Source organism: Mobula hypostoma, chromosome 2 (assembly GCF_963921235.1).
Source record: "Mobula hypostoma chromosome 2, sMobHyp1.1, whole genome shotgun sequence".
NCBI lineage: Eukaryota > Metazoa > Chordata > Chondrichthyes > Myliobatiformes > Myliobatidae > Mobula > Mobula hypostoma.
In genome coordinates, this window is record NC_086098.1 from 98,432,282 (window position 1) to 98,576,460 (window position 144,179).

The 144,179-nt window shown below is 41.3% G+C and overlaps 1 pseudogene; it reads right to left on the reverse strand.

The window, feature by feature from the left end:
• Positions 1–33,059: 33,059 nt before the first annotated feature.
• On the reverse strand, positions 33,060–91,409 carry LOC134357376 (sin3 histone deacetylase corepressor complex component SDS3-like; annotated as a pseudogene).
• Positions 91,410–144,179: the final 52,770 nt, after the last annotated feature.

The following is a 144,179-nucleotide window of genomic DNA, read 5'->3' on the forward strand; positions in this document are numbered from 1 at the left end:
TGCCAATCAGCCAACGCTCTATCCACGTATGTAACTTTCCCATAATTCCATGGGCTCTTATCTTGTTAAGCAGCCTCATGTGTGGCACCTTGTCAAAGGCCTTCTGAAAATCCAAATATACAACATCCACTGCATCTCCCTTGTTGAGCCTACTGGTAATTTCCTCAAAAAATTGTAATAGGTTTGTCAGGCAGGATTTTCCTTTAAGGAATCCATGCTGGGTTCTGCCTATCTTGTCATATGCCTCCAGGTACTCTGTAACCTCATCCTTGACAATCGACTCCAACAACTTCCCAACCTCCGACGTCAAGCTAACAGGTCTATAATTTCCTTTTTGCTTCCTTGCCCCCTTCTTAAATAGCGGAGTGACATTTGCAATCTTCCAGTCTTCCGGAACCACGCCAGAATCTATCGACTTTTGAAAGATCATCGCTAATGCCTCCGCAATCTCCACAGCTATTTCCTTCAGAACACGAGGGTGCATTCCATCTGGTCCAGGAGACTTATCGACCTTTAGCCTATTCAGCTTCCTGAGTACTCTCTCTGTCGTAATTGTGACTGCGCACACTTCTCTTCCCTGCCACCCTTGAGTGTCCGGTATCCTGCTGTCTTCCTCAGTGAAGACTGATGCAAAATACTTGTTCAGTTCCTCTGCCATCTCCTCATCTCCCATTACAATTTCTCCAGTATCATTTTCTATCCGTCCTATATCTACTCTCACCTGTCTTTTACTCTTTATATACTTGAAAGAGCTTTTAGTATCCTCTTTGATATTATTTGCTAGTTTCATTTCATAGTTAATCTTTTCTCTCTTAATGACCTTCTTGGTTTCCTTTTGTAAGGTTTTAAAGACTTCCCAATCCTCTGTCTTCCCACTAATTTTTGCTTCCTTGTATGCCCTCTCCTTAGCTTTAACTTTGGCTTTGACTTCTCTTGTCAACCACGGTTGCATCCTTTTTCCACTCGAAAATTTCTTCTTTTTTGGAATATACCTGTCTTACACATTCCTCATTTCTCGCATAAACTCCAGCCACTGCTGCTCTGCCGTCTTTCCCGCCAGTGTCCCTTTCCAGTCAACTTTGGCCAGTTCCTCTCTCATGCCACTGTAGTTTCCTTTACTCCACTGAAACACCGACACATCAGATTTCGGCGTCTCTTTTTCTAATTTCACAGTGAACTCAATCATGTTATGATCACTGTCTCCTAAGGGTTCCTTCACCTCAATCTCTCCAATCACCTCCAGTTCATTACACAATACCCAATCCAGTACAGCTGACCCCCTAGTGGGCTCAACAACAAGCTGTTCTAAAAAGCCATCTCGCAGACATTCTACAAATTCTCTCTCTTGAGATCCAGTGCCGACCTGATTTTTCCAATCTACTCGCATGTTAAAATCCCCCACAATTATCATAACACTGCCCTTCTGACAAGCCTTTTCTATTTCCAGTTGCAATTTGTAGTCCACATCCCTGCAGCTGTTTGGAGGCCTATAAATAACTGCCATCAGGGTCCTTTCACCCCTGCTATTCCTTAGCTCAACCCATAAAGATTCTGCACCTTCCGATCCTATATCACCTCTTTCTAATGATTTAATATCATTTCTTACCAATAAAGCCACGCCTCCCCCTCTGCCTACCTTCCTATCTTTCTGATACACTGTTCAACACTTACTTCAAGCTCCCCTGTCCTCCCCTGATAATTGACTTATCGCTATATTCATGCAAGGAAAATATGTGCTGTGTGTTTAATATTAAATTAGTTAGATAAACCCTTTTAGAAACGAAATTGACCATATTAGCCACTTATCACCTATATTCCGGTTGTGATTAACACCTCCTCCCCCCGTACAGAATCGCCAAAAACTATTTGTAGAACGATACCGGCACGTACACGCATGCGCAAACCGCGCATGCGCACTGGTGCCCGCGCAAGGCTTCATGGTCATTGTAGTCTTGGGTGTAAACAATGTATTTGACTGCTACTCTTGCCCGTTGGCAACCTTACACCCCCACTCCCCTGGGTCAGCCAGTCCGCAAGAATATTGTCAATATGAAACCGGTCCGCAGTGCAAAAAAGGTTGGGGACCCCTGTTGTAGAGGACACTGCATCGGGAGCACTGTGTACAATAAACAACTCTTCCCAGGTGAAGTGTTGCCTCACGTGGAAAGAATATTTAGGGTCCTGAGTGGAGGCAATTGAGGGAGCAAATGGTCAGCTGTAGCAGTTTGGTTGCTTGGAGGATTTTGTGCTAGGAGGAAGATTAGTGGGGACTAATCACTAGAGTTTGATCACTTTGCACTAAAATAGAGCTTTTTATTGTAATAGTGTTTTTTTTCAACAGAACGTGTTTAATTTATGTTTTTTTCTTTTGAGTGCTGCTTAAATTATGCCAGTAGTGCTGCTGCAAGAAGGTTTTTTTAAAAATTGTACCTGTGCATACATTTTTTGTGCACATGACAATGAACTTGCCTTTGTCTTTGATATCAGCCGTCTGTTCAGAGAGAACAGTACTGGGTCTGTGCTGTATGGTTCGATGACTCTGTGACTAAAAGACACAATACTGAAAACACATCGTCATGGGTTCCCAGCTATTGACCTTCCCTCCTCTATTCAGCCTTTTCATTACCTTGAGTTATTAAATGTGATTCTGCTCTGTTGTGAGACATTGATAGTAACAGTTTTGACTGTTTTATTCCACATTGCTCCTGTTCAATGTTCATATTCTGTTTTGTGAGGAGTAAGAAATATGTTACCAGTACGTCCTACTCCACTTTCATTTGTTAGCATGATTATGTTCGGTAAAAATTCCGAAGCATGTCTGTAATTTAATGAGTTGAGCATAAAACATCTTGAATGTTGTCTTTCTGATGAAACTCATCTGCTTTCTGAGGCCGGTGTAAAAGATTACATGGTACAAATTCAAAAATTGCAGGGAAAATTTCCTTGATATCCTGTCCGATTCTAAACCCTCAAGCAACACAGCTGAGAAAATTTAGTCTAGATTAGGCCGTGGAGTCTGATAGCAAACCTAGCTGGTACGAAGCACAGAGGATGAATGCACTTGCATTCACCCCCTCAGCTTCATACCAGGAATAGGAACAAGCTCACTATTTGAATAAGGCTGCTGAACTCCATTAAATATTTGCATTCAGCTTAAGTTCATTTCTGAGAAGGTTGGTTTATTATTCCTTCTTTACCTTTATGTTTAATTCCTAATTAATTTGCAGCAGTTCAACATATTTTAAATATTTCATTTTTTCAAAATCAGACTTAAACTGCTTTTGAACTGCTTTGACTACTATGGATGTTTAAAGATAGCGAAGGACAGTGGTGAGAATTCTAAAGCTCTCTGGTCAATGGTGGGAGGTTCTGCTCTCTGAAGGATGGTTACCACATGCAGCCTGAACTTGCTTTGCAGCAGGGGTGTTGTGGAGAAGTCCTCCATTCAATGGGTCCAGTGGGGACATGAGATATTAGTGCAGTCACAGGACTCATATGAAGTGGGGACCAAGTGAGAGTACAGGCCGGATTGAGCATGATGTGGCCCAGTAAGTGACTTGTTATCACACTGGTACTTATGGAGGCCTGATTACCTGCAAACTGGATGTGTCGTTCCTACATTTATGAAAATTATTTCACTTGACGTAGAGCGGGTTGGGACATCCTGATTTAACGTCCTAGAGGTACATTGTGGAAACAAGCTATTTATTAATCACTAATCCTAACACATTTGATTCTCCACACACACTTAGCGAACTACCCCTAGATTCTACCACCCATCTATGCATTAGAGGCAATTTGCAGTGGTGAACTAACCTACCATCTCAAAGTTCGAAGTACCAAGTACAACTTCGAATCTGTGCATCTTTGGGATGTGAGAGGTAACTACAACAACGGGTGGAAATCCATGTGGTCACAGGGTGAACTAGCAGACTCCTCACAGACAACAGCAGGAGTCAGGATTGATATATGGAAGTGTGTGACAACAGGCTTATTATATTTCTGCTGCCTTGAGGTTATAATAGGTGCTACAACATATTCCATGTGTTCGGTTTCTTGTGCTTATGTAATTGTAGGGATTAAAAGGTTAAAACATGAGAGACCGAATTATTTTTTAAAACCTAATTTATTTAATTTGCTTTGTATTCTCTTTCGGTGCTGGGGGCGGGTGGTTAGTTGAGCTTTGACATTTCTGAAAGGAGAACCATGATTTCCACTAATTGGACACAGGAGAGCACAAATACCAAATTGGAGCTCATCCAACCAGGGTACAAATCTAAAAGGATTTTAGCTATACAAAGGAGAGATGTATCTGTACATCAACTGTACCTCTTCCTAGAGATGCTGCCTGGCCAGCTGCGTTCACCAGCATATTTTACGTGTGTTGCTTGAATTTCCAGCATCTGCAGATCTCCTCGAGTTTATGAATGTATCTGGAGTATTGTCCCCAAAAAGGTTGTGGGTTATGGACGATGGGATCTTTCAGGACTGAAATGGATAGGTTTCTGTGAGCTAGGATATCACAGAACCATGGAAGTGCAGCACGCTAACAGCACAGAAGCTCACAGCCTTTTGTGTCTGAGCCAGCTCCCTAAGCAGATTAGTCCCATTTTTCTTCCAGTCCTACTTCTACCCTTGCTAAGTAGTCCTGCATTTTAATTTTTTTTCAAGGGAATCAAGCAAAAAAGGAGCATAAGCAGATAAATGATATTGACCTATAGATGAGGCATGATCCAGAACAAGTTCAAGTTACTGATTGGCCTGCTCCTCTTTTCACATTTGCTGGTATTTACATATCTATTCTCATATTATAAATAGTAAAACGTTACTGAGGATATTTGCAGTGCTATTGGACTGATTTTAATCTATTAGAAAAAGCTAGTCAACGCAATAGCACTTGTTATATTTGTATCTGGGGAGGCTGTCACCAAGCATATTAAAAACCCAAAAACAATTTATGCACTTATTAATCAATTATATAATTTAACTTAATATATATTATCTGTCTATATATCTATGTCTATATATGTGTGTCTACAGTATGAATCAAAATAAATCAAGGATAATTACAATGCAAAATGGCAAGGTTGTGGCCCCTTCATTTTTACTGGTTGCTCTCCTGGGTATTTCCAGCATTTTATAAATTCATTTCAGATTTTTAGCATCTGAAGTATCTTTAATCTAATATTCTATTGGAAGGATCTGTAAGGCAGAGTGTTAGCTTATAACTTATGAATAAAAGAGGCTAGAGGGGACTTGATTAAGTTATTGAAAACTGAGAGAAACATAAATAAGAGGAAACTCTCTTTTTTTCCTTGGCAGAGATGAATCAAAGCAGGGCTTAAGGTAAGGGCAGGAGACTTAGGTTGATTTTTAAGCAATTTTTTTTTATCTCAATGGCTCTGGAGTGTTGGAGATAGAAACTATTGGCACATGAAATGCCAAGGCAGAGAAATCTATGGACCAAGTGCTGGAAGGAAAGTGGAATTAGCCTAGATGGGTACTTGATGATTGACGTGGACGTAGTGGGTTTGAAGGATCCGTTTTGGTGCTGCATGATCTCTTTGAGTCTGAATATACTACTAGGGAGCAGGAGTAATGCTATTGACATTATCTATTGTCAGCTTCGGATTTCCCAAGGTTGCAGCAATTATCTATTTCCCAATTGTGTCTGTTTTGTAGTTTCAGCCGGCAGATCCAGATGTACAGATCAAAGCCAGATTACCCTATCCCCAAGTGCCTTTTCCAGTCATGAGCCATCTGCCTTAGTAGTCAGAAAATAAATTCCATCATCCTTTCCATAAAGGATTTTATTGTATTCCATTGATCTGTTGTCATTTTAGGGAATAAAGATATCCGTAGCAAAACAAATATACAGTAGGAGCAGCGCATCTCATTCCTGAGGTAGGACATTCAGAACCCTCTTGTACCTTATTACTTTCTATCCTCATTTTAGAAACCTTTTTATCATGCCATATATGGATATGGTAATTTAAACATCTGTCAGGCAATTTGCATACATCCAGACTCCCTCAGTAAATCATCACTTAATAGCTGGCAGCAGTACAGACTATTTGAAAATACTTTACAGAAAGCCCTGATACATTTTTTATCATGATGTGGATCCCAGAAGAATAAATGGCAGTTCTTACTGTTGGTGCACTGCAGTCATCCAGCGCCTAGCCTGAAACATCCATCATCCACATCATCATTGTTTGCACTCTGCAAATGTGATGTAGCTCACAGTTGTGACCTCCATCACCTTACAGCCCATCTTTGACAACATTCACATCCTCTGATGTTGTCGGAAATCCTCTGCTTGTTCTAGTCAGCCGAGTTTAGATTTTCAGAGCTGCAGAACCAGAAATGTCAGAACACATAAAATTGAGGTTGCTTAAAACACTGTCAAAGGAAGACGAAAGCAGCATTGTAGACTATAAAAGTTTCAAAAGATAGATGAGTAATAACTTAATGATAATTGAAAGCACACCTACCCCTTATTCTCAGATTTTATTTCGGTCCCAAATCGGAGAATAAAGGGTAGGGGTAGTATATTCCAAAGATGAGGTTAAATGCCACCAAGACTATTTTGTAAAATCATATCTAACAGTGAGGTACATTTTTATAATGGAAGTGGATTTTAAATATTAACTGAAAAAACACCAACTAGTATGTATCCTGAAACAAACTGCTTTATGCCACTCTGAGGCAAATGAGTCATATGTTAACATGGAATATATCTCTCAGTTCTGTTCATTGCCATGCTGTCTAGCTATTTGATGGCATCTTATCTGTTTCAATTTGAATGAGTAATAGGAGCATATTTAACAGAATATTCCATGTTGTCAACTACCAATAGAAATAGCTTCCTTTTCAGCTGTAACTTCACTCTCACACCATGCATTTTGATAAGAAAACAATACATAAATTTTCTTTCTCTTCCAACACCACCACCAATGACATGCACTATACAGGTTACAGTTCTTTCATGGCAAGCAGTCTTTCACGTATTTGGTAGATAGAAGTAATTTACTAAAGATTCAACAAAGCTCTTATGTCTGTGTGATTACAGTTAGGAAACCAAAGTACCTAATATTAACATAAGGAGTTGTGTGATGTTCTGAAATGTGTGCACCAAGTCCTTTCAGTATCCACACTAGCAAACTGGTTGTAAGGGATTGTTTCCTGACTTCATTTTCCCAACAAGGAACCTGGGTTAGGGAACCTACATCTGCAACTTCAAGTCATATTACAAGCAAATTTTCAGCTGGCTATTAAGGTGATGCACTGACAGTTTCTTCCAGTCACCTGTAGTCAGGGGTCAACCATTGATTCAAAGCAGAAAATATTCATATGAAATCATTCCAAATAACTATTTTCACAGACAATATATCTTGGACAGCTCAATCTATCTTTGATTTCTTTATTTTTGGCTCTTTGCTACTTGATCCCTTTCTCTACCCCTTCATCTTGTGGAATAACACCAGCGACTCCAACCTACCACTGCCCAACATATCTCACCCTTTACCTTTCATTTTGTTCGCAAGTGTTCAGGAGATGTTTTGCATTTACATTATATGCTCAGTGGCCACTTAATCAGGTACATCAATATACCTGCTCATTAATGCAAATTAATTTATTCAGAGATACCTAATAAAGTGGCTGCTGAATGTACATATGTTCATGGTCTTCTACTGCTGTAGATCTCCATACACTTCAATGTTTGATGTGTTGTACATTCAGAGATGCTGTTCTGCACACTACTGTTTTAATGTGTGGTTATTTGAGTTACTATTACCTTCCTACCAGCTTGAATCAGTCTGGCTATTCTCTCTCTCTGACCTCTCTCATTAACACATGTTGTGCATAAAAATCCCAGGACAGCAGCAGTTTCTGAGATACTCCAATTACCCTGTCTGGCACCAACAATCATTCCACGGTCAAAGTAACTTAGATCACATTTCTCCCCCATTCTGAAGATTGGTCTGAACAACAACTGAACCTCTTGACCATGAATGCTCACTTTTATGCATTGAGTTGCTGCCCAACGATTGGCTGCTAAGATATTTGCATTAATGAGTAGATGTACAGGTCTGCCTAACAACATGGCTACTGAGTGTAAATGGTCAATTTCTGTCAGTCCTATTGGGCATTGTGTAGATAAAAATTTGAAATTACTCCTAAAGGTTTATACTCTCGCCAAACAATTGATACCAGAACGTACAATCATCACAGCAATATTTGATTCTGCACTTCCCGCTCCCTAGATTACAAGTTGTTAGTAAATATTAAAAATTTAAATTATAAATCATAAATAGAAAATAGAAAAATGGAAAATAAAGTAGTGCAAAAAAACCGAGAGGCAGGTCCAGATATTTGGAGGGTACAGCCCTGATCCGGGTCAGGATCCGTTCAGCAGTCTTATCACAGTTGGAAAGAAGCTGTTCCCAAATCTGGCCGTACCAGTCTTCAAGCTCCTGAGCCTTCTCCCGGAGGGAAAAGGGACAAAAAGTGTGTTGGCTGGGTGGGTCGTGTCCTTGATTATCCTGGCAGCACTGTTCCGACAGCGTGCAGTATAAAGTGAGTCCAAGGGCGGAAGATTGGTTTGTGTGATGTACTGCGCCGTGTTCACAATATTTTGCAACTTCTTCCGGTCTTGGACAGGACAACTTCTATACCAGGTTTCTACGGTGCATCTATAAAAATTAGTGAGGGTTTTAAGGGACAGGCCAAATTTCTTTAGTTTTCTCAGGAGGTAAAGGCGCTGGTGGGCCTTCTTGGCAGTGAACTCTGCTTGGTTGGACCAAGTCAGGTCATTTGTGATATTGACCCCGAGGAACTTAAAGCTTTTGACCTGTTCCACTTGCGCACCACTGATGTATATGGGGTCGTACGGTCTGCTACTCCTTCTGAAGTCAACAACCTTTGTCTTGCTGACATTGAGGGATAAGTTATTGTCTTCGCAACATGCCACCAGGTTCTTAATTTCCTCTCTGTACTCAAACTCATCATTACCCGAGATATGGCCTACAATTGTGGTGTCATCAGCAAACTTATATATTGAGTTTGATGGAAACTTAGCTACACAATCATGGGTGTATAGTGAGTACAGCAGGGGGCTGACTATACAGCCTTGTGGGGCACCAGTGCTCAGAGTGACTGTAGAGGAGAGCTTGTCTCCTATTTTTACAGCCTGGGTCCTGTCTGTGAGGAAGTTGAAGATCCATCTGCAGATTTGAGTGGTGAGGATTAGTAAAGAGCAAACCCTGATGCTAAATGGTTCCAGGTAAATTCCTTAAGACATGAAGAAGTGCAGGGTTTTAATATTATGCCTGCTTAGAGCTATTCTGACCTTTTCGACTAAAATCACTGATAAAATGAACTGAACTGTTCAGGCCAGTTCATTGGCTATATTTAAGAGGGAGTTAGATATGGCCCTTGTGGCTACAGGGGTCAGGGGGTATGGGGGAAGGCTGGGGCGGGTTCTGAGTTGGATGATCAGCCATGATCATAATAAATGGCGGTGCAGGTTCGAAGGGCCTACTCCTGCACCTATTTTCTATGTTTCTATGTTTCTATAATGCTTTGATGTGAATATTTTCACATATGGTAAAACTGATGTTATTTATTTATAGGGATGTTGGTGTCTCTGGCAATTAATCTTGAGTAGCAACAAGTCACTATAAGTCAGTAGCTCTAACCGCTGTGCTTGACCATTGAATTTTACCCTTTTTGCTGTGCTAAACAGTTGGTCTCTAGCAATTAATCATGAGTAGCTTTTAGTCAGTCTATAAAACCTTACTTACTGCGTTTTTCACCAGTTCATCTATAAAATCTTTTGAAGCGATGTAGTTATCAAAGAAACAATCGAGTCAACACCTTTTTAGTTGGTTAAGTAAGTTAAAATAGCCCAACCATGAATGAATTTTATTCAATAAAATGCAATCACCATTCCTCTGTTAGTCACCTTATTTCTAACATGCTCAGATAATCCCTCCCAGGTGGCAGTTCCAAGTTGATTGTTGGTTTGTAGGTCAGTCAGATGAACAGGTTCTGGGGTGTGAGATCAGGGCCTTTGCACTTTACCACATAGAATTTCCCCTTTAGGAGTTGAGCAAGGCAGATTCTGTAGGCAGTTCACACAACTCAGTCATCATGGCTGCTTGTGCCAGCAGCCTGCAGCTTAGTAAATTTTAATCATTGGTTCTCCACAAGGCAGATGATGGCCTTGGGTCAGACTGAACAATAGCTGAAGTTGCTGAGCAGGACAACAGATAACCTTAGACTTGGATGGAACTATAGCTAGCACTAGGCCGCTGAACAATGTAATGCTGGAGGAGGGAGAGAGCGGTGGGTGGAACAGGATACTCTAGGAAGAGAAACCAATGTTTCCAATAATGAAGACACAAATCACCACTGGTGATTGACTATACTGAAATACTCCTACATTGCTTTTGAGTGGGGATTTCCTTTAGAGCAAAATAACTGGTCAAGGTGATTTGCTATTGGGGGAGCAGGTCAACAGGTAGTTTTGCTGTTTGTGGAAGTTGGAAGGGATGGCATTCCACTTATATGGAGATGACAGGTTTTGACAGTGCTATTGCAGAAACCTTGATAAGTAATGACACTGCATCCCATGGATCATATATCTGCCGCTTTAGTGTGCTTGTGGTGGAATCAGTGCAATTTCAGGTTGGTGAATCAATTGCCAACCAAATAGGCATCTTTTGTCTTGAATGCTGTTCAGCATCTTGAATGTTATTGGAGTTGTACCCACAGCATAACAGTTAGCACCGACAATCAGCAATTGGGATTCAATTCCTCCCACTGTCTGTAAGGAGTTTGTATGTTTTCCCCGAGACTTCATGGGTTTCCTCCTGGTGCTCTGATTGCCTCCCATATTCCAAATTCAAAGAGGTTGTGGCAATGCTATGTTAGTACTGGAAGCATAACAACACTTGTGGGCTGCTCCTCACCTCTCCCCCCGGCACAAACCACAGACTTTGTTGGTTGTTGGTGTTAAACAACGCATCTTGTTGTATGTTTCAATGTACCTGTAACAAATAAAACTAATCTTTAATCTTTAATCCAATTAATTTCAGTGCACTCCAACATATCCCCTGGTGATTGTAAGGGTTTGGGGAAGTCACAAAGTGAGATTTGATCACAGGAATTATCTGTATACTGCTGCCAAACTTGGATGAGGAATATATGCTGTTTATTACACATTCAACTAAGATTGACAAAACTATGACAACAAAATCCATCCCAGCATGTTATGAGGAAAGCAAGGAAGCACCATCAAAGCAACATTTAAATCTGACTGAGCTGAATTAAGGAGCTGTTCATCCACAAGCACAAGCAATCCAAGGTCCCGAGTTTCAGGGAAAGGTTGAATAGGTTGAGACTTTATTGTCTGGAGTGTAAGAGCATAGGGGGAGAATTGATAGAGGTTTACAAAATTATGAGGGTATAAATAAGGTTAATGCAGGCAGGCTTATTCTACCAAGGGAGGGTGAGACTAGACCTATAGAGGTCATGGGTTAAAGGTGAGAGGTGAAATGTTTAAGGGGAAGATGAGATGGTAAGAAAGTGGGATGAGCTGCCAGTGGAAGTGTCGGATTTCAACATTCGACAGTGGTTTAGATAGGGACGTGGATGGAAAGGGCATGGAAAGTTATGGTCCAGGTGCAAATCGATGGGTTTAATAATAATAATAATAATAGGCAGAATAATAGTTTGGCATGGATTAGATGGGCTGAAGTGCCTATTTCTGTGTTGTAGTGCACTATGACTTCATGTCTCTATGACATAGTTTACTAATCTGCTCTTTTCACAGAGTTTCTATGATGTGGTTGGTCATAGAATTTCTAGATCAACATAGTAAGGACTTCTCAAGGGAGTGACAAGCTCAATGTTCAAAATGACTAACTGATGAAAGGATTAATTAAATCAAGCATTTCATGGCCTAGGTTCACAGAATCATACAACATGAAAACTGGCCTACTTGAACGTGCGGTACAATCTAGAGGGAGGCATTGCATGAATCCGTTGTTGCGGGTAAGATTTTATTTTACTTACACAAGTATTTGAGAGCAGCTGAGATGGCTGTGGTTGAAGTTTACAACATGCAAGATACAATGGACTGCATTCATCAATTTAGAGATCAGAGTAAGCTATTTTGATTGGCAGGGAGAATTGAATTCAAAGTCAGAGCTAGACAGGGATAAATGTGAAATGAAATTACTGTTAAGAGTTAAAGCTGTGGAAAATATTTTGAATACAGTTTTTCCAAAATATAGAATTGTGTAACATTTTATATCAAAGAAATCTTTTGTAAGTTTTTACAATTGTTCCATTATATAGTGTATATTGTTTCATACTGTGCTAGTTCTTGTATTTGCAGTTTTAATAAGTTTTGCATGAATAGATGTTCTGGATTGAGCTGCTTTGTGATCCTTGGCTATTTTTACCCCACTCTGCAGTGCTTAGGCTGAACTCAGAAACAGACATCAAGCAGAACCACTGTACTTGCATTGGTCTAAGTTTCTGGAGAATGGTGAGCCCAGTATATTGACTTTAGTGGTGAGCCCAGTATATTGGGGTATATGGGGTGTCAGGGAGAGGTAGCACCTCTGGTGGGGGAACATGTCGCGTCCTTTTCAGGGCGGTTAGTCCACCTTTGGTCCCCACCTGGCACTCAGCTCTCACCTGTGGCTCCCCGTAGCTGTTTGCATACGACAGCGGCCACAGCCCGGGCAACGGCTTCGACAAGCCGGCTAAACCAGGTGAGGGTAGCCAACGGGTCTCAAACCCTCGGTGAGATAGGGAGTTGTCTATCCCAGCATGTGAAGACAGACTCCGGCGGATTGAGCGGATGAGATCAATGGAAGGTCCAACAGTCAAGAAGGCGGTCTCTGCAAGCGTCGTGGAACGTGTAGAGCAGGACAAGACACAGAAGATGTCCTGGTCATCCACTGCGCCTAGTCCCATCTCCAGCCATCTAGACTCTGTCTTGCCACTGGACCCAGATGGGAATTGGGAAGAGAGAGTGAGGCTGACGCTGCGCAACTCTCCTTCACTTAAATCCAAATCATGCGCTAGTCTCGACCCCATCATTATGGTGTCGAGGTCCTAATCGACGTCAACGATGGACGAACAACATATTGACTTTACAAGCCATCAGCAAACATTTATTTTAATAATTTCAAAATAACACATTATATTTTGCAGCAGGTCTGTGGATGAAATAAGCATCATATTACATTTTTTTTGTCTTGACTTGCATTGCAATTGACTTTCACATGAGACTTGCAAGAATTATGGGCTTTCACATCCTTGAACATTTGAAGACACTCTATGATATACATGCTGAGTTTTTTGCATGGTGGGAATATTTCTACATAGGTAGATTAATTCAAATCTACGCATAATCCATTGTAAAAATTTTTGCTTTCCTCAACAATAAGTACACCCAGTCCTGGGGTTTCAGCACAGCCAGTGTACAGTGATTTATTACACAGGAGGTATCGTCTGCCACTACTGAAAAATCTGTTCCATTATCAATTAAAAATCTGTGAAGTATCTTTGTATAAAGGCAAACTTTATCACATGAACACCTCTACGCTGGCTTCAACTCTCTGTGCCCATCATGTATGCAAAGGAATCGCTTGTCAACTCAGATTCACAACACCAAAGATTACTTCCAAAATGTTTTATCCCTTAAATGCTATTAAAATCAGCAGAGCAAACAGGATTCTAATATTATGCACTTATAAATGTGTTTGTATATGAATACATTACATTACATAGTAACAGAATGACCATCGTTTTATCATCCTCTGTTAAGGAGCACTAATCATGACCATTACTTGGCTCTCCATACTCCAACTGGTTTAGGAAACTTTCATCAATCACACTGATTCCATTATTGTAAATCACAGAATTAATGAGGGAACTGTTTGAATCATAAACTGTTGCAAGTTATAGAAAAGTACTTTGGGATGTTTTATTTATTTGATGCCTACAATGATCTATGCCATAGGCTCAGATTAACTAAGAAAGCCACATTGAAAATCTCTGCAAGGTCAATTTATTAAGATTAGAATTTTTATGCATCTAATGCAAAGTTTTTTAACCAGCTGGTTGCCAAAGCTACATTTGGAAATTCATAAACACCAGAAATTCAGCAGATGAAAACCTTTATATTCCATCTGGGTAGTCACCGATGTGATAGCTTGAACATTGATTTCTCTAACTTATGGTAGTTTTTCCCTTTCCATTTTCCCTCCTCTTCCACTCCCACTCTGGCTTCCTTCTTAGCTCTTTCACTTTTCCACCTGTCAACTCCCAGCTTCTCACTTCACCCTACTGCCCTCCCACCTAGCTTGAACTCCTTCCCATCCCCTCCCACTTTCTTATTCTGGCTTCTTCCCCCTTCCTCTTCAGTCCTGATGAAGGATCTCAGCCGGAAGCATCGACTGTTTATTCCTTTCATTAGCCGCTGCTTGCCCTGCAGAGTTCCTCCCGCATGTTGTGTGTGTTTCCCTGGAAATACATCACCGGTCCCCAGGGAATGTGCAAAGAAATTTATTCATGGTCAGCACCATGAAATTACTCCAAACTTCATTCCATGCAGTGGATATTGGAGGCTGAGTCCAACTCACAAACTGCTTCAGTGATACCTTCTGGGATACCACTGGGTCACTTTTTTCATGCTGTCTCTTTTGAGCACAATCCAATCAGATCAGATGAGTTTCAACTCCATCTGTTTTTGTGGATTCACTCTGATATTTGTTACTGTGCATTTTGATTTCAACTTGTCTATGTTGAAGATTATTCTGGAATACTGAAATGATGTGGATAGCAGGTACTAATGAAAATGAGAACTAGTGTTCAAAGTAAGAAAAGTAATTCATAATTTAACCTTGACTGATACTTTCCCAAGGTAGAAATGTTAAATATTAGAGGGCACAGCTTTAAAGTCAGTGGGGGAAAGCTTAGGGGAGATTTGTGGGGCAATTCTTCTTACACAGAGGGAGGTGAGTGCCTAGAATGGCCTAACAGGGCTGGTGGTGGAAGCATATACAATAGTGGTGATCAATACGCTTTTAGACAGATGTATGAACATGAAGGAAATGGAGGGGTTAAAGACCAGAAGGAAAGAGTATTCACCCTTTTTACTGAATATTTCAATAAAAGTACTAATTCAGAAGATTGTGCATTGGAATGCGGATATGCATTTTATCTTCTTAGACCTTTAAGCTTATTTGCCATTCCTGTCTGATCTGTGACTTAACTTCACTTACTGTACATATATTTTTCATTTTCTCTCTTAATATGAAATCTACCTATCTCCAATGAAAAGTTTACAATTTGGCTTTCCAAGTTTCTGTTGATTCATGTTGTTTTGGCTTTTACTTTGAAATATAGCCCTGTCGACTGACTGTGTGGCCAATTTTAATTGTGATGGCACTGCAGCCTTTAAAACTGAAGTTCAGTTTGACCCTGTGAGGAGGGCAGCCATTTTGTTTCAGTGGGTTTCTCAGTCAGACTGAAGCACATTTACAAAATCCTGCGTTGTCTTTCCTTTGTTTGCATCATCTAGATCAATGCCTGTTAGTTTTTGGCTTAGTTCATAAGGAAAGCACTATCTGAGTGATATTTTGTATTAATATTTTCCATTCCTGTCAAAGGTTCGCTAAAAGGTTATTCTTCGTCAATTGCTGCCCTACCTACATCTAAACGACATCTTGGAAAGATTTCAGTCAGGGTTTAAGGCTTATTATAGCACAGAGTCTGCCATGCTGAAAGTGTACAATGATCCCCTCCTCTCTACCGACTCAGGTGACTCTGCCATCCTAATTCTTCTTGACCTCAGTGCAGCTTTTGATACTGTGGATCATGCCATTTTAATAGACCACCTCCAGTACGGGGTTAGTATTGATAGCACTACGTTGATCTGGTTCACATTCTACCTCTAAAATAGAGGCTTCTCCGTCAACATAGGCAAATTTTCCTCTTCTCCAGCTAGTTTCTCCTGTGGGGTCCCACAAGGTTCCATCCTAGGTCCCATTCTTTTCTCTATATACATGTTTGTTTATAAAGCCCTAAGAGGCCTCCTATATCACAGACCTTCTAACCCCTTATTCTACCTCCATGTTCCTCTGGTCGGCTGATTTGGGGCTCCTGGCTGTCCCGCGATCTAAATTTAAGTTCAGAGGTGACCGCGCCTTTGCTGTTGTAGCCCCTAGACTGTTGAACAGCATTCCCCTCCCTATCAGATCTGCCCCCTCCATTAACTCCTTTAAGTCCAGGCTCAACACTTACCTTTATTCACTAGCGTTTGAATCTTCCTGATGTGGCTGATTTTTGGCTTGTGCCTCGGCTCATGTGTTGTTTATTTTGTGCCTATAAGCTGCGTGCCTTGTTGTTTATATCTGTGTTTCTTGTATTTGTGATTTTAGCTTCCTGTTATGATTTGTACAGCACTTTGGTCAACATGGGTTGTTTTTAAATGTGCTTTATAAATAAATTTGACTTGTCTTGACTTGACTTAATATTACATACAAGTTTATTCCTGATTATCCGTAAAGGGTTCAACCAACCTTGGTAATGAATACTTACATTATATTAGTCTTCTCACACACTTTGAAACTTAGTATGCTCATATTGTGCATAAATATCGATATTTTGCAGGTAAGTCTAGCTTCATATATTCCTAATTTCTTATGAATGAGCGATTTAATTGTCATACATTTGCTGCATTAGGTAATTAAAGTATTCTTCTGGTTCATTCTCAGTTTACCTCTTACTCAGTGCTGCTGCCCAGTTAAAACACCCTGAGCTGGGACGTTATAGCCTGACTCCCATGTTCAATTGAGTGGAGTTTGGCTTACTGCTGAATTATGTACTTCCTACCACATACACGGAGAGCAGTACACATATAAACTTTACTAACTTCTCCAATGAACTGCCTCCAACAGTTGGACATACTTGCTGATGTGGGAATCCCCAATCAACCTAAATATTCATGTCTTTCTATTTCTTGAAAAGTTACATGAAGTAATTTACAATGAAGGGGCTTGCCCCAAAATGTCAGCTGTTTTTTCCTCTCCACAGACGCTGGCTGACATGCTGATTTCCTCCAGCATTGTGTGTGTGTGTCTCTCTGGATTTCCAGCATTTGCAGAATCTCTTTGAAGCTCCTTCAATAATTCCATAAGACTGAAGTAGGGTAAATACTGAAAGGCTTTTATTCGCAGTAAGACGTGACCTCCATGCTGAGTGTCTGCCCCTGGTCTGAGGGGGAGGAGCAGGGCGAAAACGCCTTTATTCGGGGGTCTGTGGGAGGAGCCACAGAGGCAGTCAGCAGAGGGGCGTGTCCAGACAGTTAACCCAGTTACAACATATATATATGGTTTACCACATTCACCCCTCCTTTTTTTTTAAAGAGTCCCGTGGGGTGAAGTGACTGACAATATTTAAAACAAGCATATTTACAGGTGGTCGAGTCTGTCGCTGTGATCTACGTAGCACCGGTGGTGATTACACTGGCGATGGCGGTTGTGCTGGCTCCGGCCTGACTTGAGGTGCCAGCACGTTAGGCGTCGGTAATGCCTCATGCGTGTGCATCATGCCTGGTATGGGAGTGTCGTATGGTGTCTGTGTAGGGCTTGGAATGCGTGGTGATGGGTGGGTATACATACCGGTGGATACGGGTTAATAGTCACCACGGAGTTTTCAGGGTAGGGGCCCGGATCTCCTGCGGGCGCCAGGTCGCGGATGGAGACTGTGTCCTCCTGCCCATCAGGTAAAACCACATAGGCATACTGAGGGTTCGCATGAAGTAAGTGAACCCTCTCGACCATCGGGGAGTATTTATTGCTCCTCGCATGTTTCTGGAGCAGCACTGGCCCCAGGGACGTCAATTTGGTAAGTGGTCCCAGTGGTCGAGTTTCTGGGAAAAGAAAAGAGCCGCTCATGAGGGGTGGCATTGGTGGTCGTGCGTAACAGGGAGCGGATGGAGTGGAGTGCCTCAGAAGGACCTCCTGCCAGCGGGACACCAGCAGTCCATTTGACCTGAGGGCTAAGAGTGTGGCTTTCCACACCGTGCCATTCTCCTTCTCTACCTGTCCATTCCCCCGGGGATTATAGTTCGTCGTCCTACTGGTTGCAATTCCCCTAGCTAGTAGGTATTGGCGCAGCTCGTCACTCATAAACGAGGACCCTCTGTCACTGTGGATATAGCATGGATATCCGAACAGAGTGAAGAGCTTGCTCAGGGCTTTTATAACTGACGTGGTAGTGGTGTCGGGGCAGGGGATGGCGAAGGGGAACCGCGAGTACTCGTCAATAACGTTAAGAAAGATCACATTGCGGTCAGCGGAGGGAAAGGGGCCCTTAAAGTCAACACTCAGTCGCTCGAAGGGGCGGGTGGCCTTGATGAGTTGTGCCTTTTCGGGTCGGTAGAAGTGCAGTTTGCACTCTGCGCAGACTTGGCAGTCCCTGGTCATCATCTTGATCTCCTCAAGGGAGTAAGGCAGGTTCCAGGCTTTCACAAAGTGGAAAAGCCGGGTGACCCCCGGGTGGCAAAGATCTACATGTAGGGCATATAGCTGGTCGATCTGCGCGCTGGCACACGTTCCCCAGGATAGGGCATTGGAGGGCTCGTTGAGCTTCCCAAGCTGGTACATGATGTCATAGTTGTAGGTGGAGAGTTCGATTCTCCACCTCAGAATTTTATCATTTTTGATTTTGCTCCGCTGCTGATTATTAAACATGGATGCGACTGAGCGCTGGTCAGTTAGCAGGGTGAACTTTTTGCCGGCGAGATAGTGCCTCCAGTGTCTAATAGCTTCCACTATGGCCTGGGCCTCTTTCTCTACCGCAGAGTGCCGAATTTCAGGGCCTTGAAGAGTACGGGAGAAGAACGCCACTGGTCTTCCTGCCTGGTTGAGGGTAGCAGCCAGCGCAAAGTCGGAGGTGTCACTCTCTACTTGGAAGGGAATGGCCTCATCCACCGCATGCATTGCTGCTTTGGCAATGTCCCCTTTTATGCGTTTGAAGGCCGCGTGGGCCTTGGCAGAGAGGGGGAATGTGGTGGACTTGACCAGGGGGCGGGCCTTGTCTGCATAGTTAGAGACCTATTGGGCATAATATGAAAAGAAGCCCAGGCACCTTTTGAGGGCTCTGAGGGTATTGGGAAGAGGGAGTTCCAACAGGGGGCACATACGGTCAGGGTCAGGGCCAATGACTCCATTCTCCACGACACACCCAAGGATAGCAAGTCGGGTGGTCCCAAACACACACTTGTCCTTGTTATAGGTGAGATTGAAAGCTTTGGCCGCTTGGAGAAATTTTTGGAGGTTGTTGTCATGATCCTGCTGGTCGTGACCACAGATGGTGATGTTATCCAGATATTGGAACGCGGCCTTCAGTTGGCACTGGTCCACCATCCAGTCCATCGCCCTCTGGAAGACAGATACACCATTCGTGACACCAAGGGGACGCGCAGGAATTGATAAAGCCTGCCGTCCTCCTCGAAGGCGGTGTAAGGGCGGTCCTCCCTGCGGATGGGGAGCTGGTGGTAAGCGGATTTTAGGTCTATGGTCGAGTACACCTTGTACTGGGCTATCTGATTGACCATATCCGCGATGCGGGGTAGAGGGTACGCGTCAAGCTGCGTGAACCTATTGACGGTCTGGCTATAGTCCACGACCATCCTATTCTTCTCCCCGTTCCAAACAATGACCACCTGGGCCCTCCAAGGATTTGTACTTGCCTCAATGACCCCCTCCCTGAGCAGCCGCTGCACCTCCGACTTAATGAAGGCTCTGTCCTCCGCGCTGTACCTCCTGCTTTTAGTTGTCACAGGTTTACAGTCAGGGGTCAGGTTGGCGAACAGCGGTGGGGGAGGGATCCTGAGGGTGGAGAGGCCGCAAGTGGCGTCGGTAGTGCGGCAGTTGGCATGGTGTTGGGTGTGATGTGCGGGTCGGTGTGTGTGTGTGGTCAGTAGCGGGGTATGTGACGTATTGCTACAAAACTGGGGATTTACAACCGTGATTGGTGGGAGGGGCCCATCATACTCCATTGTCACGCTTTTCAAGTGGCTCTGGAAGTCAAGTCCCAATAGCACAGGGGCACACAGTTGAGGCATAACCAGTAACGTAAAGTTTCTATATTCTGTGCCCTACACCACTAGCGTCGCTACACAACCCCCCTGGATGTCTGTTGTATGCGACCCGGATGCTATGGCGACCCTCTGACTTACTGGCGGTATCGTGAGTCCGCAATGCCTCACTGTGTCCAGGTGGATAAAACTCCCCGTGCTGCCTGTGTCAAACTGGCAGCTTGTCCTGTGCCCCTCCACCAGGATATCCATCATTGACCTTGCGAGCTGGTGGGGAGCTTTGGTCGAGGGTCACGGAAGCCAGGGTGGGGTTGCTGTCTTGGTCCGGCGTGGTGAGGTGCCCCGTGAGCACCCGTTGGTCGTAGGCGGTGGGAGGTGGCGCCGACCAAGATGGCCACCCCCCATGTCTCGCACGTGGTGGTGGCGTGCAGGGAAGATGGCGGCAGGCAAGATGGCGGCCCCACGTCTCGCACGCGGCGCTGCTGGATCCCGCTCGTGGTTTTGACTTACAGACCTTGGCGAAGTGGCCCTTCTTTCCGCAGCTGGAGCAGGTAGCTTGTCGGGCCGGGCAGCATTTCCGGGGGTGCTTCTCCTGTCCGCAGAAGTAGCATTTCGCGGACTTGCAACTGGCAGCAGTCGAGGTCGATTCGCCAGCAGGTTGCGGGGTCTGCGACGCCTACGAGGCCATCGGGGGATCACGTGCCTGGAGAGCCTCAGGATTGTGCAGAGCGGCCTCCAGCATGTCGGCCAGCTCGATTGCTGAACGTAAGGTAAGATCAGCTTGTTCCAGCAGCCGCTGGCGGACATACACTGACCAGGTCCCCGTGATGAAGGCGTTCCTCACTAGGAGCTCTGAATGCTGTGCCACGGTCAGCTCCTGGCAATTGCAGGTTTGCACGAGTGTCTGTAGGGCTCAGACGAACTCAGCACTTGATTCCCCGGGCCGTTGTTGCCGTGTCGCTAAGCGATGTCACGCATAGACGCTGTTTACTGGCCACAGGTATTGTCCTTTTAGGGCGCTCATCGCGCCGTTGTAGCTCGGCTGGTCTCTGATCAGCGAATAGACCCGTGGACTGACCCTGGAGAGTAGAACTCTGCGCTTCGCTACGGGGTCGGTCGCTTTAATCTCCTCTAGGTACGCTTCGAAGCAGGCCAGCCAGAGTTCGAAAGCGTTTCCAGCTTCAGGTGTTTGCAGATTGAGATCTAATTTGTCGGGTCTCAGAGAGTGTTCCATGCTTTAAAATTTACTGCGAATAAAACTGAGGCTCCTTCAATAATTCCAAAAGACTGAAGTAGGGTAAATACTGAAAGGCTTTTATTCGCAGTAAGATGTGACCTCCATGCTGAGTGTCTGCCCTTGGTCTGAGGGGGAGGAGCAGGGCGAAAACGCCTTTATTCAGGGATATGTGGGAGGAGCCACAGAGGCAGTCAGCAGAGGGGCGTGTCCAGACAGTTAACCCAGTTACAACATATATATATGGTTTACCACACTCTTATGTTTATAAAGTCATCCTTCAGCTTTCTACTCAGTCTTTGCCACCTAAATTTGTATCCCTAAATCTAACACAGGTCAAGAATCATACTGAAACAGTTGAGCAGTTCTGCCCCACTTACCATATAGCTGTCCAGTATCATGTTACCTTCCTGCTATGAATTTAAGTCCGTTTTCAGAGTATGAGGAAGGACAGAGACAAAGTTATGTCAATTCCTGAATGAGTACCCATTATTAACATGATATAGACATAATTAATGATGAAACAAGTAGCTGCGGTCTCAAGTTTGCACAATAAGTTATATTTTGCTTAAATTCTCTGTTATTTCTTTATTCCCTGTCATCTCTGCCTTATCAGTAGCCATGACCACCCTGAAATAGCTTTGACGTCCTTTCACTATTTATCTCATTTGTGCAACTTTTCTCTTTCATTGTCCCATGACTGTCTTTCCCCAGAGCTTAATTTTGATTTCAACCATCAGCCTGTTTCCCACAGTTAATATTGTGTGATTAAAGAGGCTGTGATTGGTGATTTGAAATTGTCTACATTTCATGATTCTGGTTTCATTGTGCCAGACTATTCTCAATCTGGGCCTTCGCCTATTCACCACACTTTCCTGTGAGCTCACTGACCTTCTGTGGCCCTGCTGCTGATTGACAGCTCTCATAGACCTTATCAACTGCTTTTGATAACCAGAGTCCAAATCAACTAACTGGATTCAAAGAATTTAAAAAAAACTAAAAAGTAAACATGCTGAATTGATAGAAGTCAATTTAAAATGTGGAGAAAATAAACTGGGATTAATGTAGGATACGTTCTTAGTATGAACTTAATGAGCTGAAAGGACTGATTTTTATGTGTATGAATCTATGACATTACAATTAAGTAAGGTAAAGATAAAAACAATCATCTGTTCTTACCATTTTAGTCTTGTACAACAGGTCCATTCAATGAATTGGCCTGCAATATATATGCTAGTGTATGCTAACCTAAAGTGAAGGGTCTGGATGCAAAGTGTATCCATTCCTCCCCCTCCCCCCCAGTACAACCAAGCTCTATCCCAGTGCTGAGCTCCATCCAGAGCTGAATTCCATCCCAGTGCTATCATTCATCCAATATTCTTTTCCTGTTCAATTGTGTAATGATCTGTGGCTGTTTGCTCGATGTGTGACAGGAAACTGTAATTATTTATGATACTATAAATAAATGCTTTCTTAGAACAAGTGAATGTTTTGTCAAGTGTTTATTAGGTCTGAGGAGGTGGGTAGAAATGTGAAGTGATAGGACCAATTGGACACTTGCAAATGATGGAAATTTTAAAACATAGTGATTTGGAAGAATGAACTGAAATAAGCCAGTGAAAGGTTTAAGATTTGGAGAGAAGAAATTTGGATTTGCTCAAACTTATGGAAGTAGAAAATGGAATATGGCAGTAAAGGACTCATCATAAAGGTGGGGATTTCAGCAGCAGTTGGACTGAGATAGGACGAGTGGATGATGTAGATTAGGCAATGTTGTTCAAATGGATGGCAGCAGTCATGGTGATGCAGAAGAATGGAGATTAGAACAACAATTAGCAATGTTGTAAATGCCCTGACACACCTTCAGCTGATATCCAAGGAGCATGATGGAAACAGTGTGCAGAGAACAGAGTATGTGATGAGTATCAAAGATAATGACTGAGATAAAATGGCTTTTGTCTGTTCTGAACAAACCATAGGAATTCGTATAAGTTATGAACTGGGGCTACATAATTTAGAAACAATTGAGACACTGGGAAAAGAGTAGACTGAAGCTACAAACTTGGAACTGATGTGCTTTTGTACTTAGTTACTGAAGATCAGAGATAGAAGTGGATGGGTGGGGGTGGGTGGTGCATCGTTGAGAGAACATTTAGTTACTCCAGAATTTTACAACAGTTCAGATTGGGAAGAGAAACCATTTACAGGTTAATTTGCCAGCAGAAGCACCCAACCCCTTTCCATTATGCTTTCTTTCAATCTTTCCAAGGATCTATTTCAGCTCTACAGGAAGGATGTTGTATGCTGTTCAATTCTGGCGTTAGACCAATCCCTGCTAGTTACTGTAAACAGGGATAATGATGAAGATGTTGATGATTCCAGTAATGGTGATATAATGATTTGAAAGTCCCTATTTTAAAGATCATGGTTTTAATAAGAGTAATGGGGAAAGAATATCTGTCACTCAGCTCCTTGGTGAAGTGAAAATTACTTTAGCTGGGTGAGATCCTGGTGCCAAAGTTAAGAGTTTTAGAATTTAAGCGTATCCAGAAAGAGATAGAACTTGAATATTCATAGCTTATTCTAGCCTAATAGAATAGTGGTGAGATCAACAGTGAAATAATTTGAGTGTTAAAGAAATTTGTTAGGTTGAAAGGCTGCAAATGGTGGCAAGGTATATTGTTAACTGACAGTGCTTGCGGAATAATATATTTTTCAAATTTGGCTGCCCTCACAAATTCATATCCATCTGAAATCCATTGGATGATTGCATGTGAGCTGTCTGTCACAGAACCAATAACATTGCAGACTGATATTTACAGAAGTTGTGTTACAGAAGCTCCATCTCCTTTCTCAATTATTCACCCTATCCATCTTCCTGCTGGAGTGGAGATAATCTGCAGGAAAAATGGAACACTCTTCAATCTACTTTTGTACTTGGTCCACAGCCAGGACCACCATGGCCTGCTTCAGACTACAGAGCACAGATAATACCAGTATTTGTACATATTTGGGGGCCAAGTTCCAAGATGTGATTGGCTTGTTCACTGAAGCTTAGGAGAAATGAGTCTTACACATTCACAATTCAAAAGTCTTCTGTTAGTCAATTGCAACTGCACAATACCGAGCCCTCACAAAGTGGTCCATGATGAGACTTTGGAAAAACATGGACCACTATTGAAGCTTTGGGTGTCAGCTGTCAGTGAAGAAATAAAACATCACCTTCAGCTCCCCAGCATTTGGCAAACTGGAGCACAGCTTGTGGTTTACAGAGTAACTTTCCTGCCCTCATCTTTCTTTAAGAGACATAAAGTCAAAGCATGTTTCAGATTAATGTTTCAAAGTATCACCAATGTTGGTTCTGTAAAATGTTAGATTCACCGATAGGTTAAGTCATAGAGTCACAGTCATAGAGTACTATAGCACAGAAACTAGCCTACTCAACCAGCCAAAGTTGATGATTGAGTAGCTCCTCTATCAATCACTCTTGGTCACAACACTGCTGTAATTCAGTAAGATTTTACACACATGATTATTTGCAACTAACAATTGGAGTAAATTGATTTTATTTGCTGAGTCATATGCTCAGTCACTCCACTACACATAACATGCTCTGCCAGAACACCAGGATCTCCTGTCTCACTAGATCAAGTCTCATTGAGCCATCTTCTTCAAAGGAAAATGGATGTTCAGATGGTGATGCATTAGTCCTTTGGTTACCAGTTCTATGACCAACATCAAATAACATCACCAAATAAAATTACATCCTTTTCCTGTTGCTAATGCACAGTCACACACCATTTACAGGCAATGTATTTAGAAAAGAAAGCGTATCAGTTTGTTCTCACCAAAGTTCCATATTTTAATCTCACAGCTCACAGACTGCAGGAAGCCAATCAACCTTTGGTCAGGGGTTGACATTTGCTTCGAAATATTTTCTACATTGACTTCATTAAAGGTGATCTTCTGATTGGGCTATATAAATTCTGCAGCAGATGAGATAATGTACTGGTAATGTAAGAAAGGTTTTCTGTGGCTAAATATTCTTCTGCTTTCTGTTCCTCCTGCTTGTTTATCTATATCATCTTTAGACTTGGTTGCTGAAATTACAATATATTAAAATTTAAAATTCAATGTTATGAAAGTCAGAGGAACTGATATCCATATATACTTGATAAAAGTATTCAAAGTCCTTCCTCAAAAGAGTTTATAAAGGGAAATACTATTAGACCATAAGGCCATGCATCATGGGAACATGATTAGGCTATTCAGTCTGTTGAGTCTGCTCCATCATTCTATCATGGCTGATTTATTATCCCTCTCAACCCCATTCACCTGCCTTCTTCCTGTAACTTTTGACACTCTTATTAATCAAGAGCCTATCAACCTCCAATTCAAATATTCCCAATGAATTCCACAGATTCATTACCCTCTGTCCTAAGAAATTCCTCCTCATCCTTGTTCTGAAGTGACACCCTATTCTGAGGCTGTGCCCTCTGATCCTGAACTCCCCCACTATCAGAAACATCCTCTGCAAGTCTACTCTATCTAGCTCTTTTAATATTTTGTAGGTTTCAATAAGATCCCCTCTTATTCTTCTAAACTCCTCTAAGAACAGGTTTCTCATTGTTAAGCTTTCTGGGGATCATTCTTGTGAACCTGTTGTGGACCCGTCTAAGCCATTACATCCTTTCTTAGATATTGAGCTGCTCACAATATTTCAAATGCAGTGTGATCAATGCCTTATAAATCCTCAGCATTATATCTTTGCTTCTATACTCTAGTCCTCTCAAAATGAATGCTAACATTGCGTTTGCCTTCCTTAACACCGACCCAACTTGCAAGTTAACCTTCAGTGAATCCTACACTGGGACTCCCAAGCACCACACACGAAATGCCGAAGGAACTCAGCAGGCCAGGCAGTATCTACGAAAGAGTAAACTGTTGACACTTTGGCCTGAGACCCTTCATCAGGACTTAGTGAAGGATCTCGGCCTGAAATGTTGACTGTTTACTCTTCTCCATAGATGCTGCCTGGCCTGCTGAGTTCCTCCAGTATTTTATACGTGTTGCTTTAGATTTCCAGCATCTGCAGATTTTTTTGTCTAACACCCCCAAGTCCATGGGCACCTCCAATTTCTGAATCACTCCCTTTTTAAAAGTACCTTGGAAGTAGCATGATAAATACTTGGAAACAGACTTGTAAAGCAGTATACTCCACTGTGACTGGGTTTCTATTGGATTATTTTTGGAACAAATCTAGAAAACATTTTCATCATCCTGACACTGAAAACCACAAATCAGACTGGACCCGTTATTATAAATGAGGAGTTTATCAGACCTGCTGTAGTTTGGTATATCAACATTCATCGTCCACTTGCTGCATTTCAGGTACGTCCTCTGCAGCTACACACATTCTAATGTCCTGAACATTATATGGACACTGAAGTCCCATCACATGCAAGTCCCCACAGAACTGATACACTTTCGATGTGATTAGGCCAGAGCAACCACTCAATACAATCATCTTTTAGAGAGAAAAAAATATATAGTACAGAGTTACAGGAAAGTTGGAGCATAAAAGAAGTTTATGTGACTTATCAAGATCATGGTGGATCTATCAAGAGCAATCCAACTGATCACACTTCCCTACATCCTCCCCATTGCCCTACAAAATAGTTTCCTTTCATATACGTACCCAATTCCCTTTTTGATGTACAGTGGGATCCATGGGGTCAAGCCTATAGTTCCCTGAAAGTGGCTACACAGGTAGATAGACACAAGAGAGTTCACAGATGCTGGAAAACTAAAGGGACACACAAATCACTAGAGGAATTCAGCAGGTCAGGCAGCATCTATGAAGGGGAGTGAATGGTTGATATCTGAGGCCAAGACCCTTCATCAGGACTTGAAACAAAAGTGGGCAGAGTGCAGAATAAAAAGCTGGGGATAGGGGTAGGAGCACAAATTGGCAGATGATAGGTCAATCCAGATGAGAAAAGGAAGGGAATAGGTGGAGAGGAAGGGCTGGTAGTGGAAATTATGTAAGAAGCTGTGAAATAACAGGTGGAAAGGGCAAAGGGCTGAACAAAGTGGAATCTGATAGGAGAGGGCAGTGGGTCATGGAATAAAGGGAAGCAGGCAGAGAACCAGAGGGAGGAAGTTGAGGGTGATGGACATGTTGTGCAGATAGTGTAGGGGAAAGAAGGGGTGAAGGAGCTAGAGGAATAAGGAAAAACAAAGGGTAGGGACTGGGGAACAGAAAGAAGTGTGTACTGGAAGTTTGAAAAATCTCCAACCTAATGGCATCAACAAACACCACCTTATAATCTGTATTGGTTGTCTCCAAGCTGGCAGCATCAACATCAATTTCTCTAAATTCTGGTAATAACTTTCCTCTGTTTTGAACACTTCTCCCCTTTGGGTTTCTCTCATTCCTCTGGCCCCTTCACCCCTTCTCATTCCCTTCCTGCACATGACCTACATCTTCCCCCCTCTGGTTCCCCATCTCCTTCCCTTTCTTCTGTGTTCTGCTATCCTCCCTATCAGATTTCATCTTGTTTATCCTATTTCCTCTTCCATCTATCAACACCCTGATCCTCATATTATGCCCACTTCCCCACCTACTTACCTCCCTCTCTCACATAGATTCACCACTCATCTGTCAGCTCCTGTTTCTCCTCTCCCGCATCCTTCTATTCTGGCTTCTGCCCTCTTCTAGTTCTGATGATGGGTCTTGACCTGAAAATTTTACTCCACCGATGCTGCCTGATCTGCTAAGTCCCTCTAGCATTTTGTGTGTTGTACATGTCGCTTGGACAGTAAAGAAGATGCCTACTTGAATTACTAGCTGAGAATTAGGAAGTTATGTTGTAGCTTCCCAAAATGCTGGTTTGACTAAATCCAGACTATTGTGTTCAGTTCAGTTTGCTCCACTATAGGAAGTATGTGGATACTTTGAAGAGGGTGCTGAAATGCTTTACCAGGATGCTGTCTGGTACAGAGGGCATGGAGAGATTGGATAAACTTGAGTTACTTTCTCTTGAGTGACAGAGGTTGAGCAAAGACAAGTTTATAAGATTATGAGATGTGTAGATAGAGTCCAACAGCCAGGGTCAAAATATATAATACTAGAGGGCATGGATTTAAGGCAAAAGGGGATAAATTCAAAGGAAATATGTGGGACAAGTTTTTTATATGGAGAGTGGTGGCTTCCTGGAATACATTTCCAGGGGTAGAGGTGGAGGCAAATATGTTAGAATAATTTCAGAGGCTCTGGGATAGGCTTATAAATATTCAGAGAATGGAGGGATATGAATATTGTGTAGGCTGAATGGGTTAGTTTAGACTTTTAATTAGCATTTTAAGTAGTTTGGCACAACATCATGGGCTGAAGGGCCTATTCCTGTTCTGTACGTTGTGTTACGAGAATACACATAAAATTAAGATGTTTGCTGGCCTGGGCTAGCATCAGTGGCATCAGCAGTTGGTCTGCCACCTGCCCTCAGGGGAAGGAGAGATAAGGAACAATGGAGCAGCGTCTGGAGATGTGTAATGAAGGGATGTGGGAGGAAGAGCTGTCTGGAGCGGCTCCCCCCTTTGAACCCTGAACTGTTTGAAGTGATGGACAGGCGATACCCCAGCAGGGGGATAAAAAGGGACAGGTTCGCTAAGACAGACACACACGCCACCCGAGGTAACGAGACCCTGGAAGCGGTGCGCTTCTCACGAGTGGGTGAGAAGTCCCAGACAACGACAAGGGTGGAAAGGTACGATCAGCGGGAACCCGGTGTGTGTCCGCCCTTGCCTGGGTGCCGGGTTCACTGCAGAGGATCGACCGCATCTGGAGGAGGGGTCACAGTCGGTGACCTCAGGTGACATCACCAAGGACCCGCCCAAAAGCTGTTTGTGAGCCATCTCGCTGGTCTGTGAGCCATCTTGCTGGTCTGTGAGTGAAGCCGTTCTGAATGATGAGTTGTTCCTATTCTATCTCTCTCTTCCCCCACGTTGTCCACCGCCATGGCAACGATTACTGCGAACTGAACTACTAAACTGGACTGAACTTTGAGTCATTTTGAAATTGGTCATTTACCCCTAGACAACGATAGAGCTTGATTGATGCTGTTATCTTAATTCTGTGCACATGTGTGTTTATCATCACTGAACTGTTGCATTTATTATCCTTTCGATTACTGTGTTGCTTGTTTCTTTAATAAAACTTTCTTAGTTCTAGTACTCCAGACTCCAACTGAGTGATCCATTTCTGCTGGTTTGGCAACCCAGTTACGGGGTACGTAACAGTTGTGTGTCTTAATGTTCCAGTTGAATTTTCCTTTAAAACCTCTCCCAGCAGAGCAATTTATAATCTAAATCCAGCTGTGTAAAAAAAAAAATCTGCTCTGTGTCCCTTTCTTTTAGTGGGCACTGCGGAATAGATTCCTTAACTTTACATGCATAATATGTGATTTCTTTACATAGTAACAGTGTGGAAATTGAATTGATGACTGGATTATAAACTTCTGTGAAGGAAGCCTACGGGGCAAAATGCAAAACTGAGCCTCTCTATTTTAACTTGCGATTTATTGAAGCTTTATATTGTAGAGAGTTACAGTGTATATTCCACATGAGTAAAGTGGACCACTATTATACAGGTAGTTATGCACAAGGCAAATGTATTCTTGTAAATAACAACACGACACATAATAACAGATAACCCTAGATTTACTGCATGCATAACTAATCTGAAAAGGCATATTCATGAATCTAAGATGAATGGAACATTACCTAAATGATCCTTCTGAAAGATTTAGCACATTGCCCAAGTGTTAATGTTGCTTATTTTCATTCAGCATATTTTTCATCTTCTCACACTCTTAGTATATAACCATTAGGAAAACGACTTGGTTAAATGTCAAAGACATATTGTTGCAACATATTACTACTGATTAGAAAATTATAAAGAACAAATTCATGCACATTTCAGAATAAAACATTATCCATGAAAGATTGAATTATACAAACAGTAATTAAGAAACGGAACAGTCAAATAAATTACATAGGACTTGAAAGGACATTTCATTCCAGAAGAAGGAAGGCAGCAGGGATGATTTTAAGAGGATGCATTGCCGCCGACAAGCTATACTTGCTAGTAGCACATTGCAGGAGTCTGGAAAGTGCAATCAATGATCTCCTGACTATTTAGATGGAGGAAAAATCTAATGAAGCCCTTTCACATATCTGATCTGTGCTTCCATTTGTTGCTCGGTTGCTTCTGCAGTCACAATGATGAGGTCAATAGCAAACGAGCTTTCTGTATTTTTAGGCTGATAGCTGTCTGTTCAGCAGCAATCAGAGAAGATGATCACAAAGAGTGATGAAAAATCATTCTACTAAACAGAGCCAGCCCTTTCCAACAATACAAGTGCCATTATGATTTTTTTAAGTTATTTAAGCTTTTGAGTAGGGTAACTGCTAGAAAAAATAAACCTCAAAAAAAAATTTTCACTGAACTGTAAAGTAATCCAGTGAAGCATTAGGATAGCAATCTATTATAATCTATATTTCTACAACTCTTTAAAGCTTGGGATGATCTGTCCTCGATATAATTATGTACGGCATGATGCACCTGAATGGCATGCTAAACAAAGCCTTTTCACTTTATCTCATTACATATGACAATAAAGTGAATCTTACACCATATCCACACCTTTACACGTAATTTTGATCATCGTCTATGAAAACCTTTAAAACACCATAAGACATATGGTCAGAATTAGGCCATTCAGCCCATTGAGTCTGCTCTCCCATTCCACTAAGGCTGATTTATTATACCTCTCAATCCTATTCTCCTGCCTTTGCCCTGTAACTTCCGATGCCTTGACTAATCAAGAACCTATCAACCTCCACTTTACATATGCTCAAAGATTTGGCCACCACAGATTCATTACCCTCTGACTAAAGAAATTCCTCTTCACCTCTTTTATAAATGGACGTCCCTGTATTCTGAAGCTGTGCCCTCTGGTCATACACTCACCCACTATAGGAAATATCTTCCCCACATCCACTCAATCCAGACGTTTTAATATTCAATAGGTCTCAATGAGATCCCCACTCATTCTTTAAACTCCAGTGAGTACAGGCCCAGAGCATCAAACCTTCCTCATATGTTAACCCTTTCATTCATGAAATCAATCTCATCAATCTCCTCTGGACTCTTTTCAATGTCAGCTCATCTTTTCTTAGATAAGAGAGCCAAAACTGCTCACAATACGCGAAGTGCAATCTGACTAATACCTTATAATGCGTCAGTAATACATCCTTGCTCTTATATTCTAGTCCTTTAGAAATGAATGCTAACATTGCACTTGTCTTCCTTACACTGGATCGCCTTGCAAGTTAACCTTTAGAGAATCCTGCATAAGGACTCCCAAGTCCCTTTACACCTCTGATTTTTGAATTTTCTCCCCATTTAGAAATTAGTCTACACCTTTATTCCTTCTACCAATGTGCATGACCATACAATTTCCTACACTATATCCTTTGCCGTTCTCCCAATCTAAGACCTTCTGCAGACTCCCTGCTTCCTCCACACAACCAGCTCCTTCACTTATCATCTGCAAACTTAGTCACAACACCATCAATTCCATCATCAAAATCAGTAATATCATACAATTCCATCATTTGTCAGGCCAGATTTCCCCTTAAGGAAACAATGCTCATTTTGATTGATTTTATCATGTGTCTCCAAACCTCATCCTTGATAATGGACTCCAACATCTTTCCAATCACTGAAGTCAGTCTACCTGGCCTATAATTTCCTTTCTTCTGCCTCTTCCCGTTCTTGAAGATGGAAGTGATATTTGCAATTTTCAAGTCCTCTGGAACTATTCCAGATTCTTGTGATTTTTGAAGGATCATTATTAATGCTTCCACAATCACTTCAGCTACCTCTTTCAGAAATTTGAGGTGTAATACATCTGGTCCAGGTGACTTATCTACCTTCAGAACTTTCAGCTTCCCAAACACCATCTCTTAAGTAGTAGTAACTACATTCACTTCTGCCCCCTGACACTCTCGAATTTTGGTCATACTGCTAATATCTTCCATAGTGAAAACTGATGCTGTTGTGTATGTGGCCTGGTTACACAACAATGCTATTAATAAAAACGCTGGAGGCGGGAGGTAAAGTTCATGGTTCTTTACTGGCAGAAACTGAACTCGACACACACGTACAGATCAATATGTGCCTAATAGCACATGTTCAATATGCGCTTAATAGTTCAATCAATAACGAGTTACTAAAACATAAAGTAGTCCCTTATTATACTGTAGGCTATATGGGTACACTCCTCTCCTTTTATTTTAATAGTGTATCAACTGTTTTTTTTACTGGGGCACAATGCTAAACAAATATGTTTACCCTTAACATACAAACACCTACCATTTGTTTATTTAGTAACTTAATAATATCAAATTATAACAAAGTAACATAATAATATCAAATTATAATAAGCCTTTTTTTTTATTTTTGGTCTAAGACCCATTTATAACTCAAGTCTCTGCGAGTCTTCTCTGCCTCTCTGGGTAACGTCCGTCAATATAGTTTTTATATAGATTTCCATATAAAAATCATGAAAAGTTGACTTCTGAGCATAGGGAGTTAAGAAGATATGCACCTCCAACTTGCTAAGAGTTCTAGGCAGCAGATTGCCTCCATATAATGAAGACTCCTCTGTGCAGCTGTCCTAGGTATATACGCATCTTTGTACTATCACTTGTCTTCCTTACCCATATCTCATTTGTTCCAGCTGAGCTAATTACACAGCCAATCTTCGTACTCTCCTTAGATTCCAAATAGATAGCCTAACCTTTATGATACCATCTCTTAGCATAATATAACTTTCCATCTTCTATTCGTGCTTCATATCTTTGTGCTGGTGATTCAGCAGGACTGCTGGGAAGATGCTCAGGAGAAGACGGAGATGCTGGTCTTTTTGGATATTTACGCTTATTGAGGGTTCGCGGATCTTCCATTATCTGTTCATCTGTTAATAAGTAATTTAGCTGCGCAGGTGCAGGTTTTCGTCTTTTGTCTGTAATTGGAATAGGGTCATTAGGTCTCCTCCTTAGCTTCCTAGTCATTATTGGCTTTACCTCCATAGAATCTCCTGTGAGTTCCATTGTTAGCCTCTCATTCTCAATCATTTTTTTCTTTTCTTTTAACTCAAACTTTTTATCTTCAAATTCCTTCACTGCTGCTTTCTTCTCTTTAATATAATTCCTTTCCACTTGTTCTGTCTCCAGTTGCAGAAAAACTCTGCATTTCGTATTCTTTCCTTATATGGTTGATCTAGTTTCTTCATCCTTTTCTGATACCCCTGCAAAATGCCTTCCTGTAACTGCTGTAGCTATCTTTTGAGAGATGTCAATTTCTCCAGGTACATCTGCTCTTTTACTTCCAGGTAGTCTTTATCATCCTGCTTATTGGCAATATCTGTCTCCCTTAAGTCCTCTGTATCTTCATCTGAGTAGCGGCCACAGATACTGCGTTCCTCCTCATCGTTCACGCTGTCTAGCTCCTCCTCATCATTGTAATAGTCAACAATGGGTGAGAGGAGAGCTGCTGATATCTTCCCCGCCGAGCTGCCCTCCTTTGTTGACACATCTAGTGCCTTGATGGTGTGCCAATCCAACTCTATTTTCCTGAGCCTTTCACATCCCAGCAACAGTGGTCCTCCAATTTTCAGTACATAGAGGTTCAGTTGCTGTGTTTTGACTCCATAGGTCACTGTCACTTTAATTTTACCTTTAGGACGCACTTTCTGTCCTGTAGCAATAGTTTAGTTCGTTTCAGAAGTATGTGAGAAAACAGTCATTTGTCGATGTGTACAAAGATCACTGTTAAAGCTGAGCCTGTGTTCAACTCCATTTTCAGTCTCACACCTGCCACTTGTGGAGTGATCCTTATTACTCTTCGATCATCTGTCTCTTTCAAGCTGTGAAGTTGCAGACAAGACAATTCACTTTTGTCTGAGTCGTTTTCATCAGAACTGCTTTCTTCGATTTTGTGTACATTGTTGTGTTTTCCTTTCTGGGGTTTCTTGTTTCTCTGTATTTTGTCCTTTTTCTGCTGTTTACTAGCTTTGCATACTCTGCAAGTGTGGCCCTGTTTGCCACAGTTTCTACATTCTTTGTCTTTAAACCAGCAATCACCAGGGTCATGTGACATGTTCTCACAACGGTAACATTTCTTTCCTTCATTTCTGTTCAGTGACATTTTATTTTTGGCATATTCCAGAGATTTCTGTTGTATCTCAGAAGCACCCTGTGCTGCTGTTTCCAATGATATTGCAATGTTTAGCGCTTTTTTGAATATAAGGTCTTTTTCACACAGAAGCTTCTTCTGTGTGGTTTCACAGTGCATGCCACACACTAACCTGTCCCTCAATGCACCCAAGAGATCAGCTCCAAATTGACAATGTTCCAATAATTTGTGCAATTCAGCACAATATTCAGAAATGCTTTCATTTTTGCTCTGATTCTAATTGTGAAATTTAAATCTTTCAGCAATGACCAGTGGTTTGGGGTTTAAATGCTGTTGGAGAGTGTCTACTATTTGCTTGAACATTTTGTCAGCTGGCTTTCCAGGGGTTAACAAGCTCTGTAGCAGGCCGTTTGTTTTTGCTCCCATAAGTAGGACGCTGGCTTTCTTTTCATCCTTAACACCATTAGCCTCACAATATAAGTCCATTCTTTCAATGTAAGTTGCCCAGTCTTCAATGCCACTATCAAATGCTGTAATGGTTCCAATAATCGCCAGCTTTGTTATATTAATTTAGCCCCGTTTTCCCCTTATTTTCTTTTCGACTCGTGTCCTTTTTGCTAGCGCCATGAGCGTACCCCGTTTGGATGTGTGTGTGTCACTCCTTTTTATCTCCCTTCTGGGACAGGCAGACCCTCAGCCCCTGGGTCTCGCCTGGACGTGCTGCGGCTTCGACTGTGTCTCTGGTCTCCTGACGTTCCCAACCCCGGCTACGCTCCTGCTTCCTTTCAGACTCGTGGCCTCGCTCTGCCTCCTTCTGCCACTCCTTGGCTCATTCCTTGCGCTCTCCTTCCAAGTGTTGTTATCAATTAAAACACGGCGTTCCAATACGATGCAGATTTATTAACCTCGTTGCCAATTTGTTGTGTATGTGGCCTGGTTACACAACAATGCTATTACTAAAAACACTGGAGACGGAAGCTAAGGTTCATGATTCTATACTGGCAGAAAGCAAACTCGATACAATTGTACTGATCAATAAGCGCCTAATAATGCATGCTCAATATGTGCCTAATAGTGCATTCAACGACGTGTTACTAAAACATAAAGTAGTCCCTTATTATACTGTAGGCTATACGGTACAGATGCAAAATACTTTTTATGTTCATCATCATTTCTTTGTCCCCCATTACTCCCTTCTCAGCTGTCCAATACCCACTCTCATACTCTCATCTCTCTTTAACTCTATATATTTGAAAAATACTTTGGTGTCTTGGCTAACTTAACTTAATATTTCATCTTTTTTCTCCTTATGGCTCTTTTAGTTGCCTTCTGTTGTTTTTTAAAGCTTCCCAATCCTCTAACATCCCAATAACTTTTCCTTTATTCTGTATTTGACTTCCTTTGTCAGCCACATTTGCCTCAGTCTCCATTTAGAATACTTCTTCATCTTTAGTATGCATCTAGCTACACCTTCCAAATTGCCTTGAGAAACTCCAACCATTGCTGTTCTGCTGTCATCCCTGCTAGTGTCCCATTTCAATCAACTTTGGCCAGCACCTCTCTCATGCCTCTGGAATTCTCTTTACTCCACTGGAATGCTGATATATCTGACTTTATCTTTTCCCTCTCAAATAGCAGAGTGAATTCTATCAAATTATGATATCTCACTCCTAAGGGTTCCTTTACTTTAAGCTCCCTAATGAAATCTAGTTCATTACACAATGCACAATCCAGAGATCCCCCAGTGGGCTCAAATATAAGCTGCTCTAAAAAACATTCTATAAATTCCCTCTCTTGGGATCCAGCACCAACTTAATTTTCCCAATCTACACACATATTGAAATTCACCATAACTAGCATCACATTGATTTTTTTACATGTCTTTTCTATTTCCTGTTCTAATTTGTATCCCACATTCTGGTTACTATTTGGAGGCCTGCGTATTACTCTCATCATGGTCTTTTTTACCCTTGTGGTTTCTTAACTCTACCCTCAAAGATTCTACATCTTCTGATCCTCTGTCACCTCCTTCTGAATTTTGATTTCATTTTTTCCCAGCAGAACCACCTCAACCCCTTTAGCAAGCTGCCTGTCCTTTTGATACAAGGTGTATCCTTGGATGTTAAGTTCACAACTATGATTTTCCTTCAGCAATGATTCAGTGATGCCCACAATGTCATACCTGCCAATCTCTAATTACACTACAAGATCATCTACCTTATTCAGTATACTGCACGTATTCAAATATAACACTTCCAGTCATTTATTCATTACCCTTTTTGAAGCATGCTGCACTGCAGCTCATCCCACTGACTACAATGTTGCCCTATGACCTGCCTGTCCTTCCTCAATGTCTCACCACACACTGTATCCTCTTGTATCTACTTACTCTATCCTCAGCCCTATCTTTCTGGTTCCCATCCCCCGCCAAATTATATTAAACTCTCTCCAACGGCTTAAGAAAATCCGCCCACAAGGATATTGTTCCCCCTCATGTTCAGGTGTACAGTAACCTGTCCTTTTTGTACAGGTTATACCTTTCCATTAATAGATCCCAATGATCCTGATATCATCAACCCTACCGCTGCACTAGTTCCTTAGCCACAAACTTATCTACCAAATCATCTTATTCATATCCTTACTGGTGCATGGCACAGACAACATTCCAGGGGTTACTACCCTGGAGGTCCTGCTTTTCAGGTTTCTACCTAACTTCCTATATTCTCTCTTCAGGACCACCTCTCTTTTCCTACCTATGGCATTTGTGCCAATATGCCAGGGACCTCATCTGAAACATCCATGACCCTGACACCTGGGAGGTAAAATACCATCCGGGTTTCATTATCACATCCACAGAATGTCCTGTCTGCTCCTCCAACTATGGAAATCCCCTAACACCACTGCACTCCTCCTCTCTCTCTTGGTTTCTGAGCCACAGAGTGAGACTCAGTGCCAGATACCTGCTTACTGCAGCTTCTCCTTGGTGGGCTGTTCCCCTCCCCCCAACAGTATCCAAACTGGTGTACTGATTATTGAGGGGTATGGCCATAGGGGTACTCTGCATTGGCTGCCTATTTCCTTTCCCTCTCTTAATAGTCACCCAGGAACCTGCATCCTGCAGCTTCGGGCTGGTTACCTCTCTGCAACTCCTCTCGATCACCTCCTCATTCTCCCATATGAGCTGCAGGTCATTAAGCTGCAGCTCCAGTTTCTTGACGCAGTCTCTAAGGAGCTGCAGTTCGATGCACTTTGTGTAGATGTAATTGTCAGGGGGACTAGAGATCTCTCAGCATTCCCACATCTCACACAAAGAACATACCACTAATTCTGGATCCATTTTCAGTTTCCCAGCAGAGTACTAATGGACAAAAGAAGCGAAAAAATAACTTACTAGAATCTTACTTAGGATCCTCATCTATGCTATCCCTAATTTCAAAATCCTGGCAGGTTAAGAATGATGCAGGAAAGCTCTGATGCATGATCTTAACCCAAAATGTTGACAATTCCTCCCCACCTCGACAGAGGTTGCTTGATCTGGACTTCCTTCCTGCAGTTGTCCTTTGCTTAAAGCCCTGTCACCCCACTCTACAGCTTATTCCAGGGCTCCTCCTGCTTCCTATCCCAAAGATAGTCACTAGTAGTCGGAAGGAAGCAGTTCAGAACTTACCAGAATGATCACTACTTTCAAGAACGTTCAATGCTAGATGATCGAATATGCCGACTCATTTCTTTACACTACAAGAAGGGAAACAGCGAAAGAGATAAAAATGTCTGTGAGTCAGTTACCATCAAGTTAATGACCTTTGAAATGGGAGGTATTTCACTAGATACTGAAGGATCCTTTCCCTTCTTATCACTAGTAACATCTGTTTCCTATTTATGCATTAAAACAGTTATAGCATTCTGTCTGAATGCATAATGGCTTGTATAGCAATCTGCTCTGCACATGACTGCAAGAGACTGCATAAAGCTGTGGACGCAACTCAGCAGATCATGGAAACCGGCCTCCTCTCCAAGGGCTCTGTCTATATCACTTGCTGCCTCAGTAGAGCAGCCAACATAACCAGAGTTCACCCACCCCTGACATTCTCTCTTCTCTCCGCTCCCATTGGGCAGAAGATACAAGAGCCAGAAAGAACATACAACTGGGCTCAAGGACAGCTCTATCGCATCGTTATCATTCTTTTGAATGGACTTCTTATACAATAAAAAGGATTATTGACCTTGTTGTGATCTTGCACTTTATTGTTTAGACCATAAGACATGGGAGCAGAATTAGGCCATCTGGCCCAACAAGTCTGCTCCACCATTCAATCATGATGATCCTTTTTTTCTTTCTCCTCCTCAACCCCAGTTCCTGGCCTTCTCCCTATAACCTTTGACACCATGTCCAATCAGGAATCTATTAATCTCTGTCTTAAATAAACCCAACGACCTGGCCTCCACAGCTGCATGTGGCAACAGATTTCACAAGTTCACCACCCTTTGGCTAAAGAAATTTCTCCGTATCTGTTTTGAAAGGGTGCCTCTTTATCCTGACGCTGTGCCCTCTTGTCCTAGACTCTCTCACCATGGGAAACATCCTTTCCATATCTTCTCTGTCTATGCCTTTTAACATTTAAAAGGTTTCAATGAGACCGCCCCCCCCCCCCACCATCCTTCTGAATTCCAGTGAATACAGACCCAGAGCCATCAAATGTTCCTAGTATGATAACCCTTTCATTCCTGGAATCATCCTTGTGAACCTCTCTGAACATTCTCCGATGCCAGCACATCTTATCTTAGATAAGGATCTCAAAACTGTTCACAATACCTAAGGTGAGGCCTCACCAGAGCCTTATAAAGCCTTAGCATCACATCCCTGCTCTTGTATTCTAGACTTCTTGAAATGAATGCTACCATGGCATTTGCCTTCCTCACCACCAACTCATCCTGCAAGTTAACCTTCAAGATGTTCTGCAGAAGGACTCCCAGGTCCCTCTGCACCTCAGGTTCCTGGATTTTCTCCCCATTCAGAAAATAGTCCGGACATTTATTTCTACTACCAAAGTGCATGACCATGCATTTTCCAACATTGTATTTCATTTGCTACTTTCTTGCCCATTCTCCTAATCTGTCTAAGTCCTTCTGCATTCTACCTGTTTCCTCAACACCTCCTGCCCCTCCACCATTTTTCATATCATCTTCAAACTTGGCTACAAAGCAATCTATTCCATCATCTAACAACAGGAATTCTGCAGATGCTGGAAATTCAAGCAACACACATCAAAGTTGCTGGTGAACGCAGCAGGCCAAGCAGCATCTGTAGGAAGAGGTGCAGTCGACGTTTCAGGCCGAGACCCTTCATCAGGAAGATCATTTATAAACAAAAGTGGTCCCAAAACCAACCCCTGCTGAACATCACTTGTCCCTGGCAGTCAACCAGAAAATGATCCTTTTATTCCCACTCGCAGCCTCCTACCAATGAGTTAATGCTCTAACCATGATAGTAACTTTCCTGTAATACCATGGGCTCCTAACTTGGTAAGCAGCCTCGTGTAGCACCTTGTCAAAGGCCTTCTGAAAGTCCAAATATACAGTATCCACTGCATCACCTTTATTTATCCTACTTGTAATCTCGTCAAAGAATTCCAACAGGTTCATCAGGCAGGATTTTCCCTGAAGGAAACCATGATTTCTTTGTACTATCTTGTCCTGTGTCACCAAGTACTCCATCGCCTCATCCTTAACAATTGACTCTTACATTTCTCCAACCATTGAGGTCAAGCTAACTGGTCTATAATATTCTTTCTGCTGCCTTCCTCCTTTCTTAAAGAGTGGAGTGACATTTGCAATTTTCCAGTCCTCTGGCACCATGCCAGAGTCCAATGATTTTTGAAAGATCATTTCTAATGCCACCACAATTTCTAATGCTACCTTTTTCAGAACCCTAGGGTGCAGTTCATCTGGTCGAGGTGACTTGTGCACCTTCAGGTCTTTCAGCTTTTTGAGCACCTTCCCTCTTGTAATAGTAAATGTACCTGCTTCTCTTCCTTCACACACTACAACATCAGCCATACTGATAGTGTCCTCCACAGTGAAGCCTGATGCAAGATACTCCTTTAGCTCATCAGCCATCTCCTTTTCCCTCATTATTATTTCTCCTGGCTCATTTTTTAGCGGTCCTATATCCACCCTTATTTCATTTTTATTTTTAACATACTTGAAAAAAAACTTTTACTATCCATGTTGATATAATTTGCTATCTTACTTTCATATTTAATTTTTTTCCTTTCTAATGATTTTTTTTATTTGCTCCCTGTCAGTTTATAAAACTTACCAATCCTCTATCTTCCCACTAATTTTTGCTTTGTTGTATGCCCTTTCTTTTGCTTTTACAATGGCTTTGACTTCCCTGTCAGCCACAGTTGTACTATCTTACCATTTGAGTATCTCTTCATGTTTGGAATACATGTGTCCAGCACCTTCCTCATTTCCCCCAGAAACGCACGCCATTGCTGCTCTGCTGACATCCTTGCCATCAGTTCCTTCCAATTTAGTTTAGCCAACTCCTCTCTCATACCACTGTAATTTCCCTTACTCCACTGAAATACTGCTACATCAGACTTCACTCTCTCCTTTCAAATTTCAAATTGAACTCAATCATATTGTGATCACTGGTTCCTAAGGGCTCTTTTACCTTAATGTCACTAATCACCTCCAGTTCATTTCATAACACCCAACCCAATATAACTGATCCCCTAGTAGGCTCAATGATAAACTGCTCTAAAAAGCTACCTCTTAGGCATTCAACAAACTCACTCTCCTGAGATCCTTTACCAACCTGATTTTCCCCATCGACTTGCATGTTAAAATCTCCCATGACTACCATAACATTACCCTTTTGACTTGCCTTTTCTATTTCCTGTTGTAACCTGTGATCCACCTCCCAGCCACTGTTGGGAGGCCTGTATATAACAACCATCAGTGTCCTTCTATCCTTGCAGTTTCTTAACTCAACCCACAAGGATTCAACATCTTCCGATACTATGTCACATATTTCTACTGATTTGGTGCCATTCTTTACCAGTAGAGCTACGTCACCCCCTCTGCCTGCCTTCCTATCCCTTCGAAGTAACGTGTAACTTTGAACAGTCAGCTCCCAAATACAACCATCCTTCAGCCACGATTTAGTGATGGTCTCAACATATACCTGGCATTCTATAACATTGCAACAAGATTATCCACCTTATTTTTTATATGTGCATTTAGACACAACCCCTTGAGCACCGCATTTAGATAGAACACCTTGAGTACAGTATTTGTTTACCTGTACTCAACTTTCTCTGTAAACTTTACACTTTATTCTACATTGTTACTGTTTTACCTTAATGCACTGTGTAATATTTTGATCCATATGAACAAAGTTTAAATTTATTATCCAAGTACCTACCATACAATACCTTGAGATTCATTTTCTTGCAGACATTTATAGGGAAAAAGAAATGCAATAGAATTTTATGAAAAACTACATAAACAGATAAAGACCAATGTTGAAAAGAAGACAAATTGTATATATAAAAATAGTATTGAGAACCTGAGTTGTTAAAAGTCCTTGGAAGTCAGTTTGTAGGTCACAGAATCAGCTTACAATAGTAGTGAGTGAAGTTAACCATATCAGTTTAGGTGCCTGATTGTTACAAAGAAATAAAGAAACCCTACAGCACAATACAGGCCCTTCGGCCCACAAAGTTGTGCCGAACATGTCCCTACCTTAGAACTTACCAGACTTACCCATAGCCCTCTATTTTTCGAAGCTCCAAGTACCTATCCAAAAGTCTCTTAAAAGACCCTATTGTATCCGCCTCCACCACTGTTGCCAGCAGCCCATTCCACGAAGGGTAATAACTATTTCTGAATATGGTGGTATGGGCCCTAAGGTTCCCATATTGCTTGCCTGGTAGTAGTAGTGAAAAGAGCGCATGGTCTTGATGGAGGAGGTCTTTGAAGATGGAGGCTGCTTTCTTATGGCAGTGCTCCTTGTAAACGTACTTGTTTGCACATTGGTTGTTTGTCTGTCTTTGTGTGTAGTTTCTCATTGACTCTGTTGTATTTCTTTGTACCTATTGTGAATGCCCATAAGAAGATGAATCTCAGGATAGTATATGGTGACACCAACGCACTTTGGGATAATAAATTTACTGTGAACTTTAAACTTTGAACTTTGATGCAGCCAGTTAGGATACTCCCCACTGTGCATCTATAAAAAATTGTTAAGGTTTTGGTGACATACTGAATCAGTGCAAACTTCTAAGAAGGTAGCGGCTCTGTTGTTCTTTATTTTTGATGATATTTATGTGTTGGTCCCAGGACAAATCCTCCGATATGTTAACGCCAATGAATTTAAATGTACTGACGCTCTCCTCCTAGTGAGGACTGGCTCATGAACAGCATGTAAGACAAGCTTTTCACTGTATCTTGGTAAATGTGAAAGCAATAAACAATAACAATACCAACTGTGCAATTTTAAACCCCTGTTCATAACTAGAGAGACCAACTAATGTTTAGGGTAAAAATACCACCAGAAAATGACCAATTCTCCAATCTAATTCTATTTTATGCATTAAAAAATACAATTCAGGACCCAGTTATTTTAAAACAGACTTTTAGCTCTGAGTATTTTTCACATAGCTACTCCTCTTTGGGGAAAACATTTTCTAAATCTTTAACTTATAGCTACATAGAAACATAGAACACTTACAACACAATACAGGCCCTTCGGCCCATAAAGTTGTACTGAACATATCCCTACCTTAGAAATTACTAGGCTTACCCATAGCCCTCTATTTTTCTAAGCTCCATGTACCGATCCAAAAGTCTCTTAAAAGGCCCTATCGTATCCGCCTCCACCACTGTTGCTGGCAGCCCATTCCACACACTCATCACTCTCTGAGTAAAAAACGTACCCCTGACATCTCCTCTGTACATACTCCCCAGCACCTTAAACCTGCGTCCCCTTGTGGCAACCATTTCAGCCCTGGGAAAAAGCCTCTGACAATCCACACGATCAATGCCTCTCATTATCTTATACCTGTCTATCAGGTCACCTCTCATCCTCCGTTGCTCCAAGAAGAAAAGGCCGAGTTCGCTCAACCTATTCTCATAAGGCATGCTCCCCAATCCAGGCAACATCCTTGTAAGTCGCCTCTGCACCCTTTCTATGGCTTCCACGTCCTTCCTGTAGTGAGGTGAACAGAAATGAGCACAGTACTCCAAGTGGGGCCTGACCAAGGTCCTATATAGCTGCAACATTACCTGTCAGCACCGAAATTCAATTCCATGATTGATGAAGGCCAATACCTTCTTAACCACAGAGTCAACCTGCGCAGCTGCTGTGAGCGTCCTATGGACTCAGATCCCAAGACCCCTCTGATTCTCCACACTGCCAAGAGTCTTAGCATTAATACTATATTCTGCCATCATATTTGACCTACCAAGATGAACCACTTCACACTTATCTGGGTTGAACTCCATCTGCCACTTCACAGCCCAGTTTTGCATTCTATTAATGTCCCGCTGTAACCTCTGACAGCCCTCCACACTATCCACAACACCTCCAACCTTTGTGTCATCAGCAAACTTTCTAACCCATCCCTCCACTTCCTCATCCAGGTCATTTATAAATATGACAAAGAGTTAGGGTCCCAGAACAGGTCTCTGAGGCACTCCACTGGTGACCAACCTACATGCAGAATATGACCCATCTAAAACCACTCTTTGCCTTCTGTGGGCAAGCCAGGTCTGGATCCACAAAGCAATGTCCCCTTGGATCCCATAGCTCCTTACTTTCTCAATAAGCCTTACATGGGGTACCTTATCAAGTGCCTTGCTGAAATTCATATACTGTACATCTACTACTCTTCCTCCATCAATGTTGGTTAATAAGATATTAGTTGGTTAATTAATAGTTGGTTAATAAGATATTCATGCTCTCAATTTCCAAGATCACAGAGCAAATAATCCACTCATATCCTTTTAACCAGTGTGTTTGAGCATTTTAGATATCTGAATTATGTAGTCTGAATTTACTGGCAAAACTTAATTTTCCACCCTTACATCTTTATGACTGCTGCTCTTGGAGTCATTTGATAAGGTATCAAAGAAAGACAACAAGGACTAAAGTTATTTTACATGAACCTTTTAGGAATTCCAAAGGAATTTTGTTGGCTAATATTGACAATTGAAGTGTGGTCACTGTTGGAATGAGCTAATCTGTTTAGTAAGCTCCTACGAACAGAAATGTGACAATAGTTAGATTATGTAATATAGATAATGTACAGTGCAAGATCAGGGTCAACTATTAAATTGGATGCCTCCTCATCTATAGTAAATCCACTGAAAAGCAGAAAGGAACTGCCTTATCTTACAGCTAACAACTTTTTAAAGAATGTTTAACATTAACTTTATTCATAACAAAAAAAAGTATATAAAAAAGAGCACATTGTGAACTGTTTGCATTCTTAATGTCATACAATCTATACATTCAGACTTGCTGGTTCTATCTGTGCAGTGTTAGCAGATCTCTCTCTGTACATAACACCATTGCTGGTCTTCTTCCAATGTTTGATGGGCTTTTCAGGAGTAAAGTTTGAAAACATATCTATACCCAAAGGATGGTAGAAATATGGGACTTTTCTGTGAATGCCACTTGAGGCTAGGCCAATTATTAATTTTAAAACTTAGATTGAAGGATTTCTGCAACCACACAGGTTAAGTAATTGCTCTATGGAATTAGATCATAGAACAGGCATGAAGAGAAGTGTCAGAACACTATTGCAGGTTTAAAGTTCCTATTCCTAATTCTGTGTTCCATTCTTTTCTGTATTTCATTCTTCATATTGTTTTAACTCATTCTTATTCACAAAGGTCCCTGTTTAATGAATGGTATTTCTTTACTTTGCATTGCATTGGTCAGAATCAGCAGCCAGACCTGTCAAGATGCCAAGGTGCAGCACAGTGAGGAAATAACTCAGAGATTCTACATGACACAGACATAGAACCCCAGCCAAGGTTATAACTATTTTACAAGTCAAAGTGTAAATTTGCCCCACTAATTAAGCCAGAGCTGGAACACAGGATAAATCTAGTCAGCTCCATCTTGGGTACGACCCTACAAAGTACCAAGGACACCTTTAGCGAGCTGAGTCTCCGAAAGGCAGTGTCCATTAGTAAGGACCTCTAGCATCCAGGGCATGCTCTTTTCTCACTGTTACCATCGGGTAGGAGGTACAGAAGCCTGAAAGCACACACTCAGCGATTCAGGGACAGCTTCTTTTCCTCTGCCATCCAATTCCTAAATGGACATTGAATCTTTGGACACTACCTCACCTTTTTTTAATATACAGTCTTTCTGTTTTTGCATGTTTTTTAAATCTATTCAATATACATAATTGAGTTACTTGTTTATTTATTATTATTTTTTTCTCTCTCTGCTAGATATGTATTGTATTGAACTACTGCTGCTAAGTTAACAAAGTTCATGTCACATGCTGGTGTTAATAAACCTGATTTTGGTAAGAGATATCAGTATGCTCATAATAAATGTGTAACCCATGGACAAGGAGATATCTTAGGGTGAAGACAACCAGACCCCAGCCAGAGGCGTGGGTCTGTAAGTGAACATGAGATGATTATGAAGGTGATATTTGAAGCAATTGATGACATGCCATCTCATCTTATGTTAGTTAAGAATTGTTTGCTGATATCTATACATTGGTGAAGATCCTGTCCTTCATTTTGGAATGTGAATAAATATGCATTCTTTGTACAGTCAAAGAGAATGGGGATCACTCTGACATAGAAAATGAGCTTCTCTCTCACTCCTCAAGCAGAAGACTAACTGAATGAATTTGTTTCTGTTTGACATGAGAATGGATTGTGAGAGTGAATCCCCCACTCCATGACACACGGATCAAGCATTGAAAAAAAGCACATTTGGTTATTTTTCATTGTATTCTTTTACCACATAAAAAACTCAGAAGCATTATACCATCACTGAGTTCTTACTTTAAGTGGCAACCTCACATTACATTCAAGAGTTCAAAGTATGTGAAGTCGGAAACATTTTGTCTTCCCTGCTTGCTGTTGATGCCCTGAAACTACATTTATTAATAAATTATTTTGTGCTCTACTGCATTCGTGAATGAAATATAACCTCTGAGTGACAGGCTTTTCTCACAGTATTTGTGTAACTGAATTTAGAATTCAACATCGAGATCTGCTGGAATGGAAGATTGGCAGAAACATTAGTAAAGGGCAATGCAAGTAGCAGAACACCAAATGTCTTTCTGAGGATCCTGTTTACCAAAAGATACTTATCAGACAGGTTAGAGAAATATGTGCAATGCAACAGCTAACTTAGGAAGTAGCCAACACAAGTAGAGAAAGCTCGTTTAAGTAGTGATTTATATTCAGTGACCACTTTATTAGACCATCAACCAAAGCAGTAGTCAGGATGTGGTAGACCATTCTTCACTTGCATAAATGAGTCCAACAGCAGCTGAGAAACCCAACAGCACTCAAGACAAAGCAATTTGCTTAAACATATGTTCAGTTTTCACTTTATCAGGTACACCTGGTCATTAATGAAGATATCAAATCAGCCAATCATGTGGCAGCAATTCAATGCATAAAAGTATGCAGCTATAGTTAAGAGGTTCAGCTGTTGTTCAGACCAAATAACAGAATGGGGAAGAAATGTGGTCTAAGTGACTTTGACCGTGGGAAGATCATTAGTGCCAGATGGGGTGTTTTGAGTATCTCAGAATCTGCTGATATTCTGGAATTTTCATGCACAACAGTCTCTAGAGTTTACAGAGAATGGCATGAGAAACTAAAAAACATCCAGTGAGCGGCAATTCTGTGTGTGAAAATGCCTTGTTAATGAGCGAGGTCATGGGAGAATGACCAGACTGGTTCAAGCTGACAAGAAGGTAACAGTAACTCAAATAACCACACGTTACAACAGTGGTGTACAGAAGAGCATCTCTGAATGCACAACACATTGAACCTTGAAGTGTGTGGGCTACAGCAGCAGAAGACCATGAACGTATACACAGTGGCCACTTCATTAGGTGTAGGAGGTACCTAATAACAAGGCCACAGAGTACAAAATGAATGAGCAAACAGATTAGTGAAAAAGTTGCAAAACACAGTTAAACTCAGAAAATGATTGTAAGTTGTCCATGGAAGGACTTGCCACTCCTCAAGAATAAGGGTTCTAACCATTTGAAGTAGATGAAGTAAACAGTTACCTAACAAATACAAGGCACTGCCCATTAAATCTGTCATAACTCTGCAATTTTATTCAGAAGTACCATGAATGATTGCACTTGCAACACTTTTTTACAATTCCAGTGTGAACTGACAACTTCAAAATCAAATCTTGTAATCTCAGCCATCCCGATATTTCAACGAGGTTTGCAGTGCTGTCGGAAGAAAAGTAGGGAACATGAGAAAAATGGGCATAGGAGTAGAGGAGTCCATTCAGCTCTTTGAGAACACAAGGTTGTTTAATCAGATCGTGGTTGATCTCTATCTCAAGCACCATTTTTCTGCCTTATCACAATAGTGTTGCATTCCTTAAATATTAAAAATCTCTTGTTTCTGTTTGAATGCTATTGTGGTGACTGAGCCACATGGAAACTGTATCTGAAGGATATAAAATGTTTTGATTTCACCATCAGTGTCCCCACAATCTATATTATTATGATCTTGCCCCTTATTGTCAATTTACTCTGCACTTTCACTGTAACAGTAAAACTTTATTCTGCTGTAGGTTATTGTTCTCCCTTGTGCTACCTCAATGCACTATTGTAATTAATAATTAATTGATCTGTGAGAACTCTATGCAAAACAAGGTTTTCACTGTATTTCAGTACATGTGACAACAATATACTGGTTTACCAATTTACCTAGTCTCTCTTCATTTCAGTCATAATTTTCTCTTTATTATGAGACTGACACCTAGCTCTAGTTTGGAGAAATATTCTCACCATATCTGTCCTGTCAAGCTCTTTAAGCATTTTGTACACCTCTAGGAAGTCACCCATCATTCTTCTAAACCTCAGATATCACAGATTCAAAATACCCTCAGTTGACATATCAGCCTCCTAGGAAAGGATCTGGTGAATCTGTGCTGCACTTCCTCTATAGTAATTATATCTTCTTTAGGTAAGAAGACAAACATTGTTATCCATGCTCTACGTCTCACCAAGTCATTATATGATTATGATAAGGCACCCTTACTCTTCTACGCCAATGTTTTTGCAATAATGCTTGACATTCCATTAGCCTTTATAAATGGTACTGCATGTGAGCCTACAGTAACAAGGACAAGGCCATCCAGATTTCCTCTAGCAATATTTCCCAATCTTTCATCATTTAAAAAATATTCAATATTACATTGTTTTTACAGAGTTGTTTCTTTTTAAATTATTTGTGGCTTGTTGATACTTCCAGTTTTTTGAAAATGTTTTAAAAAAATGTTTTAAATTAACATCACTTATTTCCCTAAATATGTTTAATGAAGCATATTATTTTTAATTTCTTCATTTCTACTGGTCATTAATGCCGAAAAGCATTTTAAAATTCTGACAAATTTGACAGCTGGCAAATCATTTTAATTCTGTGTCAAAAGCAGTGTGGAACCATGCCACACAATTGACTAATGCAAGTTTATTCTTTTGACAAGGAATTCAGGTCGTCTTCTACTCCAAAATCCACAATAACTCACCTAAAGTCATGTTCCAGCAAAATATATTGAGAACATTACCGAAAAGGAGTTCTTGTCAGGTAAGTTAAAAGCTAGCAAGACATCTCTTCGCTGTTTATTTTATTACAGACTTAAATGCTTCAGTTGAGTGAATTAGTTGCCTAGTTCTCTTAATCCGCAAAGAATCCTTCAGGTGCTCCAACACGTTTTGTAGCCAAGGAAATGCTTCTGAGATAATATATGCATATGTATAAAATGTAGCAGCAAATTTGTGCATAGCAAGATCCAACAACAGCAAATGTTAATAACCATATAATAATAATCTTTCTGTGTGATGCTGAATGGGGAATAAATGTTAACCATGTTTAGAGGAACATTTACTTTGTCTTATGTGGACTCTTTTACGCCAACTTTGGAAAAGAATTTGATGTCGCAGTTGAGAAACTGGATGTCTAGCAATAAAGCAATTTCCTCGTGCCATATTCATTGGTAGTTTATCTTCAACATGTTTAGTTTTTTTTCAGGATGCACGGTTGCTATTATTGTTTGCCAACAGAACATAATGTAAGAATTGAGTATTGTAATTGTTATTTGAAGATTATTCAGTTCTTCAGATACATATCTCATCACAAACTGTGGGGCTAGTGTGTGAGCTTCTTGGTATAATTATTAGTAGAGAATGTGTGCAGTTGAGAAGCCCGGTCTATAAATGTCATGTTCAAAATGAGAGTGCAAGAGATAACAGAGTAAGTTTACATTACAAGAACTAAACTAAAGGTGATACGATACTTGTCAGGAGATGCCGTATGTCATGAAGTGATGTCTGTTGTGTCACATTTCAGAGCAGGAGGTACAAGTAGTAATTTGTCATGGTGCCTAAATGTATCTAGTCAATTTTATGCCCTGTGATAAACTCACTCAAGCAAAAAAAGGTGCTTCAAGTAAATATTGATTATAGAAGAATGCAACAGCCTATCAATGTAAAGAATTGTGTTCCTTTTTAAGGGAGCATCAGTATAAGGATAAAGGAGTTATTTATTTATTTATTGACATAGTGCAGAAAAGGCCCTTTCAGCCCTTTGAGCTGCACAGTCCAGCAAACCCCGATTTAACCCTAGGCTAATCATGGGACAATTTACAATGACCAATTAAACTACCAAGTGGTACATCTTTGGACCTCAGAGGAAACTGAAGCACCTGGAAAAATCTCATGTCATTGCAGGGAGAACGTACAAACTGCTTACAGACAGATCCACTCATAGTTTCTAAATAGACTTTGGCAGAGTAGAAGACTTAACTTACCAATATTTAATGATGAAATAAATAGTAAATTAGGAAATTGGCTGGTACGAGAGCAACTCAAGAAGAGGTGGTGATACAGCACGGAATATTTTATCAATATCAAGAGCATTCCAGACTTCTGAAAATGAAACTGACTTTGTTCCAAGTGATGGGCATTGCATTCCTTTAGGACAGAAGATAAGAATATCCCTCTTGCATTCCTTTAGGACAGAAGATAAGAATATCCCTCTTGCATTACATCTGCTCTGGAAATACATTGCAAATCCATCCATCTTTAATATGTATGCATATCAGTGCAGAGTTCAAAAGTATATGAAATTATAAAAGCGTTAACCTGAAAATTAATGAGAATAAATTAGTATTTGGAGTTACTGAGTAATTGTTGGTATTACTGTTGACACATGAATTAGGACTGGCATCGAAAATCTCTGTGACAGTGCCCGTGTCATAAGCAATATACTAGAAGGACATATAGGTATTCTAGTTTTTACCAGTTATGAAGGGAATTTTGTAGGAGAAGCAGCTTCTCTAAGAAAATTGCTGTAGAAAAGGTCACTAAATGGAATCAAAATCATGTATACAATTAAACAAAGGAAGTCTGGAGAGTGGCAGGTAAGATAGAGACAGAAGTACACAGAGATTAAGAGACAGAGACACAGGGGCATGCATGGATAGATGGATGCAAATAGGGAGATGTGGAGAGAAATGGAGATAGAAAAAGAGTCAGAAGAAAAGGGAGAAAGAGGGAATGACAGAGATAAGGTGGGACTGCGAGAAAAGAAGTGCGGTAACCCACACTGTTGCTGTTTCCCAGGGATCCAATGTTGCTATTGATCAAAGATTTGAACCTAAACTCAGACACTGTGTATCTTTCCTGTGACAGCACTGGTTTCTGGTTTCTGGTATCCTCCCATATTACTAGGATATGCTGATGATTTAATCAATAGCTGTAAATTACACCTTAGTGTAGATGGCAAAAGGTACTGAAGCATTTGGGCTCTCACGACCAGACTATGCAACAGTTTTTTCCCCCAAGCCATCAGACTCTTCAATACTCAGAGTCTAGACTGACATCTACATCATTTATTATTATATTGAAATTGTCCTCTACTGTGCCAATTGTCTTGTTCATTATTTATTTATTTATTTATTAATTATTGTGCTGCCCTGCACTGTTTTGTGCACTTGATGAAGTCCTGTGTAGGTCTGTAGTCTAATGTAGCTTTTCTGTTGTTTTATGTAGTCTAGTGTAGCATTGGGTTGTCTCATACAGTCTGGTGTAGTTTTGTGTGGTTTCATGTAGCACCAGGGTCCTGGAGGAACGTTGTTTCGTTTTTACTGTGTACTGTACCAGCAGCTTATGGTAGAAATGACAATAAAAAGTGACTTGACTTGACTTGACTTGACTTGAAAAAGAACCAAAGGGGGAGTTAATGGGTATGTGAAAGGGAATGAACTCCAAGGCAACAAGGAACTGAGGAGGAGAAATAGGACTGATGGGATTGTTCTGCTAGGGGGCCAAATGAGCTCGATAGTCTGAATAGCTTCCTCCTGTCTGGTAATGAGTAAGGCTGGTTATAGGGAACAAGTTTTGAATATCTGTAGTACTCAAAGATGAACAAAAATGTGAGTTGATGCATAACTGAACGAGTAGAAGCATCACTGCTACATCAGCTATTTAAAATAATGTGTGCAGTGATCAAGAAGAATCCATTAATGTTTGCACAGTAAAACAAATTGTATCTCTCTGTTTCCTCTTTGTTGACATTTTCTCTGTCACATCTAAGTATGTCAATGGTGTTTTGTAGAAAATATCCTCTTGCTGGTGTGACAGCCGGCCTGTTGCAGTTTTTTTTTTACAATTTCCCACACCATCCCTGAGATGTAAATTGTTTCCATCAGGTGCTGAAGGAGAAACCTTCGAGGTCAATTTGAATAATTCAACCATGAGTTGTGTAACAATGCAGGAATGATGAATGCTTAGAGTGTCTTAGATTATCAGCAATGGCATATCGGGATATTATGACTTAATCTGGATGAAACTATTCCATTCTCCCTCAGTCTGCACACAGGCTGCCCACAAGGTCTTTCATCTACCAGGTGTATATGATTTTAATTTTGAAACTAAAAACAAAGAATTAAAAAAGCAACGGCCAGTACCCAGGTCTGTACAAGAAGACCAGGTATGACTTCCGGAGGGCTATTTCAAGAGCTAAGAAATTCTGAGTGAGGTTGGAGGTGACATTGGATGCACAACAACTCTGGCAGGGTTTGCAGGTCATTATTTCCTACAAAGCGAAACTCAATAGCATGAATGGCCTCTCAGATGAGCTCAATGCTTTCTATGCTTACTTTGAAAGGGAGAACAAAACTACATCTATGAGGATCCCTGCAGCACCCGGTGATGCTGCGATCTCTGTCTTACAGGTCGACATCAGGCTGTCCTTGAGGGTGAACCCTCACATTGTGGCAGGCCGCAATAGAGTGTCTGGTGAGGCTCTGAAAACTTGTGCCAACCAACTGGTGTACATATTCAAGGACATTTTCAATCTCCCACTGCTGCATATGGAAGTTCCCACCTCCTTCAAAAGGCCAACAATCATACCAGTTCCCAAGAGCAGCATGAGCTGCCTTAATGACTATCGTCCAGTACCACTCACATCTACAGTGATGAAGTGCCTTAAGAAGTTGGTCATGGCTAGAATCAACTCCTGGCTCTCAAAGACTTGGAAACATTGCAATTTGCCTATTTAGGGGAGGAACTTAGGAGAGCCAATGGCACCTCCCCCTTGTACCCCATCCGTTATTTATTTTTATACACACATTCTTTCTCTCACTCTCCTATTTCTCCCTCTGTCCCTCTGACTATACCCTTTGCCCATCCTCTGGTTCCCCCCCGCTTGTCTTTCTCCCCGGACCTCCTGCCCCATGATCCTCTGATATCCCCTTTGCCAATCACCTGTCCAGCTCTTGGCTCCATCCCTCCCCCTCCTGTCTTCTCCTATTATTTTGGATCTCCCCCTCCCACTTTCAAATCTCTTACTAACTCTTCCTTCAGTTAGTCCTGATGAAGGGTCTCGGCCTGAAACATCGATTGTACCTCTTCCTAGAGATACTGCCTGGCCTGCTGCGTTCACCAGCAACTTTGATGTGTGTTGCTTGAATTTCCAGTATCTGCAGAATTCCTGTTGTGTGCCTAATGGCGACTTCTTTGACTGCATCTTCTGAAATAGCTCTATTTCTATCTTTACTATCTCTATTTTTCCCTTTCAGGGTACTTTTGAAGACCCTGACCTGGAGTTACATGCTGACTTCAGTTCTTTGCAGGAATGGGACCGCTATCGGGGCTTCTCGACTAGCTGTTATTCAACATGCCAAGAGCTTGGCCTACGATCTTCGCTTACCTAGGGAGGTCCGAGATTTTGTGGCTCTGGAGACAGACGGATCAAAGGTTGGTGTTACGGCAGGAGATCAGTATGTCATCATGGGAGTCGAAAGATCTACGGCTGTATGCCTAGAGACCCAAGATCTTTGGGCACAGAGCTTGGAAAAAGTGACGCAACGGACTTTTAACACTGTAAACCAGTGAGATGTTTGTTATGTCTCCCCTCTCACTGTGAAACAGAGACACCTCCTTTTCCCTTATTAGGGAGAGAGAGAGCCTGTGGTATGTCGAACACCAGATGAATGAGTAGCACTTGGGGTACTGCAAGTCTGTGTATTTGCTGTTGCTTTGCTGCACGCTTGCGTGCTTGGTGGTGAGCGCCAATGCTTTTTTTTTGCTGGTGGGGGACGGGAGAATCATTGCTTGCTGCTGTTTACGTGCGGAAGGGAAAGGAGCTGGGGGGTGAATTTTGGGGTTCTAATGTTTGACAGCCATTCATTCCTTGGGGGCACTCTCTGTTTTTGTGGATGGTTGTGAAGAAAAAGCATTTCAGGATGTATATTGTATACATTTCTCTGACTTTAAATGTATCTTTGAAACCTTTGTTACAATAAGTCTTTGGTGGATACAATCTCATTGGCTCTACCTGTGGTCTTGGATCACCTGAACAATACAAATACCTCTGTCAGAATGCTGTTTGTTGACTTTGCTCAGTGTTTAACACTTTCATTCCTACAGTCCTGATTGAAAAGGTACAGAATCTGGGCTTCTGTACCTCCCTCTGCAACTGGATCCTTGACTTCCTAACCAGATCACCACAATCTGTGTGGATTGGTAATAACATCTCCATCTTGCTGACAATCAACACTGGCACTCCTAAGAGATGTGTGCTTAGCTCACTACTCTAATCTTTCCACATCCATGACTGCGTGGCTAGGCACAGCTCACGTGTCATCTACAAAATTTGCTGATGACGCAACTGTTATTGGCAGAGTCTCAAATGGTGCTGAGGGGGCATACAGGTGTAACCCTCAGGCTTGGCCAGCACGCGTTCATCTAGGGGGAAACAACTCCTGGCCCCGCCAAACTGACAAATCCCGTTTGTGTGGATGCTGCGTGATGTGTTGCCTGGTTACAAATCCACACCACAAAATATCAGATAGTACACCATATGCAATTAAATGATTGAACTTTATAAATCTTAATCTGAATAAAGGGTTAGTAAGGAAAATAAAAAAAGAAAAAGGGCCCATTTTAGGGAAGAAAGTCAAAAGTGCACGTTGGAGCCTCACTGATACGGCCATTCATCAACCATCAACCTTCTTCGAGTGTCGCTGGTCCTTGGACCCTCGTTCCTCAGTTCAGTCCGTCCGGTGGTCTTCTGACTCTCTCCATTCGTGTCCTCTCTCTCCATCACTCCCCGATGAAAGACTGCGAAAAACCTGGCTTCCAGACACACAGGAAAGAACAACATTTCCTCATTGGCTAACCCCTGTATTCCAAAGTCCCGTTATCTCTAGCCATAACCCAAACATTGCTGCTACAGAGAAGCCATTACATTTGCAATGAAACATTACATAGAAGCCATTACATTAGCCTTAGCAGTGAAACCTTACAGTGTGTTACACAGGAGCAAGGTACATCAGCTAGTCAAGTGGTGTTGCATTAACACCCTTGCACTCATTGTCAGTAAGACCAAAGAACTGACTGTAGACTTCGGAAGGGGTAAGATGAGGGTACACACACCAATCTGTATAGAGGGAGCAGAAGTGGAGAAAATGAGCAATTTCAAGTTCCTGCGTGTTAATATCTAACCTTGTCCTAGCATATCAATAAAGAAGGCAAGACAGTAGATATATTTCATTTGGAATTTGAGGAGGTTTGGAATGTCATCTAAAATACTTGAAATTTTCTATGGATATACCATGGAGAGCATTCTGATTGCCTGCATCACAGTCTGGTATTGGGGGAGGGGCAACTGCACAGGATCAAGGTTAGCAGCAGAGAGTGGTAAAATTAGTCAGCTTCATGATGGGTACCAGCTTCCAGAGCATCCAAGGCACCTTCACGGAGTGGTGTCTAGGAAGTTGGTGTCCATCGTTGAGGATCCGCATCACCCAGGACATGCCCTCTTCACATTGTTACCATTGGGAAGGAGGTACAGAAGCCTGAAGACACACACTCAGTGATTCAGGAACTGTTTCTGCCCCTCTGCCATCTGATTTCTAAATGCACATTGAACCCATGAACACTCCCTCACCACTTCTTTTATTTCTGCTATTTTGCACTACTAATTTTAACTTTACTATTTAATAGAAATATATATACTTAATGTAACTCAGTTTTTTTCTATATATTTCATTATACTGCTGCCGCAAAGTTAGCAAATTTCATGACATATGCCAATAATTTTAAATCTAATTCTTGTTCTAATTCTGATTATGGATGACTTATTTTCCCCCTCAACCTCATTCTCCTGCTTTCTTCCCAGAACGTTTGACACTTAAGAACCTATCAACCTCCACTATAAATATACCCACAGACTGTCTGTGGCAATGAATTCCACAGATTCACCACCCTCTGGCTAGAGAAATTCCTTCTCATCTCTGTTCTTGTATTTTGAGGTTGTATAAGAAGGTGCCACACCACAGGATATGTGCGACTGCAAAATCGTCACTTTGTACAAGAAGAAGGATGATAGGAGTGACTGCAACAACTACAGGGGTAACTCCCTCCTGGGTATTGTCGGCAAAGTCTTTGCTCGTGTAACTCTGGCATGCCTACAAACTCTGGCAGAATGGGTCTACCCTGAGTCCCAATGTGGTTTTCGTGCAAGGAGATCAACTGTCAACATGATTTTCTCACTCCGTCAACTCCGGAAGTGCAGGGAACAACAGAAACCCCCCTGTGTCGCTTTCATCGACTTGACCAAGGCATTCGAACTTGTCAGCAGGGAGGGCTCTTTCAGATTCTCCTCAAGATCGGCCGTCCCCCAAAACTCCAAAGTATCATCAAGTCATTCCGTGACGACATAAGGGCTACTGGTCAGTATGATGGCAGCTCATCAGAACCCTTCGCTATTCATATTGGAGTCAAAAAAGGATGCGTGTTGGCCCCAACATTATTCGGCATCTTCTTCTCTCTGCTATTGAAGCACGTGTTTGGGACGTCGACTGAAGGCATCTACATGGACACCAGGTCTGATGGGCGGCTGTTCAACCCTGCGTGCCTGAGAGCAAGAACAAAAATGTGAAAGATCTGAATACGTGACATGCTCTTTGCCGATGAGGCTGCTATAACCTCACACACCAAACAGCAACTACAAACTCTCATGGACCGCTTCTTCTAAGGCACGCAAGGACTTCGGGCTTACCATCAGCCTAAAGAAAACAAATGTCCCTGCCCAGAACATAGTGGAAACACCAGTCATTACCATCGACAATGCTGATCTAGAAGTGGTCCACGAGTTCACACACTTGGGGTCAACCATTAGCAACACTCTCTCCCTCGATGCTGAAATCAATAGGCATATCGGCAAAGCAGCATCGATCCTTGCTCAATTCTCCTCATGGGTCTGGAAGAATCCGAAACTCGCTACAAAGACCAAGACTGCTGTGTACAATGCATGCGTTATCAGCACCCTCCTGTATGGTAGCGAGACTTGGACCATCTACTCCAAGCAGGAGAGAGAACTCAATAGTTTTCACTTGCGCAGCCTTCACCGCATCCTTGGCATCACCTGGAGAGACAAAGTCCCAAGCTCTGAGGTCCTCTCCCGCGTTGTACTTCCCACAATGTTCATGCTTTTAAGACCACACAGACTGCACTGGCTGGGCCACGTCCGTCATATGAAGGATGGTAAACTGCTAAAGGACATCCTCTACGGAAAACTAGCAACAGGCAAGAGGAACGTTGGTAGACCCCAGCTTTGCTTCAAGGACCTCTGCAAGCCTGACATAAAAGCCTTAAAAATCAGAGTGCTGGGACGATACAGCAGATGACTGCAACAAATGGCGAGGTACTCTTCAGCAACACCTAGAGCAAGGCGAAAGAGTGATCCTGAGTCAGGTTGAGGAGCGGAGAGCTGAACGGAGAGCACAGCGAAGAGCGGACAACAATTCCATGACACCCTATACATGCAGCAACTGTGGCAGAGCCTGCCGTTCCAGGATCAGCCTCAATAACCACAGTCAACGTTGCTCGACAAACCTGTGACTACCAGAGGTGAAGTACCCATGGTCGACCACAACCGACGGAGGCCACACACACATTCTCATCGTGGACTCTCCCACTATTGGATATATCTGCTTCGCGTATGGTAGTGTCTGCAGGATTTCCTCTTTAAAAAGGTGATGATGCCTGTAATATTTTCCTCTTACTATTTTAAAATCTTTGCTGAAGGTACAATTTAGGTTTGTGTTTTGAAAGTCAGTGCACTATTTTTAATGTCTTTATTGTATTTCATAGTCACACACTGTTTCCCGTTGAGGTGAAGCTGTGGAACTGCTCCCAAGCCAGTTAGCATTGTTTATGGCATTTGCTAAGATGCATGGGGGGCAGGCTGTGGCTTTAGATTTGCCTTTTTCTTATTGTATCACCCCACCCCACCCCCAGGCCAGTCAGCTAAGACTGGGGGGTAAACCAGAACGCTAAAGGCATGGCCACTCTTTTGTGCATGGAGTTCTAGAGGTGCCAATTGGTGGTTAGGAAATAAAGCCAAAATAATCATTTAACTGAAGCCTGAATCTCAAGCTAGTATCACTCTCCTATTCTCAGGACATGGTAATATTCTCTATCTTCGGCTGACTGCAATGAATAGTTACTGCTTTCAGGAGCTCTGCCAACTCCTCATACTCTCAAGAGAAAGGCAGTTTGTGTTGACTCCAGAATCTGCAGTGTTCCTGTCTGTGTATTTGTTGGATTGCTTGGTGCATTTTCTGCAGTATATAATTCCAAAAGATAAACTACCTTTGAGCAAAACTGCACAGTGGTGGAAGGCTGGTATCTGAGGGCAAGTGATAATGAAACTCCCTCTCTCCCTTTCTGAGCTCATCACTGTAGCCTTGACTGCATTATTAGGTTTCTACCAAGAGGATAAAAATGAAGCTGAATAGAAATTTTATTTGCTTGAGAAATTACTTTCACAAAACAAAAGCTTCAAGATTTGATAATATTATATTGAAATTAGTTTAATCAAGTCCTTTCTTTTTAACAATAGCAGCTATTATGTACTCTAACTCTTTTGGAGGTCAATGGATATCTGTTAATATCAGGTGAGCCGACAATCCTTTCTGTTGAAATAATTTATTTTCTATCTATAACTGTAAAGGGGAATAAGTTTATTGTGAATGAGTGTTGCCTAACCTAGGTGATTGTAACAAAATGAATTCAGTTCTTGCTGTCTGTGCTTGGTAACCACATGATGAATATATACTGCACTGGAAAGTCCTTGGGAGAGAAGACAACTATGCTTATAGCAAATATTATGGATTTCTTTCATAATAAAAAAATTGCATTACATACACATTAAATTGATTCTGGAACGTGGCTTACCTCAAATTATTCAATATGTCCTAAGTTTCCAGCTACCAAAGGTGTTCAAAACTGATCTTACTGAAGAGCAATTTCCTTAAACTATTTCTTATCCTTCCACCCAACCCTCAATCATGATATTTTATAAATACACTTCTGCAATACACTTTATGTTAAGTACAGGTTAACAGGTGGTAGATTGCAAATTTAATCACAGCTTAGTCAAGTTGACTGATGTAATGCAATAGTCCTCTGGGTAGTTTTTACTGTAGAATCAACAACCTTTCTATAGAATGCTCACAGAAAAGCAAGCAGCTATTTTAATTATTAACTTTCTACAGAGTTAGGAGAAACCTTGTCCATTCTTGGCTCCGTAAAATTAATAATATTGTATACCCTCCAGGAACCCAGGAATAAACAATTAATCTGTGGGAGACTCTTCTGAATAATCTAGCAGCAAATCACAGTGATGCTGTAAAACAGGAAGATAATATGCTTTTAATTTTAGTGTATTTTACTGAAATTAATTAAGGGCTAAATGTTTGCCAAAAACAAGGAGCTTGCTGAGGCAAATACCAACAGATATGTGAAGACTCAGTGGCCATTTTATTAGGTACACTGGCTCATTCATGCAAATATCTAATCATGGAACCCAATGCATAAAAGCAGGCAGGCATGGTTAAGAAGGTCAGTTCTTGTTCAGATCAAACATTAGAAAGGGGAAACATAGAAACATAGAAAATAGGTGCAGAGGTAGGCCATTTGGCCCTTTGAGCCTGCACCGCCATTCAGTATGATCATGTCTGATCATCCAACTCAGACCCCTGTACCTGCTTTCTCTCCATACCCTCTGATCCCTTTAGTCACAAGGGCCATATCTAACTCCCTCTTAAATATAGCCAATAAACTGGCCTCAACTGTTTCCTGTGGTAGAGAATTCCACAGATTCACCACTCTCTGTGTGAAGAAGTTTTTCCTCATCTCAGTCCTAAAAGGCTTCCCCGTTATCCTTAAACTGTGATCCCTTGTTCTGGACTTCCCCAACATTGGGAACAATCTCCCTGCATCTAGCCTGTTCAATCCCTTTAGAATTTTATACGTTTCAATAAGATCCCCCCTCAATCTTCTAAATTCCAGCGAGTATAAGCCTAGTCGATCCAGGCTAACTTCATATGAAAGTCCTGCCACCCCAGGAATCAATCTGGTGAACCTACTTTGTACTCCCTCTATGGCAAGGATGTCTTTCCTCAGATTAGGGGACCAAAACTGCACACAATAGAAGAAATGTGATCTAAGTGACTTTGTAAAATAATTATTTGGGCCGAATAGGGAGGTTTTAGTATTTCAGAAACTGCTGATCCTCTGGGATTTTCACACGCAACTGTCTCTAAAGTTTACAGAGAATGGCACAATAAACAAAGAAAAATGTCCAGACATCCAGTAAACAGCAGTTCTGTGGGTAAAAATACCTGGTTAACAATGGAGGTCAGAGGAAAATGGCCAGACTGGTTCAAGCTGACAGGAAGGCGAGAGTAACTCAAATAACCATGTGTTAATACAACAGTGGTATGTTGAATACAGAATACATTGAATCTTGAAGTGGCTGGGCTACAGCAGGGAAGACCATGCACATACAGTAAGTGGCCACTATATTAATCACAGGAGCTGTGTGTAGATGTAGGCTAATGGTCATGTGGCCAGCTCTAATCTAGGAATACATTTACAAACATATTAGTAATGCTGATAATTCAGGCTTGCACCTCTCCTTTTTAAGATCTTGTCTAGTGAAGTAGCTTGTACTGTCTGCAGCTCTCCAAGTTAATTGAGAATGGGTCAATGTAGACTTTGACTCAGACTTCTCAAATTTACTTACTTACTGCTCATTACACCGCTGGCATTTGGGGAAGCAATGAAGATCCTCCATCTCTGTCCGTATAGAAGGATTCTTAATCCCTGTTTCCGTAACAATTTTTTTTGCACAGCCAAGGTTGTTGGCCCTGAGCTGAAGCCCTGAACCTGGAGGACTGGTGGATCCCTCTTAGTCTGGATTCGACACTTGTTTGGCATGAGTGACTCTACCTAGAGCCAACATTATAAGAGCCTAACTCCAGCCAAAGTGCTCCCCTGGTCATTCAGGTAGGCAAGCCTCCAATCCCGACAACAAGTGTGGTCTTCTTTGAGGAGGCTTGTCAAAGATGCTATCAAATTAACACTGTAATCACAACAAAATGCAAACTTCACCCATACGGGTAGCACAGTACTGTTAGCAAATAGTGCAATGCTTTATAGTGCTTTCTGTAAAGAGTTTGTATGTTCTCCCTGTGACTGTGTGGGTTTCCTCCAAGTGCTCTGTTTTCCTCCTACATTCCAAACGTGTACGGGTTTGGGTTAGTAGGTTGTGGCCTCACTCTGCTGGCACAGGAAGCATAGTGAGATTTATGGGCTGCCCAGCACATCTTTGGGCTGCATTGGCTGTTGATGCAAATGACGCATCTTTTGATGTAATGTACATGTGACAAGTAAAGTTAATACTTATGAAAATGAAGAAAACCGATAATGCATAGGGTGAAATTTGTTCACTGTTGAATGTGTGAAGCATCAAATGGAGCAGAAACCTAAATTTCTGAATTTTGGTTCACGTGAACAGGGTATAAATAGCACATGCAAGTGAAGTTAGATTTTTACTTGTATCTGATAACAACCTGAGCAACTTCCAGAATTAGTACACCTGTGGAATGTGCCTTGTCAGCTCTTATTATTTCAATGAAATATTCAATAAACTTTCCCGCAATGTAATCAAAAAAGGAGCAGGTCTTGACTTAAGGAATTGGGGGTGGGGCAGGGATTCAAAATTTATGTTTATTTATCAAGTTCAAGATCAAATTTATTTTCATCTGACTGTACATGTGTGCAACAAAATGAAACAACATTCCTCCAGACCATGGTGCAACTACAATACATATATTACACACAGCACATAAAGCAAAATAATACCACAGATAAATTAATAAAATATGCATGTGAAGTGTGCAGCACAGGTAAACAGTAAACAGTACAATAAACAGTAAACTGCTCACAGTCCTATTGACGATACTTTGGTGAAGGCATCACTGGTCTCACAGCCTGGAGGAAGAAGTTGTTCCCCAGTTTGGCATTCCTACTTTTGATGCTTCTGTACCTCCTTCCTGAAGGTTGAGGGTCAAAGAGATTGTGGGATGGGTGGTAGGGATTCTCAACAATACCATTTGCACACAACCCTCCCAGTAAATGTCATAAATAAAAGCATAAGATACAGGAGCAGAACTGGCCCGTCGAGTCTGCTCCATCACTCCATCACGGCTGATATATTATCCCTCTCAACCCCATTCTCCTGCCTTCTCCTTGTAACATTTGACACACTGACTAACCAAGAATATATCAAACTCAGCTTTAAATATATTCAATTACTTGGAACACAATCGACATCATCAAACACTACTCCCATTCTGATCACTCCCTCCCCTCTCTCCTTCCACTGGCCAGGAAATAGAAATGCTTGAAAACATGTAAAACTAGGCTTTAAGGCAGCTTCTAGCCCACTTTTATCAGACTCATGAACAAACATATCATGTGCTAAAAGATGAAGTCATGATCTCCCAATGTCTTTCATTTTTGCCCTCGTACCTTATTTGTCTACCTGCAGAGCATTTCTCTGTAACCTTAATAGCATATTTGGCACTGTTTTCCTTTTTCATGCCTCATTGTCCTTATGTACAGAATGATCTGTCTGGATGGCATGGAAACCATGTTTTTCACTGTATTGTGGAACATGTGACAAAAATAAGCTGGTTCTTGACATTTTAGTTATTCTACTGAAATGAACTTACTGGATTTGTGGTAATATTTTGTTTTATGTAACACACATAAAAATTGCTGGTGAACGCAGCAGGCCTGGCAGCATCTATAAGGAGAGGTACAGTCGACATTTCGAGTCAAGGCCCTTCGTCAGGACTAACTGAAAGAGGAGATAGTAAGAGATTTGAAAGGGGGAGGGGGATATCCAAAATGATAGGAGAAGACAGGAGGGGGAGGGATGGAGCTAGGAGCTGGAAAGTTGATTGGGAAAAGGGATATGAGAGGATCATGGAACAGGAGGCCTAGGGAGAAAGAAAGGGGGGGAAAAGCCCAGAGGATGGGCAAGGAGTAGGGTAAGGGGGATAAAGGAAGAAAAAGGAGACAGAGAAAGAAACAAAAATTAATAATAAATAAATAAATCAATAAATAACGGATGGGTTATGAAGGGGAGGTGAGGCAAATGGTCTGTTTGGGGAGCCTCCAACCTGATGGCATGAGTATTGACTTCTCTAGCTTCCGTTAATGCCCCTCATCCCCCTCGTACCCCATCCGTTATTTATTTATTATTATTATTAATTTTTTTCTTTCTCTCTCCTTTTTTCCCCTCTGTCCCTCTCACTATACTCCTTGCCCATCCTCTGGGCTTCCCCCCTCCCCCTTTCTTTCTCCCTAGGCCTCCCATCCCATGACCCTCTCATATTCCTTTTCCCAATCAACTTTCTAGCTCTTAGCTCCATCCCTCCCCCTCCTGTCTTCTCCTATCATTTTGGATCTCCTCCTCCCCCTCCCACTTCAAATCTCTTACTATCTCTTCTTTCAGTTAGTCCTGATGAAGGGTCTCGGCCCGAAACGTCGACTGTATCTCTTTCTATAGATGCTGCCTGACCTGCTGCGTTCACCAGCAATTTTTATGTGTGTTGCTTGAAATTCCAGCATCTGCAGATTTCCTTGTGTTTTTGTTTTATGTGCTGTGTGTGATATATGTTTTGTAGTTGCACCATGGTCCAGAGGAATGTTGTTTCATTTTGTTGTATATATGTACAGTCAAATGAAAATAAATTTGAACTTGATAAGTAAACTTGAATCTTGAATCTCTGCTGTAAAAGCCCAAGTTAGTCTTATGGAATCAATATATCCTGTGAAGAATTTCAGAAGTTACTTTACATATAAAAACATGTTTATGAAGAGCATGAAGCTTGTGGCACTAATATTGAATGGATTGATTGACTGGAAGACTGGGTCAGCACCAACAAAGGTCTACATATCTTTGAAAGGCCCTGATTTTTAGTATTTGTAGGTGGTAATATGCAAATACTGTTTTCCACTCTAAGCGAGCATTATAACCTGGAATATCAGGGAGCTCTTATTCAAAGCCTTAATTACATTTCCAGCATTTTAATGTAATCAAAAACTTGTATAATTAATTTTGTCTTCAATTGATGACAGTGGGAAAGATCATATATAAAACACCATAGGGAAGAGCCAGAGATGAACAGGATTTGCATTTAAGTTTGCTGCCTGGAATTTTCAAAATATAACCTAATTTTATTACACTTTTCTTGTTACAGAACTGGGAAAACTAAATTCAGTTAGAAAAAACCTTTAAAAGTCTCCTGGAGTAGTGAATGTAGGCTTGATACAGGACAATGGTTCAATCATAGGAAACAGCTGTGGCCCTCCATGAGATAAGGTTTCTTGCTGTTGCAAGTGGAGGAAGTCAAAGTTAAAGCAGCAGACATTCCCTATATGGTGCACACAGCCTCAGGAGTAGGTCCATGCTCAACTGATCAATGGTGCATGGCTCTGAACTAAAACTTATTAAAAAGCAGTACGGTGACATTCAAGATGCAAACTATATTTTATGCTTTTCATTCCATGTGTTTCTTTAGATGCCAAATACTGAGAGATACAGTAGGCGAGATTAGAAGAGGTGCATATGCTCCTCTTGGTGTTGCCTCCTCTGCATCAGTGATACCAAGCACAGATGAGGCAATTGGTTTGCAGAGCACCTGTAGTCTACCTCAATTACCTTCCTAAATGCTAGCTTGCATGACATTTCAACTCTCACACTGATCTGTCCACCCTTAACTTTCTCCATTGCCAAGGTGAAGCCAAACTCAAACTTGAAGAGCAACACTTCATACTCTGCCTGAACATCTATAACCCAATGGCATGAACACTGAATTTTCTGTAACTCTTATGCCCTGTCCTCCCTCTCTCAGTCACCCATGCTACCTCTATGATATCTCATTATCCTTCAAACACTACCATCAAGAAGGAAAAGAGTAACAGGTACATGGGAACATCTTTACTTTTAGATTCCGCCCCCCCACTAAGTCACCCGATATCCACTCAGAAATATCAGGTAAATCTAGGAAATCTCTATCCAATAGAACCAATAGATTACCTTTACCAGAGAAACTACAGCTTACCATTCTCTCTCTGTCCTCCCCACAGTTACATAAACATTTTCTGTTTAAGCTTGAATAGTTTTCTTAAGGGAAAATCCTGCTTGAAGAACCTGTTGAAATTCTTTGAGGAGATTACAAATAGGATAATAAAGTGGATGTTGTATACTGGGACTTTCAGAAGGCCTTTGACATGGTGCCACTCATGAGACTGCTTTCCAGGTTAAGAGCCCATGGTACTAAAGGAAGGTTACTAACACGGTTAGAGCATTGGATGATTGGTAGGAGGCAGCGAGTGGGAATTAAAAGGACCCCTGTCTGGTTGACTGCCAGTGACTAGTGGTGTTCGCACTTCTTTTTAAGCTGTATATCAATGATTTAGGTGATGGGATAGGTGAGTTTACTGCCAAGTTTGCAGATGATACGAAGATTGATGGAGGGTCAGGTAGTGTTGAGGAAACAGGTTAGCTGCTGCAGAAGGACTTAGACAGATTAGGAGAATGGGAAAGAAAGTGGCAAATGAAATACAATGTTGTAAAATGCATGTTCATGAACTTTGGTAATAGAAATAAATGTGGGGACAATTGCATAAACAGGGAAAGAATCGAAAAATCTGAGATGCAAAGGGGCTTGTGAGTCCTTGTGCAGAATATTCTAAAGGTTAACTTGCAGGGTTAGTTGGTGGTGAGGAAAGCAAATGCAATGTTAGCATTCATTTCAAGAGGTCTAGAATACAAGAGCAGAGATGTGATGCTGAGGCTTTATAAGGCACTGGTGAGGCCTCACCCTGAGTATTGTGAAAAGTTTTGGGCTCCTGATCTAAGAGAAGATATGCTGGCATTGAAGAATGTCAGAGAGGTTCACAAGGATGATTCCGGGGATGAACGGGTTATCATATGAGGAACGTTTGATTGCTCTGGGTCTGTACTCATTGGAATTTAGGATGAAGAGGAACTCATGGAAACATTTCAAATGTTGAAAGGGCTAGACAGAGTAGATGTGGAAAGGATGTTGCCCATGGTGGGGGAGTCTAGGACAAGAGAGCACAGCTTCAGAATAAAGGAGTGTCCATTTAAAACATAGATGCAGAGAAATTTCTTTAGGCAGAGGGTGGAGAATTTATGGAATTTGTTACCACAGGCAGGTCTTTGGGTGTGTTTTAAGGCAGAGATTGATAGGTTCCTGATTGGACACAGCACCAAAGGTTACAAGGAGTAGGCTGGGGAATGGGATTGAGGAGGGGATAAAGGATCAGCCATGAGTGAATGGTAGAATAGACTCAATCGGCCAAATGGCCTACTTCTGCTCCTATGTCTTACGGTCTTATGGCATCCATTTCCCTTTTTAATCCATCATTGAATCTGTACACATCATCTTCCTTGGCAGTACTTTCCAGTTACTAACTACAGACCATATAAATATGATTTTCTTCATGTTATTATTGGATCTTTTGCCAATTGACTTCATCCTGTATTCTCTAATTCTTTATCCTCCCACCAAAGGGAACTTCTAGCCATTTATGATTTTAAATAACTCTATCAGATCCCCTCTCAAGTTCCTCTGTCCCAGGACAAACAATTTTTCAGTTGATCCACATAATTAAAGTTCTCCATCCATTTGGAATATTTAAAGAGGAAGTTGATTATTCAGGGCATCAAGAGTTACACGAGAAGGCAGGAGAATGGGTTTGAGAGGGGTGATAAATCTGTCATGATGAAATGGTGGAGCATACCCAATGGGCTAAATGGCTTAATTCTGTTCTTACGTGAAATCATCTTATGGTCTATTCTTATAAATTTCTTTGGCACCCTCACCTTCTGGACATGACCCCAGTTTCTTCCTTTAATTGATTACACATTCTCTTGGATAACAAAGAGGTCCACACCTTTCTGGATCAATGACCAAATGCTAAAATTATCTTACAATGATATTGAGGAGGATACTACAAAGTCTCATATGAATTGGCTTTGCATCAGAATTGCTGCTTCAGCATCCCGTGGGTCCTGACCTAGAATGCACTGGGAAATGATGAAAATAATCAGTTCTCCCACAGCTGCAGAGCCTTCAGTGTGGCTCTCTGATCAGCAGATCTTAATGGCTTGGGAGTCTTTCACACAGCTGCTGTGTTTTCAGGATGGCAGATTAATGTCTTGTCACTTTCGGGACTTTGCGTGGATATTCACTCAAGTGAGATATTGCCATTGTACTACTCTGCAGAACTCAATGATTCTTTCTTTTCATTTACACAGAAGATAAATGGGCTAACACAGCAAGGCCAGCAGTTAATGTTGATAGTTTGCAAATAAGTCAACTACATTCATGGGACAGAGGTAACAAGGACAATGGTAAACCAGTTGGCATTTTATGACAATTCATTTGAATCAGGTCACCATTACAATTACTGCTATTTTACTGAAACCAGGTGAGCTTCTTTTATTTATAGAGATATAGTGTGGAGTAGGGCCTTCTGGCCCTTCGAGCCACACAGCCCAGCAATCTCCTGAGTTAATCCTAGTCTAATCACGGAATAATTTACAATGACTAATTAACTTACCAACTAGCAGTGGAGTGTAGGAGGAAACCAAAGCACCCAGAGGAAATCTACATGGTTCACAGGGAGAATGCACAAACTCCTTACAAGAAGTGACGGGAATTGGACCTGGGTCTCCTGCATTGTAAAGCATTGTGCCTTTTCTGCACCTCTCCAATGTAATAATATTCTTCTTATAGTGCGGCAACCAGAACTGCACACAATGTGTCAGAGATGGTCTAACTACTGCTTTTTATGGTAGTACTGTAACTAACCTGTTTGGTTACTCTATAAAGTGGCTAAGTATCCCACTGAATAAATACACTTCACCAATAAATTCACTGTTCCAATTTATCCATAAGGTAAACAACCTTGAGTGCTATACTTGTAGATGGACCAGATCAGTATAAAGAGAAGACAGAGTACTGCAAGGAGAGTGAGCGCCTGATGATATGGTGTTAGGACAAGAACCTTTCCCTCAAAGTCAGCATAACAGAAGAGCTGGTAATTGGCATTCAGGAAACAGAATAGAGTACACACTCCTGCCTGTATCAATGGGGCAGAGGTAGATATGGTTTAAAGTATCAAATCGCTATGTTTAGCCGAGAGTGTGAATCAGTACTTCTTCTTCTTCAGAAAGTTCTCAATTTTTATATATACACCAGAGAAAGCATCCTATATGGATGCATCATAGCTTGATGTGGTAACTGCTCTGACCGAGACTAGAAAAAATTGTAGAGTTATGGACAAACGCAGTCTATCTCAAAAACCATCCCCTTCCACTCCATTGCTCTGTCTACAATTCCTGCTGTCTTCGGAAAGCAATTAACAATTCAAATTGAGGACCTGAGGGCAAGATTAGCGTATTGGAGAGAAATGAGAGTTTGTTATGTTCTATGTCTGAGCTATACGTGGCTTTCTCCTAACACACCAGTTACAGTGATGACTCCTGAAGGCAAATAGCCCACATATCTAACAGTGGGGATGGGTCAGTAGTCCCACTTTGATAACTATAGAAGGTGATAGCTCTTCTAAAGTTTGTCTTGGTTTTGTGCCCAACAGCGACCAAGTCCTCAACTGATACCTATGTAATAGATATCAGTGCACAATTGCACAAGAGGAAAAAGGAAACAGGCCCTAATCTTTCTTCCTCAGTGGATTTTGGGATAAAAATTTTAAAACGTCCTTCCCTTTGGGAACAGCACCCCATTGAACCCCAATCCCCACTCCCAGGCCCTAAGCCAATAACCAGCTCTCATTTCTCTCTAATACGCCAATCTTGCCCTCAGGTCCCCAAATCTAGATCAAAGGAGTGCTTAGTTATTGTAGGTTTGAAAGGATGAAGTAACTACAACTTTCGCTGGAAGTAATACTCTGCATAAGTAAACTAATTTCAGAGATTCAAATCAATTGGTGGGAGATAAGACCATAAGACCATAAGACATAGGAGTAAGCCAGTTGGCTCCTTGAGTCTGCTCCACCATTCAGTCATGACTGATCCTTTTTGCCACTCCTCAGCCCCACTCCCCGGCCTTCTCCCCACAACCTTTGATGCCATGTCCAGTCAAGAAACATCAATCTCTGTCTTAAATACACCCAGTGGCCTAGCCTTCACAGTTGCCTGTGGTAACAAATTCCATAAATTCACCACCCTCTGGCTAAAGAAATTTCTCCACATATCTATTTTAAATGGACGCCCCTGCATCCTGAGGCTTTGCCCTCTTGTCTTAAACTCCCCCATCATAGGAAACATCCTCTCCACATCTGCTCTACCTTGCCATTCAACATTCAAAACTTTTCAATGAGATCTCCCCTTATCCTTCTATATTCCAGTGAGTACAGACCCAGTGTTATTAAGCATTCCTTATATGATAACCCTTTCATTCCTGGAATTACCCTTGTGACCCTCCACTGAACCCTCTCTAATGCCAGCTCATCTTTTCTTACATGAGGAGCCCCAGACTGTTCACAATACTCAAGGTGATGCCTCTCCAGTGCCTTATAAAGCCTCTGCATAACATCCCTGCTCTTATATTCTAAACCTCTTGAAATGGATGCTAATGGTGCATTTGCCCACCTGTTTCCACAACACTACCTGCCCCTCCACCAATCTTCATATCATCTGCAAATGTGGCAACATAGTCATCTATTCCATTATCTAAATCATTGATATACAGGAGAAAAAGAGACAGACCCAACACTGACCCCTGCAGATCACCCCTGCTCTGTGGCAGCCAATAAGAAAAGAATCCTTTTATTGCCACTCCCTACCTCTTACCAATCAGAATCAGAATCAGGTTTATTATCACCGGCATGTTTGTGAAATTTGTTAACTTAGCAGCAGCAGTTCAATGCAATACATAATATAGAAGAAGAAAAAAACAAAGATAATAAATAAATAAATAAATAAATAAATTATGGTATACATTAATTGAATAGATTTAAAAAATCATGCAAAAAACAGAAATAACATATATTTGAAAAGTGAGGTAGTTTTCAAGGGTTCAGTGTCGATTTAGGAATCAGATGGCAAAGGGGAAGAAGCTGTTTTTGAATCTCTGAGTGTGTGCCTTCAGGTTTCTGGTTGTCCTACCTGATGGTAACAGTGAGAAAAGGGCATGCCCTGGGTGCTGGAGGTCCTTAATAATGGATTTCTGAGGCACCGCTCCTTGAAGGTGTCCTGGGTACTTTGTAGGCTAGTACCCAAGATGGAGCCGACTAAATTTACAACCCTCTGCAGCTTCTTTTGGTCCTGTGCCATAGCTCCCCATACCAGACAGTATTGCAGCCTGTTAGAATGCTCTCCATGGTACATCTACAGAAGTTTTTGAGTGTATTTGTTGATTACCAAATTTCTTCAAACTCCTAATGAAGTATAGTCACTGTCTTGCCTTCGTTATAGCTGCATCAATATGTTGGAACCAGGTTAGGTCCTCAGAGATCTCGACACCCAGGATCTTGAAACTGCGCACTCTCTCCACTTCTGATCCCTCTATGAGGATTGGTATGTGTTCCTTCATCTTACACTTCCTGAAGTCCATAATCAGCTCTTTCATCTTACTGATGTTCAGTGCCAGGTTGTTGCTGCAGCAACACTCCACTAATTGGCATATCTCACTCCTCTGTGCCCTCTCGTCACCACCTGAGATTCTACCAATAATGGTTGTATCATCAGCAAATTTATAAATGGTATTTGAGCTATACCTAGCCACACAGTCATGGGTATAGAGTGAGTAGAGTAGTGGGCCAAGCACACACCCCTGAGGTGCACCAGTTTTGACCGTCAGTGAGGCAGAGATATTATCACCAATCTGCACAGATTGTGGTCTTCTGGTTAGGAAGCTGAGGGTCCAGTTGCAGAGGGAGGAACAGAGGCCCAGATTCTATAACTTCTCAATCAGGATTCTGGGAATGATGGTATTAAATGCTGAGCTATAGTCAATGAGCAGCATCCTGTCATAAGTGTTTGTGTTGTCCAGGTGGTCTAATTTCATGTGAAGAGCCACTGAGATTGCATCTGCTGTTGATCTGTTGTGGTGATAGGCAAATTGCAATGGATCCAGGTCCTTACTGAAGCAAGAGTTCAGTCTAGACATAACCAACCTCTCAAAGCATTCATCACTGTAGATGTGAGTGCAACCAGGCAATAGTCATTGAAACAGCTCAAAGTTCTTCTTCTTAGGCACTGGTATAACTGTTGCATTTTTGAAGCAAGTGGAAACTTTTGCCCGTAGCAGTGAGAGGTTGAAAATGTCCTTGAAAACTCCCACCAGTTGTTTTGCACAGGTTTTCAGAACCTTACCAGGTGCTCCACCGAGACCTTCCGCCTTGCGAGGGTTCACTCTCTTTATAGACAGCCTAACATTGGCCTCTGAAACAGAGATCACTGCGTCATCAGGTGCAGCAGGGATTTTCATAGCTCCTTTTCAAAGGAGGCATAGACGGCGTTGATTTCACCTGGTTGTGAAGCATCGCTGCCATTCATGCTATTGGGTTTCGCTTTATAGGAAGCAATGTCTTGCAAACCGTGCCAGAGTTGCTGTACATGTGATGTCACCTCCAACCTTGTTCAAAATTGTCTCTTTGCCTTTGAAATAGCCCTTTGCAAGTCATACCCAGTTTTCTAATACAGACCTTGATCGCCAGGCTTCAGGAGACGATGTACCTCTTGGTTCATCCATGGCTTTTGGTTTGGGAATGTACAGTAAGTCTTTGTAGGTGCACACTCATCCACATAGGTTTAATGAAGTTGGTAACAACTGTAGCATACTCACCCAGGTTCGAAGATGAATCCTTGATTACAGAAGAGTCCACCGATTCAAAGCAGTCCTGTAAGTTCTCCTGTGATTCACTTGTCCAAACCTTCTTGGACCTCACTACTGGTGCTGTAGTCTTCAGTCTCTGCCTATACTCAAGGAGTAGAAGTACAGCCAGGTGATCAGACTTCCCAAAGTGAGAGCGTGGAATAGCACGGTAGGCATTCATAATGGTAGTGTAACAATAGTCCAGTGTGTTGTTCCCTCTAGTATCACAAGTGATCTGTTGATGGTAATTGCTTAGTGATTTTTTCAGACTGACCTAGTTAAAATCACACAAAATGATGGTGAAGACATTAGGGTGTGCTGTTTCATGTATGTTGATCCCATTGCTCAGATCATCTAAAGCCTGATCGACATTGGCCTGAGGTGAAATGCATATTGCTACCAAAATGATCTCGGAGACCTCCTGCAGTTGGTAAAAGGACGGCACTTAACTGCTAGATATTCCAGGTCTGGTGAGCAGAATTAGGACAGCACTGATATATTTGTGCACCAAAAAGAGTTGATCATGAGACATACTCCTCCACCTCTGCTTTTGCGCGACTCTATCAATCTACCCTGATAGTGTATAGTAAACCCGTCGATCTGAATCGCTGCATCTGGTACAGTAGGGGTTAACCGGGATTCTGAGAAACAAAGGACACATATGGTCCTAATGTCCCTCTAATTCAGCACCCTAGCTCTGAGATCATTGATTTTATCCGCCAGAGACTGCACATTTACCAGCAAGATAGTTGGTATTGGGAGTTTAAAACCCCTTTTCTTTAAACGCACTTGTATCCCTGACTAGCAGTCACACTTCCTGTGTGCAATCCTATGAGGATGAATCTATCCACAATCAGCATTGAATCCATCAGTTTTAAGCAGTAATAGTTCATTTAAGTGCATTAAGACATCTTTGTTGACTGTACTGACCTTGGAAGCAGTTGTGCTTTTTAGCTGTAACAGGCTAAAATGAGAATATTTAATCATATGCATTGAGAGTTCTGTTGCTACATGAGTCACCCCGGGGTGCCCCGGAAGAGAATCAGCCAACCCTCTAACCATGCCAGTACCATTCTGTAGTACCATGGGTTTTTAACTTGGTAAACAGCCTCATATGTGCCGCCTTGTCAAACGCCTTCTAAAAGTCCAAATATACAACATCCACAACATTCCCTTTATTTATCCAATGTGTAATCTCAAAGAATTCCAACAGGTTTGTCAGGCATGATTTTCCCTTAAGGAAACCATGCTGACTTTGTCCTACCATGTCCTGTGTCTCCAAGTACTCCATAACTTCAGCCTTAACAATTGACTCTAACATCTTCCCAACCACTGAGGTCAGGCTTACTAGTCTATAATTTCCTTTCTGCTTCCTTCTTCCTTTCTTAAAGAGTGGAGTGACATTTGCAATTTTCCTGTCCTCTGTCAACATGCCAGAGTCCAATGATATTTGTAAGATCATTACTTATGCCTCCACAGTCTCTACTGCTACCTCTTTCGGAATCTTAGGGTGCAGATCATCTGATCCAGGTGACTTATGTACCCTTAGGTCTTTCAGCTTTTTGAGCACCTTCTCCCTTCTGGTTGTAATTGCACTCAGTTCTTTTCCCTCACACCTTTCAACACCTGGCATACTGCTAGTGTCTTCTACAGTGACACTAGAAAAGATCCCAATGATTCAAGAACCTGAAGCCCTGCCCCCTGCATCAGTTTGCAGCCACACATTAATTTGCCCATCCCTCCCCACTGATCTCCCTCCTGGCACTTATCCGTGTAAGCGGAACAAGTGCTACACATGCCCTTACACTTCCTCCCTTACCACCATTCAGGGCCCCAAACAGTCCTTCCAGGTGAGGCATCACTTCACCTGTGAGTCGACTGGGGTGATATATTGCGTCCGGTGCTCCCGATGTGGCCTTTTATATGTTGGTGAGACCCGACGCAGACTGGTAGACCGCTTTGCTGAACATCTACGCTCTGTCCGCCAGAGAAAGCAGGATCTCCCAGTGGCCACACATTTTAATTCCACATCCCATTCCCATTCTGACATGTCTATCCACGGCCTCCTCTACTGTAAAGATGAAGCCACACTCAGGTTGGAGGAACAACACCTTATATTCCGTCTGGGTAGCCTCCAACCTGATGGCATGAACATTGACTTCTCTAACTTCCGCTAGGCCCCACCTCCCCCTCGTACCTCATCTGTTACTCATTTTTATGCACACATTCTTTCTCTCACTCTCCTTTTTCTCCCTCTGTCCCTCTGAATATACCTCTTGCCCATCCTCTGGGTCACCCCCCCCCGTCTTTCTTCCCAGACCTCCTGTCCCATGATCCTCTCGTATCCCCTTTTGCCTATCACCTGTCCAGCTCTCGGCTCTATCCCTCCCCCTCCTGTCTTCTCCTATCATTTTGCATCTCCCCCTCCCCCTCCAGCTTTCAAATCCCTTACTCACTCTTCCTTCAGTTAGTCCTGACGAAGGGTCTCGGCCTGAAACGTCGACTGCGCCTCTTCCTATAGATGCTGCTTGGCCTGCTGCGTTCACCAGCAACTTTGATGTGTGTTGCTTGAATTTCCAGCATCTGCAGAATTCCTGTTAATTTGCCAAATCATCCTGTTTCTACCCTCAGTGGCATGTGGCACAGGCAACAATCCAGAAATTACCACCCACCCAGGATGTCGTGCTTCTCAGTTTTCTGTCTAGCTCTCTAAATTATCTTTTCAAGACTTCTTTGCTTTTCCTTCCTATGTCATTGGTACCAATATGTATCAAGACATCTGGCTGCTCTCCCTCCCTCGCCAAATCTTGTGGATGCAATTCGAGACGTCCCTGACCCGGGTACCTGGGAGGCAACATACCATCTGGGCGTCCTGTTCACATCCACAGAATTTCCTGTCCGTCTCCTGACTATTGAGCCCCCTATCACTACCGCTCCCCTCTTTCCTTCTGCACTGCAGTACCAGTTTCCCAGTCTACGTGGCTTTCCCCTGGAAGGTTATCCCCTACAACGGTATCCAAAGCAGTATACTTATTTTTGAGGAGATACACGGTGAATAATAGTTGTGATTGCAAGTTAAGGTAAGGAGGACCGGTCTGTGTCATGAAATTGATAATGGCATTATCCCCTATTATTCCCCAGGTGCATGTTAGAGAATTCTTGGTATTTCCTGAAATATCATCTGATATATTTGTTTTGTTCTCTTCTAAAAACAGTGCCTGGCTGCCGTTCAATATTAACTTTACTAAATTGGAGTTTTGTTTCTCCTTTACTAAAATTAGTAAGGAGAATTAATTTAATTTAAGATTTCTTTGTCGCTTGACTAGTTACGTAGAAACATAGAAACATAGAAAATAGGTGCAGGAGTAGGCCATTCGGCCCTGCGAGCCTGCACCGCCATTCAGTATGATCATGGCTGATCATCCAACTCAGAACCCTATACCAGCCTTCCCCCCATACCCCCTGATCCCTTTAGCCACAAGGGCCATATCTAACTCCCTATTAAATATAGCCAATGAACTGGCCTCAACTGTTTCCTGTGGCAGAGAATTCCACAGATTCACCACTCTCTGTGTGAAGAAGTTTTTCCTAATCTCGGTCCTAAAATGCTTCCCCTTTATCTTCAAACTGTGGCCCCTCGTTCTGGACTTAATTAATTCTTGAAGACTTCATTAATTCTTGAACAGGAACATCTTGTAGATAGGAACATAGGACAGATGCAAGGCATTTATTCTCATGCCTGATCCACCATTCAATGAGATTATGGTAGATCCATAACTCAAATCTAAATACTTGCCTATCCTGTTTCAGATTAAAAATATTAATTTCAGTTTTTAAGTTAAGAATTGACTGATGATTAATTGCTGTTTTGTGAAGAGAGGTAGTATTTTCTCTAACACTTCATGTTACTCATGCGAGCCTTGTTGCTTAATACGCTGTGTTCTTGAAGGTAGTTAACTAAACCTAGAGAAATAGTTTCCCACTTTCTACACTTTCAGTTCCTGTTGAATCCTACAGAGTCACAGAGTCACACTACAAAGAACCAGACCTTTTGGCCCACCTAGACTACGCAACTATTTCCATTCATGCTGGACTATTCCAATTTTATTCTCTCCATATTACCATCAACTCCTCCCAGGTTCCACCACAGTATAGTTTACAGTGGCCAATTAACCAATCAACTCACTTGTCTTTGGGGTGTGGGAGGAAATCCAACTGTTCAAGGGGAGAATGTGCAAACTCCATGCAGGCAGCACTGGAGGTGAGGGTAGAACCAGTGTTTCTGCAGCTGTGAGGAAGCAGTACTCCTAGCTGCCCCACTGTGCTGACTTGAAAATGTTAATAAACCATCCAACATACATCAAAGTTGCTGGTGAACGCAACAGGCCAAGCAACATCTGTAGGAAGAGGTGCAGTCGACGTTTCAGGCCGAGACCCTTTGTCAGGACTAACTGAAGGAAGAGTGAGTTACTCACTCTTCCTTCAGTTAGTCCTGACGAAGGGTCTCGGCCTGAAACGTCGACTGCACCTCTTCCTACAGATGTTGCTTGGCCTGCTGCGTTCACCAGCAACTTTGATGTATGTTGCTTGAATTTCCAGCGTCTGCAGAATTCCTGTTGTTTGCATTAATAAACCATCCCTTGTTTTTCTGAATGCCAGGGCTACAGTCTTAGTTTGTATTATCACCCCTTGTAATTTCACCCTGGGAATTATTGTGGTAAATATACAACAATACTCCAGTCCCTCCTCTCCCTGAAAAAAAAAGATATACTGCACAGAGTTGCTCAGTGTATTCCAGATGCGGTCGTTGGAAAGCTGAGCAAGCCTCCCTTCCCTTGTACTCTGGCGCTCTAATTATGAAGGTCAGCATTCCATTTGCTGTATGATAGTTTCCTCTATGTGCAATGATATTTTAATAGGATAGTAGGACATAGGATAGTACAACACTGGACAGGCCATTTAGCCCATGATGTGACACCATTCTTGATGCCAAAGGTTTATACCAAATGTCTTTTCCTGTGTAGCATCCATATCCCTCCAATCCTTCCATATGCATGCATCCACCTCAATGCCTCTGAACTCCACAAAACTATCTGCTTCTACTACTGCCTCTGATAACCCATTTCATGCACCAGCACATTCTACTTAAAGAAACTTGTTCCTCAGTTCTCTGCCCAAATCTAAAAAGCTGGTATTTGACATTTCTATCCTGGCATCACTACATCTTCATAATTATATAAAAAAAAGACCTCTATCAGGTCTCCTCTCAGCCTCTGACATTCTAGGGAGAGCAACTCAAATTTGTCCAAAATTTCCGTATAACTCATACACTCTATCTTGTCAGCATCATTCTAAATCTCTTGTGCACCCTCTCCACAATCTCCATATCATTCTTATAATGGGATGACCAGAACTGCACACTGTAGTCCCTTCAGTATGATTAAAGTTTTATATAGCTACAATACAACTTCTTAACTCTTAGCCTTAATACACCTTCCAATGAAGGCAAGCATGCCATACCACCTTATCCACTTGTCTTGCTCCTTTCAGTGAATTATGGACATGGATCCCAAGATCCCTCTGTACTTCAATGGTATTCAGTTTTTATTTGACCTTCCAAAGTGCAACACCTCACACTTGTCTAGATTAAAATTCATCTGCCACTTTTCTGCCCACATTTATTCCTGATCTATATCCCACTATATTCTTTGATGGTTCTTTACTTTGTCTCCAACCCTACCAATCTACCTGCTTGGATGCTTATGTCTCCTGTTTTGTACTATTTTTGTACTATTTCAGGTTTTTCACCATTTCAAAAGAGCTCTTTCTATCCATTGCACCTGAATCCAACTCCAACCCACTCTCTGGTATTTGAATGAAACTGAACCAGACTGATTGCAATTTTGGTGTCATAGTAACCCATGGATGAGATTCAGACTTTATTCAAAATTTGAGATTGTCTATTGTCATTTCTACAGTATATAAGTGAAAAGGAAAACATAACGATTGCTACTCTGGCTGTGATGCAGCATTAAAAAAACACAACAAGAATAAAGAATACAATAATAAGGAGCAATAATAAACTACAATAATAACATTGCTGAAGTCCCATGCCATTATAAGGCTGCTTGTTTGTAGAGAGCTAATGATACTGTAAAGTGCGTCCTTGATGTTAACCCTCATTGGGGTGGGGGGGTGGGGGTGGAGTGTGATGAAGACAGCAGTGATGAACCAGACAGTAAACTCCCAGAGCAGGCAACGGGGCTAAAACACTATTTTCCACCTTCGTAACACCATCTAACTCCACAACTGGTTTGCATTCCTCATTCTGTTCTCCATAAAGATGATGACATACAAAATTATCTTGCTTCTAACTCACACCATTTTCTTCACTATCACTCATGGACCACATTGGCACCTTGTGAAACAAAACCTGAATTTTCAAATTCTCATTTTACTGCATCTTGAATTAAATTTCCAATTCTTTACAAATAAAGGTCTGGTTGCCAAAAATACAAGATATGAGGTTGTCCTACGAAGTGAAATTTGAACGGAGTTACCTGCACTCACCGATGAAGGTGATATACAAGATTGTAAGGTGGATTCTGGATGGACTGACTGAGTTCCCTTAGGCTGGAATATAGAAAAATACAGGACATGAAAAGAAAAGCTTATGAAAAAGCTTGAATAGCCATGTTTTTAGTGAATGGTGGAGCAGTCTTCATCTATTTCTATGAACTATGATTTATGTTCTTAATATGAAAGGAATATCTCTTTCTCAACCATGATGTTACAAGAAGATCTTACATGACGTTCGGTTAAGTTATTCAGAACAGCTATTTCGGAATCAGAATCAGGTTTATTATCATGATATATATTGTAAAATTTGTTGCTTTGCAGCAGCAGTGCAATGCAGTACATAAAATAATACTTTAAGTTGTAATACTAAAAATAAATAAATAGTACAAAAAGAGTGCAAATTAGTGAAGTAGTGTTCAAGGATTTATGGACCATTCAGAAATCTGATAGAAGTTGTTTCTAAGATGTTGAGTGTGGGTCTTTGTGCTCCTGTACCTCCTCCCTGATGGTAGCACAGTTACTTCCTCCTTTACTTTACAATGTCACAAATATTAAAGTCTGTCCTTCAGCAAAGTTCCTGAAGTAAAGAGTCCAGTTTGGATATTGCAACTGCATGCATAATGAGTGAGCTTTAACCTTCATTTGAATGCTATTATTGATATTCTTATAAACAGAAATAAGTAAAACACTGTTGCAAGGATATTGCTTGACTGCTTCATCATCTGAATATCACAGTTGTTCTATCGGTTAATTATCTTCTCAGCAAAGTACTGCCTATGAGCCTTCATGAATTTTCCGCTCAATATAAAACAATTGGCTGCACTCCATTCTCCATTTAAACCGGTTGGCCTGTAATCAATTATATTGTGTTATGGTCATGAATGCCAAGGTCAATCTCAATTGAACTGGGACTGCACAATCCCACACCAATCACACAGCATATTCCCCTTGTATTCACTGCGTATGCGGAAAAGAAAACATTATGTCTTGTGTGGGATATACAGAAAAACTTTATTCTTTTTGACATGCAGTGTCATGCATATTCAAGTAGCTGCAAATGGTGAATGTTTACAGATAATGTTTACTAGTGATCGTTACAATGTCAGCCCAGAGATATTGTAACTCCTTTCATTGTGCATCAAGTATCAATATCAAGAAATATCAACCAGGAATCCAACATACTGAAGTTAAATCATTTCCCTCTGATTTACTATGATACTGGATTGTTTGCAGATCAAGTTTGTAGAATTGAGACCAACTATAAAAAAACTGGAAGTTAATCACAAAACAAGCTCACAGAACCATTGGATTTAATAAGTACTAGCTTTCTTTCAGATCAACAAGTTGTGGGCTGGAGCCAGATGCGAGGAGTGTCACAATGGGGACATTGATAGCGGACCCAAAGTGCAAGACACAGACACTGAAGTACAAGGAACAGGACTTGACTAGGGTAGGGACGTTACAGGATACAGGCAAGGAGCAGGGACAAGAATGCAGACTTGGGCTAGGACATGGACTAGACACAGGGAACCCAGACAAGGAACTATGAACTAGGAGCCTGGGCTTGGACTCCAAGTCAGAGACTGGACAAGGACCCAGGACCTGGATCTTGCCTCGGGCTCAGACCCCAGAACTAGGCAAGGATATGACATACCTTCAGGACAGGATGTGGCTGGGGTCTTGGCTCTTGGAATGCGGAGGCTGATAACTCGGAGGCTGGAGCTCGGAGACAGACTGGGAACTGTACATCAACATAGAGCCGGGACTATCCTTCGAAAAGCTGGGACCCATCTTTAACATGACACTAACATGAGACTGGACAGTACATAGAGCCGGGACTCATCCTTAGACAAGCCAGGACTCAACTTTATCTCCACACCAAGGTGGGACAGGTCCACCTGTTGGGTAACAGCAGAATGGCCAGACTTACCAACAGAGGCAAAGACAAGATAAGGCAGGTCCCCCCACAGGGCAACGGCAGAACAGCCTGACTTACCCTACAGAGGTGAGGACAAGACAAGACAATACAGATCCCCCTGCAGGGCAACAACAGAACAGCCTGACTTACCCCACGGAGGCAAGGATAAGAAGAGACAAACATCAAAGAACGACGGACAGTTCCATCTCTGCATCGGGCTTGCTCTGAGTAGCAGTTACAGCCAGCAACCTCAGCTGGCTACAGAAAGAGCCAAATCCCTACCTAGCTCAGAGTGGCTGATGGCCACTCAACTGGCCGAGGAAACGGTCGAATCCATACCACAAAGACAGCTCTGACTACTGACAGCAAGGCTCCATGAGGGGATGGTTCCCCAACGCAGCCTAAAGATGGCAAGTGGCTGCTCTAGGCTTCCACCAGCCGGTTGCTCCCAGGGGATCTTGACAAGACAAGCCAGCAGCCCACAGTCGTCCCCAAGGCTACTTATATTCCAAGCCCCAAGATGGGAATCAGGTGCCTATGATTAACTCAATCAAAGCAAGGGACAGCTGGAAAACGCAGAGTCCTGAGTCCACGGACCGGACCATGAACCGGAATGTGGACTTCACGGACCGAACCATGACAAGGAGCTGCCTAACTGATGAGCCAATTCTCTGCCTTTTGAAGCAAGTGAAACAATTTCAAAGTACTAATCAAAATAGGAAGGGACAATTTTGTTTGTTTTGGGTAATATTATCAATAAGACCATAAGGCATAGGAGCAGAATGAGGCCACTTGCTCCATTGAGTCTGCTCCACCATTCCATCATGGCTGATTTATTTTCCCTCATCCCACTCTCCTGCCTCCTCCCCATAACCTTTGATGCCCTTACTAATAAAGAAATGTACACAATGACTTGGCCTCCAAAGTCTTCTGTGGAAGTGAATTCCACAGATTCACCACACTGTAGCTGAAGAAGTACCTCTTCATCTCTGTTCTCAAAGGGATGTCCTTTGGTTGTGGGTCTGTGCCTTTTAGTCATAGAGTGTCCAACTATTGGAAATAGCCTACCCACACGAGTACAGGTTCAGCATCATTAAACACAGCTTTTCATTCCTTGGATCATTTTCATAAACTTCACCTAGACCCTTGCCAATGGCAGCACTCACTTTCTTAGATATGGTGCCAAATATGGTCTGACTAATTCCTTATAGAACCTTAGACTTTAAGCCTAGAAATTCTCCCTTGTAAACCCAGATTTTGTTATTAACTATTCAGTGAGGGATATAGAGAATGCACCGACTCTTTTCCTAACCATTCATTGCTTCTTTTATCCTCCGTGAAACAGTGAATGAGATTCTGTCTTTTTCCTTTGTGATAACAAAGCAATAGACATTGCTTTCTTGATTAATTTCTAGCCCAGAGATGGGCTAAATGCAATTTCATAAATAAAATCATAGAATACTTGAGCTGTTATGGTACAAAGGGAAGTATTTTTGTTCATTTCTTTCATGTTATCTCCCCATAGACCAATCTCATCAGTTTCATTCCCTTGCTCTTCTCCTGTAGCACTGCTAATTACTCTCCAGAATCATGGAATTATTGTAGGACTGAAGGATACCAGTTGGTTGACTGAATTCATGGAGAACACCCATTATCTAATATGTGAATGATCATTTTTAAACTATTCATCATCTTACCAAATGATCATTTGTTTTCTTTTTCTTCATGTAATTCTTTACAAACTCTTCAATTCAGATATTCTGGCAATTGTATAAAACCATAAATCCTACTATCCAATCATGCATCCTTATTCACATCCTTTTAAAGTATTTATCCAAATATTAAATGCTAGACAACATACTGTGGGTTTGATGCAAATATCAGTGAATGGGTGAACTGAGTACTGGAATTAGGAGAGCAGAAGGCAACATTGTGGTAGTTACGAGTTTGCAAAGGACCTCCACAGAGGCTGTAAAACTAAAGATTATTGATTGGTTCTTAGAACAGAATATTTATCTATCTTTGGCATTCTAAATTATCAAGATGTATAAATCCTCTGATATAATAGAAGAGAGGATTGGTGGATCTTTTCTGAGTTATGATTCAGTTCATATCATTTTCTGCTAACATCAGAAAATGTGATCATTGTTTTTTTCTGGGTATTTTGTAATAACTTTAGGAGACAAACCCTTCAAGGGGAAAATTAAAGAGTTGCTATGCTTTTTAAACCCATTGCACCTGCAATTTTATTTGGAATCCAGCATGTAGTTTATCTGTAATTTTTCTCTGTTCTGCTTTTTTAGTGTCTTCTTGGCTGATCAGCATTTTCCTCATGAAGTTCGCTCTGTGATTTACATATTTAGGAAGTATTGCTTTACGAACAAAGGCTGCATGACTGCCTGGTATGGAGGGGCTACTCCACAGGACCTAAAGAAGCTGCAGAAGGTTGTAAATCCAGTCAGCTCCATCTTGGGTGTAAGCCTACAAACTACCTAGGACATCTTCAGGGAGTGGTGTCTCAGAACAGCAGCGTCCATTATTAAGGGCCTGCAGCATGCAGGGCATGCCCCTTTCTTACTGTTATCATCAGATAGGAGGTACAGAAGCCTGAAGGCACACACTCAGCGATTCGGGAACAGCTTCTTCCCCTCTGGCATCTGATTCCTAAATGGACATTGAATCTTTGGACACTACCTCACTTTTTTTTAATATACAGTATTTCTGATTTTGCACATTTTTAAAAATCTATTCAATACACAAAATTGATTTACTTGTTTATTTATTATTACTATTTTATTTTATTTACTATTTTTTTCTCTGCTAGATTGTGTATTGTATTGAACTGCTGCTGATAAGTTAACAAATTTCACGTCACATGCCGGTGATAATAAACCTGATTCTGATTCTGATTCTGAAATTGCTGCTTAGCTACATGAACATGTTTTCTTATTTTAATTAACAATATCAATTAAAGTATGTGTTTTTTATAAATAAATTATTTGCATTCATAAAAATCCCGTCAGTTCACTCAACATGCTTGAAAATGTACCAGGACAATCCATTGGGTTTGGAAGTGTAATCAGTGTTATATAATTTAAAGTAGAACCTTTATACAGAGTCATATCCCAGAGACACAATAACACTTAAAGGAAGTGAAAGCTAAGTTCACTGTAAAATACAATTGCGGTTCATTATCACCCATACTGTGAAGCAACTGCAGGTAGTAGCTCAGTTGCTGAAAAATACTTGTAATTGTGCTGATGTATCAGTGGATTATGTGCTTACATAATTAAAAAGGATATTACATCTTATCAGAATCAGGTTTATAATGTCATGAAATTTGTGTTTTGTGGCAGCAGTACAGTGCCATAAATTACAGTACATATATAATGCATAAAAAGAATAAAATAATGAGGAGGTCTTCCTGTTTTTGTTGACCGTTCAGAACAAAATGTCATTTTGACTCAAAGATTGCCAAAATTGCCCATGAACCCAGTTTAATCCTTTCAAAATATGGTGATAAATATAACAATATGCCTAATAAACTCTTCTTGGGCTTCCAGCCGGGCAGAGGTATTGATTATAACCAATGTTTCCATGAAAAACTCTGCCACCTTCTCCAGGGATGATGCTTGGGTAGGTCTAGACCGGTGGTACTTATACCCCTGCAGTCCATTTCTTCTAATTGATTTGTCCTATTCCAATCAAGTTTCCACTCTCCCACATTACTTTCAATTGAATTTCAGTTCTTACATAGAGCAAGACCTTTGTCTTTGTTAAAATTTCTTTTCCTCTTGTTTAATTTCAATGGCTTCCTTTGCTAGGTGGTCCCAATAGCCATTGGCGGGCACAGTGATTCTAATACAACGCAAACCAGATGGTAGCCTCGGATATGGCATCTATTGGAAACCTACTCACTTGGACATACACCTCAATAATAACAGGTGCCATCATGCCTTCCAACCTAGAGCAGTTCCTTCTACTTTGATTTACCGTGTGAAAACTATTTCGGACCTGAGGAAATAAGATGTTTACTCACAATGTTCCTACAGAATGGATACAAGGTGACAAAAATCCATCAAGCCCTTAACAGGGCTGACAGAAAAACCAGGAAACGTAACAGCGAGGAGGAACTCTTCACTACCGCCTGTCTTCCCTATATTGCCATGGTTTCTGGAAGGATCGCCAGGATCCTGAAGAAATACCACATTAGTACCATCCACGAACCCATAAGGAAGCTCAAGTCACTGCTTACGTGGGTCAAAGATGACCTGGAACTCAGATTGGCTGGCGTTTACAGGATTCGTTTATCAACTAGACAGGATGCACAGTGGAAACCTGCATCAGGGATCACAGGTGTATCTGTTTGCGTTACCTGGAGAAATCAGTGGTAGCAGAACATTGCACTTGCAATGACCATAAGATTAACTTTGACGGCACAAAACTACTGTGTCGCGCAAATGGTTTTTGGGACCTCCTGGTGAAGGAAGCCATTGAAATAAAACTAGAGGAAAAGAATTTTAACAAAGACAAAAGTCTTGCTGCGATACAAATGTAAACAACGTGGTAGAGCAGAAACCTGATTGGACAAGGACTAATCAATCAGGAGGGATGGACTATGGAAGTATAAATACTACCAGACTAGACATGCCCATGCGTCTTCCCTGAAGAAGATGGCAGAGTTTATCATTGAAACATTGGTCATACTCGATACCTGTACCTGGCTGGAAGCCAGAGAAGAATTTATTCATTATTAAGCTCGGAAAGCACCAGATACTTTTTCATAACAAAACGCCTTTACAAAAGTGTGGTAAGTTAGTTTTACTGCTTTGACATTCAGAGTTTGAAAAATACATCAGTATACAGATTAACTAAGGCTATGTCCACACTATACCAGATAATTTTGAAAACAAAGCTTTTTCTCTTCATTTTGACCCTCTGTCCACATTGAAACAACGTTTTCATCCCCCGAAAACCGAGCTTTTCTAAAACACTCTCCAGAGTGTGTAAGTTTGAAAATGATTGTTGCACGTTCCAGTGGGGACAGGGTAAATGGAGATATTTAAAAAAGCTGTCATGACAACACCACAACAACAATGGTTTTTCTGCTTCTGCTTGGTACTGCGCAAGTACTGCCAAACGGCTGTTATAACGCGCAGTCGGTGTGAACGGCGTGAGAGTTAAATTGTAAAGTGAGCTTTTTTGACTAGATCCCCTAAATTGATTTCATTGAGTCTATCTTTAAAAATATTAATGTCAGAAATACTGCGCAGGTCTGGCAGCAGAAGAATCCACTCTATTGTTGATCTTGAGTAGAGGATGGCTTATTGCATGTGTTGTTTACTTTATTGTCAACATTAATAGCTTGTTTGGAGTTAAACATCTCCACGCTCTCCACTGCTTTGCTGACTTTGTAGTCGTTTGTAACTCACAGAAACAGCTCGACTTCATTGTCCGTCTCAACGAAGAAGTCCGGTCTGCTTTTCCCAGCGGAGGTTTTCTTTCTATTTCTTGATGACATTGTTGAAAAATTTTTTTCGTTGTTGTTGTTGGTACTCTAGTTTTTGACCAATGGAAATAGTGCAACACCACCGCGGAAACGTAAATATTATACCGTTTCCTCTTCGCTTGTTTTCTGTAGATGTGTCTGCGCATGCCCGGTAGGAGTAGATTTGCCCAAATATCCATTTTAATGTGGACAGAGATATTTTGAAAAACACCTAGTGTGGATGCCTGTTGTTTTTACTCAAAACCGGCGTTTTCAAAATGATCCAGTCTAGTGTGGACGTAGCCTAAAGAAGGAAAAGGAGAAGGTTGCTGTGTGTTACCCATTTGTCTTTTTTGACAATTTGTGTTGGATTTTACAAGGATGAACAGTCTGTGAAAATCATCTGTGTGGCTGCCTGACAACACATTCACCAATGAATGTATTATTTTGACTGTGCATGTAGGTGTTTGGGAGTTTGGTGTGAACAATTCGTATTGTTACAATGTCAACTACACATCATAAGGACTTTGTTGCTGCAAGGTGCTGTGACATGTCTTGAGGATGTGAAGGGTAATGCATAGGTGCAAATCTGTCATCATTGTAAAAGCTTTGGCCAGCGATATATCTGCAGTCAGACACAAATGTTCCAAAGCTCAATACTAATCATGGGATGCCTCCTTCTTCTTCTAAGGAGTCCGTCAGGGCTGTGGATAACATTCTTTGACTCTGGCTTTGTGGGAGGGAAGGGGGAAGGGGGTGTGGGAGAGAGAGAGAGAGAGAGAAAGTAGAAGGAAGAGAGAGCGAGAGAGAGAAAGAAGAGAGGAGTGAGAGAGTTTGTGTGTGTTAGAGAGAGGGAGAGACAGAGAGAATAAGAAGAGAGGAGAGAAAGAAGAGAAGACAGAGAAAGAGAGACAGAGAGAGAGAGATCACAACTTTTAGCAATTGCTAACTTATTTCACAGATCAAGATGGTTAACACTGCTATTAAGCCATTTTTAGTCCAGATACTCATTTGTTTATTTGTTTAGCATGGTAACAGGGATTTCCGGCCCAAAAAAGCCGCATCACCCAATTACTAATGTGACCAATTAACCTTCTAATGGTATGTCTTTGGAATGTGCGATGAAGCTGGAACACATGGGAAAACCCAGATGGTCCCAGGGAGAACATACATACTCCTTACAGGCAGTGGCAGGAATCGAACGTGGTTTGCTGGTGCTGTAATAGCATTATGCTAACCACTGCTCTACTGTGCAGCCCATTTCTTTTCTGCTCTAGTTGTAGAGTGATACAGCCCTTCAGCCCAGTACATCTATGCTGATCTTTGAGCCTAAATGCACTAATCCTATGTGCCCACATGAGTTGCACCCCAACTCTTGACTATTTCTCTTTCTATAGATGCTGCCTTACCTTTTGAAATTTCCCTCATGTTCTGTTTTTATTTCGGATTTTCAGCATCTGCATCTTTTTAAGGTGTTTCCTGTTGTTCTAGCTGTAAGCTGAGTCCTCCTTGTATTGATGAACAAGTAGCATAACAATCCAAACTGAAATAAACCCCTGAGCAAAACAGATGTCGGCCAGCATGAATAAGCTGATAACTTCCCACTGCCAAATTGTTGCAGACAATAATTAATGAAAAATATCAAACAATGACAACAATATACCTTCTCTTGTGTTTAAACCTTCTATAAATCTTCTTAGGCATAGTTCATAGACCTTAGACATGGGTTGATAACCATTATTATCAATAGATAAGATGTTTTCCGAGAAAGCTCATCTGTGTGAAAGGGTTTTCAAAATCAACTGTGACACTGCTACTAAATTGACATTAGGGACTGGAACATTTGATATTTTATCTTTGGATTGGAAGTGCTTAGTACACTTCTCTTGCATCTGTCAGATTCCTGCTAACAACACACAGATTGGTGGCTTTCAGTAATCAGCACTGACAGCTAATTTCATTTGAAAGGATTCCTTCCTTCTGGTGGTTATACTTCTCTAAAAGGAAGCCTGTAACTTTTAAACTATTGATCATCACTAGAATTGCTGTTGGAATGTTTTCTGGCAACTTCCCTTTGTTGTTTGATGGGGAGAGAAAGTGATCAACATGTCTGAGTCTTGAAACTAAAGGACTATGACAACTGCATGACTGCCTAATGCAGTGCATATTTGCTACTAGTAAAAAAAAGCGCTGCATAAATTCATAGATTTATGGAGTTACACAGCATGGCAATAGGCCGCTTGGCAGAATTAATCTGTGCTGAAAAGACTGAAGCACTGACTGTTTATTCCCCTCCACAGATGCTACCTAACCTGCTGAGTTCTTCCAGTTTTTTGGTTGTGTTGTGCAAGATATCTAGCATCTGCAGAATCTCTAGTGTTAATGTAGATTGTAAGTTGGTTTATTATTGTCACATGTGAAAACGTTTATTCTGCATGCCACACTCATCATTTCATCACAACAGCATGTTGGGATAGTACAAGGAAAATGCAGCACAGAAGCATAGTGATTAGCACAAAACTATTACAGCACCAGTGATCCAGGTTCAATTCCCACCATTGTCTTTAATGAGTTTGTACGTTCTCCCTGTGATTGCGTGGGTTTCCCCGCTCAGTCCAAATATGTATGTGTCAGTAAGCTACTTGGTCACATGGACACAATTGGATGGCGTGGACTCACTGGTCTGTTCCGGTGCTGTAAGAGAATGGTGTTACAGTTACAGAGAATGTGCAATACAGGCAGACAATAAGATTCAAGGCCTTTATCAGGTAGATTGTGTGGTCAAGAATCCATCTTATTGTACCAGGGGACTGTTCAATATAACAATGAGATAGAAGCTGTTCTTGAGCTTTCAGACTTTTGTCTCTTTTGCCCAATAGAGGGGCAAGAAGAGAGAACGTCTAGAATGGGTGGGATCTTTAATTACAGTACTGCTCATTAATCTTAGGCACCCTCACTATATACAGTATATGTGCCTAGGACTTTTTCACAATACTGTACTTTGATAATATTTACTTTGAACTTTGAACTTTAAACAGCCTATCACCCTGGAGGGAAAATTGGCTTAAAAATGCATGTATATTCATCAAACACTACATATAAATTATATTAAGCAGTTGTTAGTAATTAAACCCAAGATGGATGAACTTAAACCTCCAAACCTTTCAAGTGGTTGGCACATCAGTTTTTCTAACCACACACCAGCAATGGTACAGGAATGATATTTGGCCCTTTTTACCATTCTATGAGATCATGGGTGTGATGCTTATTCAGTTCATATATATGTTGTATCTCATTCTCCCTTAAGATCCTTCACTGGAAAAATTTAATCCAGTTCAGACTCCATCTGTCACTTGGGTTTACATCCATTGATTTGTCGAAGATAGTTACAACATTTTACCACCCAGAATTCCCTAACCCTGATTTTCAGGCTGCATTTCCACAGTCTATTTCATTCGGAATTCACAGAGATTTGGTAACTTCTAAATGTCTTGAGATATGCGAGAGCATTCTGACTTGTTGCATCACAGCCTGGTATGAAGGCCCCAATCCACAGTATTGCAAAAGTCTGCAGATGGTTGTAGGCTCAGTTAGATCCATCACAAGCACAAGCCTTGCCACCACCAAGGACATCTTCAAGAGGTGGTACCTCAAGAAGGTGGCATTCATCACTAAGGTCCTTCACCATTTGCAACATATACCTCTGTCATTACTGCCATCAAGGAGGAAGTGCAAGAACCTGAAAACCCACATTCAATGATTTTGGAATAATTTCCTCCCCACCCCCATCAAATTTCTGAATGATCCATGAACCCAAGCCTACCTCCTCTTTATTCCTTTTTTCGCAATATTTATTCAATATTGTGAAGTAATTTTTATGTCTTTGCACTGTACTGCTGCTGAAAAACAAGAAATTTCACATAACATATGTAAGTCAGTGATAGTAATCCTGATTTGGCCTCTGATTCAGTTGCTGAAAGAAGAATCACATATGAACTACCTGAAGACCCAAAGCTAAATAAGAAACAAATGGAATATCTGAGGCAATTCAAAATGATAATAAAATGGAAGATCTCATGGTTTTGAAGTTCAGTGAAATATACGTTGGTATCCTTCTGTCTCGAAAGATGGTGGATAGCACACAAGAAAGTCAGCTCATGACTCCAGGTGGCCTGATAGTCTTTAAAACCTTCCCAGTTGTTCACATCGATGTTGGCCAGCTTCAGATCATTTTTGCAGACATCCTTGAAGCAAAGCTGTGGGAGACCAACTGGGCATGCATCCTTTGCCAGAGCCCATTCTCTTGATATGTCTTAACCATCTGTGCTGCCTCTGGCTGAGGAGGGTGAACGTGCTGGGGATGCCTGCACATTGTAGGACCGCTGTATTAGTGGCTCTGTCCTGCCAAGGTATGTGCAGGATGGATCTGAGGCATCGGAAGTGAAAACTGGTCAGTTTCTTCTCTTGGCTAGCATAGATTGTCTGGGTTTTGCTGCTGCAGAGGAGAGTGCCAGGAATACAGGCATGGTACACTCGGAGCTTGGTAATCGCAGTCCGATGGCTGTTGCTCCTACTCTCTTGTTTAGCCTGAGAATGACAGCTGCAGTCTTGGCTATTCTGTTGCTCAACTCAGCATCAAGGGACAGAGTGTTTGTGATGGTTGACCCAAGATAGGTGAAGGAGTCAGCCACCTGTAGAGTGTGACCATCGATGGTGATGGATGGGAGGGAGTTAGTGTCCTGGGCCATGACGTTTGTTTTCTTCAAGCCCGAATTCCTTGCAGGTATGGGATGGGTGGCCAATGATATGCTATGGCTGGGCTTCTGTGTTGGACATCAGTGCTTCGTCGTCAGCGAACAACAGCTCATGAATGAACACCTCTCACATCTTGGTCTTGGAGCAAAGGTGCTAACAATAACAAACAGATAATTCAGCTTCTATGCCATAAACTGCAGTGGCAGCAGATAAATAGATTTTTGAGCACAGTTTTTGATTGATAACCTGTGCATTGATGTTGTCAGACCTTGTTTAATAATAACACACAATACTTATTCTGGATGATAGCAATTGACTGTACATATAGAGAAAAAGCTCTCTCATATATGAGTTCACACTATAGATGCAATTTCTTCATCAAGATTTTCCAAAATGTGGATCACTGCTTAGTGAACCAAGTGATCTAATGATTGACTGCAGCAAAGAAAAAAACGTAGATTTCAGAAGAGGTGTTTAAAAGATGAGTACAACACAAAGTTAAAGCCCTCCCCACAAATCAGCACATCTACATGAAATGCTACCACAGCGATCCCCACTACCAAGGTCATGCTCTCTTCTCACTGCTGTCGTCAGGAAGAAGGTACAGGAGCCTCAGGATTTGCACCACCAGGTTCAGGAACAGTTACCACCTCTAAATCATCAGGCTCTTGAACCAAAGGGGATAGCTTCACTCAACTTCATTTGCCTCATAATTGAAACGCTCCCAGACCTATGGACTCACTTCAAGGACTCTTCATCTCATGGTCTTGATATTTATTGCTTATTTATTACTATGTTTCTTCTTTTTGTATATGCACAGTTTGTTGTCTTCTGCATTCTGGTTGAATGCCCAAATTGGGTGGTCTTTCATTGATTCTATTGTAGTTGTTATTCAAACTAAGCAAATATGTGCCTTTGTAAATGGGAAGGTGTATACCTTGATTTGAAGATTAATACTAATGGTCTACAAGCCGGCTGGTAGTGTAGTTGCATCTGCACCAAACTTCAAGAGAAAGAAACTCTCAAGAAAAAAAAAGTTTTGTGGATGAGAAAATTGATAAGGATGCTGCTGGGTCTGGAGAACCTGAGTTATATGGAAAGATTGAATAGGTTAGGACTTCATTCCTTGAAACATAGAAGATTGAGAGGAGATTTGAAAGAGGTATACAAAATTATGAGGGATATAGATAGGGTATATGCAAGCAGGCTTTTTCCATTGAGGTTGGTTGGGACTACAACTAGAAATCATGGGTTAAAGGTGAAAGGTGAGAAGTTTAAGGGGAAAATAAGGGGAAACTTTTTCACTCAGAAGGTCATGAGAGTGTGGAATAAGCTGTAAGAGTGTTCCACACAGAAGAAGAAACATTGTTTGGTTGATTTCTTGATGGACTGTAGGACAACTCTGCATACTAGCACTGGCATGGAAAAGACATCGAAAGAACCTTTGATGAAGTGAAAACTGATGTTTATTCAAACAAATTAGGCTTTTGGTGGAATTAGTGAAAGGATATAACGATGGAAGAATTTTTTTTGCTCTGATTCTGATCTGCCCTACTTAAAACTTTCATAATCTTATAGATTTCTAACAAGTCTCCACTCAGCCTCTTTCACTCTAAGGAAAGGAAGTCAAGCCTACCCAGTCTCTTCCTCTGACTCAAGTCCTCCATTTCAGGCAACATCTTGGTGACTCTTCTTTGCATCCTCTCCAGTACAATCACTCAGTTCAATAGTATGGTGACCAGTACTCCTTGTGCAGACAAACCAGTGTTTCATAAAGTTGCAGCATAATGGCACATATGAGATAAAGAGACTCCCCAAAAGACCTTTATTTGGCTCAGGGTATAGATAGTGCTCATCGAATGTGAATGCACAATGTAAGTTATTTTTAACTGCCTGATGCTTTAAAAACAAAGGTGAGAAATAAAGCCTATCTTTAAACATTGCCTTTCTGGGTGTACCTACGTGCTTGTTTACCGCACGATCCTGATTTGACGGGAAATATACGTGTGACTGCCTGTTTTTTTAACAATATAAAGGGTTAAACAATTTTCCATTTAAAAATCTATGAAGAAAAACAGTTCAAATATGCGGCCTTATGAACAAAGCGTATTCACTTTTCACTGGATCCACAGTTGTGTAGCACAGAACAGACCCTTTGGCCCACCATATCTATACCCACCATCATGCCTATTGATACTAATCCTACTTGCCTGCATTAATTGCATATCCCTGTATCACCCACTCATACACTTCCTGTACAGGTGCTTCTTAAGTTACTTGCTACTGTTCCTGCCTCCACCACCTCTTCTGGTAGCTCTTTACAGTTACCTACTACATTTTGTATGAAAAATTTCCACTCCCCCGCCCAAGATTCCCTTTAAACTCCCCCTTCAACTGAAAGGCGAGATCAGTTAGAAAAATTGGCAAAGACCCATCACTGGTTTATTCCACTGATGATTTATACTGTAGGTCATACCTGGGATGCTCGAACTTTCCAATACTACTACAGGTGATTAGATGTCTCAAAATATGAAATTATATTGTCCAAATTGCTCTTCCTTGTAAATTTTGCTGAGTTAATACCCCATAAACAAATCGCAAGGTGTAATATTCGTCAAGTGTTTTGAAATCTGCACTTTGATATAGTTAGCTACTCACCTCTGACAGTGCAATCTTTTTTTTCCTGTTCCCATAATATTTACAAACCTGGGTTAATTCCTTTTGTTTACTCATGGCAATTTAATTCAACTTTCTTCACCAGCACAGTGTTATACCATTATTAATTATGATTATGTTAAAATTACACCCGTGGCTGTTTGCCGGTGATGTTGGCTCATTTCATCAGCTGCAAATGCAGCAGTGGGATTTTCCCTCGGCTACTGTAACAGATTCCAAATTAAGTGCGCTCCAAACAATAGGTCGTGGCAGTGGAGTTAATTTATTACTTCAGAATGCCTGTTGGGAAGGACGTGATGCAGCCTCATTAGCAACTGAAGAAGGCTCTGCTGTGATTGCAGCATGGGGAAGGGGAAGAGAAACAGTAGATTCTTTGTAGAGAAGCATACTTTATGGAGACAAATTATTGTGACCCAGTGGTTAGCTCCCATAACTTTTGAGGTGATCTCTATCAATTCTTATTGAGATTCCTAAACTGATATGACAGCCTTTCACAAAGTAAATATCTCACACAGCTGCTGTGCCCATATGGTGCAGTGAGGTCTCTGCACTGTGCATCTGAGATGTCAACAGTGTTTCATTTTTATTTTGCATTGAATTCTGCTGAAAATTATACTCATAAAATAAGCAAGATCATTAAAAGCCAAAACCTCTCACCAAACAGAGTTTCTCAGGAAAAGATGTGACTGATAAACAGAGTGAGAAGACCAGTAATCTGGTTCAGGGAGATAATTTTAATAGGATGGATGAGTGATTAATAGATTGGATTGGATGTTAAGAGCAACAATGGGAAATCCAGAACAAGAAGACATAGAATAAAAATAAAACGTGCTTGAAACACTCAGCAAGTCAGGCAGCAATTGTGGAAAGAGCAATAATGTTAATTTTTCAGCTCAAAGATCCTTTGTAGGAAATAGGAAAGAGGAAAAAGATTCGACAGAGAGAATGTGGAGGGTCAGGGAGGATAAAGGGAATACCTGCGATAAGGTCATTCCAGGGTTGCCTTGAGGAAGAGAGACCACCCCTTTGATGGACATAAGAATATAAAGCAACTATCAAATTAGGACAGTTGGAGACTGAGGACGTAGGTAGAGGAATGTAGACATTGCAAAATCCTGAACTGTCCAGACATGCCTGACAATAGGTTGTGCTGATGTAGAGAGGAAAAAATAAACTAAACCTGTATCACAAGTACTGTAGATCAGCCAATTCCATTATGGGAAGTGAAGTGGTAAAAGGACAAGTGTTATGCCTCCTATGGTTACATGACAAAATGTATAGAATATAGGGATGGTTGATGGTGATGAAAGAGCGGAACACAAAGTTATGGAGAGACCAGTCTCTTCAGATGCTGAAAGGGAATGCATCTGTTGGTGGAATTTCATTGAAGGGAGCAGTAATTACGAAGGATGATCTGTTGAATGTGAAGACTGGTAGGATGGAATTTGAGGACCAGGAAGAGAGTGGATAGGAGCAGGAAACAGGTGAGATTCAGTCGAAGGTTTTGTCAACTATATTAGAAAGGAAAACATGGCTCAGGAAAGAAAGCAAACATTTCAGAGGAATGTGTGCAGAGTCTAATCATCAGAACAAACACGATGAAGGCAGAAGGACTGAGACGATGGAGTGGATTCCTTGCAGGTGAGAAGTTGTAAAGAAGTCCTGACTGCAGTAGCATTATATACGTTTGTATTAGATACGTCTTTAGTATATCTCCTGTGACAGACACAGCAATCCAGGAAGGAAAGATGAGAGAAGGGTAATGACATTTTGAATTCTGTTTGAGTGTAGGAAGTGCCAATGCAATTATTGATACATTGAGTAAAGAGTTGGGGAGCATCAGATTTTCTCTTCCTGTTCGCAAGGAAGCATATCATAAAAAGGCAAGTGGAAATTTGAAACACTTTCCTTACTCCTGCATGATCTGGATGCAAATCCCACAGCCTGCCTCTCAGAACCTCTGTGGATTTCCACCTCCTTGATACTGGAAATGAGCACTTCATCTTGATCCCTCCTTACTTTAAATGTCCTCAGCTATCTCCTGTGCTGGTTATGACTGTATATGCAATTCAATTTGTATATAAAATACCAAAACATCCTTTCTGTTCACCACCTCAGGGCAACTGCAGATCTTCTCATAGCCAAGGTGATCAAATGTGAAATATCTGTCCTCTTACTTTTGCCGTCTGCAATCTACAATATGATCCCCATGGCACTTTCTGATTCTAGTTCGTGATTTCCATTTTGTGTTTTCAATCTCTGTCCAGTTCTTTTGCAATTCATTATTTCTTCTTTTTACAGAGCCTGGATTTTCCCCGGCACTTTCCTCTATATGTTTATTTAAGATTTTTACCAACGTCTGAGTTTTGTGACTCACAGCTGAATCATGGGCTTTTCTTGCTTCTCTGCTGTTTGGACCTAGTACAGACAGACTGGCTGCAATTACCAAGCCTTCCTTGCCATCTCTCAACCAATACCAATCTATGTCTAATAAAGTGGGCACTGAGTGTATGTTCATGGCCTTCTGCTGCTGTAGCACACCTATTTGAAGGATTGATGCATTGTGCATTCAGACATGCTCTTCGACACACCACTGTTAGAATGTGTGGTTATTTGAGCTACTATTGCCTTCCTGTCAGCATGAACCAGTTTGGCCATTCTCTTCTTACCTCTCTCATTAACAAGATATTTTCACCCACAAAAGTGTCACTCACTGAATGCTTTTTGTTTTTCGCACCATTTCCTGTAAACTCTAGAGACTGTAGTATGTGAATATCCCAGGATATCAGTAATTTCTGAGATATTCAAACCTCCCTGTCTGGCACCAACAATCATTCCACAGTAGTGGGTGCCACAGTAGCACAGTGGTTAATGTAGCCCTATTACAGCTTGGGGTGTCGGAGTTCAGAGTTCAATTCTGGCATCCTCTATAAGGAGTTTGTATATCCTCCCCGTGAACACATGGGTTGCCTCTGGGTGCAATGGTTTCCTCTCATAGTCCAAATACATACCGGTTAGTAGGTTAATTGGTCATTGTAAATTGTCCTGTAATTAAACCAGGGTTAAAAGGATGGGCTGCTGGCTTGTGCGGCTCATTGGGCCAGAAGGGCTGTTATATATCTCTAAGTTAATAAGTCAAAGTCACTTGGATCACATTTCTTCCCCATTCTGATATTTGCTCTGAACAACAACTGAATCTTTTGACCACTTCTGCCTGCTTTTGCGCAGTGAGTTTCTCTCACATAATTAGCTGATTATACATTTGCATTAACGAGCATGTGTAGAGGTATACCTAACAAGGTGGCCACTGAGTGTATGGCCTATCACTAGCATTCCATTCAGTCTCTCCATTCTTTCTGCTACCTAAATTTCTGTGTTTTAATTTTTTCCAGTTCTGACAAAAACTTTGATTTACTCGCAGGCATAGCTCTGGGTCTGTACTTGCTGGAATTTAGAAGTGTAAGGGGTTTCTTCTTTTATATTACTGTGTAGGCTAATTAAAATGGCTTCTTTGTTATGTTATAATTAAAATGGCTTCTCTGTGATGTTAACTGCTGAGACAGTAGTTCTCTTTCTAGCAGTTTGTTTGGGTTATATTACTGATAAGGAGAATTATATCCGTTTGTTAACCAATTGGGATAGGTGTTATTCTTTCTTGTGTGTCTGTAAGCTATTGTGATGCACGTGTTTTTGGGCAGAAGGCACGATGGGGAGGGAGAGAGTGGACGCGAAGCTGTGAGCTGGCCGACGGGTCGGACCCTGAGCTGGAGTCCGAGGCCCAGGGTCTTCGGTGAGGAGAGGAGACGAAGACAGACTTGTGTGGAGTGTCTGGTCAACCACCGTGGTTGGTCCCAGGCGGCGAGTTGAGGTGGTCAGAGGGGATCGAATAGAGAAGAGAGGATCGTTACTATAGCTCCAACTGTTTGTGCATGGAGATTGAACTTTGATAAGTTTGGCACCTTTTATTTTCCTTTTATATTTTATGTCTATTAATTATATAGTTCCAGTAATATAGAAACATAGAAAATAGGTGCAGGAGTAGGCCATTCAGCCCTTCGAGCCTGCACCGCCATTTATTATGATCATGGCTGATCACCCAACTCAGAACCCTGCACCAGCCTTATCTATATCTAATATCTATAAATTGTAATCAATTAATTGTATATGGTGTTTTGTCTGTTATTTGGCGGGGTGGGGTACAATCACACAGCATCTACACAAACTTTTTAAACTTAATTACCCAGTTTGGTGGGGCCGAGGGCTGCTTTCCCTAGACAGCAAGTTGAGTGAGCCTGAGGCTTACCGGGGTGCTACAGAAGAATGGAGGGTGGATCTCATTGAAACCTTTCTAGTGTTGAAGAGCCTAGACGGAATAGATATGGAAGGGATGTTTTCCATACTGAGGGAGTCTAGGACAAGAGGGCACAGACTCAGGGTAGAGAGGGTGTCCATTTAAAACAATGTGGAGAAATATCTTTAGCTAGAGGATGGTGAATTTGTGGAATTTATCATCACAGGAGGCCAGGGTGTTGGGTGTATTTAAGGCAGAGCTTGATAGCTTTTTGATTGGATATGGCATCAAAGGTTATGGGGAGAAGGCTGGGGAGAGGGGCTGAGGAGGGGAAAAGAGGATCAGCCATGATTGAATGAAGGAACAGACTTGATGAGACAAATGGCCTAATTCTGTTCTATGTCTTATGGTCCAATGGACTTACTTTCAGGAAAAAAGTAAATAGAACTGAATTTTATGTAAAACCGTACTCAAGCAGACAAAGACCAACAAACACCCAATGTACAAGTGAAGACCAGCAATGCAAATAAAAATATCATTGAAAACATACGTTGTAATGAGTCCTTGAAAATGAACCTGTAGATTGTATTATTAGCTCAGGGCAATGGCAAATAAGTTATCAATGTCTGATGGTTGCTTGTATGTCAACGTGATAGATGTACATTAATAACAATTCATAAACCTGGTCATGTTGGACCAGAGGCTTCTGTACCTCCTACCCAACGTCAAAAATCAGCTCATTTTCTCACTCCATTGATACTGCCCAGCCTGCTGAACATTTCCAGTATTTTCTGTTTTTATTCCTGCTTCCCTTCTTTCTGGTTACTGGCCATCAGTGGGATGTGGAGGGAGAAGAGCTTTCTACCACTAACTTGAGATGTCACACTATCCTCTTTAGAGCTTCCTGTCCTGTCACTGACACATACTCACCCTAGCTGACTTCTGATTTTCAGAAATGATGAAAGAACAGTTACTCCAGGAACCCACTTATGCTGAAATCCTAGTGCGTGAGGAAGAGAGAAGAATATGTTGCATGGTGGGATAAGTCAACAGTTTTCATAACAACCAAAGTCATGCTATAATCACTGTCTCATTTTTAGAATGTATTTCCTTCTAACATGTCCTGAAAGATTTCAGACTTTCATTGTAGAGCACAACCAGAGTCTTGGCCTGAATTGACATCTGTTTATTCTTTTCCAAAGATGCTGTCTATCCCGCTAAGCTCCTCTAGCATTTTGTGTGTGTTGCTTTGGACTTCCAGCATTTGCAAATATTCTTGTGTTTGTTAATGCAGTTGTGCAGCCTTAAGTTCAACTGTGCCATATGCAATGAAGTTATATCTTTAAAACATATTTGCCATTGCTTAAAATTTATGTAATTATTTTCAAAATCAGTTTCTGAGTAATGAAGGCAATTCAGATGCTGTTGAATTAAGTGCAATTGCTAATGAGTTTCTCCTGGTTCAGGACCTTGGTGGTTCCAACATTCTCCTAGGGACTTCCATGCAGACGTTACATGTTGGGAGCAGGACATGGCTGTGATAGCTGTTAAAAGTTATTTTCTTGCTTGCCTACATGTGCAGGTTGATAAGATATGACCAAGGATAAACTGTGGAGATAAATCCTAATCTAGCAATAATCAAGTGATTGAAAGATAAGTGAGTCATTTTTAGTGTCGTCTTATGACACTGAAGGGGAAATTCTTGATAATCAGAACTTGTTCCAGGCCGCCAGGCAAATAGAGTGATCAGAGGCACGAGGGAAATGGAAAATATTAATCATGGGTGTTTTTAATTACTGTTTAATGGATTGAAGGTGAGGCCCTTTCAGAAGAGGAATTTTACGCATGGAATTTAGTTCATGTCTGCTTCCTAATGCACAGCAGAATGAACACAAGTTTCATATTGTTTATTCTAAAGAAAGTGAAATATGTGGAATTTTGTGAGCTTTACTGTTATAATTATAATCTCTTTGCCCTCACTACTTAGTGTGGGAAAAGAAAAAAATATATAACATTCCAGGTTTGAATGTCCACTTTTAAAGTAGTGAGTGAAATATTGGGGGGACTATTAGGAAATGTAACAGAATAGGTGGGAGGGAAGCAGTAAAAAATTGCTTTAGATCAAATGTAAGAGATAGTAAATAAGATATATAAGTAAAGAAAAGAATATCAACATGGGTTTGAAATTGTGAAAAAATTGTAGACACCAATTGATCATTCAATATTTTGCATGATTGCACCCAATTCGTGGCCAGAAGTCTGAGGATTGTGAATTTACAAAAGATTCCTATCTTCATTCCCAGCAGAGCTTTTTAAATGTGAGCATGACTTCACTGAACATCAGGATCCATTTTTACAATGGCTCTATGTCTTTGCTTTTAACAGATTAAAGTCCTGAGAAATATGCAATTTTTATGACTTCAGAAAAGTGAAAATTCTAAGCATCAAAAAAATGATCTTTGAAATCATAGGGTTCCTGACCTAGCTTTAGGACTTGATTTGAAAGATTATATAACACTGCCTTTTAGAAATTTGCTTTAGGACTTGATTTGAAAGACTATATAACACTGCCTTTTAGAAATTTGCTAGTTAAGCTAATGAAGCAGCAGTGACCACCAGAGACTGGGGATACTGATCCCTTTACTCCCATTATTCACAGTGATATTTACTTATTCGCAAATGCCAATAAATGTAGACACACTATCTGAAATTGTGAAGAGTAGAATATATCTTGATTGTATAGCTGAAGGAAATTATAAAGAAATCAGAAGGGTTGTAACAGGTTAGCTCTTGTTTGTACTACTTAGGCAGAACTTTGGGGATGAAGATCACTTAATTCCACTCCAAATTTATGAATTCTGAGAACTAATGAGACCAATGTGTTAAATGTGGGCTGTTTCCTTGATGGTTCGGGTCAAGGCTGACTTGATGGATAGGTGTATAGTTTGTGAGGTGATGTGCTTCTTCCGTCTCTTACAATAGGCTTCCAGTGCACATCCTGAATACTCAGCCACTTTGGATGATCACAGAACAGAGATTAGATTAGATTGTTAGATTATGAGGACACTCAGTCCTCATTTATTGTCATTTAGAAATTTAGAAATGCATGCATGATACAATGTTCCTCCAGAGTGATATCACAAAAAAAACAAGACAAACCAAAGACTAACACTGACAAGACCATATAATTATAACATATAGTTACAGCAGTGCAAAGCAGTACCATAATTTGATAAAGAGCAAACCATGGGAACGGTTAAAAAAAAATCTCAAAGTTCTGATTGATTCCCGATAGTCCCTGATAGCAGGCGGAAGAAGGGAGAAACTCTCTCTGCCATAAACCTCCAGGCACCGACAACTGTCGATGCATTGGAAGCACCCGACCTCAGCTGACTCTGAGTCTGTCCGAAAACTTTGAGCCTTCGACCAGCCCTTTGACACTGAGCACCGAGCACCATCTCTGCCGAACACTTTGACCCCGTCCCGGCTGCTGAGCAACAAGCAAAGCCAAGGATTCGGGGCCTTCCCCTCTAGAGATTTTAGATCACACAGTAACAGCGGCAGCGAGAAAGGCATTTCAGAAGCTTCTCCAGATGTTTCTCCGTTCTCTCAGGTCTGTCTGCATCAAATCAGGATTGTGCACGTCCCCCTACCTGACAGATAGCAGATATCATTGAGATGATGAGGCAATGAGAACAAGGAGGCTTTGTGCCTCCATAGATATGCCTTCCATAGGGGAAGAGACATCATTTATTTGCACGATTATTTTCTGAATACTGGTGTTATAGAAAATCAGTGATACAGAATGTGGACATTTGGCTTTGCTGGTTGGAAAAGAACTACCCAAAGTTCTAGCATTTGAACAGAGGATGTCAAGATACAGATTCCAGAAATCCAGAGCAACACACGAAATACTGGAGGAAGTCAACAGGTCAGGTAGCATCTATGAAGAGAAGAAAGTATTCAATATTTCGGGCTGAGGTCCCTTATCAGGACTCTTTACCAGTATCTTGCAGGTCATGGCTCTTGGTGTGCACATCATCTATCTTTCAAAACGTGATGAGTGTTTCTGCCTCCGCCTTTCTTTCAGCAAGTGTGTTCAAGACCCCTACCACTCTCTGAATAAAAAAGAAGAGATCCTCATCTCTCTGTAATTCTTCTGACATTTAAATTGGTATTACCTTGGCTAAAGGAAATAGAGATATCTGCGGACACCTTTTATAATTTTATGCACTTACTAAATCTCTCTTCAGCTATCTTTCAACCTATGTTTTTCCAATCTTTTTTTCATAGCTCAAAGTTCTTGACAAGATCTTTTAAAATCCCGTCTGCAGCATCTCCAGTGCAATCTTTCCTGACATGAGATGATTGATATTTTATACAGTAATCAAGTTATGGCTGAACAAATGTTAATTACTGTATGCACAAGGAGGTTATGGTAAAGCAGTGTGTTCTCAGCTGATAAAGAAAGGCATTTCACATACTTTTATATCTACCTTACTTGCTTGTTCTTCTGTCTTTAAGGATTGAGAGATTTACACTGCAAGTCCACAAGAACATTGTAAAATAGAATCAGAAGGAGACTGCCCAGCCCTTCGAGATTGTCCTCCCTCCCATTCAAAATTATTATAGCCAATCTGCCCCAGGTCTCAACACTGCCAAATCATTATAGTCCTTATTTTCTTACTGTTTTCAAAAATTCATATACTTCTCTTCAAAAATTTTCAGTGATCAACTATTCTCAACTAAGAAGTCCAGTAATTCACAACCTCCTGCAAGAAGAAATTTCCAATTACCTTAGCTTTACATGATGACTGCTTCGATATCCTGTAATGTAATCCCATAGTTCAGACTCAACCTTTCGAAGGGCCTTCCTCCACACCTCTTAATATTGTCCTGCTCATTCTGTACTCTGTAGTCTCATTATATCTCCTTATTTTCTTGTTTAGATTTAGTGCCATTTGACCTCTTTCTTGCCCAACTTCTGGCTGGCCTGCAGTTTAACCCTTTCTGTAATGTATGGATCTATTTCTTTTAACACAATGACACCACTTAGCACTAATTATTGACTGATAACTTACACATGTGCATTGATTTGTTTCTCTCTCTGCAAAAGGAATATACATGTTAACTTCACCTCCGAGTGTTTGCCCTTATTTATTTAACATGTAGCTGTACAGACACAACAAATTGGCGATGAGTACGAACCTGAATATCAGAGAATATCACTAACTGCGCCAACAGTTACGAGATGACAGAATTTGGAGGAAGGGAGAGAGACAGTGAGTGGAAAGAGTGAACTAATAGGGAGAGGGCAGTCATGGAGCTAGAAAAGGGCACGTGAGCAACAGTGCATGGTACACAGTGAGAGACACACAACTAGCTTCTTAAGTGAGAGTTATTATTAAGTGAAAATAATGTGACAATGGACTTAGTCAGGGAAGTTGACAAATTTGATAGTGCTAATGAGGACTGGGAATCGTATATCGAGATGGTTGAACTGTATTGTAATGCTAATGATGCAGATGAGGTAAAGAAAGTCTCCACACTTCTTAGCTTAATGGGTACTAGAATGTATGGTCTCTTATACAACTTAGTAACTCTTGAACAGCTAGCAAACAAGACGTTCGATGAAATTGTTGCAATTTTATAGAATCATTTGAGCCCAAATCCGTTAGTAATAGCTGAGATGCTTCGGTTTCACAAAAGGAACCAGTCAAAGGATGAAAGCCTTTCTGAATACATTGCAGAACTGTGCAAGTTTTCCCAGTACCGTGACCTTGGAAGTTGACTTTCTGATGCATTAAGGGATAGGCTTTTATGTGGCATGCATATTCAAACCACTCAAAAGATGCTACTGTCAGAAAGACCTAACCTTAGAATGAGCATTGAACATTGCAATATCATTAGAGACTACAGCAAAGGATGCAGCAGAACTACAGAAAAAGAGTTTAGAAAGTGAAATGCACAAAATGTCCTTGAAGAGTACAAAAATCCAAAAATGTTATTGATGTGGCAAATCCTCCCATGATGCAAATGAATCTTGGTTCAAAGAAAAAGTTAGTATGAAATTTCACAGACCGGGTCATGTAGAGACTGAAAGTGAGATAAAATGCACAACCAAGGTGAAAAAATCACACAGTGAAAAGTTTCAAACAAAACTGAACAGGTGTATAAAGTGATAGAAGCTGAAACTAAATAAGACAACATAGGGTCTGACAAAGGTGAGCTGTCATGCTTGGAGCTGCATAGTATTACTGAAACAGATTGCAAAATCATATGGATCACAACAGATATGTCTGGTGTAAACAGAAAATGGAGATGGATACAGGGTCAGCTTTCTCTGTAATTCCAGAGGCTGACTACAACAGCCTGTTTCTTAGATACCATTAGAAAAGACCTCTCTGATGCTAAAGGCCTACACAGGAAAAAAAGTGTCTCCCAAAGGCAAACTGAAAGTGAAGGTGATGCATGGAGGCCAAGCACAGCAGTTAGAGCTTTATGTGTTGAAAAATGGAGGGCCAGCACTTTTCAGATGTGAGTGGTTGAGACTGGCACACAATCAGAGCTCTCAATGTATCATCAACAGGCAACTGTAGCCCAAATTGTAGTACTAGCCAGATACTGTCACAGCAGCTTAATGCTAATGAGAAGGTGTTTGAGAATGGTGTTGGTAAACTCAAAGGCATGAAGGTCAGAATTGAACTGGATGAAACAGCAACACCAAGATTCCATAAAGAACATCCAGTGCCTTATACATTACTGTCATGGTCCGGCCCGTGAAGTCCGCATTCCGGTTCACGGTCCGGTCCACCGACCCTTGCTCCAGGTTTTCCTGTCTACCCTGTTTCTGTCCCTGTTGAGCACTAATTGAGCCAGCTGATGCTAGTTGGGGCTGGCTGCATAAATACCTCCAGAGACCAGGGCGTGGTTGCTGGATTGTTCTTGTCCTTGTGTCCCTTCCCCTGCCTTCTGTTTCCTCGTCTGAAGCCTTGCCTTGCCTTGCCTTGCCTTGCTGGTAGCTCTCGCCTTGCCTGAAGTTCTTGTCTCGCCTCGCATTGCTTGAAGCCTTGCCTTATCTTGCTGGTAACTCTTGCCTTGCATTGCCTGAAGCCTTGCCTTGTCTTGCCGGTAACTCTCGCCTTGCCTGAAGTCTTGTCTTGGAGCCACCCTGTATCTATGTCCCTTCCTGTCCCTTGCCTCCGTCGGGTAAGTCAGACCAGATTGCCGTTACTCTGTGGATGGTTCTGTCCCTTCCTGTCCCTTGCCTCTGTCGGGTAAGCTAGGCCAGATTGCCATTACCCTGCGGTGGGCCCTGTCCCGTGCCTCCGTTGGGTGGAGTACTGCACCCTGCCCAGGAGTACCGCGACCTGCCCAGGAGGAGCTGCAAGACCTCAAGTCTCTAGCCAAGCCTCGCCTCAAGTCTCTAGCCAAGACTCGCGCCTTGCCTCTCAAGCCTCTAGTCTCAAGCCTCGCCTCCAGCCTGAAGACTCCAGTCTCATCCTGCCTGCCAACCAAGTCGCATCCTTGCCTAGTTCTGGGGTCCGAGCCAGAGGCAAGACCCAGGTACTGGCTTCTTGTCCAGTTTCTGGCTCGGAGTCCAAGCCTGGGCTCCTAGCTCTCTTGTCCAGTCCTGCTCCAGGTTCCTGGTTTTCATGTCCATGTCCTTGCTCTCACCCTGTATCCTAGTCCTGTCCCTAGTACTTCAGTGTCTGTGTCTTGCACTTGGGTCTGTTCCCAACCACTTCCTTATGACAATTACATGTTAATGTGGATGCTGAATTTCAGAGCTTGGAGACACCTGGCATCCTCTCCAAAGTTGAGTGGAGTGATTGGGCTATGCCCATTGTCCCGGTGATCAAGAAAGAGAAGGCTGGAGCTGTTCACATATGTGAGGACTTCAAAGTGAACATTGACCCTGTGCTATGTGCTGGGCTGTACCCTCTGCCATGAATAAAAGACACTTTTGAATCTTTTGCAGGGCAGGGAGATGTTTTCAAAAATTGACATGTCTTAAGCCTATCTTCAAATGGAGATTGAGGAGTCAAGCAGGAATTTCCTCACTACCAATGCTCACAAGTAACTGTTCCAGTATAATTGTCTCGCCTTTGCCATCATACTTACTCCGGTAATTAAGCAAAGGATGAAGTACTGCAAGGTATCCCAGGAACACAATGTTACCTAGATGACGTCCTCGTAACTGGCAAGGATGATGAAGAGCACCTCCAGAACCTTGGTAAAGTGCTTACCAGCCTGAGTGGGTATTGTCTGCAAGCAAAGAGCCAACATGAGTTTTTTGAGAATGAAATCTCATTGTGGATATGTCATTGACAGGCATGGCTTACATAAGTTACAAGAGAAGATTGAAGCAGTGCTACAGGCACACACACTGGAAAATGTGTCTCAACTCACGCCATACTTGGGCCTTGTAAACTACTACCACAGGTTTCTTCAAAGTCTCACTGCAGTCCTGCACCCACTGAATGCGCTGCTACAGTCAGGAGAAAAGTGGGAATGGTCAGAAAAATGTGAAAAAGCATTCAAGGGAACAAAGAGACTAATAACATCTGATGAACTGCTCACCCATTATGACTCATCTCTGCCCATCTGTATGGTGTATAATGTGCTCCCTTATGGCATTGGTGCTGTTTGTCGCGGTCTATGAAAGATGGAGCTGAACGCCCGATTGCGTTTACTTCAAGATCTCTGACAAGTGAGGAACGCAACTATGCACTGATCATCCGAGAGGCCCTTGGTCTAGTAGGGGGAATAAAAGTTTATCAGATCTCTCACTGTTGACAACAGAAAAATTAAAGTCTTCATTCGTTGACCCAGCAGAAGTGTTTCACACAGCATTGGTGGACCAGTTGCTGATAACAAATTCTGAAATACAAAGAGAAACAAGGAATGACCTGACATTGTCAAAAACCTATGACATCACCATGCAAGGATGTCCAGCTCGTGGTAATCTTATGGTTCCCGAGTTCTCAGTGAGAAGAGACCAACTGCCTGTGTGTCAAAGAAGGCTGATGTGTGGACCTTGTAAACTTGAGGAAATCTGCAGATGCTGGAAATTCAAGCAACACACATTAAAAAAATTGCTGGTGAACAGGCCAGGCAGCATCTCTAGGAAGAGGTACAGTCGCTGAATGCCCCACCTCCCCCTCATACCCCATCCATTATTTATTTATTTGTATACACACATTCTTTTTCTCTCTCTCGTTTTTCTCCCTCTGACCCTCTCACTATACCTCTTGCCCATTCTCTGGGTTCCCCCCTCCCCCTTTTCTTTCTCCCCGGGCCTCCTGTCCCATGATCCTCTCTTTTGCCAATCAACTTTCCAGCTCTTGGTTCCATCCCTCCCCCTCCTGTCTTCTCCTATCATTTCGGATCTCCCCCTCCCCCCCCCCACCACTTTCAAATCTCTTACTAGCTTTTCTTTCAGCTAGTCCTGATGAAGGGTCTAGGCCCAAAACGTCAACTGTACCTTTTCCTAGAGATGCTGCCTGGCCTGCTGCATTCACCAGCAATTTTTTTATGTGTGTTGTGTGGATCTCATGTTATGTGGATCTCGTGTTGTGTTTCCCTCTAAATTGCACACCAGAGAGTTAGAAAATTTGCATAAAAGACACTTGGGTACAGTCAAGATGAAGAGTGTCACCCAGAGCTATGTGTGGTGGCTGGGAATAGACCAATAGATGAACACTTGACAAAATGATATTTGGATACCACAAAGTTCAAAATGCACCCCCACTGACACCGTAAAGTGGCCATCCTTACCATGGCAAAGAGTGCCTATCGACTTTGCTGGGCCACTTATGAACTCCATGTTTCTGATTGCTATGGATGCTCATTCAAAATGGCCAGAGATCATATCAATGAAGTCAGCCACATCAGAAAGGTTTCTGCTCTGAGGACCTCCTTCTCCAGAAATGGCTTACCAGTACAAATTGTGAGTGACAACGGACCACAATACACATCAGAAGAGTTCAGACTATTCACAAAAAAAATGGCATTCAACATTTCATGTCAGCTCCTCACCACCCTGTAATGTATGTGTTGCCTGAAAGGTTTATCCATACCTTTAAGAAGTCCATTAAAGAGATGGACAAGGAGGACGTTTCTGTACAGCATAGGTGCAGAACTTCCTTTTTATGTATCAAAACTCTGGTCACGTGACAACAAATCAAACACCTGCAATGCTATTCATGAACAGAAGTCTGAGACCTCGTATAGACCTATTGAAACCAGATCTACAGAGGGAAGTGCAGAATACACAGTTCAGCCAATTATCAAGTAAATCAGCAAGGTGCTTTGAAGTTGGACAGGGAGTCCTAGCACGTGATTACCAAGGAGGCAAGCAGACACCTGGTCGGATAGCTACAAGAACTGGACCACTGATGTCCACAGTCGATGTTGAAGGTCAGAAGTGGAGACATCATGTGGAACAGATACTGGACGTTCAGTCAAAGGGCACACCTGAGTCGATGGCATCCAACAAGATGAACATATTACAGTCCCTGGAATTACCTCTCAGTGATGATCATGTCACCAACAGCAACGTGACACCTGCAACAGAGAAAGTTGTCTTTGACTGGACAAACCTGATGTCACTCCACAGGTCCAGAGACACTATACTGATAGAAACAGAGTACCACACAAAGGACTGGATCTTTAGTACATGTATAGCGAAGTTAGTTATGGATGGTTATTTAAAAAGAAAAAAATCAAGAAAACACTGTTAATGTGAAAGCATGTTTATTTGAATCTCCTCCGTTAAAGGGAAATTGAATGTTTTGTTACATATATGCATTTGCTTTGATTCGTTGCTCTCTCTGCAAAGGGGATATATACGTTAACTTCATTTCTGAGTGTACGTATCCCTTTATTTATTTGATATGTAATTGTACAGATACAGCACTTTCCTTCTTACTCTCAACTACAGAGTGAATTTTTGTTTCATTTGGAGAGCTCATCATTACCGAAAACACTGAAATATCTGACAAAAAGCATGGGACTTTATCTTTAGAAACCTGCTGGTAATTGTATACCAGACACAAAAGTACTCATTAACAATAATCAGTTTTTCACTACTGAGCCAATTTTGAATCCAGTTGGTGACTATCATTTGGATTTCATCGACTTTTTCTTATCTGACCAGCAGCCTGCCATGAGGAAGTCGTTTGGAATGCAGTGCCTGGACGGGCAGCTGAGGCAGAAACTGTCATCACATTTAAAATCTATCTAAATTAGAACATCATGTGAACCGAGAGATATGAACTGAGAGCTGGATAGCCACAGAAGAACAAAAAAAAAGCACTTCGCTCTTTTCTTTGATTCTAAGGGTAAGATGTCAAGAAATATTCATGAAAAGCATCCTGGAGTGGAAAGTGATGCATCATTGTCAGCTCTGGAAGCCAAGTCACAGAGTTAATGCGCATATTGAATGAGTAAGGTGTTGTGTGATTGTAACAGGAACAAAAAACGACACACATTTGTTAAATGATTAAAGAAATGAGTTTTTAATTCCATGTAAGTATATCAGGATACAGGTTTCTTACTAAAGACTATAATAATCCACAAAGCAAATAACAGAGGAATGCACCCATTCCAAATATTTCTATTACTGTTAAAATCTATGAAGAGAGGCGTAATATAGTGGAGGATTAGATTTTACTGAACTACATCAAATGTTTCTTGATGGTAAAATAGGAGTGGAAGAAAATGAGTAGAAGGAAAGTGAAAGAAGAAACCTTTATTCTGAACGACTGAAGGTACTCTCTTGCACCTTAACCTTTTCATTGTTACCCTATCAGATGTGCCTGTGGCCTACTTGAAAGATAAATTAGTAATTTAGAACCCATTTGGGTTGCATTCTAGGCTGCTTTGTATTATGGATTTGCATCAATAAAAATAGCACGATTCTATTTGCAAGCTAATGGATTAGGTGATGGGCCAAACAGGTAATTACCTGGTAATCATTTTGTAATTTCAAGCTTATAACTTTAAATTAAAATTTCTCTTCATGGATGCTAATCTATCTGGTGTGTACTCACAGAATTTTCAGCTTTATTTCAGAGTTTATTTGTTATATGAAGGTTTCCATAGAAATATTTTCCTCCATTACCACGGTGACTGCCTGCCTAAAATCTCATTTGTGTATGAACTGTTGAGGAACTTGTGTGTCATGAAAGTTCAATTTCATTGTTACGATGACCTATGCTGGATAGTCTGAATACTACATCAGAAGCATTACCTCCTGCGTTAGTTACTTTGATAAAGGAACAATTGCCAGTCATACTTCAGCAGGTTTGTATATAGAGGAGTTAGTAATATAGGAAAGTGACAACACTATGAATGTGGTCTACCCGAAACTTCGTGTGAAGCACTAAAGAGGCCATACGTCACACTATATTAAGTTGACATCAGCTCCTACATTCAGCAACATAGTTATGGAATAATCTATGACAGAGTTTGCAGCACTTGCCTGAAGTGGTGGATACAGCCCAGACCATCACAGGAAAAGCCCTCCTCACCAACGAGCACACATACAAGAAGTGCTGCACAAGAAAGCACCGTGCATTTATCATCCAGGCCATGTTCTCTTGTTGCTGCAAGTATTGGAAAGGAGGTACAGGAACCTTAGGTCCCACCCAGTTTCAAAAACAGTTATTACCTTTCATCTGCTAGACCCCTTGTTATGTTTTGAAACTTCAGAACAGTAAATTAATTCAGAGGAAGACATGGGAGTCTGGGAACACAGGTGTAACTTCGTCCTTAGGCAGGTGTAGCCTAAAAATATATGCAATCAATGGATTTTTACATATAACGTGTAATTAGTTATTTAAACAAATAAGAAAGCTTAATCAAACACTATATATACAAAATAACATATTATTGAAATAATAAATGCACAACATTCCTGAACCAGCATGGATAACTTCACACATCACAACACTGAACTCATGACTGGACACAACCTATGGGCTCATTTTCAAGGATTCTACAAGTTGAGTTGTCAGTATTATTTATTTATTATTAGTTCTTTTTTTTTTGTGTATTTGTACCGTGTGTCTCCTTTTGTACATTGCCAGCCTGACATTGTCAGTCTTTGCTGGTATGTAGTTTTTCATTGATTCTATTGTATTTCTTTATTCTACTGTGAACACCAGCAAGTAAATGACTATCAGGATAGTACAATGGTATGCAAAAGTTTGGGCACCCAAAATTTCTGTTATTGTGAATAGTTAAGTGAGTAGAAGATGAACTGATCTCTAAAAGTCATAAAGTTAAAGATGAAACATTCTTTTCAACATTTTAAGCAAGATTAGTGTATTATTTTTGTTTTGTATGATTTTAGAGTGGAAAAAAAGGAAAGGAGCATCAAGCAAAAGTTTGGGCACCCCAAGAGATTTGAGCTCTCAGATAACTTTTACCAAGATCTTAGACCTTCATTAGCTTGTTGGGGCTATGGGTTGTTCACAATCATCATTAGGAAATGCCAGGTTATGCAAATTTCAAAGCTTTATAAATACCCTGCCTCCTCAAACCTTGTCCCAATAATCAACAGCTATGGGCTCCTCCAAGCAGCAGCCAAGCACTCTGAAAATTAATATAATTGATTCCCACTAAGCAGGATAAGACTATAAGAAGATAGCAAAGCGTTTTCAGGTAGCCGTTTCCTCAGTTCATAATGTAATTAAGAAATGGCAGTTAACATGAACGGTGGAGGTCAAGTTGAGGTCTGGAAGACCAAGATAACTTTCTGAGAGAACTGTTCGTAGGATTGCTAGAAAGGCAAATCAAAACCCCCGTTTGACTGCAAATGACCTTCAGGAAGATTTAGCAGACTCTGGAATGGTGGTACACTATTCTACTGTGTAGTGACACCTGCACAAATATGACCTTCATTGAAGAGTCAGCAGAAGAAAACCTTTTCTGCATCTTCACCACGAAATTCAGCATCAGAAGTTTGCAAGGGAACATCTAAACAAGCCTGATATATTTTGGAAATAAGTCCTGTGGACTGATGAAGTTAAAACAGAACTTTCTGGCTGCAACACACATCAAAGTTGCTGGTGAATGCAGCAGGCCAGGCAGCATCTCTAGGAAGAGGTACAGTTGACGTTTCGGGCCGAGACCCTTCGTCAGGACTAACTGAAGGAAGAGCTAGTAAGAGATTTGAAAGTGTGGACTTCAGTTAGTCCTGACGAAGGGTCTCGGCCCGAAATGTTGACTGTACCTCTTCCTAGAGATGCTGCCTGGCCTGTTGCATTCACCAGAAACTTTGATGTGTGTTGCTTGAATTTTCAGCATCTGCAGAATTCCTCATGTTTACTTTTTGGCCGCAATGAGCAAAGGTATGTATGGATAAAAAAGTGTGCAGAATTTCTTGAAAACTGTTAAGTACGGGGGTGGATCGATCATGCTTTGGGCTTGTGTTGCAGCCAGTGGCACGGGGAACATCTCTGTAGTAGAGAGATGAGTGAATTCAATTAAATACCAGCAAATTCTAGAAGCAAACATCACATCGTCTGTAAAAGGGCTGAAGATAAAAAGAAGATGGCTTCTACAACAGGACAATGATCCTAAACACACCTCAAAATCCACAATGGACTACCACAAGAGGTGCAAGCTGAAGGTTTTGCCATGGCCCTCACATTCCCCCGACCTAAACATCATCGAAAATCTGTGGCTAGACCTCAAAAGAGCAGTGCATGCAATACGGCTCACGAATCTCACAGAACTAGAAGACTTTTGCAAGGAAGAACGGGCGAAAATCCCTCAAACAAGAATTGAAAGACCCTACAGAAAGTGTGTACAAGCTGTGATACTTACCAAAGGGGCTGTTACTAAGTACTAACCATGCAGGGTGCCCAAACCTTTGCTTCGGGTCCTTTTCCTTTTTGGTTATTTTGAAACTAAAAGATGGAATTTAAAAAGTAATCTTGCTTAAAATATTAAAGAAATGTGTCATCTTTAACTTTATGTCTTCTGGATATCAGGTCATTTTTTACTTGCTTAGCTATTCACAGGAACAGAAATTTTGACCGGGGTGTCCAAACTTTTGCATGCCACTGTATATGGTGACGTACATAAACCTTGATAATAAATTTACTTTGAAACTTTGAAAATCTCTGAGCAGTGACGGTTTCATCAAGATCTGCCACTCAAACTAGCTCATTAGAAAAATGACCCTGAAACATCTTTGAGCCCAGGAGAGGAGACACCAAGACAGGTAAAGGGATGGAAACATAAAGGTGCTTTGTTTCATGATTTACCTTGACAGAAACTGTGCAAACATTAATGCTGAGCCTACACAGAACCAGAAGATTTTTGGGGAAAGTAACGAATAATTATACCAAATTTATTTTGAATCCCATGGAGCATGTGGAAACCTTCCAATACCCAGGCGGCTCTTTTTTTTTTCTCTTTCTTTTTTTTAGGTAGGACTATATATATGGGGGGGGGAGGGTTAAGGGGAGGCGGGGTGGGTAGATTTTATCTTTTCATGTATTGTTTTTGAAAATTTAATAAAAATTGTAGAAAAAAAAGAACCAGAAGATTTTTTTTTGCATTAAAAACAAGATATTCAGTAATTTAAATTTGGCATAAGATCAGATGTATTCATAAATGTTTTAGATTAGCTGATGTTTTTCTGACTATTGAAAATTGGAAGATAATGCAGCAACAGTTTCCATTTTGACTGGATTGTTTTAAATCTGCAAAATAATTGTGAGTTATTGAGATTAAGTCTTGGAATTACAGTATCATACAGCATGAAAACTGGCCCTTCAACCCAACTAGTCCATGCTGACCAAGGTGCCCATTGGAGCTTGTCTCATTTTCCGATGTTTGGCCCATACCCTTTTAAACATCTCTATCCATGTACCTGACCAATTGCCCTTAGGGTAGCTTGGGAATGGGTGAAGGTTAGCAGTGCCTGACTAATTAGCCATTTACGTCCCTATGGAAATCTGATCGGATTTTCTCCCCTGTAGGCAAATGAAGAAACCAGCCTACAGACCATTTCAATCTGAGGTGAAATATGCTGAAGTTATTGCAATTTACATAAAACTGGCTTAAGGTTTAAGTAATCCACTTGCCATGTCCCTGAGCATCTACAGAGAACCAGCATAAGAAATGGACTGAGCTGTTTAGTTTGACATCCCCATCTGCTGGTGGTGGAAATTTGCACACAAGGCAGAGGGTGGATGTGTTTAATTGACTTGCTTATGTACCACTGTCCCAGAGGGCTTACCAATTAAGATGCTGGTATGAAGAGAATTGGCATGAGCAATCCAACATGCTGTACTGGCAGCATGCCAAAACAAGGACAGAAATACACAGTAAGCATTCTTGCAGGGACTTGCACTGAAATAGTTTTTTAGAGAATAAATCTTTCTTAAGATTTTAAGTATTCAGCTTTTATGGGTTTAACTTAACTTCATAATGTTAAATTTTGAAAGGTGATCATTGTTATATGAAAATCAGTTTTCAAATTTTTAAGAATTTGAAACTAAGCATTAACATTTCTGCACCATTACATTCCTCTTCAATTGACAATTTTATAAGCCATAAAAGAACATGTGGTGCTTAGTAACCTTTACTGAGAATGAAGAGCATATTGAAGACGAGTACTGCTGGGCTGATATCGAAGTAACATTATTTTCAGTTGCTTTTTCTTTAAAATCAAAACATACATGAAATGCACTGACCGTTCACCTTCACAACTAAATTTCAAGTTCAAGTTTAGTGTCATTCAACCATACATGAATACCCATGGATAGAACCACATGAACAGCATTCCTCTGGGACTGAGGTGGAAAACACAGTACCAACAGCTGTACACAGTGCAAGGCACATATAGCACATATAAGATAGCAATCACACAAAAAAGACAATATAGTCCAAGTCCATGAGTGTCTTGTCCTGTATGGATGTTGTCACTAAAAATAAGCCTGCGGTAGTCTGCAGACAAACAGATTATCTTACACTGAGCAAACACTGGAGGGCAGTACTAACAGGAGGTGCCAGCCTCCAATCCAACATGGACGCCGTGCCACACTGCCTTCAGTGTCTTCTCTCCTGGGCTTCAACAGGTGACACTGCAGCACGAGGACTAGTGAAGGTGACATTTGAGGCCACACAGCTGCCCTGCCATTAGTCTCACCACTCAACAATGAGCCAGTCTTGCAGTATTCCACATTTCCGATATCCAACTGGGTCTTACGATCCCAAGAAAATAGGTCCAAGATAATCACTCACTGTTAGACTGCACAACACCTTCGCATAGTGTCTTGCATCGTAAAAGAGATTGTAAAACGGTTGTTTTAGATAACTTATCTCTGGTTAAATGAGTTGAGGAACACTTCATACCTTATTATCAAATTTAGTCCTAAGACCATAAGATTATAAGACCTAAGAGTAGAATTAGGCCATTCAGCCTATCAAATCATGGTTGGTTTATTTTCCCTTTCAACCCCATTCTCTTGCCTTTTCCTAGTAATCTTTGACACACTCACTAATCAGGAACCTATCAATCTCTGCTTTAAATATATCCAGTGACTTGGCCTCCACAGCCATCTGTAGCAATGTACCAATTCATCATCATCTAGCTAAAGAAATTCCTCCTCATCTTTGTTCTAAAGGGGCATGCTTGTATTTTGAGGCTGTACCCCCGGTCATAGGCTTTCCCAGTATTAGAAACATCCTCAGAACTTCTCTCTCTCTAGGGCTTTCAATTTCCACAGGTTTCAATGAGATCCTCCCTCATTCTTCTAAACTCCAGTGAGTACAGGCCCAGAGCCATCAAACACTTCTCATATGTTAGGCTTAAGCTACCACATAAAGCAAGAAGTTGAAACATTTGACTGTTTTCAAGTCTGGGCAGTAAACCACAGGCTAAACTTGCTTCCAATATTTCTAATACATCATGTTTTAGGTCATAGAGTGGTTGGATATAGGTAATGATTTCAGCTACGATATAAAATTCACTTACATCGTGTATAAAATTCTATCATGTAGCTGAGGTCCAGGAATAGTGTTGGCCTCAACCACTGAAGCAGAAGTTGGTGGATTGGATTAAGTATGTTGCCAGAAAATGTAAGGAACACAGTTTCTTCCAGGTGTCTTCTTTAACTTTTTGCCCCCAGTAAATCAGTTCTCACCCACAAGCACTTTTCTGTCTCTATCACATTGCCATGGCTGCTGATATATTCAGGGAATGACCCCTTTCCATCTAGAAAATCTTTGGGATACTTACTCCAAACCACCAACTTCTGTTAAGGTCTCTGCAATATACAATGTCAAGAGAAATAAAATGAAACAAAGAGCTAGCAGAAAGTTGATGGGTTGAATGGCCTCCCCTTCTATGCACTAATTATTCTCTGAACCTAAGAGAATTGAAACTTTGTGCCATGGAAGCTGACAGTTCTTCAATGTTGTGTAAGTTCATAAACTGGTGGAAAGTTTCAGAAACGTTCTTTTCAGAAGGGGCCACTTTTTCCTCTCATGCAACAGACCACAAGAAGTCACCAGTAACTTACAGTAAATGAGTTATTTTTTAAAGCGTGCTCTTTGTGGAATGAAAGACCATGCGTACTGATAATACAGGAATCTGGTAGGTCATGGTCACCCGGCTGATGGTCAAAGCCGTTACTCATTGTTAGAAACAACAGGTCTTTCAGCTCATCAGGCCTACTTTCCTTTCACTCAGATCATCGATTATCTATAATCAACATATTTATGATCTATTTATCAACATCTTAGCTCCATCTACTTGGATTACACAACATTTTGGAAATAAGAAAATGTAATACTTCTGTTCTCTTAGTCTGTTCATAAATGGAAATAGGATGCACCTGTAAAGTGACAACTGTACAGGGTGCAGGCCATTGCTAAGGTGCTGTTGATTCTGAAGTACTTATGTCACTACTGCTTCTGGTTATGAAAGCCTTTAGGAAATTTAATACCCGAAATTCTGATGTGCCTTCTTGCTTCTTGAGCCATTGATAAAGGATAGGTAATGTAACATAGACATTTCTTAGGAATGTGAATCCTGGTACTTTTCACTGTGAACCATGCCCAGGTTTTCAAAAGCAAAATGGAGCAGAAGTTTCAGTGGAAGTGTGGATTTAAATCTGTGCCTGAAATAAACATTTTGTTTCCCACCCAATCATGTTGTCTCCTGTCTTTGACCTCACACATAAAGCATATTAGAGTCAAACCTAAACCAGGCATAACTGCTAGGATCATTTGATACCCAAAGAGCATGTTAACATTCTGCTGAATGTAATTGTGGCAACATTGATCACGTAACAACACTCTGTAAGTGGTGACATGAGCATCACGAGGATGAAGCCAGCTAACTATCTTTCAGCTGAATTTGTGATCATGTTTCGGTCAGCTAGAAAGTATTAAAAAAAACTGCAGAAATAAAATCTAAAATACAGCACTTAAACTAAAACTGCAGATGGATTTAATGAGAAATACATGTATATGGACTTCTGCTTCATGGAAATTTACTTTTAATAGTGGATGACTTGCTTCTAATCAAGCTTTGTGTGGATTCACAGGTAAATGAGGAAATACAAACTCTTCCACAGATAGATCAGAAGATACCTGATAGGCAGATGGATAGGATATTTGTGATTTGGTGCAGTCCTTCTATTCTTTGTGCAGGGCTTTGGTGGACTCCCAACCAAACAGGATGAGAAGGATCACTGCTGCTCAGTAGATGATAAATTTTAAGCTGGGTCTCAAGTCTTCAAATACTCTTTTCTTCAATTAGTTCAAGATGGCTCTGGTGCATTAAAAATGTGAAATTCATCATCAGTGTTTGCCTCCACTGAGAGCTGTCCCTCCAGGTACGAGGAGTAATCTGTGTTTTCTAGGGACTTGGATTGAATCTTTATTGTCAGAAGGAAGAGTTGTACAATGGACAGGAACTGGTGGAAGAGCTTTGCCTTGTAGAATTTGCCTGAGAAGCCCATTCTTCAGTATAGTAACCTTATCAGTCAGGAGACATCTCAACACAGCAGCATAGATCTTTCGTATCAGCACAGAGAACATTACTGTATGTGGTACTATGGTATTTGATATTATAAAAGAAGTTAAAGATCCTAGACGTCAGCAGATGACACATTCCCAGCTATTGCTGGATAAACAGTCCACTTCAATTTCTAGCAACACAAATAAAAGTGAACGTAGCAGGCCAGGCAGCGTCTCTAGGAAGAGGTACAGTCAACGTTTTGGTCCGAAACCCTTCATCAGGACTAAGTGAAAGAAGAGTTAGTAAGAGATTTGAAAGTGGGAGGGGGAGGGGGAGATCCGAAATGATAGGAGAAGACAGGAGGGGGAGGGATGGAGCCAGGAACTGGACAGTTGATTGGCAAAAGGGATATGAGAGGATCATGGGTCAGGAGGCCTAGGGAGAAGGAAAAGGGGGGGGGAGGGAAGCCCAGAGGTTGGGCAAGGGGTATAGTGAGAGAGACAGAGGGAGGAAAAGGAGAGAGAGAAAACGAATGAGTGTATATAAATAAATAACAAATGGGGTACAAGAGGGAGATGGGGTATCAATTTCTATTTTGGTTCATATGGGCAAAGAGTGACACCTGTTTTCCTCTTATTACAGGGAGAGAGAGAGAGCCTGTGGTATGTTGAATTACAGGGTGAACGAGTAGTCTTTAGGGTTCTGCAAGTCTGTGTCTTTATTGATGCTTTGCTACATGCTTGAGTACTTGGTGGGGGGTGCCGTTGTTTTTTTTGCTGGTTAGGGGGGTTGTTGCTTTGCTGCTGCTTACATGTGGGAGAGGGGAGCAGGGGGGACTTTGGGGTTCTAACATTTAACTGTTTTTTATTCTTTGGGGCACTTCTCTTTTCGTGGATGTTTGCGAAGAAAAAGAATTTCAGGATGTATATTGTATACATTTCTTGGACATTAAACATACCTTTGAAACCTTTGAAGATGGGCAAACTAGTAGCATAGTGGTTGGCATAACACTTTACGGTGCCAGTGACTGGGGTTCAATTCCGACTGCTGTCTTTGAGTTTGTACGTTTTCCCCGTGACCGTGTGGGCTTCATCTGGAAGCTCCAGATTCCTCCCACTTTCCAAAGATGTACGGGTTGGTAGGTTACTTGAACACATGGTATAATTGGGCAGCAGGGGCTCATTGGGCTGGAGGGGTTTATTACTATGCTGCATCTCGAAATAAATAAGCAAACGTCAGCACATACATAGAAGAAGGCAGCATAGCATAAACATTATAATAATTGATGGAAAAAGAGGGGTTTTGGGTAGCAACAACTGGTGATGTTTAGAATGACTAGGGAGGAGATATTTGCAGTGTAATAACCTATTAAGGTGGATAAATCCTCAAGGCTTGACAAACCAAGAGGCTAGAGAAGAAATTGTGAAGGCCTTTGCATAGCTAATTGCTTCATCCTTAGCCTCTGGAGAATTTCCTGAAGATTGAAACATGACTACTGTTGTTCTGTTGTTCAACAAGGGTAACAATGATGAGCTCGGAATGTGCAATCAGAATCAGGTTTAATATCAGTGGCATATGTCATGAAATTTGTCAACTCGGGAGGACTTCTGGGTCACCAAGAGAATGGCAGCATGGGAAAAGGTCTCTCGACAAAAAAGAACATAAACTGCCCCAAAGTCGAAATTAGACAAATATTTAGTATTGTATAACTATATCAATAAAAGGGGCAAGGATGGAGTCCAAGTACAAGAATAAAAAGTCCGCTCAGAAGGCTGATAAACGTAAAAAGACGCAGCAAGAAGAGGGGTCTAGCTCCTCCACGGCTAGCCAGGACGGAGACAATGTGGAAGAATCGGTGAACCTGACTTTGATTCTTGGAGAGATTCGTGATTTCCGACAAGATATCAACAAACAGCTGGAAGATATTAAAAGAGAAATAGGAAAAACTAATCTGAGGTTAGATGAAGCTGAAGTGAGGATTGTAGGGACTGAGGAGAGGCTGCAAAATGCAGAGGAAGTGATGGGAGAAATGCTGAAGCTACAAGAGCAGCTCCAGTGGAAGCTAATAGACCAAGAAGGGGAAATGTGAGGATCTATGGAGTTCCCGAAGGAGCTGAAGGTAAACCCAGATTGGTGATTCCCTTTGAGGAGAAGCTGCTTAGAGAGAATTTTGAAATACCAGACGCAAAAGACCTACAGATAAAAAGGGCCCACCGCATGTTGGCACCACAACACATCGGGCACCTTTGCCAGGCGGAAGGAATATGCGGAAACACGGAGGGTCCTGAAGGAAAACAACATCAGGTTTCAGACCCTGTATCCAGCTCTGCTAAGAGTCTTTTACGACGAAGGGAGAAAAACCTACGCTACAGTGGAAGAGGCAACGGTGGATCTGGCGGTTCGGGGACTACCCATAAAAGTTATCACCCAACCGGAGTCATTACTGGAGAGAAGATTCAGCGGTGGACATGGCAGCCAGTGCAGCAAGGACACTCCACTCAATCCAGAGTGTCAAGCTATAAGGAAAAGCTGCAAGTACTCAGATGCGAACGTACAGAGAGTGTAGAATAATTGAGAAATGTTTGAAAAGAGTAAATCTTACTTAAAGGTAAAATGAAAGCTGATAATTGAAAATAATCTAGACGGAATAACTTGAACGATAGCAATATGGTCGAGACATAAAAAGGAGAGAATCCTCTATGGCTGTTCACACTGCGGAGGGCCCTCGAACACAGACTGGAGATGGGGTTATCCCTCTGAATTGAGTCGGGTCGGTGCTCCGGCCTCACTGTTGGAAGTCGGGAAAAATTTTCAAATATTCTATTGTTCAAAAATGCATAGGGTTTGGTTTTATGTTCTGGTTTAATGTTGAGAAGGGATTGCTTACTGTTGGTTTAGAAAAGGAGAGTGTTTTTTTTCTGTTAGAGAAAAATGTAAATTGAACTGGTAAAAATAATTTCCTATAATGTAAATGGGGTTTTGAATCCAATTAAGAGAAATAAGTTTACATCTAAATTGAAAAAAGAGAGGGCACAAATAGCTTTCCTTCGGGAAAAGCACATGAGCGAATCCCAACATGCAAAATTAAAAGAATGGGCTTTAAGCATGTATTTTATTCATCATATAAATTGGGCCACAAAAGAAGAGTAGCTACTTTAATATCAAGTGCTCTTAATTATGAACATATTTCAGAGACTAAAGACAAGAACGGACGATTTGTAAAAATTACAGGAAGAATAGAAGGTATGGAAATAACATTGTTGAATGTTTATGCTCCACCAGGTTATGAATGGTCATTCTATAGACACATTTTGACCTAATGGTCAGCTCTCAAGGGGTAGTAATCTGTGGAGGGGATTTTAATATTTGGTCAAACCCTGCGTTAGATTCTTCAAGAACAGTTATTCAGAATAAACCTCTGACTAGGAAAGTGAATTCATTGATGAAGGAGCTGGGAATTATAGATGTGTGGAGGGAATTACACCCCACTAGTAAAGACTATATGCATTATTCTTTCCCTCATTCAGCTTATTCAAGGATAGGCTTTTTTTTATATTTAACATAAATAGATTCAGGATAAAAGAGTGTAATATTGCAACAATTGATCTGTCGGACCATAGTCCAGTCTCCATGTCTCTAGTTCTGGAAAGGAAAATGAGGAAAACACTAGGGTGGTTAAATTCACATATACTCAATAACCCAAAAGTAGTGGAGAAATTAAGGGGAGAAATCAAAGTATACTCAGACCATAATGAGACGGGAGAAATATCACCAGTTATCTTATGGGATACATTGAAAGCTGTACTGAGAGGGAAAATTATTTTCATTACTACTCTCATGAAAAATTTCAATGCACAAAAATTAGCAGACCTTCAAGGAAAATTAAAACAACATGAAGTTGTAGATAGCAAAAAAATTAGTTCTAATTTAAAACAGGAAATTAAGAAAGTGCAAAGTGAAATTGATGATATATACACATTGGAAACTCAAAGAAACTTTCTTTACCTGAGACAAAAGAATTATAAAGTAGGAGGAAAATCAGCTAGATTATTAGCATATAAATTATGTAAACAACAAGCAGACAATACAATTCATAAAATAAAGAATCCAAAAAAAAAATCTTGTGGAGAATACAATAAAGAAAATTCAAGAGAGTTTTGAAACATATTATCGAGAGCTGTACTCTCAACTGGGGGCCTCCAATGAGCCCTATATAGACAATTTCCTGAATTCTTTAGATCTACCCAAGCTCACATATTTACAAAATGAATGCCTATTGCAACCAGTAAATACCAAAGAACTGAATGTGGCCATCTCTAGATTAAAGACCGGGAAGTCTCCAGGCTCTGATGGGTTTACCTCAGAGTTGTACAAGTCACTGAAGTCACAGTTAGTTCCATTATTACTTAACACCTTTAATTGGATCTTACAGAGAGGAGAAATTCCACCTTCCTGGAGAGAGGTGATTATCTCAGTTATTCCTAAAGAGGGAAAAGATAAACTAGAATGTGGTAATTACCAGCCAATCAGTGTTCTTAATTTGGACTACAAATTATTTACACCTATATTAGCTCGTAGACTGGTAAAGCTTCTACCTGGTCTCATCCACTTAGACGAGACTGGATTCATTCAGCAAAGACAAACTCAGGACAACATAAGGAAAACTTTACACATACTAGAACAGGTTATGAAGAATGGGGCAGAGACAATGGTAGTGGGATTAGATGCTGAGAAAGCTTTTGATTCAGTTAGTTGGGTATTCCTATACAGAGTGTTAGAAAGTTTCAGCTTTCAAGAAAAGTTTATTAAAGTAATCCAGACTTTATGTGACAGCCCTACAGCTCAAATTAAGATAAATGGGGACCTCTCTGACTCTTTTACTTTAGAGAGAGGAACTAGACAGGGATGCCCAATTTCTTCTCTCCTTTTTGCATTATATATTGAACCTCTTGCCCAACTAGTAATACAGAGCGAAATTGTAAAAGGTATCAAGGTTGCAGGGATTGAACAGAAGGTGGCGATATTCACAGATGTCGTTTTAGTCTATTTGAGTGAACCAGAAAAATCATTTATAGATTGTTAACACTGTTGGATGAGTTCGGGAAAAGATCAGGTTATAAAATTAATGTAAAGAAAACATAGGTTTTGTCCTTAAATTATACGGCATCCAGAAAACCGCAGGATACATATGATCTTAAGTGGGAAGCTAAATATTTAGGAATAACCCTGCCAAAAGATCTTTCAACATTGTCACTAGCAAATTATGGGCCATTAATTTCAGAGATAAAAGCAGATATACATAGGTAGAATCTTATCCCCTTTTTAAGTTTAAATTCAAGGATAAATACCATAAAAATGAATATTCTCCCTTGGTTACTTCACATTTTCCGGACTTTACCTGTGGAGGTGGATGATAATCAATTCAGAGAATGGGACAAATGGAATTCCCACTTTATCCAGCAAGGAAAGAAATCTAGAATCCAATTTAGCACCTTACAGTTAGGAAAGGAAGGAGGAGATATGGCACTTCCTTGTTTGAGAAATTATTTTTATGCTTCACAGATAACCCCTCTGTTATATTGGTGCAATATGGAATATAAGGCTAGTTGGAAGGAAATAGAATTTGGATTGATTGACAGTTTTCCTCTACAGGCCTCAATAGCGGACAAAGGATTGATGGCCCAATTGGAAAAGATTAAAAACAGCTGGATGAATGTCACATTAAAAGTATGGCAGAAGGTGGCTAATTCATGTGGAAACAGTAACATGTTAAAACTTTTCAGATGGTGTGCCTATGATACCGAATTTCTTCCCAGCAGAGGAGATAAAAGATTTGAACTGTGGATAAAGAAAGTTCTAACAACCTACTTCTCATTCACGCATAAAAGTGTATTACAAAATTTTCAATCCCTGCAGGACAAACATGGCCTAGAACACAATGACTTTTTTAGGTACCTTCACGTACGACATCATGTTAACCTGAGTTGTAGATATACAGACTTATCAACAGTAGAATTAGGATTTTTTTAGATTCTGAATTCGGCTTACAGTTCAATACTAAGTAAATCAATTTCTCGATTATATAATGCTCTCTCTCATACCAAAAATGAAAACATATTGTATGTTAAAGAGAAGTGGGAGAAAGAAGTGGGGTTGGTACTTTCAAAGGAGGCTTGGGGGAAAATATGCAGCTTCCAGTGGTCTTCGACTAACTCTTTGATTTGGAGAGAACATTGTTGAAAAAATATTATAAGATACTTCAAGACCTCATATCAGGAAAAATATAAAGACGGAAACGTGGCGTGTTGGAGAAGGTGTGGCTCCAAGGAGACAAATCATTTCCATGTATTTTGGGATTGCCCTAAATTAAGTTTATATTGGGAAGGTATTCACAGAATATTAGTTAAGGTATTTAAGGCTCAGATACCTCTGAACTTTGAGACTCTCTACTTGGGGCATGTATTGTTTTTGGAACAGAAGAAAGATATAAAGCTGCTGCAGGCCCTTTTAGTAGCAAGTAAGAAATCAATCACCAGAAAGTGGTTCAATCCAACATCACCTACATTAGAAGATTGGCATGAAATCATTTTGGAAATATTTAAAATGGAAAAGATGACCTACTCTCTAAGAATTCAAAAGGAAATTTTTTTTAATCAAATTTGGAATAAATGGATTGAATGTATAATCCCAGAGCGAGCAGACTTTAGATGACTCTCTGAATAGTTTATACTATTAGTCTCACCAACATAATAATAGTGTTAACGTAAGCACCCTTGGCTCGAATGTTTACTGTGCTTTTTTTTTTGGAAAATGTGGAATTAACACAAGTAAAGAAAAGATCTGGGGAAATTTTGGACCAGAAAGAAATGGACCAGAAGAGGTACATGGAAATTAGTATTCAACCACTATTATTAATATTTTCTATAACAACTATTATCATTTAGAACATTAAATCGGTTTAAGGCAGTACTATGAATGGTAAGTAACTAGGTAGTGTAGTGGAACAGTGGGGCATAGCAGTATAAGTGCATAGTTTGTTGAAAACAATAGAACAGCTGGACAGGGTGGTGAGAAAGGCTTTTAGCACACTTGCCATCATGAAGGAGGCACTGAGTACAGGAGTTGGGACATTAGTTTGTAGTTGTGCAAGTCATCAGTGAGGTTACGGTTGGAATACTGTGCAGAGTTTTGGTCACCCTGCTATCAGAAAGATGTGGGTAAGCTGTAAACGGTGCAGAAAAGACTTATGAGGATGTTACCAGTACTAGAGTCCTGAGTTTTAGGGAGAAGCTGGTCAAGCAAGGCCTTTATTCCTTAGAAATGAGGAGCAAACTCATAGAAATAAAAAAAAATAGAAATAAAGCTTATAAAATGGTTGGCAAAGTAGCACTGCATTTTGTGCAATCACTTTATGACATCAGAGATCACCAATTGGGATTTGGTTTCCATCACTGTCTGTAAGGAGTTGGTATGCTCTCCCCACGACCATGTCTGTTTCCTCTGGGTACTCCGGTTTCCTCCCACATTCCAAAGATGCATGATTAGATTTGGCACTGGAAGTATGGTGACATGTGTGGGTTGCCCCCAGCACAATCCTCGCTGATTTGATTAGACGCAAACTGTATATTTCAATGTTTTGAAGTAATGTAACAAATAAAGGTAGTTTTTAATCTGAAAAGTTTAAAATTATGAGAGGCATAAATAAGATGGATGGGAATGGTCTTTTTCCCTGGGGAGTCATAAACAAGGTAGCATAGATTTAGGCTGAGAGGGGAAAGATTTAAAATGGACCTCAGGGGCAACCTTTTCACACAGAGGGCAGTGGGGATATAGAACGAGTTGTCAGAGGACATGGTTGATCAGGTACAATAGTGTCATTTACAAAGTACTTGGACAGGTACATGGAGGGATAAGTGCGAAATGCAGGAAATTGGGACCAGTTATGTGAGCGCTGTAGTTGGAATGGACTTGCTGGACCATGGGATCGGTATGTGTGCTGTATTAATCCATGACTCCATGAGTCTACCCGATTCCATCATCATCATCAGCCTTTTGTCATCTTCACCTATCATCTCCCAGCTTTTGATTCTGTCCCTTCCCTCATCTGCCTGTCACACTCCTCACCTGATTCCACCTATCACCTGCCAGTTTATGATCCATCCCTGTCCCTCACCTTTTTATATTGGTTATCTCCCCTCTATCATTCAGTCCAGATGCAGGGTTTCAACCTGAAACATTGATTTTCCATTTCAAAAACTTAAAGTACCATCTAAAAATTAAAACTGACACTATTATTGGGAAACACAAACACGAGGAAACCTGCAGATGCTGGAAATTCAAGCAACACACATCAAAGTTGCTGGTGAACGCAGCAGGCCAGGCAGCATCTCTAGGAAGAGGTACAGTCGACATTTCGGGCTGAGACCCTTCATCAGGACTAACTGAAAGAAGAGATAGTAAGAGATTTGAAAGTGGGAGGGGAAGGGGGATATCCAAAATGATGATGCTGCCTGGCCTGCTGCGTTCTCCAGCATTTTTTGTGTGTGTTACTATTATTGGGAGCCAGATATGCCCTGTGCATTGCCACTTTGTAAATTTCTCTTCACAGGTTCTGCCTGCCCCTGCTGTGTTCTACCGGCACCTTGTGTATTGCTCAAGTTTAAAAGAAGCATGGAAGCAACACTCTGGTCAGTTGAAAGAGATCACAGGAACCAGGGCTGCAGTGAGCTGAATTAGTCTTTGGCAATTAGAGCTCAGGTGAGTCAGAAAAGAGTGCTGAAACTGGGGCCCTAGTGAGTCGGAAGGAACTAGAATCAGAATCAGGTTTATTATCACTGACATATGTTGTGAAATTTGTTGTTCTGTGGCAGCAGTTCTGTGCAAGCAATAAATAAATAGGGCAACGACAAATAACAAGTTGGTGTTCAAGGTCTCATGGACTGTTCAGAAATCTGATGGCAGAGGAGAAGAAGCTGCTGGAATGTGGGTCTTCAGACTGCTGTACCTCCTCCCTAATGGTAATAACGAGAAGAGGCTTTTGTCCTGGATGGTGAGGTTCCTTAATGACAGATGCTGCATACTTGAGGCATTGCCTTTTGAAGATGTCCTTGATGGTGGTGAGGGTTATGCCCTTGATAGAGCTGATTGTGTCTATAACTCTCTGTGGCCTCTTTTGAACCTCCACATTGGAGCTTCCATACCAGATGATGAAGCAATCAGCCAGAATGCTCTCCACAGTCTTTGGTGACTTCCAAAATCTCAAATTCCTACTGGCATGCCTCCTTCGTGATTTCATCCATGTGTTGGGCCTGGTATAGATCTTCTGAGATGTTGATGCCTAGGAACTTGAAGCTGCTCACACTTTCCACTTCTGACCCCTTGATGAGGACTGGTGTGTGTTCTGCTGACTTCCACTTCCTAAAGTCTACAATCAACTCCTTGGGTCCTTGGTCTTGCTGATGTGAGTACAAAGTTGTTTTTGTGACACCACTCGGCTAACTGATCTATTTCACTCACATATGTCTGCTCATTGCCATCTGAGATTCTGCCAATAACAGTGGTGTCATCAGCAAATTTATAGGTGGTGTTTGAGCTGTGCCTAGACACACAGTCATGAATGTAGAGAGAATGAACCTACACACACATCCTTGAATCCTGTGTTAGTTGTCAGTGAGGAGCAGATCTTATAACTGATCCGGACTGACTGTGGTCTCCTGATTAGGAAGTCAAGAATCCAGTTGAAGAGGAAGGTACAAAGGTCCAAGATTTGAAACTTCTTGTTTAGTACTGATAGGATAATGATGTTGAATGAAAAGCTGTAATCAATAAACACTAGAACCAAGACCCTGGTGATTCAGGTAAAGCTTGAGAACATAGGCTGCAGCGAATGGAAAGGGAGCTGAGGAACCTAGGCTCTGGAGAGTGAGAAGGAACTGTGGTAAAATTTACCTGGCGAGCCATTTGTCAAGTTGCTGGGATTTCTGAATGGTCAGATAGCTTTTGAGCAGAGTTTTACTGTATTAGAAATTAATGGTCTTCTCACTTTGTCCCAAACACTTGATTTTGTAGCATTAACTCAAATGTAAGCTTCTAAGTATTGAATATTGAAAGGCTTAGATAGTGAATTGGAGAGAATGTTTCCCGTAGTTGGGAATCCAAGACCAGAGGGCACAGTCTTAGAATATAGGGGTGTCCTTTTAAAACAAAGACAAGGAGGAATTTATTCAGCTAGAGGGTGGTAAATATGTGGAATTCATTGTCACAGATGGCTGTGGAGGCCAAGTCATTGGATGTTGACACATTCTCGATTAGTAAGGGTGTCAAATATTATGGGGAAAAAGCAGGAAAATGAGGTTGAGAGAGATAATAAATCAGCGGTAATGGAATGGCAGAGCAAACTTGATGTGTTGAACAGCTTAATTCTGCTCCAATATTTTGTGGTCTTATGGTCTTAAAATAATCATTTGAATACTTTGATAGGGTTTCCCTGCTTCTTTAAGTCTTCCTTTGACTTTTTTTGAATACTACAGCAGTGTTCATATGCTGGGTTTTCTACAGGGATTTTCCTGTTGTGCAGTGATAGATTCAAATTGGTAACATGTAACCTGATGGGAATGTGTCATGCATACTAAAGAATCAAGTCCAGGGAACACAGCGGGGTTGGAGCACTAAATCAGGTTAATCTCTCACAAATTCAACCAAAAGGAGAATACAGTATTTTACAGAAAAATCCCATCAATAAAAACATTAGTCAAAACATTAGTGGCTGATAAATATAATGACCACATATCATTGTTGCTTAAGCTATGAATATTTATGTTCATTTAGAGGTCTGCAAAAAAATGTTTGGCAGTTTTTGAAATTTGTCCTGAATTGGGAAGGTGTAACTATCTTAAAATAGTTCAATAAACATTCTGTTGGAGGAACTCGGCAATCGAGCGCAGCTGTAGGTGGAAAGAAATTATCAATGTTTCAAGCTGAAACCCTGATGAGGAAACCCTGTTCCTTCAGCAGATTGTTCATAGCTCCAGACTTCGGCATCTGCAGTCTCTTGTGGCTCTGTAAAATCATTTAAACTTGTCAATGTGTACGAGATATTTATCGTGAATATAAATGTGTAAGAGAGAAGAAAAAACAAAATAAAAAGAAAAATTAAGCACATAGGCAAAGAGGCATCCTGTGCCAAGAAAAAGATGCAATCTCTAAGACTCAACATAATGAATCCATGAAGGTTGGTGGATTGGAAAGTTGGAAAACTCCTAAATATGTGGTCCCATTAAACTTGCATCATTGTGCAGTGAAACAGCGCAAGATAGTTCAATGATATCACATTAGAATAAGCTTCTCTTAAAAGTCAACTATATCGGGGGGGGGAAGGGGGGAGACAGGGACAGAAGATAATTTGTATGAATTTTACAAAAAATTATATTAATTGCTTGTGATGCAATGCAAAATTACAGTCTCGTTATGCTAAATTAACACAGTTATAAAACTGTATGCATGAAAACTATAAAAATACTTGATTCCAAATTTGGAAAAATGATGTTGCCTTTGTTCTTTATCTTGGAAAATTTGTTAACATTGGCACCTCCTGAGCAAGCATGAGATAATGTCTGAAATTAAAGCAATGGATGTCAAAGGCAAAGCACAAAGCTTTGGAAGTAACCATGTCACACACTTGGTGCTACTTATTATAGGTTAGTAACAAATTTCAACCTGTGGTTTGGGGAAAGATACAAAAGTACTCCTCACAGGCAGTGGAGCATAGTCTGAGTTCTGACTGACTTAGAAGTAGTAGCCAATCCCAACAGGGAAAGAAAGAATACGATAAGATATAGGGGCAGAATTAGGCTGTTCAGTCCATCTAACTGCTTTGCCATTCCACCATGGATGATTTATTAATTCTCTCAACCCCATTCTCCTGCCTTCTCCCATAGCCTTGATGCCCTTAGAAATGAAGAACCTATCAACCTCTGCTTTAAATATACCTAGTGACTTGGCCTCCAGAGCCAGCTGTGACAATGAATTCCACAGATTCGCTACCTACTGTCCAAAGAAGTACCTCCTCACCTCTGTTGTAAAGGGACATCTTTCTGTTCTGGAATAATAGGACGATGCTGAGGATGTTCTACGAGTCTGTGGTGGCCAGTGCAATCATGTTTGCTGTTGTGTGCTAGGGCAGCAGGCTGAGGGTAGCAGACACCAACAGGATCAACAAACTCATTCGTAAGGCCAGTGATGTTGTGGGGATGGAACTGGACTCTCTCACGGTGGTGTCTGAAAAGCGAATGCTGTCCAAGTTGCATGCCATCTTGGTCAATGTCTCTCATCCACTACATAATGTACTGGGTGGGCACAGGAGTACATTCAGTCACAGACTCATTCCACCGAGATGCAACACAGAGCGTCATAGGAAGTCATTTGTGTCTGTGGCCATCAAACTTTACAACTCCTCCCTTGGAGGGTCAGACACCCTGAGTCAATAGGCTGGTCCTGGACTTATTTCCTTGCATAATTTACATATTACTATTTAACTATTTTTGGTTTTATTACTATTTAATTATTTATGGTGCAACTGTAACAAAAACCAATTTCTCCCGGGATCAATAAAGTATGACTATGATTATGACTATGACTATAAACAAGAATGGCATGTGCACCAGAGAATTTCAACACATATGTGACAAATTGATTCTGTTATTAATAATTTTGTTTAATTAAACATGCATGCTTAAAATAAATAAAGGTATGATTCTAAGTGGAGTTTACTGCTCTGGATGAATGACTCTTCATTGTCACAGGTACTTTGGGATATCCAGAACAAGTAGAATCTCTGATGATGATATCGGGATTGTAGTTTCAGATTTCTGCTCAAACATAACTCACTGCACTAAAGTGGAAAGACTTGGTTAATATTATAACACAGTTTAGCTCCAACATTTCAGATGCCCTAGGACAGAACCATGACGTACCTACGTTTACAAAGCTACGTGAGCAGTCAGGTTACACCGGTTTTTAGTTCCAGAGATGTGCTCAATGTTTAAATTGCTCATTGTGTTTCATGTCAGACATCTCAGTCTTTGCATGGTTTCATCTCCAGTTGTGCATAGAAATGAAGCAATTCACTTGGTAACAGCTCAGAAACTAATGCTGCCTTTGCAGAATCTTAGCCCCTGCAGATACAAGCTGATTAAACTCCAAATAATAAATCATTTCAGAATTTTTACACACAAGAAAGTGATGAATTTAAACATTGGTAGGATTGGCACGTTTCCATGGTTTAGTACTTGTAATCTTATAAACTTTCTTTAAATTCAGTATCAGCATCTTTATTGCAGTAGAATACTCTCCCTCTTGCCCATAGTTTCCAGTTGGATATAATCTTATGTAGGATCTCCTCCTCGTTCCTGCTTTCACATCTCTGACCTTTCTCTCTCCCTGTGCATCTTTTCTTCCTTTCATCTATCCTATCAGCTTCACAATAGGGAATAATCCTCCCAACTTTTTGTTACTTCTGTCTGAGCACCAGATGTACTCGTTTCATGTTCCTTTAGAAAGGCATGCTCTCTTGCTGATCAGAGGATCATATGAGCCAGATGGTTAGTTCAGACCTTTGCAGTCCTCTGATCAGGTTTAATCCTCAGGACTTTATGCTGCTCAGTTTGGTTCAAAGAAAGCATTCCTCCAAACCTGGAGTGGGGCAACAAGACTATTCAGAGGAGACACAAGAAGCTACACAACAGATGCTTGAATCTGGAGAAACAAACAGTCTGGTGGTGGAACCCTATGGGCTGAGCAGCATCTGCGGGGGAAAAGATCTGCTGATGTTTCCAATTCTGATGTAGCATTTTAACCCATGACATTTGCAATTTCATTCCTTCGACAGACGCTATTCAGGGAAGAGTCACTTTCCCATCCTGGGATGTTAGCTGCTTAAAACATAATTCACAGCAATCATCCAAGTCAATCGTCCAAGTTATCTAAATTATCGTCATTTTGATAATAGAAAATTATTTAGGGAGGGAGAGGGGTCAAACAATCGCCTGAATACTGTTGTTCTTGAATCTGCAAACAAAATCTTGAACTGAAGTGAAATGAAAAAAACAAAATTAAGGAATGTGAATTATCTTTTGAGGTAACTGCCTGGGTTGTTCTAAAAAAGCTCACTGATGTCAAGCATTATGCCTTTGGGCAGGAATTGTAAAGCATGTCAAACGTGTTTTAAGGAATCTCCTGTGCACATTATCATTCAGTAAGTTCACGGATGATCCCATGCCTCATCCACTTTGCCATATGATTCCCATGTCCTCTAATTTGCTCAGTGCCTATGAATCCATCAATATTATCTTCAAACATCCTTTTCCGTATTGCACTGAGCATAAGGATTACAAAATCTCCAATTTTCTTTGTAAAGAAAATCCTCATCAGCCCCTTATCATGAGATGTCTCCTCTAATTTTGAACTCTCTAGATGACGATTGGTTCCCACAAAGCAGATTTGGTAAATAAATTACCCCATCTCATAACACATTATGACATCACAGGCTGCTCCTTTTAAGGATGCTGGGTCTTCCCAGAGATTCCTGAGTATTTACAACAGTCAAGAAGTTAGTGTGTTAAGCAGTGCTGCCAGGATAATCAAGGACACGACCCACCCAGCCAACACACTTTTCGTCCCTCTTCCCTCCGGGACAAGGCTCAGGAGCTTGAAGACTTGTACGGGACTCGATTTGGGAACAGCTTTTTTCCAACTGTGATAAGACTGCTGAACGGATCCTGACCTGGATCTGGGCCGTACCTCCAAATATCCGGACCTGCCTCTTGGTTTTTTTTGCTCCACCTTACTTTCCATTTTTCTATTTTCTATTTATGATTTATAATTTAAATTTTTAGTATTTACTATCAATTTGTAATCCAGGGAGCGGGAAGCGCAGTATCAAATACCGCTGCGATGACGGTACGTTCTAGTATCAATTGTTTGGCGACAATAAAGTATAAAGTATAATTTTACTGTTTTATCAGCTTCCAGACACAGGTGTCTCAACCTAATTGAACCATTGCAGGCATGCTGTAATCCTTGTTGTCATGTTCACTCTCCATTGCTAAGGCAACCCTACGTTTAAAGGAAATGGTTTATTTAAATTTATCTTCAAGAAAAAAATGCGAACTAAAATGTTTCTCAGTTGTCCCATTATATTTAAAGATAATATGTCTACAGTGGATAACTAACAAAACACCAGTAACTAAATTAATTCATTATAATGTGATTAAAATTGAAAAGAACATCTTTTAGCGTAATACACGATCAGTTGCTTCAGCATTCAAAACTACCAGCAAAAACATGGTTTGAGCAGTTGATGTAAGCAAACGTATGATGTATCTTTACAGAGCACTCAGATTGAGATTAGTGATCACAATTAACATTCTCTCATTTCATTGCATTTGTCTGTATACATTTGTCTAAAATGATATTTATTTAAAACAAGACACTCCGTGATCCATTGCAACTTGCAGAACTACCATTAACACACTGTGCTAACGATATCTTTGCCCCGTAATGTCATTATAATCTAACCTTCCCTTTGACTTCATCTGTTGAGATTTTGCCTCTTTATCATCTGATTCATTGTGGCAAGTGTTGCAGTTGGCTAATTGTTGATTTTGGATAACTGTTTTCTTGACTTTGCTTACAGCAAAACAATCTTGAATGATGTTGAGCATTTCCAGAACCTTGTGTGATATAAAATCACAATTCTTTCCAAATAGGAAGCAGTTTCTAGATAATACAGAGAGGGGTGTCCTGGCCTGACCTTCTTCAGCTCCCTTATCAATTGCTTTTCTCCAGGCCTAAGATCAGGAAATTTATTTTCTGATGATTCTACAACTTTCCTTTCCATATGTGTTACGTACCCCGTAACTGGGTTGCCAAACCAGCAGAAATGGATCACTCAGTTGGAGTCTGGAGTACTAGAACTAAGAAAGTTTTATTAAAGAAATAAGCAACACAGTAATCGAAAGGATAATAAATGCAACAGTTCAGCAATGATAAACACACATGTGCACAGAATTAAGATAACAGCATCAATCAAGCTCTATCGTTGTCTAGGGATAAATGACCAAATTTCAAAGTGACTCAAAGTTCAGTCCAGTTTAGTAGTTCAGTTCGCAGTAATCATTGCCATGGCGATGGACAACGTGGGGGGAGAGAGAGTGGGAACAGGAACAACTGATCATTCAGACACGGCTTCACTCACAGACCGGCGAGATGGCTCACAAGCAGCTTTTGGGCGGGTCCTTGGTGATGTCACCTGAGGTCACTGACTGTGACCCTTCCTCCAGATGCGGTCGATCCTCTGCAGTGAACCCGGCACCCAGGCAAGGGCGGACACACACCGGGTTCCCGCTGATCGTACCTTTCCACCCTGGCCGTTGTCTGGTACTTCCCACCGACTCGTGAGAAGCGTACCGCTTCCAGGGTCTCGTTACCTCGGGTGGTGTGTGTGTCCTGCCTTAGCGAACCTGTCCCTTTTTATCCCCCTGCTGGGGTATCGCCTGTCCATCACTTCAAACAGTTCAGGGTTCAAAGGGGGAGCCGCTCCAGACAGCTCTCTCTCCCCCGTTCCTTCATTACACATCTCCAGACGCTGCTCCATTGTTCCTTATCTCTCCTTCCCCTGAGGGCAGGTGGCAGACCACTTGCTGATGACACTGATGCTAACCCAGGCCAGCAAACATCTTAATTTTATGTGTATTCTCGTCACATATGTTTGCAAGCTGAAAGTCTTACACAATTGTAGGAGTTTAATCACCCGACCTGAGTATGATTTTCTCCAGGGGAATGTCTACTGGGGGCCCCTCAGGTGTCTGTAGGGCAGTGGTCCCCAACCACCAGGCCGCAAAGCATGTGCTACCGGGCTGCAAGGAAACCATATGATTTGGTGATATGAAACGATATGAATCAGCTGCACCTTTCCTCATTCCCTGTCACGCACTGTTGAACTTGAAATAACCTACCAACTCATACCAAATAACACATAAAACCTAAAATAACACTAACATATAGTAGAAGTAGGAATAATATGATAAATACACAGCCTATATAAAGTAGAAATAATGTATGTACAGTGTAGTTTCACTTAACAGAATCAGGAAGATTAAGCCAAAACCGATTTGTGGAAAAAAAAATCAGCATGTGCACCCATGCGCACGTCATGTATGCGCAGGTCACACATGCTCACACAGGTGCCCACGCAAGGCTTCATGGTCATTGTAGTCTTTCTTGGGGTAAGCACAAGTGTCCTGTATTTGACTGCTACTTTTGTCCCTTATTTGGGAGTGAGAAAGTTGGCAACCTTACTTGAACACCACCCGCCCCATCGGCCAATCCGCAAGAATATTGTCAATATTAAACCGGTCCGTGGTGCAAAAAAGGTTGGGGACCCCTGCTATAGGAGATGATCTGGGAATGGAAGATGTTTGTATATAACTTTATTTAACATGGAAAAGCTTATTCATGTGTATTCCAGTTGCACCTTACTGTATTTGCTCGTTCTCCTAATCTGCCCAGTCCTTCCGCAGCCTCCCTGCTTCTTCAACACTACCCTATCTTGGCATTGACTGCAAAATTGGCCACAAAACCATCAATTCCATCATCTAAATTATTGATGTACAAGATAAAAGGAAGTGGTTTCAAAACAGACCCCTGTGAAACACCAATAGTCACCGGCAGCCAGCCAAAAAAGGCTCCCTTTATTCCCACTCTTTGCCTCCTGCCCAACATCCAATGCTTTAACCATGCCAGTAACTTTCCAAAAATATCATGGGCTCTTAATTTGTTAAGCAGCCTCACGTGTGGCACCTTATCAAAGGCCTTCTGAAAATCCAAGTACACAACTTCCATCAATTCTCCTTTGTCTATTTTAGACCAAAAGACCATAAGACAAAGGAGCAGAAGTCAGCTATTTGGCCCATCGAGTCTGCTCCGCCATTCTATCATGAGCTGATCCAATCTCCCATTTAGTTCCACTCCCTGGCCTTCTCACCATAACCTTTGATGCCCTGGCTACTCAGATACCTATCAATTTCTGACTTAAATACACCCAATGACTTGGCCTCCACTGTTCCTGTAGCAACAAATTCCACAGATTCACCACCCTGCGGCTAAAAAAATTTCTTCACATCTCTATTCTGAATGGGCGCTCTTCAATCCTTAAGTCATGTCCTCTTGTAATAGACTCCTCCATCATGGGAAACAACTTTGCCACATCCACTCTGTCCATGCCTTTCAACATTCGAAATGTTTCTATGAGGTCTCCCCTTATTCTTCTAAACTCCAAGGAATACAGTCCAAGAGTGGTCAAATGTTCCTCATGTGTTAACCCTCTCATTCCTGGAATCATTCTAGTGAAACTTCTCTGAACCCTCTCAATGTCAGCACATCCTTTGTTAAATAAGGAGACCAAAACTGCACACAGTACTCCAAGTGGGGTCTTACCAGTGCCTTACAGAGCTTCAACATCACATCCCTGCTCCTACACTCTATTCCTCTAGAAATGAATGCCAACATTGCATTCGCCTTCTTCACCACCGACTCAACCTGGAGGTTAACCTTAAGGGTATCCTGCATGAGGACTCCCAAGTCCCGTTGCATCTCAGAACTTTAAATTCTCTTCCTGGTTAAATAACAGTCTGCCCGTCTATTTCTTCTACTAAAGTGCATGACCATACACTTTCCAACATTGTATTTCATTTGCCACTTCTTTGCCCATTCTCCCAATCTAGCCAAGTCTCTCTGCAGACTCTCTGTTTTCTCTGCACTACTGGCCCCTCCACCTATCTTTGTATCATCAGCAAACTTAGCTACAAAGCCATCTATTCCATAATCCAAATTGTTGATGTACAACGTAAAAAGAAGCGGCCCCAACACAGACATCTGTGGAACACCACCAGTAACTGACAGCCAACCAGCATGGGATCCCTTTATTCCCACTCTCTGTTTCCTGCCAATCAGCCAATACTCTATCTACGTATGTAACTTTCCCATAATTCCATGGGTTCTTATCTTGTTTAGCAACCTCATGTGTGGCACCTTGTCAAAAGCCTTCTGAAAATCCAAATACACAACAGCCACTTCATCTCCCTTGTCTAGCCTACTTGAAATTTCCTCAAAAAATTGCAATAGGTTTGTCAGGCAGGATTTACCTTTAAGGAAACCATGCTGACTTCTGCCTATCTTGTCATATGCCTCCAGGTACTCCGTAACCTCATCCTTGACAATTGACTCCAACAACTTCCCAACCACCGATGTCAGGCTAACAGATCTATAATTTCCTTTTTGCTTCCTTGCCCCCTTCTTAAATAGCGGAATGACATTTGCAATTTTTCAGTCCTCCGGAACCATGCCAGAATCTATTGGCTTTTGAAAGATCATTGCTAATGCCTCCGCAATCTCCACAGCTACTTCCTTCAGAACACAAGGGTGCATTCCACCTGGTCCAGGAGATTTATCTACCCTTAGACTACTCAGCTTCCTGAGTACTTTCTCTGTCGTAATTGTGACTGCACACACTTCTCTTCCCTGCCACCCTTGAGTGTCCGGTATACTGTTGATGTCTTCCTCAGTGAAGACTGATGCAAAATACTCCGTCATCTCCTTTTCTCCCATATCAATTTCTCCAGCATCATTTTCTATCGGTCCTATATCTACTCTCACCTGTCTTTTACTCTTTATATACTTGAAAAAGCTTCTAGTATCCTCTTTGATATTATTTGCTAGCTTCCTTTCATAGTTCATCTTTTCCCTCTTAATGATCTTCTTTGACTTTAGCTTCTCTCTCTGAAACTGCAGGGTGAACTCGATCATATTATGATCACTGCCTTTTAAGGGCTCCTTTACCTAGGCCTCCCCATCAAATCCTGTTCATTACACAACACCTAATCCAGACTAGTCGATCCTCTGGTGGGTTCAACCACAAGATACTCTAAAAAGCTAATTTGTAGGCATTTTAGAAATTACTTCACTTGGGATTCAGCACCAACCTGATTTTCCCAATCTACCTGCACATTGAACACCCCCGTGACTATTGTAACATTGCCCTTTTGAGAAGCCTTTTCAATCTCCTGTTGTAATTTGTAGCTCATACCCTTGCTACTATTCTGATACCTGTATATAACTCCCTTCAAGGTCTTCTTACCCTTGCTGTTTATTAATGCTACCCACAAGGATTCAACATATTCTGATCCTATGTCACTTCTTTCTAAGGATTTGATTTCATTTTTTTGCCAATAGAACCACCCTACCCCCTCAGCCTACCTGCCTGTCCTTTCAATACAATATGTATCCTTGGCTGATAAGCTCCCAACTATAATCTTCTTTCAGCCACGACTTAGAGATGTCCACAATGTCATACCTGCAAATCTCTAACTGCACTACAAGATCATTTGCCTTATTCTGTATACTGCATGCATTCAAATATAAAACCTGTATCCAAAAGCCTTTTTCAATGTTGTCCCTCTGGTACTCTGCATCTCACTACACACTGCCTCTGCTTGTAAACCAACAGCCCCATTCTCAGCCCTATTACTTTGCTCCCCATCCTCCTGTCAAATTAGTTTAAACCCTCCTGAACAGCTCTAGCAAACCTGCCCGCAAGGGTATTGGTCTCCCTATGGTTCAGGTGTAACCTGTCCCTTTTGTACAGTCCATAGCTTCCCTAGAAGAGATCCTAATGATCCAGAAATCTAAAATACTGCACACTGCACCAGCTTCTCAGCCATGCATTGATCTGCAGAATCATCCTATTCTTACCCTCACTGGTGTGTGGCACAGACAGTAATCCAGCAATTGATACCTTGGAGGTCCTGGTTTTTAGCTTTCTACCTAGCTCCCTAAATTCTCTCCTCAGGACCTCCTCGCTTTTCCTATAGATGTCATTTATACCAATATGTATCAAGACTTGTGGCTGCTCATCCCCTCCCTTTACAATGTTGTAGACCCGATCCAAGATCTGATCCTGATCCTGGCACCTGGGAGGCAACCTACCTTCCACGTGTCTCCATTGCATCCGCAGAATCTTGTGTCTACTCCTTGTACTATAGAATCTCCTATCACCACTGCAGTCATCTTCTCCTCCCACCTTTCCTTCTGAGGCACAACACCAGACTCATGCCAGGGACCTGCTCTGTGCGCCTCTGCCCTGATAGGCTGTCCCCCTTAACAGTATCCAAAATGGTATATTTATTACTGGGGGGAAAGGCCACAGGGTACTCTGCACTGGCTGCCCATTTTCCTTCCCTCTCCTGACAGTCACCCATTTACCAGCCCTCTGCAGCTTGGGGTGGGGGGGGGGGGAACACTATCTCCCTGTAGTGCTTATCCCGAGTGAGCCAAAGGTCATCGAGCTGCAGCTCCAGTTCCGTAACACAGTCTCTGAGGAGCTGCAGCTCAGTGCACCTGGTGTTGATGTAGCTATCTGGGAGGCTGAAGGTCTCTCAGAATTTCCACAACTCACACAAAGAACACAACACTGCCCCTGGAGCCATCTTCACTGCTCTAATGCTGATGGACAAAGAATGAAGAATGAAGAATAAGAAACTTAGCAGATGCTTACATTGTCTAAGCCTAATGAGCCAAAGCCTCCCCACTCTAACACAGGCCCACTCACACAATGGCCACTTTACTCATCCCTGCTTTATTTATATTGTCCCGTGCTAATGTGTGAGGCCTCCTGTGCCGATTCGACTGCGACTGCACTGCCAGGGCACTCGCAAATGCAGTTGGGTAAAAATGCTGTGGTAGCTCTTGCCTGATGGTAGGAGGTCAACCAGATTGTTGGACAAATGGAAGGGATCATTGACAATGTTAATGGGCCTGCATTGACAGCACTCCTAATATATCGCTAAAGGTTGGAAGAGAGACCCTCATGGTCCCTTCAGCCATCATCGAAATCCGTTGTAGAGATTTGCGGTCAGTTGCCTTTCAATTCCTGTACCAGATGGGGATACAGCTGGTCAGGACACTCAATGGTTCTCCTATAAAAAATCGTTTATATGGGGGTGGGGGGGGTGTTTGAGCCTCACTCACCTCAATCTCCATGGGAAGAGGAGACACTGCTCTGACCTGAGAGGTGTTTTTCTGACCTGAGAGGTAGTGTTAAGGGACGAGGTGAGATCATCTGTTATGTGCACTCCTAGAAACTTGGTGCTCCTAACTCTGTCCACAGAGGAGCTGCCTTGTGGTCAGGAGTGGTCATTGAGGAGTGGTCAGTCTGTAGTTTCCTAAAGTCCATAGCCTTTTCTTTGGTCTTGTCCATGTAGAGTCTCAAGTTGTTGTCCTTGCACCATTCTACCTTAGTAGCCACTCTACCTTATCTCTGTATGCCATCTCATTGTCATTGTTGATGAGGCCAGCCACCGTTGTGTCATCAGCGAACTTAATGATATAGTTTGACCTGGATCTAGCACGCAGTCATGTGTCAACAGCTTGAACAGCAGTGGACTGAGTATGCAGCCCTGGTAAGTGCTACTGCTCAGTATAATAGAGCTAGTTTCTGCCAACATGGACTGACTGTAAACTTTCTGTCAAGAAGTCCAGGATCCAGTTACAGAGAGAGGTGTTGGGAACCAGTGAGGACAACTTTCCCATCAGCTCCTGAGGGATGGGGCAGGACAATGTGGATTGCAGAAGTTATGGCATCACTAGTGGACTGATTTGAGTGACGTGAACTGACATATGAGGTTGACCCCAGCTAAGGTCTCCATCACATTAGCTGTAGCCAAACAGAATGGCTGCTCCTTGGGTTAACGGGAAAGGGGACCTTCCTTGGTTGCACATCATTCAGGGCATGGAATGCAAAACGACTGTGACCCCTTCACTGCTGCAGCCTTCCTGAAGTTATGATATGCCATCATTATCTGCCAGCTCCATTGTTGAGGTCTTGGTTGGATCGTTCTTCGTTTGGAACCTCATTCTTGACCTTACTTCCATGGGTGACCCAACCAGGAGCTAAGCATCAGATGACTAAATGCCAGATGGCAACGATCCTGGCATGATGTAGGATTTACGACCTGAAGTGTTAACAATTTCTTTCCTTCTATAGATGCTGCATGACCAGTTCAGTTCCTCCAGCATATTGTTTGCAGTACGATATTCAGACGGTTTTATAAGTAATGTCCATGCAACACAATGCAAATTCTACTTCTCTGGACATTCAATATATACATAATGAACTATCACTAAACCCCTATCATCAGTTCAGGGGTGGGAGGAGCTTATTTAAATGTAGCACACTGTGCAGTGTAGAAGCTGGTGTCCTGTATAAAAAGAATCACCTCCTGACACGCCTGACCCTTTGCACCATACAAAAGAAATTTCACAAAAATAAGAGAATATTTTTGACTTGACTGGATGAATGCAACTCCAATAGATTTCCAGACACTCAACCGTAGTGTCACGTACCGCGTGACGGGGCTAAAGAACCAGCAGAGATGGAAAACGCTTTGGAGTCTCGTATTGCTATAAACTACTGATATTTATTAGTAACTACGCAATACAGTAATATAGATGTAAATAAATCAAACCGGTTAACAATGATTATATATAAAAGTAAGTGTGGAATATATATATGTATGAAAAAACCAAGCTTCTTTAAGCCTAGGGGTAAAAAGATACAGTCTTACGATGTTGAGTAAAGTTCAGTTCAGTTCAGTTAGTGGTATTTAGTTGAGTAGTGATGGGGGGGGGAGAGAGAGAGAGAGAGAGAGAGAGAGAGAGAGAGAGAGAGAGAGAGAGAGTGAATTGAGTCTTCAGGTGAGCTGATGCCGCTGATCTTCTCGTCGTCCTCCGAAATCCTTCACAAGTCACCAACTGTGACTTTAACCAGGGGGACCGGTCTTCTGTGGTGGAGCAATCACCCAGGTGAGGGTGGACACATAGACAACTCCCCACCAGTCAACCCCTTCTCCTTCAAACTGGAATAACAGTTTGGATCAATCCGCCTGATTGATCCTCCAAAACCCACTTTCTCTGCAGGCACAACAATGCTCATTCAGTGTCCAGATCATGTGTCCTGAGGTCTGTATCATCTGACCTCCTATTTATTTCACCAGGCTGAGCATCACCTGTCACTCAAAGAGTCCCTCTCTCCTTTGTCTGTAAAGAAGTGCACAAGCAGTCAACAAGTCCTTGGAAGTATCATCAATAATCAGCTGAAAATCATAACATCGAGTGTCCATTAAACAACACCGCCTTTGGTCACCATAGCAACCTTCGAGGTGCTCGGTGCTGTCTCCAACTCCAAACTCAGTAAAAATCCAAAATTACTTCCAATGCCTTAAAGTGACAGTCCAACTGTTAATCTTTGTCTCTCTCTCTCTTTTCAAAAGCACATATCAGGGGTAATTAACTCTGTCTCTCTCTCCTTTCCAAACAAACCATCAATGATAAATGTCTCTCTCCAAACAGTTAATAGGGCACTCCTGGATCCCCTCACAGTAGGAAAAAATAGCCTTTACTGGTATCCCATTCACAATCAAAATTTTCACTGTGCCACTGATTTACTACTAGATCCACTACAACAACTCAACAAACCTTTTCTCAATAGCAACTCCCAACCCACAACTTCCATTAAGAAAGCCAAGGACAGATGTGCACGGAAACAGCAGCACCTTTGGGTCCCCCTCCAAGTCCTGCACCATTGTGACTTGGAAAAGCCATAGGATGAGATTGGGCATGATTCAGTTTGCCAGCCTCTCCTAACTCCCAATCCCTATACTATCTGGAGGTTTGGGGTCTGTAGATATCCTGTGGAGTGCAGAGGTCCACAATAATTGACAGGGTGTCAGGCAATGGATCCATACTCCAACCCCATGACCACCCATGTTTATACATGGGCTATGCACTCAATGGCCACTTTATTAGGTCCCTCATGCACCTAATGAAGTGGCCACTGAGTGTATGTTTGCAGTCTTCTGCTATGGTAGCTCATCCACTTCAAAGTTTGACATGTTGTACGTTCAGAGGTGATCTTCTGCACACCACTGTTCTAACATGTGATTATTTGAGTTACTGTTGCTTTCTGTCAGCTTGAACTAGCCTGGCCATTCTCCTCTGATCTTGTCTCATTAACAATGCCCTTTTGCCCAGTGAATTGCCATTCACTAGATGTTTTCCATTTTTTGTACCATTCTCTGTAATCTCTAGAGCAGATTTTCTCAAACTTTTTACCCTGGATGAAACCTTGAAGTAATTTTCAGGTCTCAGGGAACCCCTGCGTAAAAATTAGTAAATCTACAGCTCATAGTACGTTAGTATGATCAGTAAGTTGTAGATATAATAATCAAAAATAATTGTCAATGCTTTTTCAGGAAAGAATGAATTTTTAGCTAACCTTTCTTGAAAAGTATCAGGTAGTTAAGCTTAGCTTACCTTTCCTGAAATTAATCTCTTTTCCTTCCATAAATTTTAAAAACTCATAAGGCAAACGTAATAAATTTCTGTTAAATAACTGGCTTAAGTCAAAATGGGATTTAATTTTTCTAAAGGTAGGCTCAGTGGATTTAATTTAAATAAATGTTGTAAATTGATTTTAATGCTTCTTACAACATGAAAATTTATTGACAATGTTGAATAGTAAAGTTACTAAAAACCATAAGCCGAAGCAATATGAATGAAAATATAGCCTATGACAATTTTATATAAAATTTTGAAAAACATTCTTACTAAATGGCATGATCTAGCTCAAATTTAGGCCTAGCATGTGAAACCTGTGCTTATTTTTTGCTGCACAAATACTAATTTCTGGGTCGA